The sequence below is a fragment of the Balaenoptera ricei genome, chromosome 6 (genome assembly GCF_028023285.1).
Source record: "Balaenoptera ricei isolate mBalRic1 chromosome 6, mBalRic1.hap2, whole genome shotgun sequence".
In the NCBI taxonomy this organism is placed as follows: domain Eukaryota; kingdom Metazoa; phylum Chordata; class Mammalia; order Artiodactyla; family Balaenopteridae; genus Balaenoptera; species Balaenoptera ricei.
The window spans coordinates 109755170-109899348 of NC_082644.1; the positions used below are offsets into that span (position 1 = coordinate 109755170).

Below are 144179 nucleotides of genomic sequence, written 5' to 3' on the forward strand. Positions count from 1 at the left end.
GATCAATCCAAGAAGAAGATATAACAATTGTAAATATATATATGCACCCAACATAGGAGGACCTCAATATATAAGGCAAATGTTAACAGACATAAAAGGAGAAATTGGGGACTTCCTCGGTGTTCCCATGGCTAGGACTCCACACTCCCAATGCAGGGGGCCTGGGTTTGATCCCTGGTCAGGGAACTAGATCCCATATGCTGCAACTAAGAGTTTGCACACTGCAACTAAAGATCCTGCATGCCACAGTGAAGATCCTGCGTGCTTCAACTAAGACCCAGTGCAGCCAAATAAATAAGTATTAAAAAAAAAAAAAGGAGAAATTGACAGTAACACAATAATAGTGGGGGACTTTAACACCCCACTTACATCAATAGACAGATCATCCAGACAGAAAATCAATAAGGAGACACAGACCTTAAATGACACATTAGACCAGATGGGCTTAATTGATATTTATAGAGCATTTCACCTGAAAGCAGCAGAATACACATTCTTTTCAAGTGCACATGGAACATTCTCCAGGATAGATCACATGCTGGGCCATAAACAAAGCCTCAATACATTTAGGAAAACTGAAATCATATCAAGCATCTTTTCCAACCACAATGCTATGAGGCTAGAAATCAACCACAAGAAAAAAAACAAACTGCAAAAAGCACAAACACATGGAGGCTAAACAATATGCTACTAAACAACCAATGGATCACTGAGGAAATCAAAGAGGAAATAAAAAAATACCTAGAGACAAATGAAAATGAAAACACGATGATCCAAAACCTATGGGATGCAGCAAAAGGAGTTCTAAGAGGGAGGTTTATAGCGATACAAGTTTACCTCAGGAAACAAGAAAACTCTCAAATAAGCAACCTAACCTTATGCCTAAAGCCACTAAAGAAAGAACAAACAAAACCCAAATTTAGTAGAAGGAAAGAAATCATAAAGAGCAGAGCAGAAATAAATGAAATAGAGACTAAAAAGCAATAGAAAAGATCAATGAAACTAAAAGCTGGTTCTTTGAAAAGATAAACAAGATTGATAAACTTTTAACCAGATTCATCAAGAAAAAAGGATAGGGCTTCCCTGCTGGCACAGTGGTTAAGAATCCACCTGCCAATGCAGGGGACATGGGTTTGAGCCCTGGTCCAGGACGATCCCACATGCCGCGGAGCAACTAAGCCCATGTGCCACGACTACTGAGCCTGTGCTCTAGAGCCTGCAAGCCACAACTACTGAAGCCCACGTGCCTAGAGCCCAAGCTCCACAACAAGAGAAGCCACCACAATGAGAAGCCCATGCACCACAACGAAGAGTAGCCCCCGCTCGCCGTGACTAGAGAAAGCCGCGCGCAGCAACAAAGACCTAATGCAGCCAAAAAATAAATAATAAATAAATAAATTTATTTTAAAAAAAAGAAAAAGAAAAAAGGATAGAGGGTCCAAATCAATAAAATCAGATATGAAAAAGAAGATTTTACAGCTGACACCACAGAAATACAAAGGATCATAAGAGACTACTACGAGCAACTATATGCCAATAAAATAAACAACCTAGAAGAAATGATAAAATTCTTAGAATGGTATAATCTCCCAAGGCTGAACCAGGAAGCAATAGAAAATATGAACAGACCAATTACCAGTACTGAAATTGAATCAGTAATTTAAAAACTCCCAATAAGCAAAAGTCCAGGACCAGATGGCTTCACAGGTGAATTCTACCAACATTTAGAGAAGAGTTAACACCTAACCTTCTGAAACTATTGCAAAAAATTGCAGAGGAAGGAACACTTTCGAATTCATTCTATGAGGTCACCATCACCCTGGTACCAAAACCAGACAAAGATATCACAAAAAAAGAAATTACATGCCAATAAAATGATGAACACAGATGCAGAAATCCTTAACAAAATACTAGTAAACTGAATGCAACAATACATTAAAAGGATCATACACCATGATCAAGTGGGATTTATCCCAGGGATGCAAAGAATTTTCAATATCCACAAATCAGTCAATTTGATACACCACATTAACAAAGTGAAGAATAAAAACCATGTGATCATCTCAATAGATGCAGGAAAAGCTTTTGATAAAATTCAACATCCATTTATGATAAAAACTCTTCAGAAAGTAGGCATAGAGGGAACATATCTCAACATAATAAAGGCCATATGTGACAAACTCAGGGCTAACATCATACTCAATGGTGAAAAGCTAAAGCAATTCCTCTAAGATCAGGAACAAGAAAAGGATGTCCACTCTCACCACTTTTATTCAACATAGTTTTGGAAGTCTTGGCCACAGCAATCAGAGAAGAAAAAGAAATAAAAGGAATCCAAGTTGGAGAAGAAGAAGTAAGATGGTCACTGTTTGCAGATGACATGATACTGTACATAGAAAATCCTAGAGACACTACCAGAAAACTACGAGAGCTCATCAATGAATTTGGTAGAGTTGCTGGATACAAAATTAATATACAGAAATCTGTTGCATTTATAGACACTAATAGAAAGAGAAATATCAGAAAGAGAATTTAAGGAAACAATCCTGTTTACCATCACATCAAAAAGAATAAAATGCCTAGGAATAAACCTATCTAAGGAGACAAAAGACCTGTACTCTGAAAACTATAAGATGCTGATGAAAGAAATTGAAGACAACACAAACAGATGGACAAATAAACCATGTTCTTGGAGTGGAAGAATCGATATTATTAAAATGATCATAGTCCCCAATGCAATCTACAGATTCAATGCAATCCCTATCAAATTACCAATGGCATTTTTCACAGAACCAGAATAAAAAATTTTTAAATTTGTATGGAAACACAAAAGACTCCAAATAGCTAAAACAATCTTGAGAAAGAAGAACGGAGCTCAGGAATCACACTACCTGACTTCAGGCTATAGTACAAAGCTACAGTTATCAAAACTGGTTTTGTGCCAGTGTGTATGGTACTGGCACAAAACCAGACATAGAAATCAATGAAAAAGGATAGAAAGCCCAGAAATAAAACCACACACTTACGGTCAATTAATCTATGACAAAGGAGGCAAGAATATATAATGGAAAAAAGACAGTCTCTTCAATAAGTGGTGCTGGGAAAACTTGACAGCTACATATAAAAGAATGAAATTAGATGATCCTCTAATACCATACACAAAAATAAACTCAAAATGGATTAAAGACCTAAAGTAAGACTGGATACTATAAAACTCCTAGAGGAAAACATAGGCAGAATACTCTTTGACATAAGTTGCAGCAATATATTTTTGGATCCATCTCCTAGAGTAATGGAAATAAAAACAAAAATAAACAAATGGGACCTAATTAAACTTAAAAGTTTTTGCACAGCAAAGGAAACCATAAACGATGAAAAAACAACCTAAGGACTGGGAGAAAATTTTTACAAATGATGCTACAAACAAGGGATTAATTTCCAAAATATACAAACAGCTCATACAGCTTAATATAAAAAGAAACCAAACAACCCAATCAAAAAAAGGGCAGAAGACCTAAATAGACATTTCTCCAAAGAAGACATACAGATGGCCAACAGGCACATGAAAAGATGCTCAATATTGCTAATTATTAGAGAAATGCAAACCAAAACTACAATGAATTATCAACTCATACCAGTCAGAATGGCCATCATTAAAAAATCTACAAATAATAAATGCTGGAGAGGATGTGGAGAAAAAGGAACCCTCCTACAGTGTTGATGGGAATGTAAATTACTGCAGCCACTATGGAGAAATGTTTGGAGGTTCCTAAAAAAACTAAAAATAGGGCTTCCCTGGTGGCGCAGTGGTTGAGAATCTGCCTGCCAATGCAGGGGACACGGGTTCGAGCCCTGGTCTGGGAAGATCCCACATGCCGCGGAGCAACTAGGCCCGTGAGCCACAACTACTGAGCCTGCGCTCTGCAACAAGAGAGGCCGCGACAGTGAGAGGCCCATGCACCGCGATGAAGAGTGGCCCCCACTCGCTGCAGCTAGAGAAAGCCCACGCCCAGAAACGAAGACCCAACACAGCCAAAAAAATTAAATAAATAAATAAAGTGTAAAACTTATTTAAAAAAAAAATCTAAAAACTAAAAATAGAGTTACCATATGATTCTGCAATCCTACTCCTGGGCATATATAGGGAGAAAACTCTAGTTCGAAAAGATACATGCACCCCAAAGTTCATAGCAGCACTATTTACAATAGCTAAGACATGGGAGCACACATTTAGATTTTTTTATCAATTTTGAGTTAATTTTTGTAAATGGCCTAGAGTTATTTTTGTGAAAAGATTTTTTCCCCTCTGACTCAGTTTCTTTAAGATATTCTAATTTTCTATTTCTTCTTTTATATTTTTATTTAAAAACTTTTGAAGTTAAAGCAAAAATTAACCACATTAAGCTCTAATGCTTTGTTTAAGGTACTAAGTGAAAAGTTTCAAACGATAAGAGATAGACATCACTTAGTAGAGTTTTTCAATAGTCATTTTTATTATGAAATATTTCAGACATAAAAATGTAAAGACTATTATGATGAACATGTACCAACAATGAAGCTTAAGAAACAAAACATTTCACATCTAGATGAAGCATACCGTGCATCCCTTTCTAATTGCATTTCCTTCCTATCGCAAAGGTAACCACAATCACAAATTTGCTGATCATTCTTGCAATTCGTATCCTTATATTTTTGCCTATATGTGTATATCCCTAAATAGTATGTAGTGTTACATTGCATTTTATAAAGTAATATATAAATAATAGTATATGGTATGTGTCCTACAGATAGAAATGTTTCTGCTGAAGTTTTCTATTTTTTCATCTGTTTTGAGATAAGTTGGAATTGCTAGTTGAAGCATTTTTTTTTCAGCAAAATCAAGAGTTGGATTTTTATTTATTTCTTTAAATTAATTTTTTATTGGAGTATAGTTGATTTACAATGTTGTGTTAGTTTCTGCTGTACAGCAAAGTGAATCAGTTATACATATACATATATCCACTCTTTTTTAGAATCTTTTCCTATATAGGTCATTACAGAGTATTGAGTAGAGTTCCCTGTGCTATACAGTAGGTTCTTATTAGTTATCTATTTTATATATAGTAGTGTGTATATGTCAATACCAATCTTCCAAATTATCCCCTTGCCACTGAAGCATTTTTTATGATAGCTGCTCTAAAATCCTTGTCAGATAATTCTAACATTTGGTTTATCTCTATATTGATATCAGTTGATTGCCTTTTCTCATTCAGGTTGTGACTTTTCTGGTTCTTGGTATGATGAGTGATTTTTTGTATCTGGAACATTTTGAGAATTAAGTTATGAGACCCTGAATCCTATTTAAGTCTTTTCTTTCAGCAGGCAGTCACCCTGTTTATGTTTAGTGCATACTCCCTTGCTTACTTTTTTCAGCTGTGGTTCCAGTGACAATATAGGTTTCAGAGCCTATACAGCGCTTTTCTGGTCCACTTCTTTCCCTTGGCACCACCGGGGCTCCTGTTTGATCCTGCAGATGCTGCCTGCAGGGGCCGAGTGTGATTTCCCAGGCAGATCCTGCTAGGGGGAGCATGGGCGATGCTGGGCCATGGGGTAGTGAATGTTTCCCTGAGCCTGTTCTCAAGGCTACCACCCAATGCCTGCCTAATCACTGATGGTGTTACGTAAGAGGTGTGGAAGGTGCTTTCCTGGTGTCCCCAATGCTGCTAGGTGGTGGATGGAGGAGGCTGAGTCTGTGGGACAGAGAGTGTTTCCCAGGAACTTCTCTCTATCTTCTATCTCTATCTTCTTCTCTCTAGCTTCTCTCTATCTTACCTTGTGCCAACAGACTTCTTATTCCATCTGTGCCAGTGCCACTGAGGGAGGGAGACATCTGCCTGGGCCTCCTTCTGCCTCTGGTGGTAGTGCTGGGAGTCATTCTTTGCCACTGAATGGAGACCAGGAGATTTTGGATATAGGTCTCCCTCTGCTGCTGAGTGGAGGGCCAGGAGACACTGGGCCTATTGGTACTTCTGGTAGAGTCAGCTGCCTACTCTTGCAGGTGCTGCTGGTGCAGGCAGAGCAGGCCAGCCAGGTACAGAGTGAAGATGGGGTTCCCCACCAGGTCTCAGCTGTGCTGCCTCTTTTCTGGGCCTTCAGCCAGAGAGAGCTGGCTTTTCCTAGAACTTTTAAAAATCTACACCTTCTGGTGGTTTGAGTTGTGGGCCTTCTTCAGTGCCCAGTCTGGGATATATGGGAGACCAAAAGAAATCTCAGGGATTATCTCATCACCATGTTGTTCCTCAAGTCCTAAGGTCCCTAGCCAGCCTGCTTCCTCTTTCCACTTTTCCAAGTCCTTTTATGGTTGTCTGTAGTTATTTCCAGGATTTTATTTTATTTTGAGGGAAGTAAAAGGGAAAGTGAGTTTTTGTCATCTTGTCTAGGACCAAAAGTTGCAAAGAAAGTAGGCTATTTTATTTTATAGTTCATTTCCTAACATTTTATTATAAACAGCAAGAAGGAAGCTTAGAAATCTCCTTATCTACAAAACCAAGCTCATTAGGTACATGTTCCATTTTCCACATAACTGAAGGGGGCAATGTTGTCATGCTTCCTGTCACTACATAACAAAGATCCCCCTTCCTACAGTTTCCAGTAATATCTTCCTCACTTCCTTTTGAGCTGTCACTGACAGCATCCTCAAAGTTCAGATTTCTACGAACAGTCCATTCGAAAAAATTTAGGCTCGCTCTATCATGAGTTGGAAAATCTTTCCAGGTTCTATTTACTGCCCAGTTCCAAAACCGCTCCCACAATTTTATTATTTTTCATGGCATCACACCACTTTCAGGTATGGTATCTGTATTAGTTATCTATTGCTGTGTAACAAATTACCCCAAAACTTAATGTCTTAAAGCAGCACATCTTTATTATCTCACAGTTTCTGTGGTTCAAGAATCTGGGCATGGGGCTTCCCTGGTGGCACAGTGGTTAAGCATCTGCCTGCCAATGCAGGGGACACGGCTTCCAGCCCTGGTTCAGGAAGATCCCACATACCACGGAGCAACTAAGCCCGTGTGCCACAACTACTGAGCCTGCGTGCCTGGAGCCTGTACTCCGCAACAAGAGAAGCCACTGCAATGAGAAGTCCTCGGCAACTAGAGAAAGTCCACGCACAGCCATGGAAGACGCAACGCAGCCAATAAATAAATAAATAAAATAAATCTATTTTTAAAAAAAAAAAGAATCTGGGCATGGTTTAGCTGGACCTTCTACTTCTGGGTCTCTCACAAGGCTGCAATCAAAGTGTTGGCTGGAGATAAGGTCTCATGTGAAGACTCAACTGGGGAAAGATCTGCTTCTAAACTCACTTACATGGTTGTTGGCAGAATTCAGTTCCTTGAGGGTTGTTGGACTGAGGGCCTCAGTTCCTTTTCTAGCTGTTGGCTGATGACTACCCTCAGTTCCTTGCTATGAGGGCCTCTCCAACATTTCAACTTGCTTCATCAAAGACAGCAAGAAAGAGAGTCTGCTAGTAAGATGGAAATCACAATCTTATGTAACCTGATCATGAAAAGGACACCCCATCATCTTTGTTATATTCTATAGATTGGAAGGAAATCACTACATTCAGCTCACAATGCAGCTGGACAGGTTGGGGGGGGGGACTACACAAGGACATGAATACCAGGATATGGGGATCATTGGGGACCATCATAAGGTCTTCCTGCCACAGTCATCATCAATATTCCTTATAATTTTAGTGTTTTCAATAGCCAATAATCCTTATCTTTTATAGACTACTTACTAAGACTCAGTTTTTCTCCCAAAAAAGAGGATTAAACTAATAACTTATTTTGACTTTAGAACCTCTAGCTCTTATAACTATGCTATAATGCCTCACTAGTTTATGGAAACATAGTGGATATGACTACATAAAGATTCTTATGAAGATGATTACTCCCTTTCCTGAACCACCATGCATTTTAGCCGTGTCTTCCTTATGAGTTTTTGGCACTTTTAAACTTGTAAAAGAGATATTTATGATTAGTTTTACCTCCCTTGCTAGATTGTAGGCTGCTTGAGGGCACATTATATATTTTTGAAACATTTTTTCTATCCCTGACTGCATCTAATATACTTACCATGGAATTCAGTAGATATCTAAATTTTTAAAATAAAATTCTTGCAGTATTAAAAAAAAATGAACTCAATATCTTTATAACAGTAAAAGTAAGATACATATTTCATAGAATGTCTTTAGTTCACTTAAATTCAGTCAGGCACTAGATAGACTGAATACTAATTGTGGAGATTAATCACGAGCAATATATATCCCAACACTAAAAAAACTGAGTAAATATTTGATGAGTGAGTTGATGAATATTTTTTCCCTTACACATATCCCTTTGATTATTTGTGTGTATATCTATCTGTCTATCTGTCTCTCTGTCTATCTACCTATGTACCTATTTATCTATCCATCTATCTATTATTATTTTTTGAACTACAGTCTGGATGTGTTTCTTCATGAAACATTCATTTTATGCCTTCAAAAGCATTTTTACATTATTTATAATATATATATCTATATTTTATATATAATAACATCACTATGCATTAACATTAAATTAATAACCATTTATTCTTAATCCAGCATAGGCAGATTTAGATGTTTCAAAATTGGAAGGAGAAAAACAATTTCTTTAGGAAGATTGCACATTTTTGTAAGTTTCTAAAACACTTAAAATTTTGAGTTTTATATTTGAGGAATTATTGTAGTGAACTTGTTAATCCACAAATCTAATAATAATACCATCAAACACTTTTTGACTGCCATGGTATCTTAACAGATTTAATTTGTGGAGGAGTTCTAAAACTTGGATCCCAATGGTATTCTGGTGATAATAATTTAGTGGGTTTCTTAATAAAAATATATTTGTTTAGGTGGTGTTCATATGTGCTGGTAAGTCTATTTTCGGTGTCTTGATTAGCTCCTTTCTCATATACTTTAAGGAGGTTTAAAACCTCCTGGACTGTACCACCAAAAATTGCACTATGGTAATAGAAATCTTCCTCTTCAAAAGGGATGAAAGCTGCTGATTTACATCTTCTCTCATAAGGGAAAGTTTTACCATTTTTAAAATACCACCATGCACTAAGTTGAGCTACAGATTTTCCCAGGGTTTCCACTCCAAAGTCATCCTTGAAGATCTGGTTTGCAGTCATAATGAAGAGAAAGTTGACTTCATGCTGGATGTGTGTTATGATGTAGTCAAGTAAGTTCTTCATGTATATGAAATGTAAGTCTTCCCATATATTATCTTTGATCACCAAAAATACTTTAAATGTTCGAAGGGGACCTAACACTATGGGAGGCAGCTTGGAGAAGCTATCCAGCAAGATGTAAAAGATAACATTGTAGCCAACCATAAAGTACTTATTAGCAGATTGGATGAACTCTTGCAAGTTCCGAGCTGAAAACCTGTGGAACATGAAAAACAAACAAACAAATACACAACAGAAAAGACTTGTTTTGCTAAAAATCATCAGGAGGTTACCTGTCATTTAAACATGCTGTCTAACACGTGTCATTGTTGCTTAAAAACTATCAGTAGGTGGGGCTTCCCTGGTGGCACAGTGGTTGAGAATCTGCCTGCTAATGCAGGGGACACGGGTTCGCGCCCTGGTCTGGGAAGATCCCACATGCCACGGAGCAACTAGGCCCGTGAGCCACAACTACTGAGCCTGCGCGTCTGGAGCCTGTGCTCCGCAACAAAAAGAGGCCGCAATAGTGAGAGGCCCGCACACCGCGATGAAGAGTGGCCCCCGCTTGCCGCAACGACAGGAAGCCCTAGCACAGAAACGAAGACCCAACATAGTAATCAATCAATCAATCAATAAATCTTTATAAAAAAAAAAAAAAAAAAAAAAAAAAAACTATCAGTAGGTAAGAGTAGAGCAGTTGGGTCTAGAACTTAACGGTATTGGTTAGTGAAAGAGAATGTAGTGAGCTTGGGAGCCTGAGAAGAGCCATAGAGTTTGTTGCGAAAGCCAACTGGATACTAATGAAAAGATTCCCAAATAGTTTTAAGGATTCAGACACAGCTGAAGAAAATAATCACTAAAAATAATTATACAGTCAGCCAGATATAATGGTTAGAGTTAAATATGAATAGCTCTTTGAATGTAGAAAGGCTATGGGTGCTCATCCACATTTTTCCAAAATAAAAAAAGGATGACTATTAGTAGCACCTACTTTCTGGGAGCACATATTACAGCCAAGCCCATGGTAATGTTCAGCCTTTTGTAATATTTTTCCAGCACCTGTCTATTGTAAGTTCCTTCCCATATGACTGGAGCAAGCCAGTCAGTTGTTGTTATTACATCAGGACGTTTTCTGCTGAACAGACAAGAAACAAGTTAAGCAGCTACCACATTATTATGACAGGAAAAGTTGTTGTCTAAGTGATAATAGCTAATGATTATCAAATACTTACTATGTTCCTGGCATGGTGATTAAGTGCTTTCCATTACTCATTTAATCCTTGCAATGTCCTATAAGTATATTCTTCTTATTATTTTTTAAAGTTATACAATTTTTATTTATTTATTTATGGCTGTGCTGGATCTTCGTTTCTGTGCAAGGGCTTTCTCTAGTTGTGGCAAATGGGGGCCACTCTTCATCGTGGTGCGCAGGCTTCTCACTATCGCGGCCTCTCTTGTTGCGGAGCACAGGCTCCAGACGCGCAGGTTCAGTAGTTGTGGCTCACGGGCCTAGTTGCTCCGCGGCATGTGGGATCTTCCCAGACCAGGGCTTGAACCCGTGTCCCCTGCATTGGCAGGCAGACTCTCAACCACTGCACCACCAAGGAAACCCCTATAAGTATTATTATTTTCCCTGTTTTTCATATGAGGAAATTTAAGTCACAGATTGGTTGAGTAAATTGCTTACTATCACACAGCTAATAAATGGCAGAGTCAGGGTTCAAGATCAGCCAGTTGGGCTTCAGAATCTATACTTTAGTCATTACGACATACTGCCTTTTGAGCCCAGGGATTATTTTATTTGAGCTCTGACTGGAGCTTAAACTGAAGTAGCCTGGTGTCTGAACATTTCTCTGATTGTTGCCTAAAGCAGGCAGCACCACTGTCTCCTTGTATCTTCCTTTCTCCCCACCCCCACCACTTCTCCTTTTCCTCTTTCTCCCTCCTCTTTTCCTAGAAGATCCAGAGTATCTCTTTTCACCTTCTCCTTAATGCTTTAGGCCCATCACTACAACCTGGAAGAAAACGTGATTAGTCCATAAAGGAAGAATGACATTAGATTTGCTTCTAATAATAACAAAATGACAGCAGAAGTAGCAGTATTCGTAATAATAAATAGTTTGGCTGGAGGTAGGGTGTTAAACTATTAAAGTCAATCAAGACCTTCATTTTGGAAGGAATTGAATACAAAGTGAGAAGCCATTTTGCTATTAGTGATCGCAGGTTTTAATCACAAATCCAGACCCAGACAAGTGTAGGATTTGGCATCACTTAATAGTATATTAATAATAATATGATAAATTCTTCTAAAGTGACCCTTTTACTGTTTTAGCTTATACATTTATTTATTTTTTATACATTTATTTTTAAACCCTCTCTGTTCTTAGAATTAATAGTCATGCACTTCTATTGGACTGTAAGTCTCAAACTCTACCTTAAAACTGGCCAGATGTACCCTTGTCACAGTGATGATACTTAGAAATTCGGCATGCTACAGATGCAAATCAATATCTATTTAAGACAATGAAAGGGTTTGAAGATTATCTCTCTTTCCTCATTAGATCTGATTAAAGATTTGCTACCAGAATGAAGGAAAAAGAGTCTCTGAAAGCAGAAAGCAATTAAAAACCTGTGTTTAGAAATTGTTTGATAGGGCTTCCCTGGTGGCGCAGTGGTTGAGAATCTGCCTGCCAATGCAGGGGACACGGGTTCGAGCCCTGGTCTGGGAAGATCCCACATGCCACGGAGCAACTGGGCCCGTGAGCCACAATTACTGATCCTGCGCGTCTGGAGCCTGTGCTCCGCAACAAGAGAGGCTGCGATGGTGAGAGGCCCGCGCACCGTGATGAAGAGTGGTCCCCACTTGCCTCAACTAGAGAAAGCCCTCGCACGGAAACGAAGACTCAACACAGTCATAAATAAATAAGTAAATAAAAGAACGTGAATTTCTTATAAAAAAAAAAGAAATTGTTTGATAAAACAGAAGAGGAAGAAGTAAGAGCAGAGACTTAGAGTCATTAGATTTATACTCTAGGTATGAAACTCTTCGCCTGGGAGGTAAATCTGACCAGAGGATATCCTCTGCAAAGGTGGCTTTCAGTAGTCAGGTCGACAAGATGATCTACCCTCTGGATGTTAGCAAGATGCCTTGCTTAGCCTCCCTTGTGGCTGGCTTAGCATCTATATACAAAGAGGCCCCAGCTACTTGGACTCTGGTGGAGATGATGATGGGCTCAATGACATGAATATCTCCCAGTGATGAGTGCCCAACCTGCCAACAGCAGGGGCCAACTCTGAGCCCACTATATGACACCATTTTTCAGGGACCAGCAGCCAACTGATGGCTGCTTGATTATATTAGATTCCATGATGAAAGGGACAGCAGCTTTCCCTCAGGGAAATGTTTCATGTTCAGGATAGGGATTGGCTTTCCCAGCTTACAAATCTGTCAGCTTTGTTGACTTGCAGATATCTTATTCATTGCCATTATAGCACACGTAACATTGCCTCCACCTAAGGTATACATCTCAGGGTGAAATGACATTTGGCTCAATTCCATGAAGTTCTCTTGTCTGACTATGTGCCTCACTCTCTAGAGGCAGTTGGCCTGGTAGAAAGTGGAATGGCCAGGGAAAGTCTCAATTTCAGTGATAGTTTGGAGATAATTCCCTGAAAGGTTGAGGTACTATCCTATTGTATACCATTCATGTTTTGAATCAATGAGCGATATGAGGGGCTTCCCTGGTGGCGCAGTGGTTAAGAATCTGCCTGCCAATGCAGGGGACACGGGTTCGAGCCCTGGTCTGGGAAGATCCCACATGCCGCGGAGCAACTAGGCCCGTGAGCCACAACTACTGAGCTTGCGCGTCTGGAGCCTGTGCTCCGCAACAAGAGAGGCCGCGATAATGAGAGGCCCGTGCACCGCGATGAAGAGTGGCCTCCGCTTGCCGCAACCAGAGAAAGCCCTCGCACAGAAACGAAGACCCAACACAGCCAAAAATAAATAAATAAATTAAAAAAAAAAAAATGAGCGATATGAGATACCATTCCTTCCAAAGCTAAAATACATGGTCCAAAAAGCAAGGTGGGTGTGGAGATGTTCCAGCTCATGATTGCATCTAATAACTCACTTACAGAATGTTTACTTGCCATTGTTGTAACCTTGGGTTCAGTGAGTTTAGATCTCCTAGATCCCAAGGGAGGAGTTCTTCCTCTAGGAAATAAGTCATGGTTCTATGAACCTGATAGCAGGTCACTTGGGGTTCTTCATGCTGCTTAGCTAAGAGGCAGAAAATGGCATTACTGCACTGGCTGGGGTGGCTGATTTTTATCACCAAGAGGATATTAAGATGTAGTTACACAATGATGGCAAGGAGGGCTGCATATAGATCCCAAGAGATTCTTTGGGGTGCCCAGTAGTACTCCCATTTCTAGTAATAATTGTCAGTAGGAAATTGTGGCATCTCAATAAGTTGGTACCACTAAAGGACTCAGAATCTTCAGGAATGGAGGTTTGGGTCACCCTAACAGATAAGAACTCTGGCTGACCCAGGGGGTTAGCAGAGGATAAGGATACCATGGAGCAGTGATTATTAACTACGTCCTTTTATTACCAACATCCTGAACAGCTACAGAGGTGGGATTGTAGCCATGATTTATTATGTTAATTATATTTTTCCCTTTCTCTGCCACTTTATAAGAAGACCACTGGAGATGGCTGCTACAATTTAGGTTCCAGGTGGGAATATGGCTGAATTGCCATAACCTCACCTCTTGACAACACCTTGTAGCTGATGGGACTGTGTTTCTCCCGTTTGGGGAACATGAGCTTCTTCATCTAAGTGAAGGTTGAGAATTGATGCTAAGAGGCAAAAGGGGGGATTGTGCTAGTTATTTACCTTCTCCTTATTTATCCTTAGACCTTCTCTGCCCGGTGTTATGTCCTGGAAGCAGACTGGTCATCCAGTCCCCTGCTCTGTGGCTTCCAACTGGTTCTTCTAATGGGAGGCCCCAACACAAGATCAGAGGGCAGGAAGAGAGGTTACCTATTCTCCTCTCTTTCTTCCAGCTTTGTTGAGATCTTGACAGTGGCTGTATCCATATACAACTGCAACTTCTATTGGGTGACTCTTTCATGGTTTCAGGAATCCCTGGTCTCCAGGAACACCATTCCTTCCCTTGTCCCTTTAGGCTTAGGGTGGTCACAGCTTCCTGCTGTTGCAAGCCCCTGTGTGCCTCCATTTCCTTTGCTGTGCCCCAAATCTCTGCTAACAATCTCTTCATTAAAGTTTCTTCATGTCACTTGAGTTGCTTCTTTTATACCCTGATATATTCAGTATCTGAGAAGCTTAGACAACACCTCATGAGGCCTGAGCAGATAGTATTCAGCAGGACACAAAGTGACCTGCTCATGAAGTATATTGTTTACAATGAAAATTTCCAGAAACAAGATACACAGCTAAAATTCTGGTCTCATGGTACTATAGACTATCATAGGTGTAACATAGAAAGAAGCACAATGATGAGGGAGGGAAATAATATGTATGGCCTAAGATATTTACGTTCCTAGAAAAGAGAGAATAGGTATTAAAATGATTTTGATGCTAGAATGTGTCACTAAAATTTGATGAGATGTGAATCATGATAATAATATGGGAGGGAATAATTTGTTCAAAAAGTGTATCTGGAGAGAGAAGGTGGGGACTCTTTCTATAAGTCAAGGCTATATTGACCTATATCTAGTCCTAGGAAACTGAGTATAAGTCTAAAAGGAGTAAGAATCAGAAGTGATATATTGGAAATAAATTTACTATAAATGGATAGAATCATGATAGAATAGTACTAGAGAATTTCCACCTCTACTCCTGCTCTATCAGTATACAATTCCACCACCTCCTGGCTGGATCACCATATTAGCGGCCTAGTTTGTGCTCTTTTCTTTTTTCCTCCATATTCACATAATTCTATAGATAATATGCATGTAATATACACATATACATAGATACACATATGTATCCAGGCTTTTAAAATCTTGTTTGCTTTACAATAATGAAATAATGCACATCTTTCTGCATCTTGTTTTTCTTACTCAATACAACCTTGTGAAAATCCTTCCAGGTTATCTGGACTAGTTCTTATTCATTTTTTTAAATGGCTGCATAATATTCCACAGTGTGGAGTTTAGCCACTTCCTTACGAATAGGTATTCATTTTATTTTTGGGATTTTTCTCACTATGAAAAATTATACAATAAACTTTCTTAATCTTATGTCTTTGTGTACTGTTGCTGTTATTTTTATCAGCTAGTCCTAGAAGTAGGATTCCTTTTATGTATGTTCATTTTTAATAGATGTTACCCAATTACTTTTTTTTTTTAAGTTTTAATTTTTTTTTTTATTTTTTTTTGGCTGCACTGCATAGCTTGTGAGATCTTAGTTCTCTGACCAGGGATTGAACCCCGGCCCATGGCAGTGAAAGTGCTGAGTCTTAACCACTGACTGCCAGGGAATTCCTGGTCATTTCATTTTAAACTAAAATCCATGATGCTTAATAGTAAAGCACAAGCCCTCTAATGAAAGAATGCCTTCTACCACTATTATGTAATGGTATGTTATGTTATGAAAATGCTGTCATTTCGATTAGTCAAAAGGTTTCATGTATTTATTTAATCTACAAATATTGAGCCTCTGCTATGTCTAGGATTCTTTTCTAGGCACTTTCTATTGGGAGAGGCAGATAATAAATGAATAAACAAGCAAATAAGTATTATACCAGATGTTGATGAATGCAATGGAGGAAAATAAAACTGGGTGAGGGAAAAAGGGAATGGGAGGGGCCATTTTATATGGGTGGTTGGAGAAGTCTTCACTGATAAAATAACATTTGTGTGGAGTCTTGATGGAAGTGAGAGAATGAGCCATTTGACTATACAGAAGATGCATGGTTCATGCAGGAAAACAGAAGGTGCAAAGGCCCTGAGGTGAGAGCATGCTTGGTGTATCTGAGGAATATCAAGGAGGCCAGTACGATTGGAGTGGAATGAGGGAGACAAATGTTGAAGATGTTGGGCAGCTATTTTATCTATAATTTTTTTTCACCTTTTAAACTCTTTGAACTCTCTGGAAAGGCATCTTAAAAGAGCATTAGTTCTTAATGTTCATAGCAGCAAAAACCTAGAAACAGTTCAAGTGCCCTTTAAAGAAGCAGTAGATGAACAAACTGTGGTATATTTCCACAGTCAATTATTATGCAGCCATCAAAATGAATGTCAGTGATATGCAATTTGGAGATGAATTTTAGCAATCTAATATTAAGGGAAAAAATAAACCCCTGAAGATTACATACATCATGATATCCTCTTTATAAAGTTACTGATATAAGCAACTAAAATTTTAAAATAGACTTTTCCAGAATACACATGGAGGATATAACTTTATACTTCAAAAAATACTGTATGCTAACACATATATATGGAATCTAAAAAAAAAAAAAATTGGTCATGAAGAACCTAGGGGCAGGACGGGAATAAAGATGCAGACCTACTAGAGAATGGACTTGAGGACACAGGGAGGGGGAAGGGTAAGCTGGGACAAAGTGAGAGAGTGGCATGGACATATATACACTACCAAATGTAAAACAGATAGCTAGTGGGAAGCAGCCGCATATCACAGGGAGATCAGCTTGGTGCTTTGTGACCACCTAGAGGGGTGGGAAAGGGAAGGTGGAAGGGAGGGAGACGCAAGAGGGAGGAGATATGGGGATGTATGTATATGTATAGCTGATTCACTTTATTATAAAGCAGAAACTAACACATCATTGTAGAACAATCATACTCCAATAAAGATGTTTAAAAAAAATAATAAATAAATAAATAAATAAAAATAAAAAAGAAAGCAAGGGGATGATGAACCAGGATTCAGGACTGTGGTTATTTCAGGGACTAGGGCAAGGAAACAGAGTGGGGGTATTGAAAAGGACACAAAGCTAGATGTTGACGTTATAGAAGGTTGTAATTTTTGCTTCATTAAAAATAAGCAAGAAAGCACACAAATAAATAAAATAAGTGGATTTTGCATGAACTAATGATGAGAGTAAGTCATGAAGCAAGGATTATTATTCATCTAATTCTCTGCACCTGCAGTCCATTAAAAAATATAAATATAAAAAAGAATTCTGATAAGATGAAATACAAATAAATAGTAAACATAGAGGATGCTCAACTTAAATAATAATTACAGAAATACAAATTGAATTGAGATATTTCAACTAAGTTTTTCAAGTAATAAAATGTTTGATACTACTAGAATAAAATGTAGATATATAAAACAAAAATTATTAACATTTATCCTTGTAGATTAGAAAATAAATAGTATAATAGTTAAAGGGCAATTTAGCAGCCTGAAGCAATATTTAAAATGTTCACAACCTCTTTTTTTTTTTTTTTTAAACTTTGGGTCTATTTATTTATTTATGGCTGTGTTGGGTCTTCGTTTCTGTGCGAGGGCTTTCTCTAGTTGCGGCAAGTGGGGGCCATTCTTCATCGCGGTGCGCAGGCCTCTCATTATCGCGGCCTTGTTGCGGAGTACAGGCTCCAGACGCGCAGGCTCAGTAATTGTGGCTCACAGGCTTAGTTGCTCCGCGGCATGTGGGATCTTCCCAGACCAGGGCTCGAACCCGTGTCCCCTGCATTGGCAGGCAGATCCTCAACCACTGTGCCACCAGGGAAGCCCTCACAACCTCTTAAACCAATGATGCCATAATGGGAATTTATATTACAGATAAATTCACACAGCAGTTTACAAAACATATGTATAAGGCTACTTGTTGAAATATTACTTACAGTAGCCCCCAAACTGCAAACAATACAAAACCAACAGTGAATGGCTAATACTTAAATTATGGTATACAGCCATTATAAAGAATGAAATTCTCCCCCGAATGTTAATGCCAAAATCAAGAGGAGTCATTAATGGTATTTTTCAGGCTGTTACTAAAGAGATTTTTTCTTTCTCCTAATAAAACCAGGAATGTTAAACCAGAAAACATCTTTCTCATTATGACCCTTAATTGCCTAATTCTTGATAAATAGGTCCTAGGATTGTATATAAAAGCCTTAAAAGTAAAAATTCCAAGTCCTGGAAACCTCCCAGGTTAGCTAAAATTTGATGATGAAAAAAAAATCTTCCCCATTCAAATAGAGTTATATTATTATTACTATTACTTTATGAGCAGAATTTTTGGTTCTTACTTAGGATTAAACCAGTCTGAGAGCTGAGGTTCTCCTGCTTCTTGATCCCTGGGTACAAAATGAAAATCATGTTAAGAGTAATCTGCTCATTCAAAAATTATATGTTGCACCCCTATAATATGACAGGCACTATTTGGTGCTGGTTCTAAAACTATGAACATTTAGATAGTCTCCTGTCCTCAGGAAGCTGTTGGATGAGCAGGAAAGATGATATTAAATAGATAATTACAGTACAGAGTGATAAGTGCTAATAGGGAAAACAGAACATATAAATGGGGCATCCAACCTAAATTTGGGGTTAAGGGAAACCACTTGGAGAAGAAATAGAAACTGAGTCTGGAACAATAAGGGCTACATTAGGGTGAAGAGGTTATGATCAAGGGCAGGAAGGCAAGGGACAGTATGGTTTCTTTTGCGGGGGGTGATATATTTTAAAAATTAACAGAGCCATAAAATAATGTATATTCATAGAAAATACAGATTTAATTTATCAAACATTAGTAGCTTATTATGTGATAAATACTCTTATGTATTGAAATAAAGGGGTTGAAGTAGGGGTCCAGATGTTCACCTTTGATTTCCACTTAAAGATAGGATGCACTTAAGGTTTTGTTGTACTTTTAAGTTAGTTACATAATTGACAAGGTTATGAGGGAACTTCCCTTTCATAAACCGGGGATTTTTGTAAAATAAGAATAACTTTAAGTGACTTGTGCTTCCAGAAAAATGGAATAGTCCTAATTTTTCCTATTCCTACCCCTAAGTATAGCTACAATCCCTGGACATTATATATAGAGCAAACAAAAGAAGACTCTGAAAGCAAAGAAGCCAGTTCATGTAGGCACCTCAGAACTCATGGATCGACATGGCAGTGAGTTCCTTGGGTTTTCTGCCACATGTATCCCAGATTGAGTGCAAGAGAAGCCAGCAACCCAGAAATGCCAATGGGTATAGACACAAAAAGAACCCTGAGAAAAACCTGCTCTTTACAACTAAAGGACTAGGAAAAGGGCAGCCTAGCAAGGCAGAAAACTTTTAGGCACTACTCACTCTACTCTAGCCCAATACCACAGAAAAGCTATGACCCCATATCCATCCCTCCAGCAAAGACCAGGTGGAGAACTGAAACTTCCACCCTCACCAGCCTGTAATGAGGCTCCCCCGACCCTCCTCACTGGTGTGGAGTTGGAGGAGGTGAGTGGGGGTTAGAACCTTCACCACTGCTCAGCAGCTGTGGCCATCTCCCTGTGGTCAGTGTTAGTGGAGACCATGTGGGGAGCCTAAACTCTCGTCCCCACTCATTAGTAACAAGGAGCCCCTCTCCACTAAGTTCCAATAGAGGCAGAGTTGAGAACCTGAAATTTCACCTCTCAGCTGACAGTAATAGGGAGGTGCCAATCCATTTTCCAGCTGGAGCAGTATCAGAGGATGCCTGTGAAAACGCAAGATTTAAATAAGATCCAGAGTCTCCTAATACCCAAAATATCCAGTTTTCAATAAATAATCACTCATCATTCCAAGAATCAGGAAGACCGCAACTTGAATGAGAAAGGACGATATGCAGATGCCTTGATAACACAGATATTAGTTTTATCTGACAAGGATTGTAAAGCAGCCGTTGTAAAAATGCCTCAGTGGGCAATTACAAATACCTGAAACATGAAGAAATAGAAAGTCACAGCAAAGAAGTTGGAAGTCAAAGATATAGAAAATCAAAGATATAGAAGATATAAAGAAGAACCAAATATAAATTTTAGAACTTAAAAATACAATTCCTGAAATAAAAACTCAATGGATAGGCTTAACAGTAGAATGAAGAGGATGGAGGAAAGAGTCAGTGAACTTGAAGACAGAATAATAGAAATCACTCAAGCTGAACAACAGAGAGAAAAAAAACTGGAAAAAAAAAAAAAAAAGAACAGCATCTCAGAGACAAGTGAGACTATAACAAAAACCCTAATATTCATTTAATTGGAGTCCCAGAGGGAAGAAAGAGGTGGGGCTGAAAATTATTTTTTAAATGGATGAACACTCCCTAAGATTTGGCAAAAGACACAAACGTACAGATTCAAGAAGCTGGGTGAATCCCAAACAGGATAGACCTAAAGAAATACATGCTAAGGCACGTGATAGTCAAATTTCTGAAAACTGAAGATGAAAAAATCTTAAAAGCAGTCAGAAATGATTCACCTATAAGGAAAAAATAATTTGAATGAAAGTGGATTTCTTATCCGAAACCCTGGACCCAAAAAGAAGTAGAACAGTATTTTTCATGTGCAGTAAGAACTATCAATCAAAATGTCCCTCAATAGGTGAATGCTTAAACAAACTTTGGTACATCCCTTCGTGGAATACTACACAGCATGAAAAAGGAATGACCTATTAATATAAACAACAACCTGGCTGAATCTCAAGGCATTATTCTGAGTGAAAAAATCTCATCTCAATAGATCATATACTATATGATTCCATTCATAAAACATTCTCAAAGAGACAAAATTATAGAGATAAAAATAGATTAGGGGTCCTAGGGTTTAGGGAGAGTCAGGGAGAGGAACTGGGTGGGTCTACAAATGGTAGCTCAGAGGAGATCTTTATGGTGATGGAATAGTTTTGTATCTTGGTTGCTGTGGTGGTTACAGGAATCTACACATGTGATAAAATGTCATATAATTATACACATACATTGTCCCAACATTGATTTCCTGTTTTCTTATTAGATTACCATTATGAAAGATGTAACATTGAGGGAAATTTGGTGAAAGGTACATGTGACTTCTGTGTAATATCTTTGCAACTTCCTGTGAATCTATAATTATTTCAAAATCAAATATTAAATGTAAAACCTTTAAAAGTGTATCCTTTTTGACATTTCATAGATGATTTTAGCCAAAGATATTTCATTATAGGATTGCTCAATATGTGTGCTCTTTCAAAATCCAAATCACCCAACTTTATTAAAAATATACAATGACAAATGGAGAACTTAAAAAAAAGCTGTTTTTTTTAAGGTTGTTTTCACTAATTCTTGGGTTCTACACAATGGTCAATGGTAGAAAACATGGTTGACTAAAGAGGGCTATCAATCTAAAGAAAAATATCATCCTGGACAGAGATACTTAAACTATAGAAAATGTCAAAAACTTGTCTGGTATAAGCAAATGAGTGTGTCAAGTGAGCAAAATTGGGAGATGTCCATATAAACTCAAAATATTTCTGAACTGATAACCCAAGAAATTTGTCAGTGGTTGCCTCTAGAGAATTCAGTCTAGTTTTCTGTTCTTTCTGACTGCCATTGCCATTAGAATCCACCTGACTCCAGCCAGTTTGCCCTCCATACAGTTTGTAAAGTACTTACAGAATAAAGATTCTTACCAGCAGAGATTAATCTTCTCTAGGTTCTTCTTTATTCTTTAGATACAAGAAAAAAAGGCATTTTAGTGTTAAATTTGAACAAATGCCTATTGCAATTGAATAACAAAAAATCTAGAATTCAGATCCATTCATTCACTCACTTGTTAGCCAGATAATTACTACAAAACTACTACATGCCAGACACAATACTCCTGTTCTGGAATACATGGCATCTAGTTCTGATGTGACATTCCGGTTCTGGAATCCAGGCCTGCAATGAGCTTATGATCTATTATTTCTTTTTTGACTAAGATAGCACATTATCTTCAAAAAGATGATATTAATACTGTTACAAGTGACCACGAGCCCTTTCTATTAAGGCACAACACCTCAGGAGGGCAAATAACATGTAGAACATGATACCAAAGCAATAGGGTTAATTTTAAAAGACATTAGCTCCCACAAATCGCTGACTTTCAAATAGTACCAGTAGCATTGCATTGCTTATTTTAAAAAGATCAAAAAGGAAGGCATGGAGGCGGGAAGAATTTGAGTTTTTCTATGTGAGAGAATTTTAGCAGGTTAAAAAATTTGTTTCCCAGTATAGTTGTGTTTCTGTAGCAGGCTACTTTGAATCTTATTCCTATTAGATGGAACTTTGATGTAGTTTAAAATGTATCTGAAATAGCCCCCAATGCTCTATATCCTCTTATCATGTCCAATTTCTTTCTTCATAGTATTATTACATAAAATACAATGCTCCTGACATTATATTGAATATTTCTTTGCTTATCGCCCATCTTCTCCACCTAGAATGTAAAGCTTCATAAGAGTAGTCACTTTGTGTTATTCCTGTTTTCCCAGCACTTAGAACAGGGCCTAGCACCAAGAAGGTGCTCAATAAATATTTGTTGAATGTTGAAAAATGAAAGAATTAATATATTTATGATTCAATTTGTTCCCCAAAGGGGAAGTAATTTCTGATTACTTTAAGGAATATTTATTAATATTTTGGGGCAACACTTAGCATTTTAGATCAACTCTGCCAATCATTAAAGATAACTCATCAGTCTTTTGTATTTACTGAAGATGATGCTTAATCAACATCAAGGATAAAGCAAATGCCATCAATAACAGCATTTTCCATTTGGTATTCATTCCCTCCTAGAAAAAAAGAGGATAAAAAGTTTTGGGGGGAAGTAGAAAACAACCTTCTTGCCACCTTCTAATAACAGACTAAGTTGTGGAAGCTTGGCCATCAATCCAAATGTCTGATTCCAGAATGCTCAGCCTTAGGAAGAAGGCAGACTTGAGTCAGGAGAACCACCTATTCTGTTTGAAGTGCTGCAGAAATCTCCCTTAGGGTGGGCCCTTTAGGAGGGATCCATTTTAGATTAGGTGCAAAGTGTCTGTGATATTCTTTTTGTATTCCTTTATCAAATTCCACCCTGTTTGTGTAAAAGAAATTCAATAAAACTCATTCTATTTCACTTGGGCTTCTGTGACAATAAAATGGGGTACTAAGGGAGACATCATTATGCATTAGGATATATTCTGCCCCCAAAGTTGATTTATGTATCCCTATCTATCTATCTATCTATATATATATCTATATATATATTTTTTCCTCACAAAGATATTAAGACTGATAATTTATTCAAAGTCTATAGGACCAGAAACCTAAGAATATATCAGCTCTTTCAAAGGTATATCCTAGTAAACAGTGATTAAAAATATAAATTAAAGGCATTAAGCTCTAAAATGGAATATTTGGCTTCAGCCAATGACCAAGCTTGTGTTGAAGGTGTTAGGCAGGATTTTCGTTTACAAGCATAAACTGGTTTTCAGTAGGCATCATCCAAAAACAGGTCCTGCTTTTAGATTATATGTTGGAGTAAAATGGAGGTCTCTGATATTTACTTTTTGAACCCTCACTTAATGAGCAAGATGTTTTAGATCTGAACCTTCCAATATGGTGGCCACTAGCAACAAGTGACTAGTGAATACTTGAAATGTTGCTAGTCCAACAGTGGACTTTGAAGACTCACTATGAAAAAATAATGTGAGATATCTCATTAATAATTGTTTATATTCAATACATGTTGAAATGAAATTTTGGATATAGTGGGTTAAATGAAATATATTATTAAAATGAATTTCGTATTTCTTTTACATTTTTGCAGTGTAGCTCTTGGAATGTTTAAAGTTACAAATGTGGCTTGCATTATATTTCTATCTTACAGTTCTTCTATAGATAATACCACACTGGGAAGGCTTTAACTGGGCACAATTTTAGTGTCCTTGCAATGCGAAATGACCACCTTTTAAATTCAAGACCATTAGAAATGCCCTATGTATGTGGTAAGATTCCACTTAGCCAAATTATTTTCTGACAATCTGCCCTCAATGACATTATTTTTAAAGGTCAGGAGTATGTTGATGTGTCACCTATTTTGTACAATATATTTTTAAGGCCGAGGTTTGGGGATGATCCTTATCTGTGATTTTGCCAGATCATCCAAACTTGCATACAGTTCCTTCCTAAGAGCCTTACCTTTAGTTTTGGTGATATAAAGAGAAAAAGTCCTAGGATGTTTCCCAAGCATTATATTTTGGGGTCTCTGTAAAAAAAATCAGATATTGTTTAATACTTTCCTGGTGTTTGAGTCTTATACTAATGGTGATGTCACCACTCTTTTTGATGATAAGAACATAAGAAAGTCATAATGATACTGTCATAATGATACATTTGGTAGGAAGTTTTTCTCAGGCTACCAGATGGTAGAACTTTGTCTTATTTGAAAAACTAAAGGACTTAAAGAATGGTTTGCTTTTATTTTCCTTTGTTGTACTTCCTTACATTTTTTTTTTGATGACTTTTGCTTATGGAAATAGATTTTGAGCGGTGTGTGTATATGAATGACAGAACAAGTGCAGCATCTTCTTTTAGGCATTGTCTAATTATCTCAGGTAAAGCTAATTTTTTCTTATGCTTTCTAAGAATATCTTAAAAGTACTTATTTTTCTGATTATGGAAGTAACACATTTTCATGTTATAAAATTTTTCAAGTGCAAAAGAGCACAAAGAAGAAAATGATCAAATCATCTCACACTTCCTGAGATATTCACTCTTCGTTTGAGATAAGCATGCACCTTTATTTTGCCTTCTTTATAAATAACTTTTCTTATTGAAAGAGAAAGACACACATTCTAACAGAAAAAAAAGTTATATAATGTACACTAACTCTTCTTCTACCTCAGCATCTGATTTTTCCTATTATCCCATCCCCAGTGACAGCCACTATTCATAGTTTCTTGGGTTTTATTCCATAACTATTCTGTGCCCTGAAAGCATATATACATTTTTAAGTATATAGTTCCCCTTTTCACACAAATGTGAGCATACTAAAAACACTCTTCAGTACTTTCAAACTATCACTCATCAGTGTATTTTGAAGATCATTCCAGTACATCTCATACATCTGACTCATTCTTTTTCTGGTAAACTGTATTTTGTTATATGACTATATCGTAATTTATTTCACCAGTTTTCTATTGCTAGAGATTTTGGTTATTTATTGTCTTTGCTATTCTAAGAAACGCCACAGTGAAAATACTTGAACATGCTCTATGAGCACATGTTGAACTATACTGCAGGATAAATTCCTAGAAATAGAATTGTTGGGTCAAAAGTTAAACCCATTTAAAATTTAAATAAATGTTACTGAATTGTTTTTCATAGAGATTGTTCCAGTTTAACTTTGTACCATCAGTGGATGAAAGTAATCAGTTCCTTGCACCCTCATCAATATAGTGTGTTGTTATAATTTTTAGTATTTGACAGTCTGAAATGTGGGAATTGTATCTCAGTGGAGTTTTAATTTGCATTTATTTTATTATGGTTGATGTTGAGCATCTTTTTGCATGCTTAAAAGCCATTGTAATTCCTTCTCTGTAAACTGTCCATACCTTTGTTCATTTTCTATTAGGTCTCTGAATTTTTATATTTTTAAATAACTTTTTTTATTTAGACATAATTTTAGATTTAAAGGTAATTAAGACCATATGGTTTTAAGATAGACAAAAAGATTACTGGGATAGGATCAAGAGTCCAGAAATAGATCTACACCTATGTGTACAAGTGATTTTGACAAATAGGAAAAAGCAATTCATTGGAGAAAGGATAGTCTTTTTTAAAAAAATGGCTCTAAAACAATTGGATATCCATATCCCAAAAGAAAAAAAAAAAAAGAGAAGAACTTTGATCAGCACTTTGCACCATACAAGAAAAATTAACTCAAAATGGATTACTGACCTAAATGTAAAATTTAAAACAATAAAATGTATAGAAGAAAAAACAGTTAAGACAATGAAAAGGAAACTGGAGATTGGGAGAAATACAATTAAAAATGGGCAAAATATTTGACCAGACATTTCACCACAAAATAAAACGAAACACACACAGAAGGCAAATAAGTATATGAAAAAACCATATTAGTCTTTATCGTCATTAGTCTTTAGGCAAATGCAAATTAAAATCACAGTATTTACCACCACATACCTATTAGAATGGCTAGAATTTAAGAAAACTGACCACACCTAGTGTTGGTGAGGTTCCAAGAACTGGAACTCTCATAGGCTGTTGGGGGAAAAGTAAAATGGTACTACTCCAGAAAAGTCTGGCAGTTTCTTAGTAATTTAAACAAGCACTTACCATTCAATCTGGCAGTTCCTCTCCTAGATTCTTAGTAATTTAAACAAGCACTTACCATTCAATCTGGCAGTTCCTCTCCTAGACATTTACCCAAGAGAAACAGAAGCATATGGCCATGTAAAGACCTGTTCATGACTGTTCACAGTAGCTTTCTTGGTAGTAGCCAAAAGGTGGAAACACCCCAAATGTTCAACAACAAGTGAATGTATAAACAAACTGTGGCATAGAATGTCCATAGAATGGAATAGTATTCAGCAATAAAAAAAGAACAAAGTATTGATATATGCAACAACATAAATGGACCTCAAAATAGTTATACTGTGGAAGAAGCCAGACAAAAAAGAACATATATTGTGTGATTCTACTTATATAATATCCTTAAATATGCAAAACATTCAAACCATACAATGCACATTTTTATATTTTGGCTGCCCAAAACCTGAACACCCTTCATTTAGAGGGAATCCTAAATTCAAGAAACAAAAGCATCTTTCTGTCTAGTATGGAAACTGAAATAGGCAGAAATTTCCTTTCCCTGCCAGTTGCAGCTAAAACATGGGCACCTGATCTAAACTACCTGCCATGCTAATCAGATTCTGCTACCTGGAACTTTGAGACTTAAGGGAGTTCATTTTGAGATTATTTGTAATACAGTCAAGGACTAACATTATGGCAGATGTTTCCAAGGGTTTGGAGGTCAGCAGGGAGATAATAAGTGATGCGGTCAGGGTTGTTGCTCAAAGAGATTTATATCTATGGCATAATCTTCTCTGTGCATTTCCTTCCTAAGTCCCTTTATACTTCTTCAGCTGCTGATTGCTAAGTACTGTGAACTGCTTCCTACCATTCTGTAGTAAACATTGCTATTACTCACTATGATCTAGTTCCCTCTTCCTTCCTAGGCAGATGGCATATAGCACTTCCTAGCCCTTTTGCACTTGGCAGGGGCATGCGATAAGTCCAGACTGAGGCACTGAAAAGTCTCTCTTCCACTGACATTGCGACTAGCAATATCACAAATAGTGGACCCACTATCATTCTGGGTCCCCAAGTGACAATATGGAGCAGATTGCTTGGCTCCAACCCTCACTGGTAATGTATGGTGAGTAAGGAAGGTTTTTTTTGTGTTAAGGTCACTAAGATTTGAGGGTTCAACTTTCCTACCCAACATGCCATTCCATAATTTTTTTCTCTGTTTAGATGAATCAGAATCATTTTCAATGTCCTGACAAATTCAGGTACTGCTACAAGAAAGAGGGGTTGTAGGCAACATAAACTTGGGGAAACTGGGGGACTCTAGAATTGGTTATTAGGCCTTGTTTGGGGCTTAAAGGCAACTGAGAAATCACATTAGTATTCAGAGAGAGGTATGTGGCAGGCTATGAAATATGGCATTAAACAGCTAATTAAATTATCCCTGGACTCCCATGTGTGAGGTGCTCATTGATGACAAAGGCTTTGGGGAACAACAGTTCCTGCCATAAAAATATGATGATGATGAAGATGATAACTGGTATAACACTGACTTATGGGCCAGGCACTACACTACATACATGTATTAACTTATATAATGAAATGAAGGACATAAAGAGATCGAGGACCAGCTGGCAGGTTAAATGGCTATATCTAAAGGTACTAGAGAGCTTAAAGAAAAGTCACAAAGCTGGAGTTAAAATCTCCTTTGTGATTCCACCTTCCATCAGATAGCTGTGCCCTTCATAGTTGTAGGGGGTTCCAACTCTCCTGATGGCCCTGGTTTTGGGCCTTTAGTAAGACCACCTCCTTCTGGCTCTTGGGTTGGTCACAGCTTCTCAGTCACCTCACTGTCCCACTGAGCTCCCTAGGAATTCCTTCACCTGTGTAACCAATTCTTGAATTAAAATCCCTCGTTTTAAAAACCCAGATTTTTCTGACTAGACCCTGATTGATATAGTTCCTAGTATATACTTGGGGTACTCTGGCATCAAATAGCTTTTGCTGTATAAACACCCACCCCAAACCTTAATGGCTTAAAGCAACAATGCTTGATATTTGCTCATGGGGCCATGCATCATTTTTGCTGATCTGGGCCAGGTTCAGCTGATCTCAGCTGGGAAAGCACTCATGTATCTACAATACTCTGGTCGGTTGGTTGGGGGATTGCTGGTCTATATTCACGTATCTGGCTGTTCAATACATTAGCTAGGGCAATGCAAAAAGGCCATGGATACAGAGAGGGGATAATAATGTCCATTTTGCAAACTATCTGCCAAAGACCCTAAGCAATTGTCTCTCAAAATGGGATTCTGGGGCTTCCCTGGTGGCGCAGTGGTTGAGAATCTGCCTGCTAATGCAGGGGACACGGGTTCGAGCCCTGGTCTGGGAAGATCCCACATGCCGCGGAGCAGCTGGGCCCGTGAGCCACAATTACTGAGCCTGCGCGTCTGGAGCCTGTGCTCCACAACGGGAGGGGCCGCGATAGTGAGAGGCCCGCGCACCGCGATGAAGAGCGGCCCCCGCACCGCGATGAAGAGTGGCCCCCACTTGCCGCAACTAGAGAAAGCCCTCACACGAAAACTAAGAGACCCAACACAGTCATAAATAAATAAATAAAATAAATAAAATTAAAAAAAAAAAAAAAAATGGGATTCTGGTATTGGGTTGCTCACCTATTTAAGTTTGACTACCATGAAACTGAAACCACTAGGTGGCGTTTCAGGGGGCTCCAAGGAGCTCTGGTTCTTTATGTCTCAGTGCAGAAAGAATTCAGTGAGAGGCAAAGTGATAGATAAGAAGCATTTTATTAGAATAGGACACAGGTGAGGCTTACAAGCGGGCAGGTGAGAGGGTGCCATGCCCCGAGAACTTAGTGGGCTACAGTTTTATAGTCAAAGGAAAAGGGGGGAGGGGGAAAAGACCACTTCCTTCCTCATTCTTTTTTTTTTTTTTTTAAATAACTTTTATTTATTTATTTATTTTTGGCTGTGTTGGGTCTTCGTTTCTGTGTGAGGGCTTTCTCTAGTTGCGGCAAGTTGGGGCCACTCTTCATCGCGGTGCGCGGGCCTCTCACTATCGCGGCCTCTCTTGTTGCGGAGCACAGGCTCCAGACGCGCAGGCTCAGTAGCTGTGGCTCACGGGCCCAGCTGCTCTGCAGCATGTGGGATCTTCCCAGACCAGGGCTCGAACCCGTGTCCCCTGCATTGGCAGGCAGACTCTCAACCACTGCGCCACCAGGGAAGCCCCTTCCTCATTCTTGAGTAGACGTCACACTTCCATCATCAGCTCCTGCTTCAGGTTGGGCAGGGGAGTTTTCTTGTCCCTGCATGGTCAAGCTAGGACTGTCATGGCACTATGGAAAAATTATTTCAGGTCTCAATACAATGAGGGTCTTTCACTTTGAAATGTCACCTTTCCACAAATTATTGTTTTTTATGTGTGCAGAGAGCATGTCCTATGGGTCATTAACTTACTGAGCTCACTGGGCAAGATGTGGGTCTCATGCCACCATTGTTTTATTGTTTTGGGGCATGTCTCATGCTTCTCTTGCATGGTTTTGTTGCTAAGCAAGCCTGCTTGGTTTTGTGGTTAAGCAAATCTGCTTTCTGGAGTGATCATTAACTTACATGGTTCTCCCATACTTTTTCTTTACTTACAATCCCCTAGTGGGATTAAGTATTGAATTATCTACTTTGTCCCTTTACTCTGCCCCTATCAAAACCCTGTTCTACTTGTGGGTTACTAGAAATCTGTGGTATATAGTGGCATCACAATTATTTAAATTATAACCTATTATTGCTTGGTAGGAAGTGTCAATCAAAGGGAAGACATTATGTAGCTGCTGTACTAGCCCTCATGGTTATAATGAGGACAAGGTCTGTGGGATGGGATTGCTGCTTCTGACTGTTCTGGAGAGCTTAGAGAAATAAAATAATAAGTCTAGAAATTTAAACTCTCAGTTCAAGGCATGGGCACAGAATAAGATCACTCTTACGGTGTCATTTTGTGTGTGCGGATGTGTGCGTGTAAGTGGCCATCATGAGGATAAGGATCATGAGCTGAGGATAAGGCTCAAAATCGAATTGTGTGTCCCTATCAAGTTCACGGTTGAAATATTGATATTTAGCAACTGGTAGAATATTTACATCAGTCTCTGAACCATGATGTAAGGGCTACTGTGGTGAGCAGGGTCAAATGGAAGCCAACGTAAAAGGCTCTCCTCCTAAATAATAAATCAGGTGGAGACTGTAAAGATTAGTGCAACGGTTAAGGACTTGAACATTACAGGCTGTTCATCCCTATCACATCCTTGTTTAACTTGTTTGTTTGGCCAGTATAAAAGCCAGATGAATTTGGAGAATGCCTGTGGATCATTATAAAGTTAATTAAGTGGTGACTCCAATTACAGCTACTTTTCCAGGTGTTGCACCTTTTTCCTGGAGCGAATGAACATGGTCCCTGGTATTTGGTCTGTAGCTGACAGATGTTTTTCCTTATATCAATTATATGGATTATCAAAAGCAGCTTGCTTTTACCTGGCAGAGACATCGATAAACCTTAGAGCTATGTGAATTCTCCTGCATTGTCATAACATAATCCACAGTGTCCTTGGTCACCTGGGCAACTCACAGGATATCATTGTTAGCATCATGCTGAATATTTTGAGCAGAAAAGAGCAAGAATCCCAGATGTCATGCTAATACATATGTATACCAGAAGGTGGAAGAAAAACCCCATCAAAGTTCAGTGGCTTGCCACACCACTGATGTTTCTGAAGAGCATGCAGGGTGTATCTGCTCTGAACAAGTTCCTGCTCATTGCACCACTTACCACCAAACTAGGGCCATCAAGCTCAGTGGGACTGTTTGGATATTGGAAGCAACATATATTGTATTTGAGTGCACTGCTCTGACCTATTTATTGAGAAATTGGTAACCCTGACAATTTTGAGTGATGCACAGGGCGAGAGAAGGCTCTATATAAGGTAGAATCTGCAGAGGACGCTTCTGTGCCCCTTAGCAGATTCAAGTGGAAAATACACTGTATGGAGCATTTTGCATAGCTCAGGTGGCAAACGAATGCTGGACACTTGGGATTCTAAATGTGAGTTATGACCTTTCCTACCCACCATGAACTTAATGTTATCTGATCCAACAAACTAAAAGCTTAGCTATATGCAGCTACAATCCATTATCAAATGGAAGTCATTTCTATGAGAATGTCCTTAAAAAACTGAAAATAGAGTTACCATATGATCCTGCAATCCCACTCCTGGGCATATATCTAGAGAAGACTCTAATTTGAAAAGATACATGCACCCCAGTATTCATAACAGCACTATTTACAATAGCCAAGACATGGAAGCAACCTAAGTGTCCATCAACAGATGAATGGATAAAGAAGATGTGAGATTATATATATATATATATATATATATATATATATATATATATATAGCTTATTTGCTCCTCAGCTCTTTTATCACCTATATGTCCAGTTCCCTGTGTTAAATTACCACTGTTTGAAATACCTAGAACAGTAGTTCTATTTTCCTAACTAGACCCTGACTACCGATAAAACGTGTATGCATGCAAGTACATGTGTAAGTATGTGATATAAGTCAATTTGTATAAAATAGTATATAAGCATATATGCATGTGCACATGTGTGTGTGTATATTCATGTGGTGGGCATATAAATGCATATAAATGCATATAAAGGATATAAATCCATATAAATGCATATAAAGGATACACATATATATATATATAAAGGATATATATATATATATATAAAGGATACATCAAGTGATAGGTTTTCAAAGGGAGAGTACAGGAGGACTTTCAATTTTCTCTCTATATTTAAAATTTTCTTATCATTAGTTTTTACAACAAACAACTTTGCAGTTTCAAAACACATAGTTCTTTTTGAATGACTCAAAGTTTTCTAAGTAACTGTCTGCCCCTCTGGTGGCAGCTTTAATGTCCTCAAAATTTTACAGAGAGAGTAGATTAGTATAGTTGCACTGATTTCCCTTATCCACACCTTTAGACAATCCCTTTCCTTAAGCAATATAAGAAATATATGTCTACTTGGATCAATGAAAATATTTCAGGTTTCATTTTCTCCTGACAGATTCTATTTTATCCAATGTGATCCAAAAATAATATTTCCTCAAAATTCACACAAAATATAAAAACACTATATTTCCATCTGATGTCAATACATTCATTCTGCAACTGCTATATCCCTTGTTATATGATTCAAAAAGAATGTGAGGAAAAGTATAAATATACTGTGTTGGTGAGCTTGTCATTCTGTTAGTGATTTTTTTTAGTGCTAAAATTTGTCAATACTAATTTTCTAAAGACAAGACAAAATGATGCTTTTAAATTTAGAAACACAAAGGAAGGGCTATAAAATTACAGTTTGTCTAAGATAGTCATAATTTTTAACAGCCCAACAGAGTTTGACAGTGTTAATCTCACTATTAATTCCAAACATATTCCAGCAGTATTCTGGTGACAAGACTTTAGTGGGTTTATGGAGAAAGAAGTACTTGTTTAAGTGACTTTCATCATGCCACACTGCTTCAATGTTATTTTTCTTGTCATTCAAGATTCCTTTGAAGCAGTCCCTGGCAATATTGAGAACCTGAATGGGAGTACCACCAAATACAGCAGCATGGTAATAAAAATCTCCCTTACCAATAGGTATATATGTTTCTGATAACTGACTTCTCTCATAAGGTAACTCAGTAGGACTTGTCTTATACCAATGAGCATGTAACTGAGCTACTGACTCCCCCAGAGTTTCCAGTCCATATTTTCTTACAAAGATTTGACCCACATCCATGCAGAAGAGGAAATCAACTTCATGTTGGATGTGATCCACAACATGTTCACTGATGGTCTTCATGCGCATCCTACTGATAGCTTGCCATCTTTTCTCTCGCTTTATTTCAAAAACTTTCACTGTACGGAGGGGACTCAGCTCTATCCAAGGCAACTTGGAGAAGTCATCTATCAGGACGTAAATTATGACTTTCTGGCCAGCCATAAAATATTTATCAGCTGATGATATAAATGTGTACAAATAACGGTCAGTGTATCTGTGAAGTAAATAAGAAGCAATTAAGTTCATATTCTTATAGTTTAGTGGAACACATATTATTTAAATTACACTGTAGTTTATCCAAAAATTCTACTAAGCAACCAAACATTAGATATGCTTTTTGAGTTGTATTTAAGTAGTATAAAAGTGAAATTATCTGCCTTTCCTCTCGTTGATGAGGTTTTATGGATTATAGGAGAGAAGAGGAATTCCTCATGAGAGAGAATGAAACTTGGTGAGATCAGGAAACTGCACAGAACCCAGCGCAAAACTAAAGCCAGAGTTTTCAGGGTTATCAGAACAGTGGGGGCTTGCTTTGGAGGATGTAGGCAAGAAAGGTCATGGGTCATTGCAAGAGCAGTTATTGATGTTTGTGGCTTGCTTTTATTTATTTATTTTTATTTATTTAGTTTTTGGCTGCGTTGGGTCTTCGTTGTTGCGCACGGGCTTTCTCTAGTTGCAGCGAGCGGGGGCTACTCTTCGTTGCCGTACGTGGACTTCTCATTGTGGTGGCTTCTCTTGTTGTGGAGCACGGGCTCTAGGTGCACGGGCTTCAGTAGTTGTGGCATGCGGGCTCAGTAGTTGTGGCTCGCGGGCTCTAGAGCGCAGGCTCAGTAGCTGTGGCTCACGGGCTTAGTTGCTCCGTGGCATGTGGAGTCTTCCCGGACCAGGGCTCGAACCCGTGTCCCCTGCATTAGCAGGTGATTCTTAACCACTGCACCACCAGGGAAGCCCATGGCTTGCTTTTAGAGTAGTTAGTTATGCATAAAAGGTCAGAGGTGACATGCTTTGTATCCACTGTCTGCACTGTCTTTCTTATTTTGCCATATTTTTGCTAAGATTGCTGGACTGGAAAACAAAACTTTCTCATTTCCAGTCTCTCCAGCCAGTTAAACATTCTCATAGTAATAAATGGCCTCAGGTAAATTCAAAAAAGGAAAGGTAATATACGCAACTAGTTCAAATGATCTTCATATAATCATTAAAAATAAGATCTGGATATTGATCAGAGTTTTAAGAAATATAACAGATGGGGTCAGGAGAAACTTTCTAGTTTGGAATATCTAAAATTATTAGGTACATTATGAAAAATATCACTTAAAATATTGTATTGAGCTGGAAGCTAGCAACTCAAATCCAAAGTCCAATTTATCCATATTTCTTTTATGGTTAGTGCTTTTGTGTCATACTTCAGAAATCTTTGCCGCCTTAAGGTAGTGAAAATATCCTCCTACATTTTCTTCTAGTAGTTTTATTGTTTTATCTTTCATATTTAAGTCTATTATCCATTTGAATTAATTTTTGTGTATAGTGTGATATAGGGCTGTTTTGTGTCCATCTCAGCCTATAGATGGTGATGCTATTGGCTAGGAATGCCTAGGGGCACTCACTGGAGTCCCTACTACTTGTGGTGAGACAACCCCGCTCCCCGCCAGACACTACCAGAGCCTACATTATGGCTGGACCAGCACTTGTCATTCTTATTATAATTTCAAGATACACCTCAACAACAACCATCAGGGAACTTTGAGAAAATAAGCTTTATTAATCACAAATCCTGGCATGCGTGAGGCCACACAGGGAGGTCACAGTTTGGAGGGGGCGGAGAGAGAGAGAGAGAGAAACACGAGGACCTGGGGTTCTGCCTTTATTGGGGTTGAGGGTGGGATGCCTAGGGTTTTGCAAGTTCACTCTTTATTGGCAAATTTTAAACATGAGAGCAAAAGTTAAGGCAAGAGAGGGAAAAAGCGGGGTCATGCATGTGATCAGTTATGTAGATCAGGTCACACAGGGCTTTCTAAATGGGGAATTTCATGGGTGGGATGACCTGGCTGTTTATCTAATTGTTTAGCTAGTAAGCGTGCCACACAGCTGGCAATATTTTTATTTGAGATAGATGTCTTTAAAATAGATGTCTCAGGGAAGTCCCTGGAGGTCCAGTGGTTAGGACTCCGCGCTTTCACAGCAGAGGGCCTGGGTTCCATCCATGGTCAGGGAGCTAAGATCCCACAAGCCGCGAGGGGTGGCTAAAAAATAAATAAATAAATAAAAGAAAATGGATGTCTCAGCAATCAATCAAAAGCTTAATGTCAGGCATTTACTTTTTTTAAAAAAAAGCTTATTGTCACTACAATGGCAAACTTTTTTTTTCAACTTAAAAACTTTCTATTTTGGAATGCTATTAGATTTACAGAAAAGTTGCAGATATATTATAGAGTTCCCATCTATACTCTACCCACCTTCCCCTAATGTTAATATATTATATAACCATAGTACATGTGTCAAAACTAGGAAATTATCAGTGGTAAAATACTATTAGCTAAACCACAGATTTTATGTGGATTTCACCAGTTTCTCCCCTAATGGCCTTTTTAGTTTCCAGGATCCAATCCAGGACACACACTGCATTTAGTCACTATGTCTCCTTAGTCTCTTCCACTCTGTCAATTTCTCTTCTTGTTGGTCATGACCCTGACCATGTTATTTTGTAGAGCGGCCCTCAACTTGGGTTTTTCTTAGGTAAAGTTAATTTTAATACAGTCAGACTTATCAACCTTTTCCTTTATGGTTAGTATTTTCCATGTCTTGATTAAGAAATCCTTTTCTAGCTTGAGTTCATCAAGGTATATTATACTTTTTCCTTTAACTTTTGGTCTTTAAACTAACTGGTATTTGATGTTTGTATATGTTTGTACATGATATGCTATAGAGGTACAATTTCAACTTTCCTGTGTTGACACTGACTTTCTCCAGCATCATTTATGGAAGTCTTTCCCTACAGGTCTACAATGTCATTGTCAATAAATAGAAAGTCTTTAACATTTGCATGGGGCTTTCTGTTTTATTATATTGGCTTATTTGTTCATCCCTGTAGCAGATATTCATGTCGAAATGTTCCATATAGATACTTGCAATCTATCCTCCCATTTTCAGTCCCACCTATATTCCTAATTTCAGGGGAACTTGATGCCATTATTCTTGAAACTTTGGGGGTTCTTTAACACAGAGAGGGGGTTTCATGGTGAGGTGAATGAGGTTCTTGTTTCAGCACCCCTTCCCTTACAGAGGATCCTTCCAAGACTCAGTGTGTTCTATTGAGGGTGGATGGGAAGGAAGCAGAAACTCCATCTGTGTCCTGAAGGTAGGAGCATTGCCCCAGCATGGGGTCACTCTCTATGCCCTATTACAGATCCCGGGGCAGCAACTTGAAGGGATCAGAATGGGTCTAGCAAGGAGGTACACGGGAAGCTTCTTCTGAAAGGATTCTTCCCTCCCTCCTCCCTTTCTTCCTCTTTCTTTCTGTGTTCTTCTTCTTTTTTTTTAACAATAAATTACTATCAGTATTTAATAACAAGTTACTGTAAGGTTGATAAACTTTATAATTTTAATGGGTGATACGTACATTGTTCAACTTAATACTTTTTGTACTTTCTTTGTATGATTTTGATATCAAGGCAGCACTTGCTTCATAAAATTATTTGGGAAGTGTTCCCTCCTATTCTCTTTTCTGAAAGAGATTGTGTAGAATTTATGTTAATTCTTCTTTAAATATTTGGTAGAATTCTCCAGTGAAACCATCTGGGCCTGGAGACTTTGGGAGTTTTTAAAATTATGAATTCTATTTCCTCAGTAGCTATAGGGCTATTCAAATGATCTATTTCATGTTGGGTGAGTTGTGGTTGTTTGTGCTTTTCAAGGTCCATTTCATTTAAGTTGTCAAATATATGTGTGTAGAGTATTTTATAGTGTTTCCCGATTATCCTTTTGACATCTGCAAGGTTTGAGGTGATATACCCTGCTTCTTTCCTGATATTGGTAATTTGCATTAATTTTTTTCTTTGCCAGTCTTCCTGGATGATTATGGATTTTATTGATTTTTTCCAAAGAACCAGCTTTTTGTTTCATTGATTTTTCTCTACTGCTTTTCTGTTTTCAATTTCATGGATTTCTGCTCTTACCTTTATTATTTCCTTACTCCTGATTTCTTTGGTTTTATTTTGCTCTACTTTTTATAAATTCTTGAGATGGAATTTATTGATAATCTCCCATTTTCTACAATAAAAAGCCTGAATGTAGAGGACATTTGGCAATATCTACCTTCCCACAGCAAACACAGTCAACCCCACAGTAATTTTATGACTCGCATAATAATTTTCCAGTGCCACTTCATTGTAAGTGCCATGCCACACAACTGGAGCTGACCAGTTGGTAGTATGTTTGAGAGATTTGATGCACTGTAAGGAAGACATAAGAACTATGAACAAAATACTTTTTAATAAAACTGTAGTAGATATTGCTAATGTATAAAGCCTGTGTCTGATTGCAGCATTTCCTTACTTCTAACCCAAAGCCTTGATGGTCATGATAAACTGAAGAAACAGTTTATCAGAAATGGCTAGATCATTACAAAAGTTCATGTACTGATTAGTTATAATGTGCTTCCAAGATCCTTCCTTGAGGACGCATAGTTGAAATGTTGCCCAAAGTCTAAAGTAACAATTTCTCTTATATTTGGACAAAATCTACTGTCTTAGGCTTTTGGACATTGATTATTTACAGAGGCCATATTTTTTTTAAATGAACTTCCCAGTTTTCATAATCTGAAATTCTACCAATGTTAATATTGCTGCATACTGTCCGAATCAACTTTGTCAGAACTTTGGAAGATAGCCAAAGGTTTAGAGCAGCCAAGCAAAAGTTATCTTAAAAAAAAAAAAGACTCAACATCCTAGGAGTAGAAAAGCTTTGTGGTATTTTAACTTGCACCAACTCCTTTCCCAGTATAGCTGTGGTATTGAAAACATCAAACCATGTTCTCAGTGTATCTGATTCTGAGGAGAGAAGAGTAGATCTAATTCCCAAGGCATTATGTTTGTCAGTTTTGACCTATCTGAGAGCTCCTTGAAGGATTGACTCATAGTGCGTTCTTTTCTTTCACTTAACTCAGAACTCTCTCAGAATAGAAAAGTGGCTAAGTGGAGGGTATTCCTTGAAAACATTTTTAAAAAGAGCAAGTCCCTGCCACCTGGGTCAAAAGATTACAGTTAGAATAAACACTAGATATGCTGAAAGCCTGGGGAGGAAACATTTGGAAGACAGTTCTTTGGAAAGTAAGGGCTTTGACAAGATCCCATGCATAACAAGGAATTCAGAAATCCATGCACATGTTCAGGGCAGAATGCATGTTCAGTAAAGATCTTTGAAGATCCTAGGCTTTCTCCTCTGGCTGATATTTAGGCTCAAGGCACACAGGAAGTGAAGGCCAAGGCAGAGTTGTAAACAGCTGGGCTGTGTTGAAGGAGGGCCCAAACACAGAGGCGATCTTCACAGACTGTAAGTGTTTTTTTTCTTTTTATTTTCCTTTCTTTTCTTTTCTCTTTTCTTCTCCTTCTTCTTCTTTTCCTCTTTCTCCTCCTCCTTCATCTCCTCTTCCTCCTCCTTCTGCCCTCCAATACATCTCTCTCTCTCAGGCTTTAGGCACTTAAGGAAATCTCTGTCAGACCACTAGCTGACCACAAGCTAAGGGTACAGAGACTTCTGAGACCAAACAAGACAAAGAATACAGTCTTTAAAAATAGTTTAGAAAAGCCACTAAACAAACAAACAACCATAACCAACAGCAAACAAGAACAACAAACTCTGAGGAGGCAAAAGCATCTGATTTCCAGAGTGACTATATTATAATAATCAAAATGTCTAGTTTTTAACCAAAATTTAAGAGTTATGCAAATAAAGAAGAACGTACAGCCCATTCACAGGAAAAAAATTAACGAGAACTGTCCAGACATTGAGCTTTTCTAGAAAGACTTTAAATCAACTGTTTAAAATATGCTTAAAGAGCAAAAGGAAACCATGGACAAAGAACTAAAGGAAACCAAAAGAACAATGTCTCAACAAATAGGGAATATCAATAAAGAGATACAAATTATAAAAACAAACTAAATAGCAATTCTGAAATTGAGAAGTATATAGCTGAAATGAAAAAATTCACTTTAGGGTTTCAACAGCAGATCTGAGCAGGCAAAAGAAAGAACTAGACACACACAGAACACTTTACCCATCAACAGAATACATGTTCTTCTCAAATACACATGGAACATTCTCCAGGATACATCACATGTTAGGTCATAAAACAAATCTCAATGAACTTAAAATGACTGGAAATATGCAAACCATCTTTTCCAATGACAATGGAATGAAATTAGAAATCAGTAACAGAAATAAATCTGGAACGTTCACAAATATCTGGAAATTAAACAACACACTCAGAAAACCAATGCACCAAAGAGAAAAATCATAAGGGAAAAAACAAAAGCAAAAAAACCCCAAAATCATAAGGGAAATTAGAAAATACATTGAGATGAATAAAAATGAAAATACAACATACCAAGACTTATGGGAGGCAGTGAAAATCAGTACACAGAAGGAAATATATAGCTGTAAACATCTATATTAAAAAAAGAAGAAAGAGCTTTTTAGGTTATTACCTAAACTTCTACCTTAAGGGAAAAAAAGGGAAAACTAGAAAAAACTAGGAAAAAAGGGGGGAGAAAACTAAAACCAAAGCAAGCAGAAGGAAGAAATAATAAAGATTGGAGCAGAGATAACTGAACAGAGGGAAAAAAAATGATAGAATCAATGAAACCAAAAGTTGGTTCTTTGCAAAGATCAATGAAATTGACAAACTTTTAACTAGACTGACCAAGAAAAAAATCAGACATGACTCAAATTATTAAAATCAAGAATGGAAGTGGGGACATTATTATAGACCTTACAGACATAAAAAGGATTATAAGAGAATACTATGAACAACTATACACCATATATTAGATAACTCGGATGAAATGGACAAATTCCTAGAAACACACAAACTACTAAAACTGGTTCAAGAAGAACTAGAAAATCTTATAGACCTATAACAAGTAAAGGCAATCAAAAATCTCCTAACAAAGCACAGGGCCAGATGGCTTAACTGTTGAACTCTACCAAACACTTAAAGAATCTGCCAGATGAGTTTAGATTCCCTTCATTAATCACTAATATTTATTGAATACTTATATTATCAAATTTAATCCACCACTATGAGATAAACTGAGGCACAGAGAGCTTTTATTATCTTGTCCATTGTTGCACAGTAGGTGGAAAGACAAGCAACCATGCCTGAGTCCTTACTCTTCCTCTTTCCTAAATACTCTAATAGCACCCTGGCTAGGACACCCTTAGAGAGCTGATCCTGGGCTGAGTTAATGAGGGGATGAGGCAGCTATGGAGCTGAGTCGTATGTCATGAGACTGTCTTTGTGCCTATGTACACAGATGGGAGTAACTGCTATGGCAGAGTATGGCTGAGACATGACATTCTACCAGGCACCAGCTTCCACTGATGGTGATGCCTTGGATAATGAGTATTACTATGCTAAGGCTATAGAATCCTGATGCTAAAGAGAACTAACATTAATAATAGAGAGAATGAGGGGCTTCCCTGGTGGCACAGTGGTTGAGAGTCTGCCTGCCAGTGCAGGGGACACGGGTTCGAGCCCTGGTCTGGGAAGATCCCACATGCCACGGAGCGGCTGGGCCCGTGGGCCATAACTACTGAGCCTGTGCATCTGGAGCCTGTGCTCCGCAACAAGAGAGGCCGCGATAGTGAGAGGCCCGTGCACCGCGATGAAGAGTGGCCCCCACTTGCCGCAACTGGAGAAAGCCCTCGCGCAGAAACGAGGACCCAACACAGCCAAAAAAAAAAAAAAAAAAAAAAAGTCCCAATGCCCACCCATACCAACTGAATCAGAATTTCTGGGGTTGGAACCAGGCATCAATATTAGCTCTCCAGGTAATTCCAGAATGCAGCCAAGTTTGAGAACCAGAATGCAGCTTTATGTCTCCTACTACTAAAGGGACACATAACTCTTATGTGATGCTTTTCATTTTGGAGGCAGTGTCCCCACACATAAGGGTATCCAGCTACCTCCCACTTGTCTGATAAGTGTAAAAGCAGTGAGCTTCCGGTAGGACCTTGGACAAGAGAAAGCTCTCCAGCTGGTCCATGTTGCAGACAAGTTACCCTGCCACTGGCCTCTTGTGACCAATCATATCTTACATAGCTAAAAGGGTCTGAAGTAGACTGGGATGATGGATGAAGACTGTTGCTAGCCTTGATAGAAAACTTAACAACAGAGGTCAACTGCTGAGGTCAACTGAATTCCAGAGTAAGGAAATGCCCCTTGAGCAGGTAACCATCATTCCCTCCTTTTATTTTTCATTTTTTTCCCCTCCTTTTAAGTAGGAGTTACTGTAACTTTCCCCCCTCTTCCTTCCTTGTCTCTCACTATTGACTCTTGTATATTTGGGTGTGAGCTAAATTTACCATTTATTTCACAGATTGCAGAATAGTCAGATGGGCTTTCTAAGGAACCAAAGGATAAATAGTTATTACCTGGAGATACTAGGCTCTGAGAGGCTTAGCCCTCTGACATTGGCTGTGGATTCTGTGGTCTGCTATTAGGAGAGGGGTCTGTGCTAGAGTTGTGCATGACGTTTTTGAATCATGGTAGCAGGGAATATTTTAGATATGTGGAAAGAAGTGATTGACAGCCAGACAGCTATAAGTGAATGTTGTAGACACTTTTAGAGGCATCTACCGAGCTCACAACGGTATATCCTTCTCTGAGAACCTCCCCAGAGTGTAACCTACCCTCCAGTAAACCTACCCCACGGCGCAGCTGCTGGGAGCATGAGTGGATGCTGTGCCATATGGGTTTTCTTTTCCAGGAATTTAGAGTTTTGAAGGAAGAAATCTTGAGTCTGGAGATAGTTGGAGCTTGGTCATATTTGAAGACCCTTAGGGGAAGTTTACAATTTTCAACTGTTGAAGCCCTTGTACTTCCCTGGCTCTTGCTTATGGCCTGGTTGTAGTGATGTGCTAGTAAATTTTTACACAATCACCTCCTTAGAAAGATGGAAAGGGAAGGGAAGGGAAGGGGATAGAACCCTGATTTCTAGTGTTTGCTGATTCCCATGGTGCAAACATTCCCACCATGGCCGACATCAAGCTACCACAGTGAAGTCACTGAACAGGGTTGGGAAGTGTTGTGCACAACACGTTCTCACAAGCAGGTACGAACCAGCTTCAGTATACCACGGTCTGGCTGTCAACTCTCCCTTGTATCTAGTAGAACTCTCCAGTAGCCTCGCAGTAATCTCCCTTTTGGGTTTATACAGCTCAAGGGGAATGTCTGTTCTTTGCAACCAAAGTATCTTTAACTAAAACACCTAGCTAGCATAACCACCTTTTATTCTGAACAGTTACAGCCAGCTTACTAAAAGTGTGTTCTAACTTTGGCTGATTTTAAAATATTTATAGCTATATTCATTTATATGCAAAACTCATATCTATTTCTACAAATGTGCAGTCCTCGCCAGGTCCAGAAAAGACTTTTTAACCCTATTTGATGTTTTTATCCTAAGCAGTTGCTTAGGATAACAGTGTTGTCTTGGGAAATTCCTGCCCTCTGGTGTCCAGTATGGGGAACTACTTTTGTCTGAGCTGTGAAATGTTACAGGGGGACTAAGACCAGGTGAGTTCGAAGCTTTTGGCACCCATTAGGGACTATTCCCTGGGTATAGACAGGTGGGTATTATGCAGATTGGCTCCCCACGTTTCTTTCTTCATGAAGTTCAAGGGAACTTTACACCAGGTTTCTCAATCTCATCATGATTGACATTTTGAGCCAGATGATTCTTTGATGTGGGGCCTGCCCTGTGCATTGTAGAATGTTTAGCAGCATCCCCGGCCTCTGCCCACTAGAGTTGCATAGCAACCGCCCCCCCCCCAAGTTGTGACAACCAACAATATCTTGAGAGATTGCCAAATGTCCCTGGGGTCAGTGCAGGGGTGGGGCGTGGGCGCGCAGCAGTGGCGGTGGTTGTACAAAATCATCCTGGTTGAGAACGGCGGCTCTACTCTGATGGAGTAAGCTCGTCCCATGCATCACTGACCTTAAGCAGCACTGAACTCAGTAGGTTAGGGTACCCGGTTAGAGCCTGAAGCTCAGAGCTCGACTCGAGTTCCCATACTGATAGAAAAGCATCTGCTTTGTAGTAGGACACAGAGTCCACAGTCAAAAAAAATTTTTTTTTTGATTAAAAAAAGCACTTCTTATGAGGCATGACGGGAGTGGACGTAACGATTCATTCGTTCATTCACCTAGTAGATATTCGTTAAGCAGCGCCTCTGAGAGAGGTGATGTAATGGGTGCTGGAGCTGATGCAAAGGCAGACTATGGTCCTGCCTTTAAGGAACTCACAGTTCTAGAAGGGTTCAGTGGGGATATTTGCAGTTGTAAGAGAAACCCCGATTCCAAGTGACTTAATAATGGGACCTTATTGGCTCACGCATTCGAAAAGTCCACAGGCAGTTCAGGCTTTAGGTAAGGCTGGAGCCCGTGGCTCAGGGGTTGTCATCAACGACTGTGTGTCCCTGCTCCTCCTGTCCTATTGTCAGTTTCATCCTAAGGCTGACCTCCCTTGTGATCCCCAGAAGTGTTAGTGGCTTCTAATGTTACATGTGTCCGTATTTCCAGTAAAAGACCTGAGATTCAATTTGATTGCATTAGTTTAGATCACCTGCCCACCCCCGAATCAGTCATTGCCACCAGGGGGAGGGAAAGTGTTGATTGGCTTAGTCTGGGTCACTTGGTCCAACTATGGCACTAGTTTCCATAGAAATCACACAGACTCCATAGAGGAGACCAGGCTTTGCTGGGGAGGGAGAAAGAGAGCCACAGATGCTGGGCGAATGTGCAGACCTCAAGCAGCCAAAGCCCTCGCAAGCTCTTTGCTGCTCTTCACACAGGCTCTGCTATGAGATTTCATACAGTCCCAAGGCCTTGGCGCCGTCTGGGTGGGTCTCCGTGAAGGTCTCGTCACAGTCCTCTGTGCTTTGTGTCTGCTGCTTCTCCCTCTGAAACCTCACTCCACCTCCACTCCTCACAGTGACCCCCTTCTCTTCCCGCAAAGCTCAATTCAGAGGCAGCCCCTCTGAGGCTATTTCCACCTCCCAGACGTCCTCTCCTCCTCTGTACCCCCTTGGCCCTTGAACTTTCCTGGGCCTCGTATTGCTCAGGTTCCATTTGACTTTCTCCAGCGTGGCTCCAGGCTGAGTTTAGACCTACCTTCTGCCTCTGAAGAGTCTGGGTCTACTAAGTTCTCTCTCTCTAATTCCTAAGACAAGGATTGAGAGCTTTTGGCGGTGATTCCTTGCTGTCCAGATTTCAAAAACAAGATGGTTAAAGTGTGTGTGTGTGTGTGTGTGTGTGTGTGCACATACGTGAAAGAGAGAGTAAGGGAAGCTGTGGGAAGAGCAAAGGATTTGGAGTCAGACAGTCCTGGGTTTGAATCCTAGCTCTGCACCCTTACAGACCTGAGGCTTTGACCAATGGATCCCCACTTAACCCAGCTTTCTCACCTTAAAAGAAGTATGCATTGTATGTTATGCATTCATGCTTTCTATGATATTTCGCACTTGTGAGTATGCTACCATGCCTGTGTTATTCATTTACATAAGGTACATTTAATTAACAGTGATTTAATAAATTCTTATAACTGTAAGTACTGCCATAGCTATCAGTAAATCACATAGTGACTTTGGCTGAGAGAGAGAAAATGAGTCATTACAAGAAGGACAAGAGAAGTCAGGCCCATCTAGCCTTACAGAAACTTCTCCCCCTCCAGCTGCATGGAACCCCCAGAGTGGAAGGAGGAGGCATGGCTGTCCCTTCCACCCACCCCCTCACCCAGCTTTACCCTCTGAGGCACTTCCTCGGTATAACAGCTTATGAGTGCCCACTGGCCTTATGGCGGCCCTGCAGGCACAACATAAAGTTGAGAATGATCGCAGAGTCTTTTATTTATTTTTACATGATCCATTTTAACTAATTTAATGCACTTGGGGCAGGTTTCGTGCAGAAAAAGTGGGAAGTGGTACGGGCCTAGGAGCATACTTAGCTTTTAAAATATTACTTCTTATGGCAAAAATTCCCCTTTATCAGATTCTTCTATAAAGCAGCATTTTCCTTGATAGGAAACATGGCCCTCCATACGCATGGTGTCAACACATGTATCCTCATCAGCTTCTCTGGTGTGAGTTTCAGCTCAGTTGCTTCCCAGCTGGGTGGCTTAACCTTTCTGAACCTCACTTTGCTCATCTACAAAATGGGAATAATTCTCTGCTATGAGGGAATCATGCCCTGTTGCATATCCCATGCACCACACTACATCAGGCTGCTCCACTTCAATTTTTGTATTTATTATAAATACACCCCCCCCCAAGTCTTGCTGGAAATTCAGCAAGTCTCTCCCAGGGCTCCCTTGGCCAGATATATTCCCCAGAGGTCAGGACTAGTAACCACCAGATATGGTTATGGCATTGTTTTCTCCCTCTGCCCTCGTGCCCCACCCAGACCTTCATGGGCAAGCCTTATTTTACTGGCACTTAATTACTTCAGCGTATCACTTTGGGAAGCTCTATATAAGCATTCGTTGTTATAAAAGTTAGCGAATCTCAACCATGTTCTTCCTATCTTTGTAACAGTGGACAAATTTTTAGAAGGACACGAGGACTATTTGGCGGCTAAGTATTTAAAATTCTGCAACTGACAATTCTGAACATCTTTGGGAGAAAATGCACACTCCATGACTAGACCAGAATATACTGAGAAAATAATTTATTCAATTGTAAATCAGGAATTTTATTTATTTATTTTAATACCGAACTATTAATAACATCTTGAGTTTGTCCATTTGGGATTTTAAGTGAATTAAAAAAAAATCAAGATTCCTTCAAAAGGAAACATCAGTCCTTTAATCTTTGAGGATAGATCATTTCTTTGCTTTGGGAATTAAACCATGAACTCTCCCTACTCCAGAATGGATCCCAGAAAACTTGAGTTATAGAGAAGCAAGAGTCCAAACTGACCTGCAATCTCCTTTTTCTTTTACAAGGGCACTTCTTCAGGATTTTTGTTGGTTTTGTTTTGTTTTGCTGGGTTGTGAACATTCTTGGCAAGAATTGAAGACTAGGAGGCACAGTGAAACAGTAGCGAAAATGGAGGTTTGACTTTATCAAAGAAGCCCATGGTGCTGAACATCAAGCCAGTGCAATGGCTCTTCAAGTAAATTGCTTGAAAATGGAAACCAGTGACCTAAACTGGAACACAAGCAAAATATAAACATGCCTGCATATGTAAATGTTGCCTCCTAACTTCCTTTACATTGAATTGCTTAACTTTAAATAATATGTAAGATTTCATAGCTTCTCTTAGAGAAAGGAATTGAATGTTAAGCTGTTCAGTCACGAAGACTGGGTCTCCCATTGCCATCCCCTCTACTTTTGATATAAAATCAATGAACTGTTTTATTATACACATCTGGTTGTTACACTTCAGTAGTGCAGATGGGGCAGGGGAAAACAAGAGGTTCCTTGATGTCAGCCCTCCAAGTTGGGGCATGATGGGCTGAGGGTTAGAGCAGGTGGTGGCAGGATTTGCTGATGACTGACTGTCATGAAGGCCAGGTCTGGGAAACGTAACCCCTTGCAAGCCTCTTCAATCCCTTGCAGGTCTTTGTCTACTCTGACACCACCCACTTCCTCTGGCCAAGGATTTGAAGACTCAAGTTCCAGAGCATGGTGGACCGAATATGACTTGGCCAAAACAAGAAGCATCTTCTAAGACAACACTTCTCTTGGTGTCATAACGGTTGAGGAGACTGGAGACCACCCACATTGCCTCCCATTCAGCGCCTGGATCCATGCTGCTGTATTTATGTGCCAACCCCATGCCCTGTTCCCCTCAGAGGTGGCATTGCCCCCACAGTGATCAGTCCCCTGTCTTTCTACTCTCTCTTTGCTATTTCATGGCAAACTTACTTTGAGGCTTTGTTTTCATTTCATGCTGAGCACCCACTGGCTCATCAGATTCCCTGTGACTCCCAACATTCGTCACTGTGATATCCACTGGGAGTCTTGACCAGTCTTTGCATGGAAGCCAAACAACGTCCTGATAAGAAAAGGACGTGGACTACAAATGGCCTGAAGTACTCTGCTGTTGAAACCACTTGAGGGTTGCCAAGGTTAACTGTGTCCTACTAAGAGTTCTCCTGTTTGCAAAGCAACTCTGTTGCTTTAGACTCAGCAGAGACAGGAAGACACTGAAATCAAGAGGACAACCGCTCACAATTGTATCTTGTTGCCAAACACTTCCCTATGCATACTTTTCTATGGTAGGTCAACTGACGCATGTAGAGTGTTTCTGGCTTTTTCTTTGCCCATGACAATTTTCTTTTTTTTTTTTTGGTTTAGCTGATAGTGTATCCCCCCAACCCAGAATAGATAAGAAATCACTAGGAATTTACATCTGATTACCATAGGTTCATTCTCCCATTTTACAAGGCTTGAAGTTGCAAGGAGGAATAATATGTACTTGCTGTGTTGGTGTTTTGTTAGTATTTTTTTTTAAGTTAAAATTAAGTGTTACTTTTCTGAAGTAGCCAGAATAATACTCTCTCAAATTCAGAAACCTACCGGCACAATTTAAAGTCAGACGTTATTTCTAACCAAATTATATTCTTTTGTCTGCCAAGATATCTTGACAAGCTTAATATCTGAAGGCAGGCCTATATGATAATCCCAGCAGTATTCTGGGGATAAGATTTTAGTGGGTTTGTTGAGAAGGAAATACTTGTTTAGATGGCTTTCATCATGCCACTCGGCTTCTATGTCATTTTTCTTGTCCTGGAGGATTCCCTTGAAGCACTCCTGGGTGATGTTTAGGACCTGAGTGGGTGTTCCCCCAAAAATGGCCGCATGGTAATAAAAATCCCCCTGGCCAAACGGAATGTATGCTGCGGACTCTTTCCGCCTCTCGTAGGTGAACTCGTCAGGATCTGCCTTGTACCACCAGGCCTGTAGCTGAGCCACCGACTGGCCCAGGGTCTCCAGCCCAAAGGTGTCTTGGAAGACCTGGTCCACGTCCATGCAGAAGAGGAAGTCGACCTCATGCTGGATGTGGGCTACAATGTGCTCCCCGATGGTCTTCATGCGCATCATGCTGATGTCCTGCCACCTCTTCTCAGGCCTGATCTCAAACACTTTGAAGGAACGCAGAGGACCCAGCTCTATCAAAGGCATCCTGGATATATCATCCACCATGATGTAAAATATGACTCTGTGGCCAACCATGAAGTACTTATTAGCAGATGTTAAGAACTCCTCCAAGTAATGCTCAATGTATCTGAAACAAAGAAGAATGGGATAAATGTAACCTCTAGGACTTCTGCAGGAGGCGACATGCTATTCTCATCATCTTGTCTGTATTTTGCAGTTTAGGAAAGGAATTATTTTTTCCCCCATCCCAGACAAGTGCTTTCACACAGAAGGACATTCCTGGCCACTCTCCACCATTCAGTCACTCAACTCTGGGGAGGTGGAGTGACTTACCTGACTGATGATTCTAGAAGGGTGACTGGGCATGCCCAGCCCCGCCCCCCTCTCTCTCACTCTTGGAAGCCTGCCAGGTGGAAAGAACATGTGTTCTCAACTGCTCTGGGCCTTGTACTGGTAGCTTAGTGGTACAGGCCCTGCTCCCACAACAAGAGGCTTGAAGTTTCTTGTGCTGTAGGTGCCTGGATGCCCAAGTCTTTCTAATTCTGTGGTTCAACATGAGGAGGCCCAGGGCCTTCAGATATAAGCCACATTCTCCAGTATCAGCTTTAACTGTAATGAAGGTGATATTCACTACCACCTGCCTTACTTAGCCCCTTGTCTTATTTATCAGTTGATTCAGACTTTGGGTAGGCAGAGGGGGTACTAGTTCTTTTTTTTTCCCGCTTTATTGAGATATAATTGACATATGTCACTGTGTAAGTTTAACATGTGCCAAGTGTTGATTTGGTACACAGATATTACAAAATGATTACCACTGTAGCATTAGTTAACACCTTCATCACATCACATAATTATCATTTCTTTTTTGTGGCAAGAAGATTTGAGATTTATTCTCTGAACAGTTTTCAAGTATATAATACAATATTATTAACAATAATCACCATGCTGTATGTTAGATCCCCAGAACTTATTCATCTGATAACTGCAGGTTTGTACCCTTCAATCAACATCAGGGGGCACTAGTTCTTAGGCCGCCTTTGAAAACCCCAACCTATACGCCAACGTTGCTATTGCCCTACCAGATGCAAGGGTGACGTGACCCTTGGGTCCTTTGGGGATGCATTAAGTCTAACCATCGCCACTCTCTTATCCTTCTCTGGGACCCAGAGAATGGGTTATGGGACATAGATATCCTTCCATATTACACATGCACCTTGTGAATTTCCCTCTGGTCACCCCAAACACCAATCCATTAACCAGATACCGCCATTATAAGACCCATCCCAATACCAGAGCAAACAAGCTCTGATTTAACCTTATTTTAACTATCTCATTTCCTTTTTGAAAAATAGATTTTATTTTTTAGAGCATGTTTAGGCTCACAGCAAAATTGAGCTGAAATTGCAGAGAGTTCCCATACACCTCCCCGCTCCCCCGTCCCTCCCACAGCCTCCCCAATATCAACGTCCAGCACCAGGGTGGCACGTGCATTGCAGTCGATGAACCCACATTGACACATCATTATCAGGCTAAGTCCACAGTTTACATTCTATGGGTTTGGACAAATATATAATGACAGGTATCTTCCATTATGTATGGTATTATACAGAGTATTTTCACTGCCCTAAAAATTCTGTGTTATGCCTATTCATCCATTTCCCCACTCCAACCCTTGGTAACTACTGATCTTTTTACTTTCTCCATAGTTTTGCCTTTTCCAGAATGTCATATAGTTGAAATCGTACAGTACGTAGTCTTTTCAGATTGGTTTCTTTTACGTAGTAATGTGCATTTAAGGTTCCTCCATGTCTTCTTAAGCCTTGATATTTATTTTTTTTTGCACTGATAATATTCCACCACCTGGATGTGCCACAGTTTATTGATCCATTCACCTACTAAAGGACACCTTAGTTACTTCCAATTTTTGGCAATTATGAATAAAGCTGCTATAAATATCTGTATGCAAGTTTTTGTGTGGACATAAAGTTTCAGATTTTTTGGGTAAACGCCAAGGAGTGCAATTGCTGGACCGTATGATAAAAGTATGTTTAGTTTTGTAAGAATCTGCCAAACTGTCTTCCAAAGTGGCTGTACCATTTTGCACTCTCACCAGCAGTGAATAAGAGCTCCTCTTGCTCCACATTTTCGCCAGCAGTTGGTGTTGTCAGTGTTTTGGATTTGGGTCATTCTAATAGATATGCAGTGGTATTTTAGCTATTTACTTATTCATTCAAAAAACATCATGTTTGGGACTTCCCTGCTGGTGCAGTGGTTAAGAATCCGCCTGCCAATGCAGGAGACACTGGTTCGATCCCTGGTCTGGGAAGATCCCACATGCCGCGGGGCAACTAAGCCCGTGCGCCACAACTACTGAGCCTGTGCTCTAGAGCCTGTGAGCCACAACTACTGAAGCCCGTGCGCCTAGAGCCCGTGCTCCGCAACAAGAGAAGCCACCGCAATGAGAAGCCCGCGCACCACAACAAAGAGTAGCCCCCGCTCGCTGCAACTAGAGAAAGGCCGCACGCAGCACCGAAGACCCAGCGCAGCAAAAAATAAAATTAAATAAATAAATTAAAACAAAACAAAACATCATGTTCGTGTCTTCTGTAAGCCAAGCTACACGCTATCTTGTGAAGCCATGGGGATGATAGAGAAGGGGAAGAAGGAGTAGTTGGTTGGCTTAACACAACTCATGCCACCCCCAGACTCATGCTCAGTGAATGTGGAATGAGTGTAATTTGCTGACCACACTAACGGCCAATTATGGTGTTTCGTGAGTAATAATAACTGGCACTTCTTTTTGCTTTTTGGTTGCTGCTTGGATTCCCTTTCGTTACTACAAAAATAAACTGTGCTTTTAATATTGGTCTCTGGAAACCCCAGCGTTGACAGTATTGATTCTTTAAATGGAGAGAATATATCGGAGCAATATAAAGAGGGACTTCAACCTGGCTCTGGGGCTGGTGGTCAGGAAATTCTTCCATACTCTGGAACCTTAAGAACAATCTATTGCACCCTGAAGCCTGGGAGACAATCCCAGGGGAAGGGAGGGGGCCTTTGTGAGGTTTAACATTGTTTAGAGATTAAAGCACTGCGGTTGGCTCTGTGCATTGTTATTTGAAAACAAACCAAACATCATACCTCCTAATAGTCCAAATCCACTCTTGGGAGGATTTATTGCTGCTGAGTACAAACAGTCCTCTCATGCCCCCGAGCGGAGAGCACATGGATTTCACCAGGATATGCGATTTACAGTTTAGTTCTGAGAAGCTGCAAGGAGATGGCAGAAACCACTGTGGAGCCGCCGGCAACGTTCTGTTCTTTTTGGAAACATCAGGATTAAATCAGTCAGCAGTGTGGCTGGCTTGTCCCCTCTCGTACCAAAGGATAAGGGGAGCTGAGCATCTGCTCCCGACTCATAACAGTACAGATTCTTCTAGTAAAAATGTCAAAACTCCGGTCACCCTTCTCAATTAGAGATGCCGCCTAGGCCCCTGGGATCAGCACATTCAGTGACATTAGGACTTGATCAGTACGGTGATGGCGATGGCTTCTGGGCTCTGGGTTGGAGGTCTCGGGAGAACGCTCAGATCTTCACTCAGATCATCCTGGGCCTTCACCTCTCTTTGTACAGGCGAGAGGTCAACTTTCCATGTGGCTTTTGGAAAAGGTACAGATGGGAAGCCCCATAGAGGGGGGGGGGGGGGCGGAGGCTAATAGGAAAAGTGAACTTTTAATTTTGTTTTGGAAAAAAAAAAAATCTTCAAAAGAACAAAATGGGTTATATTGTATTTTAAACTAAGATTACAGCTACTATGTTTTTTTTTAATTTTTGGCTGCATTGGGTCTTCGTTGCTGCGCACGGGCTTTCTCTAGTTGTGGCGAGCGGGGCCTACTCTTCGTTGTGGTGCACGGGCTTCTCATTGCAGTGGCTTCTCTTGTTGTGGAGCACGGGCTCTAGGCGCGTGGGCTTCAGTAGTTGCAGCACGCAGGCTCAGTAGTTGTGGCACGCAGGCCCTAGAGTGCATGGGCTTCAGTAGTTGTGGCACGTGGGCTCAGTAGTTCTGGCTCACGGGCTCTAGAGCTCAGGCTCAGTAGTTGTGGCGCACGGGCTTAGTTGTTCCGTGGCATGTGGGATCTCCCCAGACCCGGGATCAAAGCCAGGTCCCCTGCATTGGCAGGCAGATTCTCAACCACTGTGCCACCAGGGAAGTCCTGCTACTACTTTTAAGTAAGAATGATTGCAGTTTGGGGAGAAATGTTCTAAACAAGGAAATGGAAGCTGAAACACGAACCTATCCAACCTCTGGAAGAGGAAGTTCTGACCAGCCAAATCTCCTGGGGCCAAAGTCTCCAGGACGAATGGGGCAGGAAGCAGCCCAGGAACCCATGGAGGAGTGGTGAGCCATGCTGATGTGGAAAACCACCGCACTTAGGTCACTTCTCTCCCTGGTCCTTGGTCCGGGGTCTTGGGAGCGTAGGAGAAACAATGACGCCCATTCGGGCTGTCTAACAGCTGGCATTTTTGGAATTTCCAGAGAGAGCTGTGGAGATCAGGGCAGAGGCGGCTGTGGGCGTGCTGTAGACTCCGGGCTCAGTGGGTGCAGCAGACATTCTTACCTGCAACCGAGGCCCTCAATGAGGTGGGAAGTTGTCGACTCCCCGATCACTGTCTTGTTCTCAGCCTTTTGGGGCCTCAGCAGAAATGAACCTGAAATGGTCCTATTACTCCATTCTCCTGTCTAATAATTCAGACACGTCACAAACAGCCTCCGTAAGCCCAGGGGGCCCCTCGCCAACCTTCTGACAGCGGAACAAGAAAAAGTTAAAGTCAGTTTTATTGGCAACACCTACCTTCCGACAGCAAAAACCGTCAAGCCCACGGTAATTTTCTGTTTGGCATAATAATTTTCTAGGATAGCTCTGTTGTAGGTGCCTTCCCACACCACCGGCGCCTTCCATCCTGTCATGGTCACAACCTCTGGGCGTTTACTGGTGACAAAACAGAGTGCATGAATCAGTATGGCTTTTAAGGTTGGGCAGAGACAGTCTGAGGGAAAACGGGTCAGCCATGGCTTATGGTGACTGTCCTTGAATCCCGACTGTAGTTTAACCTCAAACAGTCGGCTGGTGGTATGACATTTGCATCATCTTCTGGGTGAGGGACAGGAGACCCTGGCCCAGGTGTCTCTGAGGGCTGCGTTGGGGGACCCTGTGGGGACCTTACCTGTACAACTCAAACCCTCTGTCCCCCCCCACCCTTCCTGCTTTCCTTGTCCTCATCTTCCTTCTAAATCTCTCCTGCTGTCTCCCCAGCCCCTTCCTAAGCTGCCAGTGGCATCTCTGGGTGTTCTTCATCCCTGTGGGTGCCATCTGACCCTGAGAAAGCCCTAGTGCTTGATGCAGGGGGACCAGAGAGTGCCATGAGAGCTGAAAGAGGAAGAAGCCGCTATTTCAATTTGCCTTTTGCTAGGAGGGGATCTCTGGGTTGGAACCTGGTTATAGGGCAAAAAGGGCCCCAGACTAAGGGGGTTCTGGTGTTTATCATTCATTTGACAAGCAAGGAGATGGTCACCCAGGAAAGAAGGGACCCTGCAGGCTGGGGCTCTTGCTCCGACCTCTCTCAGACCACGTGGCCTCTTGACTAAAGGCACAAAGCAGGGGGAGGTGGGAGGGCAGGATGTCCTCTGCACTCAGAACACTTGAAAGGGACTTGGCAAAGCCGACACAAACACCGGAAACAGAGCAACGACGACGAAACACCAAACTGGGAAGAGTAAATGCAGAAAGGCTGAGTAGCAGCTGGGGCCCAGCCCGAGGCGGGGTCGGGGGATGGGAGGGGATGGCGGAGACTCAGCTCCGACCCCCATTTGCTCTGGAAGTGACTGCACTTGCCTGTTGGGAAGTAGCAACTGAAACACAGTCATTTAGACTCAACCCCCAGGGGCGAAGCTGAGTTTTTCCAGTGAGGCTGGGCAAGGCTGGGTCACCCCCTGCTCGCCCCAACCCCCAGTAGAGTCTCACTCATGCCTCCTGTCCCTCTGTCCCCAAGTTCTGCACTCCTTTTCTGGAGCTGACTCAGCGCTCCCACCCCTGCCCTGTGCCCTGCTTCAGGGCTGCTTCCTTCCTCCCCACACAGTGAATCTCCTGCAGAGATGGCGAGGGACACTGCCAGGCTGCCCTCGCGGCCCTCCCCACCTTGTCTGGAGTCTCAAAGCCCACCCAGCTCTGCCCTCCCACCCGGGTCAGACCGCTGCACGGCTGCACAGGGCGAGCTGCTCTTGGTTTCCTTCCATCATGAAAGAAGCTATTTTGGACTCTGCACCAACCTGCGTGAGACACTTTCACATACACGTTCTCATGTAGTCCTTGCAAAAGCCCTGCCATGTATTATGTTCATGGTACAGATAAGAAAACCAAGGCTCAGAAAGGCTTGTTAACATGTCCGAGGCCAAACAGCTAATGATGTAACGAACACACACTGGACACTTCCTATGGGACCAGGCACAGTACCAAGGGCTTCACCCTTCAGAGGTAGGTGCTATTTTGAGTCCCATTTTATCAATGAGGAAACTGCAGCACGGAGCAGTTAAATAACTTGTCTGAGGTCACACAGCTAGTAAGGAGCCAAGCTGGGATTTGAGCCCAGATAACCTGACTCTGTAGTCTGTGCTCTGAACCACTATATCTATTGCTTCTTATATTGCATATTTATTTGCTAGGCTGATGAACTGGGGTTAAAACACAGGTTTGTCAGTCATTTCCACTCAACTTACTACTTCAGCATTTTTTATCAGTGCAGAATGAGAAATGATGAGTTTTTTTTGTTTTGTTTTTAGAAGCTTATGTGATGCTTTTAGTCACATAAAACTCCCAGCTTTGTTGAATGACTGGATTTCAAACCAACATACACACACACACACACACACACACACACACACACACACACACGGCTTATCATTCTATAACCAATGTTTCTGAACACAAACCCTCCCATGCATTGTCACCTCATCCATTGTCTGTCAAGGATCTCTTAGTTCTGTCCCAGCCCATCAGCTAAGCCATGCGTGAGCTGAACATTTGGCAAGCTGGTAATATTATTTTTAAGAAAAGGAAGAGAAAGAGGAAGAGAAAAAGGAGGAAAGGACGGTATTCTTATTTAATACTTCGGGGTACAGGGGCTGCCCTTGACTTTCATTCTCTCATTGAATCCTCACAACTACCTTCTAGAGCGGGTGCTGTCCTCACCCGTTTCACAAATAAAGAAAGCAGGGGTAGGCGAGAAGGAGAAGGGAACTACACCTTTAGCCATTTAATCAACAGGAGGGGCCAGACCAGGGCCCTCAGCCCCACCATGCACATCTGCTAAGTCTCTGCTCTGTGCCAGGCCCAGGGCTGAGCACGGAGATCAGAGGAATGAGACCCGTCCTACCCCTTGAGAGTCTCACAGTCCTGACAGGTGGTCAGCCTACCACATGCTCCTCCACTGCACGACCACTCAGTCTACACCTTCTAGAAAGACTGAGTCAAGACACCAGTGTCCAGTTTGTTTACTTGGCTGGGAAGAGTCCTTTGAGCAGGAAAAAAAAAAAAGCAGTAATATTAAAAATTAACGTTTCATTAAAAATTAAAATGTTCTATTTCCCAGCTGTTAATTATTAAATTCCACTGGCAATTCCAACATGTCAGCGACCCTGACTAGGAAGCCAGATGACAGGCTGAAAACGCAGGCCGTGGGGAGGAAGATGGGGTGGCAAGATGATCGAGATCAGCTTCCTGGATGAACCTCTGCTCAGACCCCACCCCGCCCAACCCTGAAAAAAAAAAGACAAGTGACAGCAGGCAAACCACACATGTGTAAGAGCAAAAGATGTCCAAGGTTACGAAGATGGGGCTCTAAAAGGAGGAAAAAGTACCAGGAAAGATGGGAAACTGCTCAAATGCCTTCTTTCCAAGCAGGGCACCCACTGTGTTACTTCAGCTTGTGGGGTTCCACCAGTACAGACTAAAGGTTTCCCACAAAATAAAAGGGCCTCCATAACCCAAACACACACCTAGCTAGGTAATTGGTAGCTTTTACATTTTATGTACTTATTTATGGGTACACTGTGGTCCCCAAGGGTGGGGAAGAGGAAGTGTTAAAGTTCTATGAATCATGCAGCAGTTCAAAACAGGTGTGGAATGCATACAATGTGTTATTTACTGTACTCCTTCCAGGCAGCAGCACGTAGACAAGAGCTGATGGTGACATGAACAAGGGTGGTGGCTGTGGGATGGCGAGAAGGAGATGATGTGGGAAGAATTTGGGGGGAAGAATTAACAGAACATGTAAATGAATTAGACTGTGGGATGGATGAAGGAAAGGATGAAGGAGGAATCAGAGAGGTCTCCTGGACTCTGGCTTGAGATGGGGAATGAGAAGAATGAGGGTGGGGTAGAATCAAGAACTCCATCTGGGTCACGTGAGACACACAGAGATGTCAGGCAGGCAGTCAGACACAAGCAGGGGATCAGGGAAAACCTTTGGACTAAAGATATAAATGTGGGTGTCATTCACCCATGGATGGTATCTAATGCCATGGAAATGGGTGAGAGCACATTGGAAGATGGTATAAAGAAATGAGATGAGGATACTGGACTCAGCCTCCAGAAACTAATATTTGATGGCTGGGAAGAGGGAGAGGCCCCAGTTAAGGAGACTGAGAAGGGAGATGGGAGAAGCAGGAGGAAAATTAAGAGGATGTGATGATACAGAGAGTAAGTGATACTGATGTAAAAATGTATACACAATATACTTAAGATGTTTCAGACAGTTTACAGAAAAGCATACATTTCTATAAATATATTTGTTTATTAATTCAATTGTTCATCTTTCATTCAGTTATGCAAGAAATATACTTTAGTTCCTGAGAAGGCTTAGATTTGGTGTCACTACAAATCAATATTCTTTAAATATCTGCTCGCCAGTTGTTTGGAGGAGAAACTGAGCCGTGCGTGGGGGAGAGTGGAGAGAGTGACAGCTGGTGGCTGTGAGCTGTTCCTCTTCTCTGACCCCAGTAATTCAGCCCCGGCCCCGCCTCCCAAGTCCCACTCCGCAAAGCACAAGTACCACAGTAAAAGCGTGCCGCCCTCCTTTGAAGGGAGCTTGGTGACCATCTCTAGCTCATCTAACTGGCCCTTGGTGTGGGGCACGGGGACAGGGGTGTCTCACCACCCCCCACACACACACATCTAAGGAGCTTGTCAAAGCTACAGTGCCTCCATAATCTTACATTTCCAGGAATGGTTTAGCATCTCATAGATGGCTACCCCATGTCATTGTCCAGCTCTTCAAATGACACATGGGAGGCCAAAATTCCCCATCCTTTCACACTGACATGGATCCCTTATCCCAAAACAATAAGAGAACTTGCCAGAACATGTTCAGTCTTTCCAGAGCCCAAGATCCCTCATGCTGGAATAGATACTACTCTCCCCTGGTCCTCCTCCTACCTCTACAGCCACTCCTGCTCCTTTTCAGAGTTCTCTTCCTCCACTGGCCCTTTAAATGCTGATGTCAGACATCCACCTGGTGGCCTCATCCAGGCCTGCAGATCCCATCGCCACCTGCACTCTGATGGCTCCTCTTCCTACATCTCTACTGCATATCTTCTGCCACACTTATGGGCACTGCTATAGACTATTGTGTCCCCCCAAAATTCATGTGTTGAAACCTAATCCCATACATGATGGTATTAGTGGATGGGGCTTTAGGGAGGTGATTAGGTCATGAGGGTGGAACCCTCATGAATAGAATTAGTGCCCTTAGAAAAGAGACCTCAGAGAGTTCCCTCTTCCCTTCTACCACGTGAGAAAACAATGAGAAGATGACCGTGTATACATTAGGAAGTGGGTCCTCATCAGACACCACATCTTCTGGGGACTTGATCTTGGACTTCCCAGCCTCCAGAACTGTACAAAATATATTTTTGTTGTTTATAAGCCATCCAGTCTATGGTATTTTGTTATAGCAGCCTGAATGACCAAGACAGGCACCCTGTGAATCTCTGTCCAGATGCCCCACAAGTACCTGAATCCACATACATCCCCAGTTGAGCTCATCGCCCCTCATGCCCCCACCACCACTCCTAGACCCTTTCCTGGTCAATGGCACCACCACCCACCAGTCTCTCAGGCCTCATGGTCATCCTGGACAGCTCCTACCTCCTTACCCCCAAACCGCATCCTTCTAAGTCAGGTTGATCACACCTCCTTACCAATCATGGCAAATACTAGTAGCATACCTAGTGCCCCTACAGGACTGTGAACTTCTTGAATATAACCATACTGATTGATTTCTACTGTCTCCTGTGCCTAATACAATGTCTAGTACAGAATTTTTGACCATGACTCATAGTGAGAAATACATCTTCTGTCACAAACACATATGCACATACACATATATACGGAAGCAAAAATTCCACTAAACAATACCTATCCTTACTTCATGTGATACCTTCTGATTTTCCATTTGATTTCGATTTTTTAAAAAGCTGTTATTAACCCATTCAGCTAATTTCTGAACACATTAATGGGTAGTGACCAGTGGTTTGAAAAACACCAGCTAGCATATCATAGGTGTCTGATAAACATTTGTTGTACGCTACAGAATGTGTGCATGGCCCTGTGAGATTCTGGATCATCACTGCCATGTTACAGATGAGTTAACCGAATCACAGAAGTTTCTTGCTCTGACTCTAGATTCTGCGGCTTTCCACAACACCCCGTGGCCTGTAAGAACACTTCCAGCCCCAGTATTTTGTGATTCATTTGCTGCCACTGCTGTCAGAATCACTGTCGTTGTTGCTCAAGCATTTAAGTCAAAATATCCAGCCTCTCAGTTTCTCATCTAATCTGTTTTCAAGGTCTAATAGATGCTAAGACTCTGTCTCCTCAGTCAGGAACGTTCTCCACGGCACTGTTGCCTATGCAGCCCCCCACCACTGCTGAGCTATGGATTTACTGGACTTGGGGCGATGCTTCTTTTCTTACTGTGGATTAAACCAGTCCGATAGCTGAAGCTCTTCTTCGTCCTCCTTTCTTTGCTCCTTTGCTTTGTCTATGTCTTCTTCTTCTTCGTGGTAACTGTGGGTCCTACGTACAAAGGGAAAACAAGCTGAGGAAGGCAGGGAGGGTGATCTAAGGCAGGGAGGGAAAACAAGCTGAGGAAGGCAGGAAGGTGAATGAGGATCCTGCAAAAACGGGTGCCAAGGCAGAGAACACGTGCACCAAGTGAATGTCTGGAGAAAGGTTCATGATACTAAACGTTTATTCATAAAGACGTACTTTTGATGCAAAGGTGCAGTACTCACCTTTCTTATTATCCTCCCAGGTCAGCACAGTGAGCAATTTAATGACCCAACAACCATCAGGCTATTTCAGGGGGAGGGAAACTTCATAAAACCGTCCTCATGAAAACATTTTAGCGTATGACAGTCTTTCCTGCAATCCCAAATTTAGCCTGAATTTCACTCATCCTCAAGTTAAATGGGAAAAACCAAAAACATGAAAACCAAACTTAACGTCCCAGTCCCAACCATGAAATAGAGTCCTTGTGTGCTTCCAATAGGCCAGAAAGACAAGTGACTGAGTTTATGGCTGTGAAACCACTTTTTTTTTTTAGTTTAAAGTTTTTTTTTTAACATCTTTACTGGAATGTAATTGCTTTACAATGGTGTGTTAGTTTCTGCTTTATAACAAAGTGAATCAGCTCTACATATACAAATATCCCCATATGAAACCATTTTATTTGGACTCTATAGCGTCGGGTGGATAAACAGATCATCGTCTGACCGCCTTACCCATTGTTAAACCAGCTCGGAAACCACCAGCCCTTCTGAATGCTGCTGTCACCAACTTCTGGGTTTCTAAGAAATGAAAAAGATGACAAACGTTTTTAGAAAATGAGGCAGTCCCAAACTGGGGGGTTTCCAAACACTTTTTATGGCAGGTCACTTAAAAAAAATTTTTTTCAAATCACTAATTCATAAAATGAACCGAAGCGACGCCGCTCTAGCTGAATGAGAGAGGATGGACCTGACACTCCCTGGATCTCCCCTCCCTTGGGCGTCCCCTGGCACTCAGCTCATCTAGGGAGCCCTAGCAGGGAGAGAAGGAGAGAAGAAGAATGACAAGATGTGGAGGTAACTAATACATAACTCTGGGTCCTGGATCTGCCACTTACTAGTTGTGTGACTGTGATCGGACATTTTCCCTCTCTGAAGCTTGATTTTCTCCTCTGAAAAGTTAGATGCTAATAATAACAACAACAATAATAAATCTACCATGAAGGTGGCTTTGAAGACTAAACAAAATAGCATATGTAAAAGAGCTTTCTAAGTTGAAAATTACTGTAGCAAGTCGGCGTCTTTCAAGAAAACAGTGCACGTTTCCAAGAATGATGTCTTTTGCTAAACGAGGAGAATTTGAGTTGCTACAAAGGTCAGCAGTGACAGACTCAGGAAATCTGAGGGTCTCTAAACCAGAAAGAAGCTCAGCAATCTGTAATCAGAACCACTTTCACCACGCACATGCTGAAGTGTCCACATTCACTGTGAGAGTCTCTCCAAGGTGGGCACCTTCCGGAGGAGGGAAAAGAGGGGGAAGCCAGGGGATACAATGCCCTTCGGTTGGACAAATAAGGTGGTGAGGCATGAATGGGTATAAATAATAAGAAACCTATTTTAAAGCCCATCTACTTTCAAGAAGTGCTTGAGATGGTTTATGATTAAGAAGATATGGTTACTTTTCTTTTCTTTTCCCCACTTGCATAAAATTAATAAATTTTCCAAAATTAAAAAAAAAAAAAAGGTATGGTTTCAATAAATAGGGAAACAATACAAGAATAAAGACAAAACTAAACAAACCAAACAAAAACAAAAGGAAACAGAGGAACATTTTAGTCACTCAGGTAGGTGTTTTCACATGACTTGGGTCATCTCAGCCACTCTGTGAGAATAAAAGTTTTACCTTTATTTTTATTTTATGGCTGAGATAGTGGTTGAGTGGGTTTGAGCAAATTGCCAAGATCCCATGGCATGTAAGCACAAAAGCCGGGATTTAACACCAGGGGAGAAATTATATCAGAAATGAAGGCCGAGGAAAGTACAAGTTAAGTTAAGCACAACACTTTGCTCTGAGCTTCTTGGCAACCAAGACAAAGACAGAAAAACGAAGGCTTACAGAGTCCTAACTGCCAATCTTCATCATCATCATCATCATCATCATCCTCCTCCTCCTCCTCCTCCTACACACACTAGTTCATTGGGAAACCCAAACTTTTTTCCTGATCCTTTGTCTCAACAAAATTTCTTGCAGGGGTCTTTATACAACGTGTAGTGGGTTGCATAATGGACAATACCTACCCTGATTATTTTTATGAGCAAGGCAGGAATGTCCTCCAGACAACACTACTTAAAGAGATAGACAGTTGATGAGAAGCAAGAACAAAACAAGAGTCATGGCTCTGTAAAGGCAAGACTAGGGGGCTGGAGGAGTACAGGCCAGACCCCTGGGACCCCTCCCTTCCACCTGTGACCAGAGCTGCATCACCACCTGCCATGTTAAGAATGGACTGTAGGGGTGCCAGAGTGGACATGGGAGGCATCCCATAGATATCTAGAATTCAAAGCACTTACTTTGACTGGTTTATCCAGAACAAAGAGGCTTCTGGGCTAAAAGCAAATGAGAAATAAAAACATATCACGTTACTTTTAATTTGGAGAAAACCATTATCATTGAAGCCCTGGGCTGAGTTGAGAGCTTGGGTTTTGTCTACTCCCAGGTTTCCACCTTCCTTTGAGATAGAACCAATGATATCAAGGGACTTCAGTCACTTCTGGATTACTCAGAACAAGGGGCGGGAAGAAGGTCTCTGGAGAATCTCAAATCTCAGTTAAAAAAAAAAAAGGTGGCAGCTCTCCATTGTCCAGGGTGGCTTTGCTGAGGGAGAGGCTCCACAGACAGGTCCCCTCCTGCCACCTGCTCAGGAATCACCCAGGATTATCTTAAAACCAATGACTGCACAGCTAGCACACCACCAGCTCAGAGCCTTCTACAGAGCAGCCTCAAAGGGCATTTCTTTAGCTAACGAAGGCAGTGAGACCATCTGAAGGCACCTACAAGACTGGACCAGCGACTATATGACTCCTCTAGGGGCCCACCTCCCTTCATTCAACAAATACTTGCTGACAGTGTGTTACATGCCAAGTGCTGGGGATATGGTATTGGCTGAGACAGACACAGTCCCTATGCGTCCTTGTGATGCAGACAAGCTAGTGGGGAGAGCAGAAAAAAAAAGCATAAGTAACCAGGAGCACTTAACAGGAAGACCTGGAAGGCTTCCCAGAGGAGGGGATAATGTTTTAGCTGAGTTCTGAAGGATAAATAGGAGTCCAGGGGAAGAGGAACTGGGAAGAGTGTCCCTAACAGAGACAAAAATATGCAAAGGCCCTGAGAAAGGAAGGAGGCATTTAACTGTGCAAGGAAATAAACAGAGAAGTAGCCAGAGGTCCCCTCGCTGAGGCCTGCTGGGGATTTTGCCCTTGAAGAGTTTTAGGCAGGAGACGAATAGGGTCCTATCTGTAGGCCTTGTGAGAGTAGATATGGGTGACTAGTCATGAGGTGCTGGCAGTGGTCCAGGCCCAGGTCAAGGCAGCCAAGGAGATGGAGGGAGAGGAGTGCACTGACTTGAGAGACATCTGGGGGGTAAAGGGACAGGACTTGTAGTACTAGATTCCTCCATTGTTTTGTGCACGGAAGCTGTGCCCAATGGCTAAACCTTACTTGCTCACTTCTCCTCCCTGTGAACAAAAGGGAGAGAGCCTGGTAGAAAGAGTTCTGGACCTGGGCTCAGGCACATGCCCTGGCTCAGCGCCTTTCTGGCCCCAGCTGCCCTCATCTCTGAAAAAAATAAATGATTAATATTTGTTTCAGACTCTGCCTTCTGCCCCTGCTGGAAGTCCACATCTCCTGGTAGGAGTAAAATGCATGCCCTCTTTCCACCTATGGTTTCCCCTCTGAGCTCAGTACTTGTGGACCAAGCTCTAACATCCCTTGTTTCTAAATCTGTTTATTGATCTGACAATATTCATAATAGCTAATACTTGGCCAGGGACTGTTCTAAGCAATTGACATGCATTAGCTCATTAAATCCTCACAACAATCAGTGAAGGAGGTTCTATTCTTCCTCAGAGGCACCGACACATTAAGTGGTTTTGTTCAAGGTCATACTGCTAGGAGAAGAAACAGTATTTGAACCTGGGGAATCTGACTCCACGCCCTAGAAGAGGAGGAAGGGAGAGGGGACAGGAGAGGGCGGGCCCACTGCAACTCAGCACTCAGACCCCCACCTGGCACTCAGGGCGTCGATTTGTAGATTCAGATTCGCCACCTTGTCCCAACTTTTTAATTTGCCATCTTGCCCTTTGCACCCTCCTCTCCCAGAAGCCTTCGACATCTCAGGTCACAGCAACACCCACGCCGCAGTGTATGGTGTTGGACACATATTCATCCTTCAAGGCACAGCTCAAATGCCACCTCTTCTGTGCCTTCCTTGGTACAATCATAGCACAGTGCCTGGCACATAGTAGGTGCTCAATAAATATCTGTAAATGAAGGCAAAAAAAATAGATCCCTCTCTAAGCCAAACATAATCTTTGTCTTCTTGAACTCTCATGGTCCCTTTTCTCTCCCTCTGATGTCCTTCCTCCACTTCACATTGTTGGTTATTTTTTTTAAAATTTAACTTTATCTAGGCTTTTGGTTTGATTTTCTAAATTTAACTTTAAAAAAATTATTTAGTTATTTATCGCTGCGTTGGGTCTTTGTTGCTGCGCACGGGCTTTCTCTAGTTGTGTCGAGCAGGGGCTACTCTTCGTCGCATTGCATGGGCTTCTCATTGCAGTGGCTTCTCTTGCTGTGGAGCACAGGCTCTAGGTGCGCGGGCTTCAGTAGTTGTTGCACGCGGGCTCAGCAGTTGTGGCTCACGGGCTCTGGAGCACAGGCTCAGTAGTTGTGGTGCACAGGCTTAGTTGCTCCACGGCATGTGGGATCTTCCCGGACCAGGGATCGAACCCGTGTCCCCTGCATTTGCATGCGGATTCTTAACCACTGTACCACCAGGGAAGTCCCACATTTTTGGTTTATTGGTGTGTATGTCTGCTTGCCCCATCCAAAGCATAACCCCTTGAGGGTAGGAATTCTCCTTGGCTCACACTGTATCCCTCACAGCACTCGGCATGAACAACTAGCTCAAGAAGGAGCCCCAGACGATGAAATCAGATCTGAGTTCCAGTTAGAACTTGGACATAAATTCACTGTTAAGTCATTTCACCTATTTGGTCTCTGTTTTGTCACTTGAAAAATGGGAACTCTCAACTAAAGGAAGGGTTGTATCGTGGGTCGAGAATGGGCTGCAATCAGACAGCTCCGGACCTAAATCTTCCTGAAAATGTGATCTGGAACATTCACATTTAACATTGTGGAGACTCAGTGTTCCTCATCTGGAAATGCTGACTAATACTTACTTGCAGGCCTATTTTAAGAACTGGAGGGAATGCACAGTGCAGTTCCTGGCACCTGCAAATGCTCAATAACTAGTAGCTGCTATCGTCAAAATCACCCTCACTATCATTACTTTATTATAACTTTTAAAGTTTCTTCCATCTCTAAAATTCTAAGAATTTTTTTTTATCCAGCCTCAAATCAAACTTTCTTTCAGGATGCTCTACTGACAACAGTTCTCTTTCCTGATCAGTTGATGTGTTCAATTGAGTTATTTTACAACCCTTTTTAGCTACAGTGCTGCCCACCTGTCTAAGGTTGGTGCCCTCAGCTCACCTCAGATCATCACATGGCCAATTCACAGGGTGGCAAAGAATCTGCTGCCTTTTAAACCTCTTGCAGACGTTCAAATAGATTCCTCACATTGAAGAATTATGTGGCCGCAGTCTGGGTGCCAGACTATGGCCCTGAAGAGCAGCCAGAACCTGCTCCCGTTACTGTGCAGAGAAGAGTGTGCCCAGCACTGCAAAACAACCCTCTTTATGGGAGGCCAGTGCCAACATGCACATTTGGGCCTTTGGCTCCCATAATTTAATTTTGTGAAGTACCCAAAATATGGAAGTATGACTCTGGCTGCAATTCAAAACACCAAGGTTATCCAACCAAGCGTTCAGAGCTTGAAGGTTACCTACACAAGCATCTCAATTCAGGGGAGGAACCCAAAGGGTGCTTGCTCGTCTGTTGGATTCTTCCAACTGCTAGAGCTCTTCCTTCTATTATTTGTCAAAATCCCCTGTCCTATTCTGCCCTCTGAGCAGATGATGAGGATGGCGGTAATGATGATGATGATAATGGTGATAGCAGCTAGCATTTACTGAGTGTGTTGCCCTAAGTGCTTTATACACAATAACTTATTTAATCCAACAACCCTATGAAGCAGGTACTACTGTCAAGCCCATTTAAAAAAGAAAAAAATCCAGGTTTACTAAAGCTTTTACAGGTATACAAACTGGTCTGCTCCACAAATACACTCACCAAGACAGGGAGAACAGCCCCCTATTCATCAGTCATTTCTTTTTTTTAATTTAACTTATTATTTTATATTGGAGTATAGTTGATTAACAATGTTGTGATAGTTTCAGGTGTACAGCACAGTGATTCAGTTATACATATACGTGTATCTATTGTTTTACAAATTCTTTTTCCATTTAGGTTGTTACATAATATTGAGCAGAGTTCCCTGTGCTATACAGTAGGTCCTTGTTGGTTATCCATTTTAAATACAGCAGTGTGTACATGTCAATCCCAAACTCCCTAACTATCCCTCCCCCCACCCTTCTCCCTGGTAACCATAAGTTTGTTCTCCCATTTTTAAAGATAGGGAAACTGAGGAACAGAGTGGCTGAGTAACTTGCCCAAAGTCACAGAGGAGGTAAGTGGTGGCACAGGACCAGCCCCAGGCAGCCTAGCTCCAGACTCCAGCAAGGATATTTCCTCAGCTCTCAAGTATCTAAGGAAGCCCCAGGGTCCCTGCATCCAACACTGAGTCATCTTCTCTTTGGACTAAGTACCCACAGTTTCAATTCGAAAGACCTGATTTATAGACCCCCTTCAGCAGGGTCACTCTCTAGCTTGTCTTGTTTTTCTTAAAATGAGTTGTTCAGAATGAAACAGGATAACACTCCAGAAGCGGTTAGATCTATGCAGCACCCCGGGGAATAACAGCTCTGGAGTCTAGAGAATCCTCCTTCTACTGATGTACCTGAAGGTGCAGTTCCTTTATAAGTGGCCAAGACTGTCCTGCTGGCTCATCAAATCTTAGAATTTAAGAATTGAAAGAGACATTCTAATGTTCATCCAGGCCATCATCTTGAACTTGGGAGGCTTCTAAGACACTTCACCATGAAAATATCAATGGTGACGAGACAGCTCTCCTGGCCCAGAATTGTAAGGTGGCCTTTTTGAAAGAAAGGCTGAGCTGCACCAATGCCTCTTAAGTCAAAACCATCGTGCATTTTTGTAGCCACTTGTGGAGACTCCTTTGTCAGAGGCCTCTGCAGCTGGAAACTCCGAGGCACTGGTAGTTTCCAAAAACACAGAAGCAGCTCAAATATTTGGGGTGAATCCACTGATGAACTTGAAAACTCAGAAATATTTAATTCATTTTGCTTTCCAGGGTTAAAAGAAAGACAAAATACCCAAAAGTTTTAGCCAGGCACAAATGAATCACCAGCAATTCAGAGTGTATTTTACACCAAAGTCAACAACCTTGAGTTGTTCCTTTAAACTCTGCAAATATTTTAGGACTGCAAAAATCAGGGTGGATTTCTCATGGAATTCCTGTCTGAAATTTCTTAAGATAATTTCCATATCTGGTCATATAAATAATTTAATATGATATTTTGCTCTTAATATGACCTTACTGTTTCTGGCTCTAGCCTACCCAGAACCGCAAAGGTATAAAAATCAAGACATTAGGAACATGGCAAGAAGGAAGATAATTAATTACTTAGAAGGTGCATGAAGATCTAATGATTTTAAAGACAGTCTAGGGCTCAGGGATACAGGAAGGATGGAATCCCTTCTTTATGGTGTCAGTTAATCCTAATTTTAATTCAACCTGCTGACTTGGCTGATACCTGGAGATTAGAGGAGACTTTCATTAACATCGCTTTATCATGTTTCATAATTACCTGTTGATATATTCCCAAAACACAACAATTACAGTTGAGACAACCAGCATTGACAGAATCACTTTTCCTTTGACATTCATTATTTTCTCCTGGGAAAAGAAAAGAAGAGGGGGAAAAATAGATTAAATATTGAGAATGGGATATGGTTTTTAAGAAATGCTTCTACCCATATCCTTTCTAAAAGGAAAAGTTGATGAATATTTAACGAGAGCTAAGGAGCATGTTCTACCCTAAACTGCATAGGCCTGTGATGGCAAATTAGCCAGTTCAATGAATTGACGGGGCTGCTTGGGTTGGGAAGGACGCTAAGGCCACTTTGAGGCTCAGAGGGAAAGTATCCTTATTGATCACAAGGTTCACCATGGATGTGGGAGAGTGGGGGGTTGTTTGTTTATTTATTTATTTACTTATTTTTATTGTAGTATAGTTGCTTTACAATGATGTGTTAGTTTCTGCTGTACAGCAAAGTGAATCAGTTATATGTATACATATATCCCCTCTTTTTTGGATTTCCTTCCCATTTAGGTCACCACAGAGCATTGAGTAGAGTTCCCTGTGCTATACAGTAGGTTCTCATTAGTTATACATAGTAGTGTATATGTGTCAATCCCAATCTCCCACTTCATCCCATCCCCCCTTCCCCCCTTGGTAACCGTAAGTTTTTTCCCTACATCTGTGACTCTATTTCTGCTTTGCAAATAAGTTCATCCGTACCATTTTTCTTGAGTGAGGGTCTAGCTAATGTTTCCCATGGACGCCAGCTGCCTCTGACTCAGATCGCCCCAACTCTTGGCATGTGATTTCGGGGAACCATCCATTCCTGAGCTCTGCTGCCCTTGATATACTGCCTATATGCCCATCCTTAGAGGGCAAAACACCCTGGTCCTTTACAATCTAGACTCAACCACTTCCCAGACAGCTTTTCTCCACCACACCCACACAGTCGACACACAGTAGGTATATAAATATTTCTTGAGTGCTGCATGAAATTGTGATTGAAGGGGGAAGGGGTGATGGGTGGGGAATAACGGTTTGGGAAGTACCTTAATTTGGGTAGTCCGGGAAGGCCTCACTGGGGAGGTGATTTTAAAGCTTCCCACGGGATGAAGATAGGATGGAAAAGGATGAAAAGTGCCATGAGAAAGGGTGAGAATATTTCGGAAACAGCATCTATACCAGGCTGACCGAGAAAAAGCTTCTTGTGTTTGGAATAAAACAAAAACAAAAAACCTGGACAAGAAAAAAGTAGTGAAGTTGTCCCACCTGAGCGGCTGGAACGAGGGCGGGGTGGTGGTAGGAGGCAGTCAGAGGGTGGGCAGGGGCAGTCAGAGCCTGGAAAGGCATGGAAAGTGGGTGGGGACCCACCAAAGCATCTGAAGCTGAAGAATCACTTCATCCAACTTCATTCAGAGAGATCCATCTGGGCGCTGGGTATGCAGAAAGGATAAAAGGACAAGGGCAGACTATTTTAATGGCCACAAAGAGGAGGTGGCCTGGCTCAAAGGGTAGCTTCATTCAAAATATACTTTGGAGACACAACTGATAGAATTTGGCTGGTAATTTAGTCATCAGGGATGAGGGAAGAAACAAGGTTTCTGCTTAAGCAGGTGGGTTGTAGCATTTCCTCAAATGGGTTGGAGGAGGAACGGGCTTGCAGGACAAGGATCATGAATTGCCTTTTGGATGTGTGTATTTCGAGGCGTGTGTGAACACCTGAATGGAGACGAGTAGGCAAGTGGACTTCCGAGTCTGAAGTTCATGGGAGAGATGTGGGCGGGCCGTGGCGTTGGAGGAGCTGTCCACGGACCCAGGACAGTATTTAACGTGAAGGGAATGAATTCGATTACCAAGGAGAGAATGTAGAGGGAAAAGAAGGAAGGAGGGCCCTGGGCTGAAGCTTGAAGATGCCGACCCTTAGAGGTAGGATAGAGGAGGGGGCGAGAAGGAGAGGACCAGGAGGTGGAGAAAACACAGGAGTGGACATGTGGGAGCCAATGTCATCGCCTTTGTGAAGCCACTTCCCACCTCCACCCTGACCACCGGCGAAGCCCCCTTTCTCTCCTCCAGCTCCCCCATCACTTTATTTACGTTGCTGTACACATCACCTTGGGAGGCGGCTCATGTGGTAACGTCCACATTTGGCTCTGTCTCCCCTAATCATTCGTTTGAGCTTCCTGAGGGCCGAAAGGATGTTTCTTCTTTTTTTTTTTTTTTGGCCGCACTACGTGGCACGTGGGGTCTTAGTTCCCTGACCAGGGATGGAACCCATGTCCCCTGCATTGGAAGCATGGAATCTTAAACACTGGACGGGCAGGCAAGTCCCAGGAAGGATGTCTTCTTATTCAACCCTGAATCCCCAGTGCCCCACAGACAGCAGAGGGGGCTGTCAATAAATGTCTGGTGAGCGCACGAAATAAAATGAGAATGGCACTGAGATGTGTCCTTTCAGGGGACAGGTTATTCTCCAATTCTTTTCAAAGAGCGTTCTGAGATGATTCCCGGCTTGGATCTCACATGCTCCATCACCTTTATTATTAAATCCAGTTAAAGAAGAAAAAGTATGGGATCAGCCATGACACTCTATTCCTTCTTGCTTAGAAAGTGCGTTGTTTGGAAATGGAAAAGCCAGGGCTGAACTCAAAGTCATAACTCAACCTCCAGCATTCAGATACAACTGTGATCGGTGGTGTTCCAGAGACCGTGAGAAGATGAGTCTGCTGGGTCACAGGGAAACCTCGGTCTCAAGCTTCTTCCCTGTGAATACGTCGTGAGCTGGCACAGACAGCCCGGGCCCACAGCAAAGTTACGAAATGCAGAGGGCTGCATGCAACTCGGCCCCGCTGCTGGAAAAAGCCACGTGATTTCTATGTCAACAGCATTAGCGTTGAGTGCAAGGAAAGGCCTGGGTGTGGAAGCAAACAGATCTGGATCGAGACTGTGGCCATCTCTCTCTGCCACTGTCTTCACTCGCAGAGAAGTGTGGATGGTGATAGAACACAGGAGCTTGGGAATGAGGCGGGGATTTGAGACACATGAAAATGGGTGACTCCGAACATGTAAGCATCTTTTCAGACCCTCACCCAACTCCAAGTTCTGAAAACCAAAACCTGTTTATAATTCAATTGGCATCCAGGCCCTAACTGACATGAGGCTATTTATAATCTTTATCCCACTTAGTGAGACTGTTTAAATGTTTCTTTGCATACATATTGATGTATTTTTTTATGTGCTTGCTGCTGCTGCACTGGGAGCATTACATAATAGGATAAATACTCTGCATCTAAAAAATTCTGAGTTCCAACATATCTGGCCCTAGGGATTCAGAAAAGGGATGGTGGACCTGTAATGGGTCACGTTAGATGGGTTTCCTCGTCTTTAAAATGGGGTTAAAAATGATGACTGTAAGAGTTGGCATCCATAAAATATTTAGCATTGTGCCTGGCACCATATAAATGCTCAAAAAATGCTAGTTCTTATTACTGGTATCCATAAAACAGGCTGTTGGGAGGATCCAATGAAGATAGCACAGTGCCTGGTAGTTAGCAAGAGCTCAAAACACATTCGAGAGAAAAGAATAGGGTTTTGGAATAAGAACATGTTAAACAATAAAGTGCAAACTGATGCAAATTAGGGACTCTATAAAGATTTATCCATCTGTTCTGTGCTGCAGCCTGATTAAGAGCTCCTTGGCAATGCCAGGAGACTGATTTTCTTTGATCAAGCCCAGGCCATCCGAAGCTTTATCAACCCCACCTGCTGAGGATCAAACGCAAATTTTCTCCTGGTGTAAGAAACATTAAATGGAGAAACGCACAAGCTCTCATGGCAGAGAACATTGAGAGCCTGATATAAAATCAGACACACCCCCTAATCCCCTCTCCAAATGCAGCTGTTTGATTTTTTAATTTCAGAAATTAGCCTCAGAGGCAACTCTTGAAGCCCATTTCTTTCTGGACTCTATAAATGACTTGAATCTGCTTACTTTTTGCTGTGGCCAAGCATCACTCTTGTTGGAAACTTACAGTTGGAAGCTGTGCAAATGAGCCAATCTCACATCCTTTAGCAAAGCACTGGAAATGGGTGTATACACGCTTCCTGGAATCTGGAACCCAAGTCTCTGGGGACAGAAGGGTTGGCAGGGTGGCCAGCGGGTCTTTTAAAACATTTTTATTTTTCTCTCTGGATAAAATGAGGCATTTGGCAGCCAATGCGACCTAAAAGCCCTTCGCTGATGTGTTTGTCTCTCAGAATTTTCAAAACTGTGTCATTCTGAAGATTCGTGGTTGACTATCTTACCCACCAAGTAGGAAAGTTGGGGTTGCTTCCAAATATCCCATTCAAGGGGTTGAGCACAGAATTAAGACCTACGGAGTACTAACACCCTGCCTTATATGGGCGAGTGTAACTAGCTGAGTCACCTGGACCCCACCCCTCAGAGGATCATGTGAGCCCAGCCAGGCCCAGTCCCACCTGAGCCCTCCCAGCATCTCCCAGGCCCTCTTGTCATGGTGTTTGCGATTTCCCTCTGAATCCATACCACCACCAACACGGGCTGCTCCTGGGCCACTCCCAGAACTCAGCCCCTGCAACGGTTTCCACAGGAAACCGTCCCCACTCCTGGAACAGGTGCAGACTGTGCTAAAAACCTGGGTGCATTTCGCAAGGCAGAGTCACGCTGTAAGCCTGTCGTTCCTCCGCCGTCCTTGCCCCCTCCCCCCGCCTCCTTTTCCGCTTCTGTTTGCCTGGAGTGTCAGACGTTTCCATGTGGCCCATAAATTAATTCTTCCACACAGAATGATACACACGCCCACAACTTCAGAGAATCTCATAGTTTCACCCCAACTGATCTAAGTCAAGGTATTCCTTTCAAACAGAATTCCTCTCTGAAAGGAATTCTAGTGGCCCTTGTTTTCTCCATCCCATGTCAGGGGAAAAGGTGAGCATCTCAGCTGAATCACAGAGCACTCAGAAGCCCTGGAAAAGCCATTATCTTGGGAGAGAATGGGAACAGCAGCGGCAGAGGAAACCAAACCTTCCTGCAGGCTGAAGAATCTTCCTCTCTGCCCGTGATTCTTCCCCCTGCCCCTGGAACCCACAAGTGTTGCAAACAAAACAAAGCAGCTAAGGGGGTGGGGAGAGGGCTCAGGAGCTGACTGGGTATTAGTCACTCTGCACAAAACTCCTATCTTTAATCTTCCACATCCTCCATTGTAACATTTAGATCCAGCATTCCAGGCAGAAATTAGGCCGGCACTAAGAATGTGCAGCCCTATATGCACAACCCCGGGCAAGTTCTCTGGCTCTGAGCCTCTATTTACACAGACAAAATGGAGCTTCAAACACCCTCTAGGGTTCTTGAAAGCACAAAAGGAGACATGTTTCCACAGCACATTGTGCCTGGTGGTCAGTAAATGCTCCACAAATGGCAGCGGTAACAAGGATGATGCTTTTTTAGGGGAGAGATTCAGAAATGCGTGGCTCTGAGGGCAGAGCTGTGGTTCCCTCTGAGAGGAGTCTTAGCCCTCCAGGGCAGCACCACACAGAAGAGTCAAGCGAGAGCCCTCCACGCCACGCTGTGACTGCTGTGACAGTAGCTCGGCTCCCCACCGCCCCCCAGCTCAGGGTCCCGCTGCGCATCGCCTTTGCCCCCATGGCTCGCCATGGGCAGGGAAGAAAGGGGAGGCTCAAACGTCACCCCAGCTCCCACACAGAGCGGCTTTGTGAACCAGGGTCACGGGTTCCTCTGGCCTCAGTCTCCCCATCCTTGAAACAAGTCCTGTGGACTTAACTTTCCATGACAGGCTTTCCTGATTGACCTAGGACCTGGATGAGAAATCAGCCACAGGGCTGGAAGTCCCATTTTATGAGGACAAGTTCACTCAGCCACATGGAGCTCGTCTTGCTGCAATGGCCCGCGGATTCCTGGAAGTAACGATCAAGAGAGAGGATGGCCAACCAACTCATGTTGAGCCCACAGGCCAACTGATCCAGAAGCTTATGAAACCTCTGAGTCAGGACCCCCGGCAAGATTGGGCCTGCTCTCCCACTGGGGTGGAGAGTGGGGAAGGCCCAAATGCTGCCCCGAGGCGAGGCGCTGCTCCTGCCTGGGGGAATCGCTCCAGCCTGGGTGCCTGTCCCAGGGCTGCAGGTGGGGCCTGAATACTGACCCCACCCCCTGCAGACCTACCTGGGTCCCAGTAACAACCTGCCCCAGGTAGGCCTTGCTGAGCTCCCAGGAGCCTCCCACTTTGATCCACAAGAGAAGGAGGTGAACTAGCTGCTGCTCTGCTCCCTGCTCAGGGGTCCCAGTGATCCAGACCTCACAGCCACCTGGTACCCACACCCCCGTCCCGCCATCCAGGATCGAAGAGCTGACTTCTTCAGAGATCTGGCTGGAGCCGCCTGAGCAGGAAACTGCCAAAAGATTCACAGCCGTGGCATCACCGATAACAAGTTGTAAAGCTGAAAGAAACTTCTAAACTCGCAGTTATAAAAAGCAACCATTGACTAACCATGCTAGAGGCAAAACTGATTTGTCTTCCTTTTGTCTCTATTAAAAATGATACTACAAAATCAGCAGACAAAGAGGCGATCCAGGAGTATGCAGCCAAAATATGACAGGTGCATCAGACAGGTGCATCAGACATATAATCATTTTTATATTACTTTCACATTTTATTAGGATGTTTTCTGGATTTTGTCCTATGTAGAGTATTTGTCAGTTTTTGTTATTTGTTGGGATGTCTCCTCACATACTAAATAGTTTTCCATAACCATGGGTTTCACATCCACGGATTCAACTAACCACGGATCGAAAATGTTAAAAAACAAAAAATTCCAGAAAGTTCCAAAAAGCAAAACTTGAATTTGCTGCGTACATGCAACTATTTACATAGCATTTACATCATACTCGGTATTGTAAGTGATCTCCAGGTGATTTAAAGTAAACAGGAGGATGTGTGTAGGTTATATGCAAATACTATGCCGTTTTATGTAAGGGACTTGAGCATCTTCAGATTGTGGTATCTGTGAGGTCCTGGAACCAATCCCCTGTGGATACCGAGGGACGACTGCATTCACTTCCACCCTAATATTATATTTGCAACTTTGCATTCTTTTTCTTAAACTGGACCCTGAAAATTGAATAAGCTTCTGGCCCTGCAACACTTGGATGCCCCCCAACTGAACCAGGCCAGGCCCCGGGCTAAATGCTTTACCAGCAATCTCTCAGGTAAGCCTCACAACAACCCTGTGAAGTCACTCTAGTATTATCCTCATTTTATGGTTATGAAAATGGAGGCTCAGAAAGGTTAAGTGACTTGCCCAGTGCCACACAGCATAAAGTGGTGGAGCCAGGGTTCAGGTCCAGAGAGTTGGCCTCCAGTGCCCACCCTTTTAACTCTTTTGTTCTCAGTAAACATGTGGGCTTACCCATGGACTAACCACCCATGTCTCTTTGCGACATCCTCTCATTTTGCCTTTCATGATTACCACTTAGCAATTGACCCAAAGCCAGCTAATCACAGGCTAGACTCACTGAGGGGCTAGCTTCTCCTTGGACCAGCTGGTGAGCATTGGCTCAACTCCTCTGCCATTTCCAGGTGCCTCCTGTGTGCCTGGTGTGGGAGCCTTCCGCACTCACCCCATCCTGTTCATCCCTCATCCTGGTCAGCACAGCGGCTTTTAGCTGAGGAAACTGAGCTTCAGCAAAGGCTGAGATCACTGGGCTCACCCACAAGGTGGGTGGTGTGTTTGAAAAGCAGACCCTCTGCCTCCCAGGCCCAGCTCTTGGCAGGGGGCTGGTGCTGGGGTTGAGGAGGGAGAATGCTGCTTTATCCTAAAACCTCTCTGAATTGGTGGGCATTACGGGGAAATGCTCCCTGTCGGAAGAAACATGTTATAGTTCGTGGGGGGAAAAAAGTGCATGGAGGGCTGTTTCCAGTTATGTTTTTCATTATAAGGGTCAAAGTAAACACAGATGGAGGAAAATAAGAGACAAGCTTCAGACTAAATATACAACTAGCTGTCGCTCCAGCCATCACAGATGGAATAACCTGTTCTCGGAGGGACGTCTTGTAGTGCCCTTTCTTGAATCCCCTTCAGGAAATCTGAAGCCTGGATCCAGCCAGCTTTTCCTTGCTGCCTGGCCCCGAAATCAGTGTGCAAGAGTTTTTCCAAGAGAAATAAGGGGAGGTAAATGAAGGGTCGGCGCTGCCCTGCGTCCACCCGCAACGCAGGTCCTGGGCCCCGAGACTCGCCCTCCTGCCCCCGCCATGGCACTTTGAGTCCTGCACAGAAAACCCCAGGCCGCAGCCACGCCCTGTGAGGTCCTGCCAGGGGCAGCAAACTAACAGGGACTGGACCAGCATCCCGCCAGCACCCACTTCTTGATCCGACGCCGGGGAGAGGAGGACGCTATCTTCTTCTAGAACTACCGAGGGGACCAGCGAGCAGTTAGGGGGAGAGCGGGGTTCCTCCCCCAGGGGCATCCATGCCGCAGCTGGCTCACAAAACCCCCAGTGACCCCGACAAGGCAGAGGTAAATCATTTCAACATGTCACGTACCTCATCATCTGCTTCTCTCCCCCCAGAGTAAAAGGCAAAACAACGAAGTTCTATTGAGCTCCGTTCTGCAGAAGGAGGCCGGGCTGGGAGGAAGGGAAGGTGCTCCGTTCCAACTCCTGTCAAAAGAATAAACAGCTGTTTCAGGAAGAGGGGGGCAGACGGATCCCGCAGCAGCAGTCAGGGCTTTGTTCCTTGCTGGCCCTGGGAAGTGGGCCGTTTATCAGGCCTGTTGACTCAGAGCTGCATGCCAAGGCAGAGACGTTCCTCTCTGGGCCCGGGAACGGCCCGGCCTCCCTCACCAAGCGAAACTACAGGTCCAAACTAGGGCTGGTGTTGCAGGAGGGAAGGCCACCACCCTTGGGAGAGACGTACAGGCCACCTGCGTCACCCGCTCCTGGGCGAAAATGAGAACTGTTCCGAACCCAAACAACCCCAAGTGACAGCTACCAGGAACAGCCGATGGAGGATTAAAAAGGAAGGAAAAAAAATGGAGAGGGGTGCCTGAAGGAGAGAGTCCTCAAGACTCCTGTTGAAATGCTACCTAAACATTCCTCCACATCGAGCCTCTCATCCACATCCTTTAGGCTTCGGAAGTTGTTTTGTTTGAGCGCTATTTTTATAGAATGTTCTGAGATCGCCCGCATTGCAAGCCGAGCTATAAGAACTTTAAAAGGTCACTGAGGCCCAACCCTGCTCTTTGGCTGAATAATGCTTAACCCTTCCCACACCCACCTCCTGCTCCCAAAATAGAACTTCCCAGCTGGAAGGGACCTCACAGCGGTGGATTTTCAAATGTTGAAACAGCAAAAGCTTTAAAAAAGAAAGCACATGAAGTCATTCTCAGAACCCCTATGTGAAACAGAGGACACAGGGAGCTGTGGCTGATGCAGGGAAATGAAGCTTAAAGCCCCCCTACCCATCCCTCCCAGGTGGCCCTGGACACCTCCTTGGGAGTACAGACTGGAAACTCCAGAGAGACCAAGGAGATGGGACCAAAACCAGACAGAAAGGGGCCAAGGACTGCCCCCAGCCTCCAAGGGGTGCCTAATCCAGCCTCTTCCTCTTGTTCTCCAGAGGAGATTTCACGGGCCCCTCCTCTGGGGGCATGAGCTAGTCGACCACAATCTTCAGGGTCTGGAAGTCCTGCTTAACTACTTACTTAAATCCTTCCTGCCGGCATCTACTACAGCTAAACCAGCCACATCTTACAACCCAGTTATTCCACCCAGGTCTATACCCCAAAGAAAGTACACATAAGCTCACCCAGAGACACGGACTGGGACATTCACAGTGCACCAAAAACTGGCAACGACCCCAAGGCCCACCATCAGACAGATCGGGTGTGATCGAGCATGGGAGCCCACGTACATCAGCGAGAAGTAACCAGCTACAGCCCCTGACATCAGCAGGATGAATCTCACACACACTTCTTTCTCACTGAGCGAAAGAAGGCCTGGATGATTCCATTCATTGAGCGTTCAAAAATAGGCAAAACCAACCTGTGGTGCTAGAAGTCAGAGAGGGGGGTGGTAGAGACTGGGAAGGGGCCCCGGGGGAGTTCCATGTTGTTTCCTGAGCCAGGTAGTGGTTACACAGGTGTGTCCACTTTGTGAAAATTCATCACAAATGTGCCTTCTCTGTGTGTATGTTAAGAGCAAAAGTGAACAGAAACCCTCCTGCTGGAAACTGCATTCTCTGGGGCATTCTGTCTTTCCCTGACTCTGGCTCTCAGGACACAGGGTCACAGATAGACCCTGCTTTTTTCCTTCTCTTGGGATGGACACTCCAATACCGAGCACCACGGAGCACCTCACTATGGGCTCAGGGAAGATCTGTTGCATTAAATGATCCAGGCATCTGTACTGTGGTCAGCAGGGAAGGGAAAGATGACAGCATTTGGAGGCTAAGGAGCTGCGCTAAGATAAACTGGTCCTCCAACAAGCAAGCACCGATCACATGGGTCTTCCATTTTACAGTTTACAAAGCAGCCTCTCTCCTTCATCTCAGTGAATACTCAGGCTCACCCACCCAGTGGTCAGGGAAGGGAGGGAGGCTCTGAGAGCCTCTGTGACTTGCTCGAGGTCACCAGCTGGTGGGTCTCATGCTACCCTTCCTCCTGAGCTGCCCCCGGGGGACACTCTACAGGTTAGTGGAATCAGAAGGTCCAGGTTGGTTAACCACAGCTCGACAGAGCATGCAAACCTGGAAGGCAGAAAATTCAACTTCCAGAGGATCCAACATGAAATTCCTCCTTCCCTGAAGCACAGACTCTCAAAACAAGGAAGCACATACTTGTGGTCAGTTTTTAATTGAGAGGCGGGGAACTGGAGCAAGGGAGCCTCAGGCCATGCTGTTCTGCTGATCAAAGGAGGCCAGAGGCTGTCCAGGTTAAGAGCCTGGCATCCCAGCCAGGCTGACTAATCTCATCACTCGATGGTCACCAAGGTCCCTTCCAGCCCTAACAGTCCACGGGCCTGTCAGATGACAGCCAGCGTTCAGCGCCTGTCCGTCTGCCACCCCCGAGTTAGAGGATCGCACAGCCTCAGAGCTGCAGCCAAGGTAGCTGTAGCCCAGGTGTGGAGGTGCCCTGGCTTCACATCCCAGACCCCTTCCGGCCTGGAATCACGAAGGATCAGATTCCCACCCTGCTTACCTCCGTGGAAGTGTGGGGATTAAGTGTTCTTGGCAAAGAATGCTACAGACACAGGAGTTTCAGGCTGCCACTGTTTGCTGAATCCTGAATGTGTTCAGGGCAGTTATAAAAGACATTCTCGCTGATGCTCGTGAGTGACGGAGCAATCTGGTTGGTTTCCTCTTCTCCGTGTTGGGGATAATCCTAATCCCCACCTCTCAGGGTAGGCGAGGAGCTTAGAGCACGGTGGTTCTGAATTTGGACTCTGGGCCCAGGCTGCCTGGGTTTGAGTCCTGGCTCTGCCCCGTATGCTGTGCAATCCTGGGCAATTTACTTAACTTCTCTGTGTCTCTGTTTCTACAGCTATAAAATGGGGATAATAGTACTTGTATGGTAGCTGGCACATGGTAAGGGTATAGAGATACCTATTAGCCATTATTGCAAGAATTAAGGAGATACTCCTTGAAAAGTGCTTGAGGTTCTCAATCACTGATAGTCTCTAGTGTTCAATTAATCCAAGGTTGCCGTTCCCTCGGTTTTACATTGGTGTATGAAATAAAAATTTTGATCACGTATTCCTCCAGGTTGGGGAAACGTGGGGAAGGAGAGGTTCCGGCCAGTGTTTCCATTACCATTAAGTATTGCCATACACCTGTGAGCATAAGTGCTGAAATGATCTTGGCGAAAGCCCAAGCAGTAAATAACTGCACTCAGGAGAGTTCGCACCTCTAAGTCTATTTCCTTGAGAAGAGCTGGAAAAATGAAATCATGATGACTCTTTCCAAGCAACACATAGCAAACCTTCTTGAGATGTGCCTCCATCCCACCTAGGATAGACTCCACCAAAGCCATGCTGGAGCGCTCCCCTTGCTTCCACAAGCTTCCGTCCTGAGCCTCAGCCACACCCCTTGTACCAGGAAGTCCCTCCCTGGGGCTAACCTTGGTTCTTCATGCTGTAGGTCAGACTCTTTCTGGAGAAGGAAGATGCTGGCTTTGTTGACAGCTTGGAAGGTATGAGGAGCTCCCACCGAGCAGCAAGGACTGGGTTCTGATGACAGCCTGGGCTTGAGCCCCCAATGCAGGTGGCTGGATTTCCCCAACCGAGGAGTCTCCCCTCCCCCTCTACCCTCCCCTGGTTCCTCTCACCGCTTCCTCAGGCTGATGGCCCCAGATGGAGGTGAAGAAGAGGCACCTGGTTGTTCTTATCACAATTGGGCGGTGGGTGCCCGGGGGTGCCCTCGACTCCCCTAGAATTCTCACCCTTCCCTGAATGGAGAGAGGCTTGAAGCCAGTAGGCCAGTGCCCTGCCTCAGAGCAGAACTGCTTCCTGAACAGGTGAGAAGCTCAGCGTCCCTCAAGGTCACAATCATGCCCTGTTTAGAGCCCACTGCTGTCTACAACGACCCATATACTTTTACACAACCCTAGGAGGGTAAGTAGGGTGAAGAGTACAGTCCCAAGTTATAAGGAAGGGAACTGAAGATAAAGTAAGAACCTTACAGAAGTGTATGGTCTGAGTCATTAACCCTGGAATGGAAGACAAGTTTAGGGTTTTTCCATGATTCTATCCCACCTTAACCTCTTATACCCCCGACGGTGGTGAAGCCAGACCAAACTGGGGATGCTAATGGATGTAGAAGAAGGCAGGGGCTGTGAACCAAATGCCACTGGAACCCAAGCGCTATTGGGGGGCGGGGGGTGCTTGTCTTCCATCTTGGTCACTTCTGGGTTTTCCCAGTACCTGGAACAGTACCTGGCGCCTGTTAGATGCTCAATAGATATATGTTGAATGAATGCTGAGTGAAAGCCAGGAGCCAGGTGGGCAGCAGAATTGTGTGAATTTGACCAGGTATAATGCAATAGGGAGTGATGGAGTCTGTGGTAAACTGGGGAACTTCTGCCCAAATCAGATCGAAATCAGATTTTAAAAAGAGACAAAAAGAAATTGGGAATTCCCTGGTGGTCCAATGGTTAGAACTCTGCGCTTCCACTACAGGGGGCCTGTGTTCGATCCCTGGTCGGGGAACTAAGATCCCGCAAGCTGCCCAGTGCGGCCAAAAATAAAAAAATAATAATAATAAGAGAAAAATAACTGCACCTAAACAGCACTTCTCTGATTACGGAATGTGATATATTGGCCACAGATGACTCCTTTTTTAAGGGAAATCGTTTTGTACCAGAAACTAAAAGTACTATTTGAACCCCTGCTCCGTTATCACCAGCCTGTGTGATGCAGGCATGTCCAGTTCCCTTCTCTGTGCCTCTGTTTTCTCATCTGTGGAGTGGAGGGTCCCTCCCAATTCCACTCTGCCCTGCCTGAGCCTGAATCTGGGGGTGCAGCTGTGAATCGGGCTCCTATAAAAATCTGACCAGGGGCATCTCAGAAGCCTTCATGGAGGAGGTGATGTGACTGGACCTTTTCAGGTGGGCTTCTCCTGCCTCCCAGGGACCTGGCACGTATGTCTGCACCGGCCCTCAGCCCTCTCTTCCTTCTCACTAAAGACAGGCTGGCAGGCAGCCCCGCCCTTCAGGATTTGTAAATCCTCTTCTGCTCAGGCCGGGTCCCCTCAGGAGGTCCTGTGGGGTCATCTTATGAACCAACCAGCTTTGGCTTTTGGAGGCAGGGGCCAGGATGCCACAGAACCTCCAAGGCACTCAGGAGCCCCACTGAACCCTCCCAAAGGAGGCCCCAAACACACCGGTGAAAGAAAAGAGGAAATGGGGCACAATTCTGGCCCCAAAACAGAGAAACTCAGCCAAGCAAAGAGAGGGGAAACCAGCTTTTTGAGAGAGGGGACTCTGAGTCTGGCAAAGCCACAGAGAACTTTCTCCCACCCTGGCTCACTGCAAGGCTGGGGTGAGGACTCAAGCTACCGTGCAGATAAGGAGGATAGGCAGGCCTGCCCCACTCAGCCCAGCCCAGCCCAGCCCCAGAAGCATTTCTTTCCAAAGAGCCTGTGGAAGGGGGTGGATTGCAGTGAAGAAAATGTTTTAAAAATTGAAGTCAAGACTAACAATACAACCAGATAAAAGAAAGCCCAAGAAAGTGCTTTCTAAATCCAATGACCTGCTTCCACCGGCCATGTGGCTCCAGGCACATTCTTTTCCCCATCTGGGCCTTACACCCCATGTGGGCGCTGACCAAGCTGAAGCAGAACTTTCCCAGGATCCCTATGGCTCCTTGGCGGGGACCCACATGGGCTCGGTGGCTGTGAAGGGCCTGTTCTCACTTGCTCTGCAAACCTGGCTGATGAATGTGCAGCTTTCAGAGCTCACCGCCACCTCCTCCGAGATCTGCTTCCCGGCGGGAGCTGATTCTCTCTCCCAAATTCCCACTGCCCTCGTGCGGCCTGCTTGGAGCACAGGTTGCTGAGCAAGTGTCCATCTCGCCCTCCATGTGCAAGCTCTCAAGGGCAGCAGGGAGCTCGGCTTTAACTCCAGGTCCCTGGTGGTCCTCACACAGGGTCCAGTACAGAGGCGGTCCTGAGGATCGGTGGACGGATGGACAGATGGATGGTATATTGGCTTGCTAGGGCTTCCGTAAGAAAGTACCACAAACTGGGTGGCTTAACACAACAGGAGTTTATTCTCTCACAATTCTGGAGGCCAGAAGTCCAAAGTCAAGGTGTTGGCAGAGCTGGTTCCTTCTGAAGGTCATGAGAGAGAACCCATCACGCCTCTCTCCTAGCTTCTGGTGGCTGCCAGCACCCTTTGGCGCGTTCCTTGTGACAGCATAACCCAACGCTCTCTACATCGTCACACAGTGTTCGTGTGTGTCTGTGTCCAAGTTTCCCTCTTCTTATAAGGACACCAGTCACTGGATTGGAGCCCACCCAAATCCAGTATGACCTCATCTTAGCTTGAGTCATCTGCAAAGAATCTATTTCCAAAAAAACTCATATTCATAGGCACTGGGAGTTAGGACTTGAACACATCTTTTTGGTAGACAAAATTCTACCCACTAGAGACAGTTATCCAAATAGCTATTGGTTGGGAGCCTGTAAACACTCGCAGAACCACCTGCGTATAATTACAGAGTCGAACGCAAAAGGTTGGAGGCGGGTGGGGAAGTGGAGGTGGTCTTGAGAGAGAGGAAAGTGGATGGAATCCTTAGAGCATCTCTATTTGATCAGGATTATAGGAAGAGGAGAAATGCCTCCCTGAGACAGGCTCTGTGGGATGCCCAGTAGAGATGCTGCAGGTCAGCCAACATTCAGCTCTGGGCAACATAGAGATGTGAGTGGATAAGATCACCCTAGGAGGGGAAGGATGTGAAAGAAGAGGGGGCCCCCGGGGCAGCTGGCATCAAAAACCCATGGAAGCCTGGAGCTGGGTACCAGATTGCAGTGTCGAGGAAAGAACCTCAGGCGAGGAAGTGACGTCAGTTGAGTGCAAGGACCTCTTGCCAGCAACTTGCCTTGGGAAGGGTTGGAGAGAGGGTCCAGTTAGAGAAGCCATGGAGAAAAAGGGAAATACTCCTGAGTACACTGCTGACGATGGGAAACCCCTGATGAGACAGAGCCATGGAGAGGAGGGTTTGAAGGTTCAGAGGAGGGAAAGGACAGGTGCTGAAGAGCATCCCCTCAGGGAGGATGGGGGTGGGGACGCCAACAAGACAGGCAGAAGGTGCTTCCCCTTGTGCAAAACGTGAGGAAACAGGGGACTTCCCTGGTGGCGCAGTGGTTAAGAATCCGCCTGCCAACGCAGGGGACACGGGTTCGAGCCCTGGTCCGGGAAGATCCCACATGCCGTGGAGCAACTAAGCCCGTGCGCCACAACTACTGAGCCTGCGCTCTAGAGCCCACGAGCCACAACTACTGAAGCCTGCGCGCCTAGAGCCCGTGCTCTGCAACAAGAGAAGCCACCACAAGGAGAAGCCCGCGCACCACAACGAAGAGTAGCCCCTGCTCGCTGCAACTAGAGAAAGCCCGCGCGCAGCAACGAAGACCCAACGCGGCCAAAAATAAAAATTAATTAATTAATTAATTACTTTAAAAAAGTGAGAAGACAGGATAGGTGAGTTGGTAACGTGGGGGGATAAAGTGGGAAGTTGACAAGCTCCAATCCAGAGCAGCTGAAGTGGGGTTGGGGGAGGGGGACAGAGAAGCTGCAGGGCCGTGCAGAATCCTGTCACCTGGCGCCTTGTATCTGAGGAATCTGCATTTCCTCCTGAAGGTGCTGGGGAGTCTCTAAGCAAAGAGAGTTACATGATTCGCTTTTTAGGAGAATTCCTTGGCTGCAGGGTGAGGGTGGGTGGGAGAAGTTAAATCTCCAGCCAGGGGGCCCAGCCAGGAGGCTGCTGGCCAATGTCCAGGGGAAAGAGTAGAGACCTGACGCCATGGGGTGAGCTGGAAGACAAGAAAGAAGTGGCATCTTGAGATCTTGGGTTACAGGAACTAAATTCTCTTTCAAAATTTGCTTCACTGTCACCTTCTTGGAGAGACTGTCCCGGATTTAAAATTACTTTCGTTTTGTATCAAAGTGTGGATCAAACAACCAGCAGCACCAGCATCACTTGGGAGCTTGTTAGAAATGCAGAGCCTCAGGCCCACCCAGCCCTAATGAATCAGGATGCCCAGGGTGTGGCCCAGGAATCTGTCTGCAAGAGGCCTGCCGGTGATCTGGAAACCGAGCTGGTTCCCAGGTTTCTGGTGGAAGTAGGAGAGTGGATGGTTGACTGAAAAATAAAGTGGAGGGGTTGGGAGGAGGGGAGGCTGGTGAGTTCTGTTCTAGAAGCGTTGAGTTTGAAGAACCTGCAGAAGCCAGCTCAGTAATGTTGTCCTAGACAGAGAGCCTGGGCAGAGCCCGATTTGGGAGCTGCCAGCGTCAGGCAAGAGCGGGCAGGTCTGCTGTGCGCTGAGGGAGGGGAGCATGGAAAACAGAGCAGGGCATCCTTAATGGACACCGCCCTGAAACCTGAGGGGCAGAGCAGAGAGGCAGGAGGAGAGCCAGGCGCAAAAGTTGTCAACAATGCTGGAAGTGAGAGAGTGGCATGCACTTACATACACTACCAAATGCAAAACAGATAGCTAGTTGGGAAGCAGCCGCATGGCACAGGGAGATCAGCTCGGTGCTTTGTGACCACCTAGGGGGTGGGATAGGGAGGGTGGGAGGGAGACGCAAGAGGGAGGTGATGTGGGGATGTATGTATATGTATAGCTGATTCACTTTGTTATACAGCAGAAACTAACACACCATTGTAAAGCAATTATGCTCCAATAAAGATGTTAAAAAAAAAAAAGAATGCTGGGATTAGCCCCATCTGAATTCTCAGCTCAACTCCACCCGCCGACACTCCTCTGGCTGCCTCTGGCCTCACTTGCCCCCGGAAGAGGGAAGGCTGTGGAGGGAGGGTCGTGTTCCCCGGGCAAGGGTGCTGCTGCCTGAGAATCCCAAGGAGTGGGATTGCCAGGCAAACGAGGGGTGGCAACAGACAGAGGTCCTGTCCCCCGCTGTGCCTCCAACTCTGAGCAACTCCCTGTGTGTGCCTCGCTGTTTCCCAGCCCCCTCCCCAATCAGATGAAAAGGTGGGGCTGGTGTCTCGGACTCTGCATCGCATGCCAGCTCTGGGGGCTCATGGCACCCTTCATGCCCAGCCACGGGCTCTCAGCGAATAACCCCCACAGAGGAGCAGTTGGTGCGTTCAGAGCATGTGATGCGGCTCCAGAAACCAGAGTCAGAGAGGAGATCACAGCCTTTGGGCGGAGGGAGGGCACTCTGGGGAGGGAGCCGGGAGCCCGAGCCAACAGGCGTGCTGAATCCAGAGCTCTACCTGGTTCCCATCAGAACAGCTGAGCAGTCAAGGTCTAAAGAAGACTCCTTCCCCCTCAGCCAAAATAGGAGGCCCTGGAACCAGCAAGGGGCCGTTTCATGTGGGAAGAAGTGAAAGTTTTCAGGGACCCCTGCCTGTTTCCTGTTCTCCCTCCTAGAAGGAGATCCCCCCTCTCAAGGGGCCAGCTCCCAGTCGCAGCCTGTTGCCCCCGTTTGCTCCCCTGGCTGGCCGACAGCACAGTCTTCCAGGTGACATGAACAGTGGCATAAACAAGTCACTCTCATCCAAAGGAGTTCAAGTCCCTCAGGCTTTTACGCCAGTGGTAATCTGTCAGCTCTCCTCTCCCGCTGTCCTGCTAGCCCAACCTCCCTCCTAAAGGTGGTCACACCATTTACAGCATCCATGGCGGACAGCCTCTGCCTGAAGCCTTCTAGTGAGGGGGAACTCACCACCCACCCGAGTAGTCTGGTTCATCTCTGGACTTTTCTGATTGTAAGACACATCTTTTCAGTGTGGAACTGAGCTCTGCTTCCCAGAATGTTATTATCAATAACAAGGACTGCCTTTCATTTACATACACCATCTCATTTAATCCTTTCTACAATCACTAATGAGCCCTCCATTCCCCAGACAGGGAATCTGAGGCTCCGAGGTTGAGTCACACAGACCAGCAGACAGCAGAACCAGTAAGTTCTACCTGTCCGTGTAGCCTTGCCTTTCCCATTCACCCTAACGGCTCCTCAGAGATAGGACCCCTGACTCTTTCCTCTCCAAGCAAAACATCATCTTCCCTGGCACACTTCAGGAAAGCCGTGCCCACAAGCATTTATTCCATCAGTAAACACTTGGAGGACATTTACTCAGTCCTGGGACTGTTGGGACTGGGGTGGGCACAGAATGAATCACATCCACTGCCTGCGCTTGTCAAGCCCAAGTCTGGTGAGAGGGACATGTGTGCCCACAAATGCCAAGTGCTCTCTGCGGACCTCGGCTACTGCCATTGTGTTAACCAGGCTAGGGCTGGCACAGAGCCAGGGCTGCATAGGTGTCCCCTGGCGGAAGTCACTGCTCCTCTCTACCCCTTGTCTTGTTCTTCTGTTTTGTTTTACCATCCTCCTGTTTTTGACATCTGGGCTTTGCCTTTTCACAGCAACCCTTCCTGGTGTGGGTAGTTTCTCAGAGCCTGTAAAATCAAGGTGCTTTCCCTAGGACAGTTCTGATTTATGCTTGTCGTGGATCAGTTTTCAGGTCAATGTTTTAGTGCCCCCTTTCACTCTCAAAGGTGTGTAGGTCTGGGGGATAAATCATAGGGTCACGCTATGTAAAAACTGTTCAATAAAATAAAGAGGGTTCAATGAAGTCCCCTCGGACCCTCTAGGATGCAGAGCTTGTGTTTACTATCAACCGGTGCCTTAGGATACCCGCTTCAGCAGCCAGACTCTTTTCTGAGGCCGCTTGTGGTACAAGAGGTGGTACAAGCCGAGTCCCTCCAGATGCATTTCTGCCCCCACCCCCAACTTGTCCCCCTTAGCGCCTGCAGCTGGGATCATCTCAGCTCACCCTGCTTCCCCTGTGTAGGCTAGGAGGTATTAAGAGTCTAAGAATTTACTGAAAAATCCTGAGGTTGTTTTTGTCTCGGGCTTCTTTTTTTTCCCCTCCACTAGATTTTTTTCTTGTAATAAGTTGAGCGTAAAAGGCCTTCCAAGAAATAATCTCTAATGATGACATTCTAGGAACCTAAAGTGGGAAGCTAAAAAACAACAACAACAGCTACAAAACCAAAAAACAACCTCTTAATGGAGCCCACAATGGAGATGACTTTTTCTCTGCCTGTTCTTGGGATGAGCCAGGCCTGAGTTCAAATTCCAGCCCCGCTCCCTACTTTCTTGCTGTGTGGCCCTGGAAACGTCACTTCACATTCTGAGCCTTGGTTTACTCACCTGTAAAATAGGGATAATAATTCCTTACTCCTTGAGTTGTTGAAAGGATGAACAGTAACATCTGTAAAGTTCCTGGTACCTCATAGGTACTTAGGAAAAGGCAACTTGTATTATTATCACTGGTTCCTAAGAGACAAGCACTGTCCCCGCCTCATCATAGCAGCAGGAGGCCGTACAGCATAGAGGTTAGAGCCTGCACTTGAGTGAGCCCAGCCTGGGCATTGACTAAGTGTGTGGCCTTGGGTGAGTCACTTGACCTCCTGGGACTTGATTTCTCTCCTCTGTAAAATGAGAATAACAATTTTCCTTTTAGACCATCTTAAATGAGATAGTGCACATCAAGCGCTTGGTATAAGGCCTGATGTTGGAGCAAGTGCCCAATAGACAGTAGCTACTCAATTCCTAATGACGATTATTCCAGAACTCTCCACCTCACAGGCTCCAGCACCACCTGCTCTGTGTCAAACAAGGACTTGTCCTCATGTCCTAAAAACAACCAGCTCTTCCTTTGCACGGGGCATTTAGGAGGCCTCCCGCTTGCTGGAGCCTCTGACACAGCCCGTGAGGCAGGATAGGTCCCTGCATACAGAGGGAGTCTGGTGACTTGCCCAAGGTGGGAAGCTGGGTTTGGGTAGAGCCCAGAATTTCTTCAACCTCCTCCTGTCCCAAAGGAAGTCTGCAAATCACTGATTCAGAGTTGAAGGGAATGATGTGTTCGTTTGTTCATTCATTCATTAAGCAAATACTTATTTAATGTCAACACTGGCACCTACCAAGTGCTAGGCACTGTCCAGGCTGCTAGGTCGACAAGGATTAGCCGATATGGCCTCCCTCGCACGGAGCTCAGTGTAGTGGGAAGTGGAGCCCAGAATCCAACTCTCATGCCACCACATACATCCTGCAACCGAGGTGAGTGTCCTGTGACAGCAATGAGTCACCTCCTTACTCCAGGCTCCACGGACTTCTGGCGGACTCAGAGAGCAATCTCACCTGCCTCTTCGCCCACGTGGCTGCAGGAACACCCCCGCCACCCAGGGTCACTCTCCTTTCAAGCCTGGCCTCAGTCTTCTGAGCTGCTTCATTTTATAGATGAGAAAACTGAGGCACCAAGGCAGGGAAATAACTTATCCAGGGCCACTCAGCAATGAAGTGAGGAGGCTGGGGCTAGTACCCAGGTGTCCGGCATCTCTCCAGGACGAGGACGAGAAGCCTCTTAACTACAGCATAGGAAATCAAGAACTCAGGGAAGGGGCTGAGGGCTGCAGTCAGTAGTCTTCTCCCAGAGTTTCCTTATTTATGCCCAAGAAAACCCCAAAAGCCTCTGCCAGGGATGGCCATGTCTCTGTCCTTCCCTCTCCCTTCTACCCTCACTGCTCTTGAACGATTTTGGATGCCACGATGGGACACAGAAATGCAACTGGGAAAAGGTGAGCTTCATAGGGAAAAGGTGAGCATCATGTGTGGACTGGAGACAAGTGAAGCATCCAATTCAGAAAGAACATCCCTCTCATAAACATCAAATAGCTCAGAAACGGAGGGAGAACGCCTAAATATGTGCCACACTTACAAAACGTCATATGGGTCTGTGATGAAGAATGTGGTTTGCGAACCCCAGTTCAATACCATTGCCTCTGCCTTCCCTGTGCGTTTAGCACCTGGAGCTCCCAGCAGGTATCACCTGCCCTCTTCAGGGCTGCTGCCTTCTTCACTGAGCTTCTGCTTTTTATTCCCCCAGAGAGGCTGGCAGCTGCATGTGCCTTTTTGTTCTGCTTAGCACTTGGGGCTATGAAGTGCCTTTGGGGTTTTTCCTCTCTGGGTGTGGTTTCCTAGCACTCACAAAGTACAGCCTACAGCCCACTCTGTCTGTGCCACCCGCCTGGTTATCTCAGCTTGCAGAGTTGACTTAGCACACTAAGCAAAGAAAGGAGTAGCCTACCTGGGGTACTCGTTAATGCTGTTCTACTAAATATTTCCTGCTCTCCACCTTCATGGTAGGCTTTCATTTCCTGGTCCCCTTGTGATTGAGTAGGGCCATGTGACTAGTCCGATCAATAAGATGTGAGATGGCCCAAGCATTTAATTGCCAGTGGAAGACCCTCTAGGGCTCTCTTTCTCAGTGCCATGAAGTACATTCAAGGAGGTAACTGCTCCATCAGCCTGATTCCTTGAATGAGGAACACAGCCCCCAGCTGACCCAAGATGCTCATATTAACTAAAGTAAGAAATAAACCTTTAGGGAATTCCCTGGTGGTCCAGTGGTTAGAACTCTGTGCTCTCACTGCTGAGGGTCCAGGTTCAATCTCTGGTTGGGGAACTAAGATCCCACAAGCTGGGAGGCACAGCCAAAAAAAAAAAAAGACAAACCACCTTTATGGGTTTGGCCCCTAAGATTCAAGGGTTGTTTGTTACTGCAGCACACCGTACTCCATCCTGACTGATACACTGCCCATCTCACACAGAGTAGGATATTCTCTAGATAATAGTCTGCCCTCTTCCCTACAAAAATCTTTACCCTCCTCTTCAGTGAGAGCCTTGCATAAACAAAGGAAAATGAAGTGGAGGCAAGAGCGTCTCTCCAGTGTCCTGTAGAAATTTTTTCCTCCTTAGGTTTCAAAGATGGGTGAAGATTCAGCTACATTTGAAAGGAATGAGAAGGAAGTTCAGCGTGTTGTCTTCTGTGGCTTCCCTTTCCTATGAGATAGGACGCTAGGTCACTCATGAAAACGTCTTGCAGGCTTGCCACGTGACAGCCACCCAGGTTAGGAGCAGATGCCTTGGGCACTGGGAGAGAACACTGACCAGGAATGAGGACATAGGGTGCCAAGCAGCTCTGCAACCCTGCTGGGGTTGTAACCGAGCCAGCCACACCAGCCCAAGGACAGTGGCAGGGATGGCAACTGGCTGGATTCCTCCCCAGTTAGGGACTGTCTGGCCGGGGTGGGCGGCGGTGAGGGTGGCTAGAAAGACAAGGAGGGGATGTGGTTCAAGGAAATGAAGGATGTGTGATTTAACTGGCTGATCATGGGAGGGAAGGAGGTGGCGCTCACAGCATCCCTGTAGATTCTACTGTATTCCCATTTTACAGGGAGGGAAACCAAGGGTCAGAAAGGTGATATCTCTTGCTCAAGCTAAGGATCAGAGCCAGAACTAATCCAAGTCTGGCTGACACAAAAGCTTAGCCGCCACCCAGCACTCTTTCAGCCGGAAGACATTTCACTCCCTCTGAGCTCCCCTTAGCCCCTTGTCAGGCTTCTTTTCTGCACCTTTACGTCTACCTTTAATTACTTACATATAATTATATATATCTCAGTCCAGACTGTGAGTTCCTGAAGAGCAGGAATCTGTACCTTATATAATAATAATAATAACAACAGCAACAAAGCAGGAACAGCAGCATATGCTACTATTTCTTGAATGCTGAGCTGGGTTCTAAGCACTTTACACTCATTATTCAATTCTCACTAAGCTCTCTGAGAGATAGGTACTGGAATCATCCCCATTTTACAGATGAGGAAGCACCTCAGTTTGGTTGAGCTGAAATTCAATCCCTAATATTAATATTGGGTTGGCCAAAAAGTTCGTATGGGTTTTCCGTAAGATGGTATGGAAAAACTTTTTGGCCAACCCAATATTTTAATAACTATAGTTCAATTTGAGTCTTTCTCTCTCTAATCCTATTCATTTTATTTTTCACATTTAAAACATTCCCAGAAGGAGTCTACAGGCTCCCCCAGATGCCAAAGGAGTCCATAAAGGAGCACAATAAAGGTTAAGAACCCCTGCAGAGGCAGATGCCAGGATTCCAGAGGCTGGGTTCTGTCCCGCATTGTCCCATAGAACCCAGAGTTCCTGGCTGGGATGGGGTAAGAGACCCTATACCATCTTCATGCAACAGTGGGGAGTGAATAGAAGTTACTTTATCCCATCCCCACAGCATAAATACATAAATAACCTAACTACTTTGATTTCAGCAGTGTGAGCCCGTGTACAACATTCATCATAATAAACAAAGCACCTGTTTCCCCAATTTAAAAAAAACTATTTTTAGCATCCCACGTGCTAATTAGAAAAGCATCAGTTGTTGATCACAAATTAGGACAACAGGAGGGCTTGTAGCAGCCACCTCTGGATAGAATGCTGGCTGGCTCCGCCCCCAGACAGTCCCTATTAGATTTGCTTTCTTAGCTTCTGAGCACTGGCTTGGTCCAAGCAGCACTCACATAATATCCCATGTTGTATATGTTGAAGTTTTATATTTTATAAAACTTTTTGAAACTAGAATTTACTGAATTCCAGGCATCCAAACATGTACACTGAATCATAAGCAAGGCAGAGCTCTCTGGATTTCCGAAAACCAGGGCTATTATGGGAGTCAGGGATAAGGTAGTTCATGGGGCCAGTGCTCAGTGCTGAGCCTCAGGACACCCGGGTGGCAGTCTGGCACTGCCCCAATGGGCTGTATGACCTTCCATAAATTGCAGGCTCTATCTGGGCCTCGGTTTTCTTATCCTCCAAATATGGGGCTGTACTAGATCCAAGTCCAGCCAATAAACAATAACAAAGCACCCACTCTATGCTTGGTACTGTGGGGAATGCAGAGATTATACAAACTCCCTAAGGAGCTGACATTCTAGTCAGGGAGCCAGGCCTGGAAGCAATTAGCTATTATGCACGACAGAGAGATGTAAGTGTGAGTGGCTGAGTGGGGATGGAAGCCCCGTGTTGTGTTCTGGGGCCACAGAGGAAGGACTAAGCCATGGTGTACGGGCTGTGTAGCAAGGCTTCAAAGAGGAAAAGGCTACGTTTGAAGTGGGGCTCAGAGGGTGAGTAGGAGTCTGGTGGGTGGGGAAGGGCACTTGGGTCGAAGAGCCAGCATCTGCAAACGCAGGGGCTGGAAGGCGAAGACCCCCAGTGGAGCCCAGTGTGGACTGTGGAGTTGGGTTTCCAGTCCTGGTCTCTCCATACATCTACTGCTTTGGAGTCTGGAAGGAAGAGTCCTGGGAACCTGTATTTTTAACAAGCTCCCTAAGTGATACTGACATGCATGCAGCAGGTGTTAAGGGTTGAGAAAAAATATGAATGAATGAAATGAATGAATGAATGAATTAAAAAATGAACTTGACCTCAGCCAAGTCCCTTCCTCTCTCCAGATGCCTACCCTTCGTTAAAATAAAGGTGCTGGATCAGCCTGGTGGTTTTCAAACTGTGTTCCAAAAAAACCCCAGAATCTCCCAAAGTCCCTCAGAGACACAGAGAGGAGCTGGAAAGGCTGAGAGAACAGCACTCTGAGCCCCAGCCACCCTTCTCTAGATCATCTCTCCTTTTATCTCTTTGCTGTTTTGTTTGTAGTAAAGGTTCCTTGGCTTCAAAGAACTTTTAAAACCACTGAATTGGATGATCCCCAAGAATCCCCAAGGAGAAATTTAAAAATTTCTTGAGGGCAGCAACTTATCTTTGGTGACTATTTCTTGAACAAGTACGAACAGAACATAAGGCTGTTTATCAGAAGTAAGTTATTTATTTTATCATTATATTTTAAAATCTTTTGCTGTGGCCCAGAAATCAATGAGTGGAGAAAAAGGAAATGTGGTATAACAACACAGTGGAATATTATGCAACCTTCAGAAAACGTCGTTGAGGAATAGTTGATACAATGGAAAATGAAGTGAGAAAATCAGATACAAAATTGCACAGAGACTATGATTTACACTACGGATCTTATACATCAGAATTACTGGACATGTAGGGCAGTTCCTCAAAAAATTAAACACAGAGTTACCATATGACTCAGCAGTCCTACTTCTGGTTATATACCAAAAGAACTGAAAGCAGGGACTCAAAGAGATACCTGTACACCGATGTTCAAGCAGCATTATTCACAATAGCCAAAAGGATGGAAACGACTCAAATGTCCATCCATGAGTGAATGGATAAACAAATGTGGTCTAGACACAGAGTGGAATGTTATTTGGCCTTAAAAAGGGATGAAATTCTGACACACGCTTCAACGTGGACAAAACTTGAAAACATTATGCTAAGTGAAATAAGCCAGACACAAAAGGACAAATATTCTATGATTTTACTTAGATGAGGTACCTAGAGTAGTTGAATTCATAGAGACAGAAAGTAGAATAGCAGTTACCAGGGGCTGCAAGGAGTGGGAATTGGGAAATTATTTGCTTAATTGGTTTGATATGATGGAAAAGTTCTGGAGATGGACACTGGTGATGGTTGTCCAACTTGTAAATGTACTCAGTGCTACTGAACTGTACACTCAAAAAGTGTTAAAATGGTTTATGTTCTATTTTACCACAAAAACAAAACCTAGCTTCACGTGGTAAAAGCGGTGAATTCTGTGCAATGAGATTGTGGCAAAGTGATTACTTTATTCTTTCCACTTCTCTGCATTTTTCAAATGTTCTACAATGAGAATACGCTACTTTTAAAACCAGACAAAGAGCGGGGACTTCCCTGGCAGTCCAGTGGTTAAGACTCCACGCTTCCACTGCAGAGGGGACGGGTTCGATCCCTGGCGGAACCCTGCCCGGGGAACTAAGATCCTGCATGCCGAGCGGTGAGGCCCCCCATAAAAAACCAAAAACAAAAAAAACAAAGCCAGATGAAGAGCGATTTAATTAAATAAAACTAGTGGTTCTCTGGTACTTTCCCAAGATGCATTGTTGTCTTTTATGTAAATGTAAGCAATACCTTCTGTACTTAATTAATAAAAGCAGCCAAGTTCAAGGATGCCATCTAAAGAATACACCAAGCTGCTCAGTCAAAATAAACGACAGGCACAGCAGTCCCCCTTTCTAAGGCTAGTTGTTCTTGTCTATATTTAAATAAATTTCAAATAAAAAAGGAACCAAAACAAATCCTCTAACGAGCCTCCCAAGAAGCTGTCTGGCTTGGAAAAGCTCAAACGCAAACTGAAGAGAGAAAGAAAAATGGGGAACAGCTGGTGTTTTTTTAGGACATTAACTCACTGCAGCTGGGAAAGTGACTTTGTCAGTGAATTTCTATCCCTTCTGCTTCTGGAAAACGTTCTCGTGTAGAATGAATTCAGAATCCAGGAGAAGCTCACCATCTGCATTCACTGCAAATCCACTTCCTCCAGCACCTCTCACCCCAGATAAATGTCGAACAAAGATATAAAGACTATTGGTTTGAAGGGCAGCCAATGTGTCTGCCGGCCAGGGTGCCCTCTGCCCTGGGCCGTGTGGGTCCACCTTCCTGGTACCTGGGCCCTCTGCTCCAGGCTGGCTCAAGGGCAGACAGACCAGAAGGTAGCCTCCAAGATGAGCAGGCTGGGGCTGCCCCTGGAGTGGCCCTTCCCTGGCTATGTGACCTTAGGCAGTGTCCTTCCCCAGCCAATGGGCAGAAGGGCACCCACCTTGCAGGGCTGCTGGGAGGGTTAAGCAGTGCTGCTTGTGTGGAGTGTCTACTGAGATGCTGGATGCACAACAGGTGTTCCCAAGCTTCCTCCTTTATTTCCTATAAGTTCACTGTCCAAGACACATATGTGTCTTGGTGGGGCATTGGTACCATATGTGATTAATGCTGACTGGTGGATTATAGGATTACAGTCAAATGATGGGGTGGAGAGAGGCTCCTTCAGACCTGGGGCCCAGGGCCGGCCCTGGAGGAGACACAGGAGGGAAACCAGCAGTCCCGCTGTCCTGGGTCTCCCTCCCACATTGACTGGCCAGCACGGAGCCCTTTCACAAGAAGGCTGTGTGGGGTCCACAGAGCAGGTAGGTGGGCTCCATATTACAAATGGAGAAACAGGGGCTCAAAGAGGCTAACTGTCTTAGTCAAGGTCCCACAGTTCGTAAACAGCCAGTCTGAGGGTTTTCTAAAATTCCCTTGGCGTGAAAGCAGAGGGGGGTGGGTCCCAGTACTTTCAGCTCTGTCACTGACTCACTTGTTTAGTTAGTTGTTTATCTTCTGTCTCTTTCCTTTAAAAAAGTTTTAAAGAACTTGGGGGTGGGGGAAGAGAAAGATTCTCTGGGGCACTAACCTAGATCCGTCTCCAATCTCTGGGCTTCGGTTTTTTCATTTATAAAATGAGGCACTTCCTGCCTCGGGACCTTTGTACGTGCTCTTCCCTCTGCCTGGGACACCTTTTCCCACCCCCCTCACACCCGTTTACCCCCTCCCTCCCTGTCCTTTAAGTCTCAGCTCCAACGTCACTTCCTAAGGGAAGAGTCTTATTCTCCTTGTAGCTTCCCGTTCTTTTCCTTGAGGGCAGTGAACACTCTTTGGACATATATGCATGATTATTCGATTAATATCCACCTCCCCACCAGATGGAAAGTTCCTTGTTAATCAGCATCAGGCTGAGAGGTGGCATTCAATGGTATTTGTTGTACGTTGATTCAAAAAACAGTTCTCCTCAGGGCTCTGCCAGCAGCCAGCTCTAGGATCTTAAGAAAGTACTCTAAAAAGAGGGGATATATGTATTATATATGTATAACTGAGTCACTTTGCTGTACAGCAGAAACACAACATTGTAAATCAACTGTAATCCAATAAAAATTAATTTAAAAAATTATATTTGATTGCCCAAAAAGTTCATTTGTGTTTTTCTGTAAGATGTTATGGAAAAACCCAAACGAACCTTTTGGCCAACCCAATAGTTTCTTAAGTGGCCCAAATTTTCAACAATAAAGTAATTACTAAATATATTATGAAAACATTTATCCAATAAAGCATTACACAGTTAAAAAAAAAAAAAGAAAGTACTCTTCCATCCCCGCCCACTTCCACCCCAGTCTCACGTTCTCACCTAAGCAACCTGGAGAGGTGAACTGGGGCACCGACTAAATAGATCTCTGCCAGCTCAGCTCACACATTCTATGATTGCATTGTCTCAAAAAGAAAAAACAAAACAAAACAAAAAAACCTAAGCCAAACCAAACCCTAAAACCAAAAACCAAAAGCCAGGGTGATTCCAGCATCCTCTATGACCTAGGCCAGGTTCTTACATCTGGGGGCCCTCAGTGTCCCTATCTACAAAATGAAGCATTTAGGCAAAATCTTCCAGCTCTTTCCACCTCCAACTATTCTAATTCCCGAAAGGAAGGCCCCGCCCTCCCCTTGCCCTTCACCATGGACTCTACCTCAATCCAGGCTCACAAACAGGAAATGTGACATCCAGGAGCGGATGGGCCGCTTGTTTCTCTACAGCATGGGGGGCTGGCGGGGGAGCAAAGAGTCTCTGAACTTTTCCAACTAACGCCGGGACTCCATGCCCAAGACCTTTCTCAAGCAGTGTAGGCAGAGGGCACTGTTGGGGTCTGGCTGGGCCTCCCATGCCCTCCTCGCCCCGGCGTATCCACAGGGGGCCCCTGCAGCACAGAACCAGCAGATGAGCCCTCTTGGCGATGTTACCTTGTAATTGTTACTCTGATGCTTGACCCAAGGTGGTAAAACCCCAGGACAGAGCCGAAGGTGGCGTGTAGGACTCCTGGGCTCCAGCGCAGGCCCTGTGTGACCTTAGGGAAGTCCCCACCCCTCTCTGGGCCTGGGTTTCCCCATCCATTGAGGGAGAGGGCTGGATTGGGGGCTATGCCAGCTCCCTGCTTGCTCTGACATCTTCTTTATGAAGGCTGTGCGCGGCCCTGATGAAGGGCCCCATCATCTCACCCGTATCTGAGTCCCAGATCTCTCCCCTACCATGTGGCCCTGGGAAATTGCTAAATCTTTCTGTGCTTCCTTGCCTCATTTATAAAACGGCTTTCTGGGTGATGAAAAGGCAGGGCTCCTGTAAAGCTACTAGAACAGCGTCTGGAGTAAGTGCCCAGTAAGCGTGAGTTGTCCCTGTTTGATGAAATCTCTGGTTTCTGAACCGTTCCCCTTCCCAGTTTGCCGACTGTAGAAGGGGCAGGCAGAACCCAGAGAGCCCTACTTGCCCGGAGTGGCAATCCACATCCAAGCCCCATCCCTCCGGGAAAGCAAATCTGAATCTCAGTGTGAGCCAAGCACCGTAGGAAAAGGGAACTCTGCAGGGAAAGGCAGAAAAACCTACGGTGCTGCCCCAGAGCAGATGGACTGGGGGCATCGGCTGCTCCCTGGGGTTGCTGGGCACCAGAGAAGGCCTCCAGCTGCGCCCAGAGTCAGTAGTAGAGGGAAGGTCCCGGCCCATCTCCACCCTGCCCTGGAGGGGGACGACCTTGTGGAGGAGGGCAGTGAGATGCAGAAGAAGATGCGGATTGGGTTTATCTGTTCCTACTTCTGCCCGAAACCTCCCAGGGAAGAGGAGGCTGGATTCAGTCATCTCAGCCTCAAGGGGAACAGGGAACAGAGAAGGGGTGAGGATGACTCCCTCGGACAGCGCAGCGCTGGTGGCCTCTCCCCTTGGGGACATGGAGGTGTGGGCCTCACCATCTCCCTCCACTCCTCAGGGACCCAGGGAGGGTCCTGAACCCCGCCTGGCCTCAGTGTTCTCACCTGCAAAGGGAGGAGACTCCAACACCTGTTTCCACCAGCCGCTGTGAGTCTCAAAGTGGGGCTGCAGACAGATGCTGTTTGTTCCTCCACAAGAGGGACAGAAATTGAGAGTTATTCACGTTTACGGTATTTTACCAAAGGACCGGTCCACGGGAGACCAGAAATAAAGGAAGAAAGAAGGGACCGGTCTTTTACCTCACTGTCCTAAGATGTAAAACATGATGCAGGAGACACGTAGGGTCCCTGTTCTGCCTCCCTCCTAGGGCTGCCCCACTTGGCTCCAGTGGGCTCTGTGTTCCAGGTGGAGCTATGGGCGCCCATCCTGCTGGAACGACTCACCCAGGCAGACTTCCCTCCTTCACCCTAGAGCATTTCACCCAGCTGCAAATGCCACAGGCCTCAAAATATCTGCTGCCCCTGAACAGGCAAGGCCTGGCTCTCTCTCTGCACAGCCCAGAAGGCTGGGCTGGATGGGGCCAGTCATGGCAGCTGAAGGGAAGCCATGTTGCACTCAGTGTTGAAAGCTGTCCTCGGAGGAAAAGAGTAAAACCGACGGTCCTAACAACCAGTGCACTGGCTTTTCCCCTTGAGGATGCTCAGTTGAGAATCCCTGTTTGGCTGCACTGTGGGGAAGGGACGCCTTTATCAGGTACAGAGACTTTTTAGAGCTGAAGGGAACCCTAGGGGTCTCTGCTCAAACTCTTTTCTTTTACAGATGAAGAGGCTCAAGGAAACATGCACCCTTTTGGGATTAACATACACACACTGCTGTATGTAAAACAGAAAACTGACAAGGACCTGCTGAATAGCACAGGGAACTATATGCAGTATCTTGCAACAACTTATAAGGAAAAAGAACATATATATATATATCTGAATCACTTTGCTGTACACCTGAAACTAACACAATTGTAAATCAACTATACTTCAATTAAAAAAAAAAAAAAAAGATGCACTTCATAGCAGAGGCAGGATTTGAACCCTCGAAGGGTCCTAGCCCTAGGACTGCTCGTGCAGTTGATCCATGGTTATTGAGGGTCAACTACACACATGCAGTGTTCTAAGCACTGGGGATTTGGCGACAAACCACCCAGGAAAGTCTTCTGTTCTCACAGAACTCACATTCTAGTTGGTAAACAAATACCCAAAATCAATAATTATAATTAACAAGTCATTAAAGACATAATTTCAGGTGGGGAAAAGGGTAATAAAGCCAATAAAAAGGCTGGCATGTTAGAGGCTGCCTGAGGGTAGGGGAAGCTGCTGTTTGGGGAGATGGCCTACTTTCACTGGGTCCTCTGGGGTCCCCAAGGACCTCCCAAACCAGTTGCATCCTGGAGCTGGCTCATGCTGGCTTGCAAGAGCCAGTTGTTAAATTTTCAGGAACTTGGCGAGCAAGTTGTTAAACACAGCCATTATTAAAAATTAAATTCTATAAACTCACAACTAAGTGAATTACAGTAAGATCAAAGGTAATCATCAAAACTCATCACTTCCTAATTGTTTTACTACATGCTGTACCCTTGAGGTTATTTACATCTGCTGTAGCTAGACATAGTGGAAAGTACTCTACAGCAGCACACTCCCAGTTCCTCCAGTGGTGGCTTGAAACTGGTCACAGTGGAAATATTTATACTATGGGAATTGGCAAATACCATGTATCAGGGCTTTCTTTTTTCTTTTTTTCTTTTTTTGGCCTGGCCATGCGGCTTGCAGGAATCTTAGTTCCCTGACCAGGGATCAAACCTGTGCCCCCTGCAGTGGAAGCGTAGAGTCCTAACCACGGGACCACCAGGGAAGTCCCTGGGCTGGTCATGAAACATTTACCAGCATACCACGGGCTCCAGCTCTAATCCAGGCCTTCTGTGTTTGTGGGAGTCTGTTTTTCTGGAGAGAGTGTACAGTGGTACAGCCCAACCCTCCTGGGGCTGTGTGTGAGCACGGTGGCTACAGTCCTGTGGCCATGAACTTCCCTCTTCCTTTTTTAAGGCTTCCACAACGAGGAAGCGAGTCTGGGATCTCTAAACAGATCTGTCAATTCCTGCAAAAGAACTGCTCTCTTCAACAGTATTTAACGAGGGTCTGTAAGATGGTGATTCATTCATTCCTCTGGTTTATTTTTGATAAGTTAAATCCTATCCTAAGTATACTGGGGAGGTAAAAATTTAAAGGAACACCCTGCAGAGAATCTGTTTGTGTAAATGTGTGTGGTCACTTCTGAATTCCTCTAGATTTTCGTACGTTGGGTTTCTTCCTTCGAGAACATAACTGTTCTGATAACGGCGGAGTGAAGTTACTATTCTACCAATAATAATGATAACAGTAGCTGCCATTTACTAGCACCATGTCAGGCACTAGACACATAGGTTATCTCTTACATCCACACCAACCCATTTTACACATGAGAATGTTGAGGTTCAGGGGTTCAATAACTTGACTAAGGCCAGGCTGCCCCTCTGGAAGTTCCCCAGAACACTTTTCCCTCCCATAGCTGTGGTCCTGTGACTCTCCTTAGACCTGCAGGATTCTGTGACACTACTGGACCCCCTATCTCTGGTGACTTTGGAGGATTTTGTGACTTCTCAGCTTAGCGTCAGGAACCCTCTTCCACCACCAGAGGAGAACAAACCAAACACTCGCCCTGGTCATTCATCTGCACCTGGAATGCAGGAGAGTGACCCAGGCCTGGTCACTTAGCAGCTTTGCGTCATAAAGAAGTAGCGCTAAGGTTCAGATGGCAGTGAAATGTTACAGCAGCTCCAGTGGCAGCAAAAGCTACAATTAGCTCCTGTTGGGAGACCCTCACTGTGCTGTCTGATGTCCAACCTCTACTGGTTCTGCGCAGCTTGCTTTTCCAGCTTCCCCAGGGATACTGTGAGCAACAACAAAAAGTTCTTCCCATGCATGCCTCCTCTGCCTCAGTGAGCTATAATCTCCCTTGGCTGCTTGCAGCCATGACTTCTGACCGGTACCTCTTCTCAGGTGCTTCTTAACATACCAGCCGCAAACATTTACTAAGCCTTTTCATGCCAGGGAATGAATTCCTAAGCACTCAATTTGCACATGAGAATATTAATTCCCCCTTCCTCTGCACAGCTCTGGTTAACATATGAAAATAGAGTTTGCGATAAAAATACCAATCTACAGACAACCACCGATCAACCGAGAGCAAATCCAGACCCAGTCCCTGCTCTCCGGGAGCCATATTCCCCTTAAAGAAAACCCCGCCCTTGATTTTGCAAAGTGTCTTGTCGTTCCCCACGGATGCCAGGCAAGTTCCTCTCAGAGACAGCTGGCCGGCCACTTGAGGGCTCGTGGTTTCCCTGACGGAGGAGAAAGGACAGCTGCGCTTCTGCACGCAGATGTGACCAAACACAACCTCACCCCGCTGGGCAGCTGACCCATTGCCCCAGGCTCGCTCCCTCCTCGGTGTCGCTCCAGACACCAGGGCCATCTGGATTCTGGAACAGCCATGGGGAAGATCAGGATGACTGCTTCTCAGAGCCTCTTCCCTGTGCCTGAAATACTCTTCCCTCTTCAGCCTCTAACTCCTGCAGGCTGCAGTTTGAAGGTCACTTCCTCAGGGAAGCCCTTCCTGACTACTTGCCCCCGACAGCTACAGGCCCCTGTGACCCTCCACCCTGTACTTCTCCTTCTTGGCTCTCTCTGTGCACTTGGTTGTTTAATGACTGTCTCCCAAGCTAAATTCTACCTCTGCACAGGCAGGGATTGTCCCTCTCTGTTCACTGCTAATCTCAGGTGTCTAGCAGGGCACATAGCAGACGCTCAATAAATTCTGGATGCTTTAACAATGAGTGAATGAAGTTCTGGCAGCTCAATGAATGTTGAATGAATATGTGATTCAAAGCACGAGTCTTGGCAAGAGGTGTATCTTTTAGAACCACAGCTCCTGGTACCCAAACTCACAAATGGGGGCTCAAAACTTGATCCCTCTGCCCAAAGCAGCTGCTTCTCCCTCGCACATTTTTAGTTTGAATGTTCATTTCCTGTCGGTTTGGACTTGTCTGCGTTTTGTTTAACAGCAGATATTGCTCAGAGAGAAATTTGCCAGATCATAGCCTTGTATCATTTTGTTGACAGAGAAACTGAGGCTCCGACAGCTCCTGCTGCTGGCAGCACCAGCTTCAGTGGGGCGAGACCAGCTCACCTTCAGCCCAAAGCTCTTTTTAGTGTCCCTCCCACCCCCCCATATGGGGCCAAGTCCAGGGCACGTGAAGCAAGTCTACAGAAGACAAGAACACCCAGACTGGGATGGAGTTTGAAACTTTTATTAAGAACTAATCATAAGGGACTTCCCTGGTGGTCCAGACTCCGCGCTCCCAATGCAGGGGGCCCGGGTTCGATCCCTGGTCGGGGAACTAGATCCCACACGCATGCCGCAGCTAAGACTTCGCACGCTGCCACTAAGAGTCTGCATGCCACAGCTAAGACCCGGCACAGCCAAATAAATAAATAAGTAAAACTAATTACAAGACCTTACCACTCTCCAACCTCTTGCAGCTGCTACTTTTCGCTCTCTCTGGCTAATTTCGGGCTGAGCCAGGCAGGAGCCCTCAGCTGGGCTGGGCATGGATCTGTACCCCAGCACCCTGGCCCCCCTTCAGAATCACCTTCACTCCCCCTGCCCGCAGCCCACCAGAGTCTCCAAGCCAAACTAGGTTTGGAGTCAAGATTGGGCTTTCATGCCTCAGTTCTGCCACTTCGTTCTTGAGAGACTTTGGCCAAAAGATCAAAACTCTAAGCCTCAGTTTCCCCACATGTAAAATGGGGAATAATTCCTGCTTTGCCGATTTCACAGGGCTTCTGTGAGCCTCAAGCAAGGTGGATATACGATCTCACTTGTCTAACTGTCCACTAGCGTAGGGACCTCTAGTAAGAACAACTCTACAGTATTTTTCCGTTCCCTCCAGGGTCTTGCGATAAACCCATAGCCAGCCGACCTCTTCCAGGGCCCAATCCTCTATCCGTCCTCTCAGCCATGCAACCCTCTTGACCACATCCTTCTAGAAATCCTTTCTCCCTCTGCCTTCCCAGATGTGCTCCTTCTGTCTCAGATCACTCACTCTTCAGTTAGGACCTGGCCCAAGCAGCAGCCCCATGCTTTCTCCTGCCCTTCACATCTGCCCACCACACACGGCCTGAGACAAGCACTGCAGGAAGGACAGGCCCTACACCAGCTCCCTGGAGAACGCCTGGGTGCGGTTTCCCCCGGGACACAAAACGTAAGCACGCTGCCTTGGGTCCCCACCCTGCTGCCCTCGCCACCTCTCCTTTAGGAGACTCTGTTTGGCAATAAAGCCAGAGCCCAAGTCCTGGCAAGAGCTGCAGCCTGACCGTAGGCAGCTGAGGTCTGTGGCCTCCACGCCAGGGTTGAGACAAGGTGAGCAGATTAGTTCCTTGGCTGGAGATTTCGATGACATATTTTTACTTCCCCTTTTTAGAATGGCAAGGACTTTTATTTATTTATTTATTTAGATTTTTTTTGATGTGGACCATTTTCAAAGTCTTTATTGAATCTGTTACAGTATTGCTTCTGTTTTCTTTTTTTTTCTTCTCATTGCTTCTGTTTTATGTTTTGGTTTTTTGGCCGTGAGGCATGTGGGATCTTAGCTCCCCAACCAGGGATCAAACCCGCACCCTCTGCATTGGAAGGCGAAGTCTTAACCACTGGACTGCCAGGGAAGTCCCTGCAAGGACTTTTATAAATAATTCTGAGTTAAGTATACTAAATGATGACCCCTTTGCCGTCAGTCCACAGTCCAAATGTACATTACTTTTTGATTTCCCAGACTGGCCTACATGTCCTCCCTCTCACAGGACTGAGGGTGAAGCTTTTATCAGCAGACCTTTCAGCCCAGGCTGAGAGGGGAGGTATTTTGCCCTGGGTCTGACAGGCATTAAGGGTGCAAACTCAGGCAGTGGGCCTCCAGAGGCCACTCTTAGCCAGCAGCGTGGGTCAGGTAAAGAGCACGGTGGTCATGTGCACGGTGTGCTCCAGCAGCTTATAGTCAAGGAGCGGAGGAATGATGACATGCGACAGAAGGTATCTGGGGTGTGTACTGCAGGATGCCCAGAGACCTGGGGGGGAGGAAGGGGAATGCCTAATTCATGGGGGGCAGGATGAAGAGATTGCCATCTCAGAGAGGGTGATGGTTAAGCTGGGTCTTGAGGGATGAGTGGGAGTCTGTGAGTAGGTTTGTGGGGCTCTTGAAGGATGAGTAGGAGTCTGTGAGTGGGCTTGCGGGGGAGGCGGGGAGGGTGTTCTAAGCAGAGGGAGCAGCATGGGGAAAAGCCCAGAGCGGGTTTCAGGAATTGCAGTGGTTCCCTCAGGCTGGAGCAGAAGTTCCAAGGGGTGGGGTGGTGAGGGATGAGAATTTCAAAGACCTTGGATGTCACCTCAAGGGATATGTGCTTTATCCTGAGAGCAGAGGGGAGCCTTGGAAAGATGGAAAATGCCAATCAATTTGGTGTCTAGAAAGTGGACTTGGGCTGCAGGGAGAGGGTGTGCGGGAGGGTGCGAGTCTGGAGCAGAGAACAGGGAGCACACAGCAGCAGGGTCCGGGTTGAAAGAGCTGCACGCCAACTCAGCAGGGGCAGTTGGGTTGGGGGCGGGGGGGGATGACGATGCTTAGAGGGATATAGAGACTTGAAAGGCCATTGCCATGCTTGAGGAAAGGGGAACAATGGTACCAAAGAGCAGTGTGATGGGGATTAGTTTGGAGAGATAAAGATAGGTGGGGACCTGTGTGAGGGAGTTTCTAACAAATATATGTGGTCAACTGGATTGCTGTTCCCAAGTATCCACTCCAGGCCAATAGGTAGAGGACATATATCTCTGTCCCATTGACTTTGGACTTGGTCATATGACTGGCTTTGACCAAAGGAATATGGGTAGAAGTGATCATGAGCCAGTTCAGAGACTTTAAGAAGCATCACATCATCTCTTTCTTCCTCCAGCTCTCACCATAAAATAACATATACCAGGTAGAAGCAGCAGCTTCAGCCTGGGTCCTGGGAGGAGAAGATACAGGGAGCAGATATTCTGTCTGGCTGACACCCAGAGCAGACCTACAAAACCATGCAGTTGCAACTGCCCTCCAGTTGATGTGTAGTGTGAGTAATAAATAAACCTTTTTGGTCATAAACTACGAGTTGGGGGGATGTTTGTTATACAGCAAAAGCTAACTGATATACACTATATATATGAGATGAGAAGGAAGCAGGTGGTGAAGAACCTCACACCTCATGATTAGGAGTTGTCCACATGGAGAGTCAACAGAGAATTTTGTAGGTGATGAAGCTTCTCCATCTTTTTTCAAAGCCAACCCTCCCCACTCCCTCCTACTCCTTCCAGCACCTTGCTGTATTGGCCACCCCTTCCCTCTCCTGGACTAAACCCTTCACCTGAGCCTATATCTCACTTATCTTTTCCATCCTAAAATCCTTTTCTTCACTGTCTTCCTCCAACTATAGCTCAATCCCTCCTCTGACTTTCTCAAACAAACTTCTTCAAAGAGTTGACTCTACTCAAGAGTCTAAAACAAAAAAGACAGACAATACGAAATATTGTCAAGGATGTGGAATAATTATATCTTATACATTGCTGTGGGGATGTAAAATGGTATACTCTATGACCCAACAATTTCACTTCTAAGTGATAACAAATGACCACAAAAGATTTCTACGAGAAATAATAGCCCAGGGACTTCCCTGGTGGCACAGTGGTTAAGAATCCGCCTGCCAATGCAGGGGACACGGGTTTGATCCCTGGTCTGGGAAGATCCCACATGCCGCGGAGCAACTAAGCCCGTGCGCTACGACTACTGACCCCGCGTGTCTAGAGCCCGTGCTCCGCAACAAGAGAAGACACTGCAGCGAGAAGCCTCAATGAAGAGTAGTCCCTGCTCGACAAAACTAGAGAAAGCCTGCACGCAGCAACGAAGACCCAGTGCAGCCAAAAACAAAAAAGAAAGAAAGAAAGAAATAATAGCCCAGATTGGATATAACCCAAATATTCATCAACAGGAGAATAAATATGCAAATGATAGTATATCCATAAAATGGAATACTACTCAGCACTAAAAAGGAAAAAACTACTCATATACACAATAACACAGGTGAATTTAACAAACATCACGTTGAGTGAAATAAGCCAGACGTGAAAGAGACACATAGTATGATTCCATTTATGTGAAATCCAGGAGCAGGCAAAATTAATCAATGGTGAGGAAAATCAGAAAATGGTTGCTTGGAAGGGCAGAAGGAAAATTCATTGGAAATGGGAACTTTCTAAGATGATGCAAATATTTCATATCTCATTTTGGGTGGTGGTTACATAGGTGCAAACAACTTTCAAAACTTGTTGAACCCAATACTTACCATCTGTGGATTTTATCATATGGAAATTATACTTCAGTTAAAAATTAGGAAAAGAGGGCTTCCCTGGTGGCGCAGTGGTTGAGAATCTGCCTGCCAATGCAGGGGACATGGGTTCGAGCCCTGGTCTGGGAAGATCCCACATGCCACGGAGCGACTGGGCCCATGAGCCACAACTACTGAGCCTGCACGTCTGGAGCCTGTGCTCCGCAACAAGAGAGGCCGCAATAGTGAGAGGCCCGTGCACCGCGATGAAGAGTGGCCCTCGTTCGCTGCAACTAGAGGAAGCCCTCGCACAGAAACGAAGACCCAACACAGCCAAAAATAAATAAATAAATAAGTAAATAAAAAATAAAAAAAATAAAAAATTAGGAAAAGAATAATTCTAAAGTGTCTAGAAAATAAAAGCTAAAATAAAGACAATGTACAGGGCAGAAAACACATTCAGTTCAAATATATCAATAATTATATTTACGTTGTGAATGCACTTACGTTAATGTCCAGCCTCCCCCTTAACCCAGCCCCCCTTTCAGCCATTCTCCCCTCACTGTTGCCCCCATCTCAATGACATCTGTCCATTAGCCGTTTTCTAGCCATCATGAGAGATGATGTAATGCAAAGAGCAGAAGCCTTAGAGCCAGACAGAGCTGCTTTCAAATCCCGGCTGCAATTTAGGAGCTGAGTGTCCACGAGCAAGTTACTTGGCCTCTCTGCACCTTCATTTCCCCAACTATAAAGGAGGTTGACGATACTTGTTGGGCTGGGCTAAGAAAGGGGCAGTGTGCTGATTAGATTAGTTTCTGGGGAACCTAATTCTTTTGACCTCAGCCTGTGAAACCAACTTGCATGTGAAAGGCCCACTGAAGGCCTGGAAAAGCTCAGAGGATGAGACTCCTGGGCTTCTTCTCCCTCAAGGGTAGGGAGGCGGCCCCGGGGCCCTGGAGTGAGGGTCTAGGCTGGTTGGTGCTAAGAGGTGAGCCGGTGGCTCAGAGCCACCAGGGCCAGGAAAAGGCGCTGCTGACCTAGGACTAAGGAGACAGGTTTCCTGGCTAGGCGTGGCCACTGGCGGATCTTGCCCAAATCACTCTGCACACCTCTAGATTTAGTTTCTCCACCAAAGATGGCCAGATCAGACTGGATCTGAAGAATCTGATACCAAAAACAGCCTCTGGGGTTTCCTAATATATAGAAGAGGCAAAGGCAGAACTGAACCGGTTCTGTCTGAAAGAGGGAAGGGAAGGACCAGAGCCCTGCCGCCTAGGCTCCCCTCCCCCACCATGGTGCCCCTTGAGCCAGGACCCTAGGCTTCTCAGGAGCGAAGTTTGAAATCTCCCTGACCAGGTAAACCCTAGGGACTTTTTCAGCTCTGTCTTATTCAGTCATTGCGCACCTGTTACATGTAACAATAACTGGGAATCTGCACCTGCCCCCCAGCCTGGTAGGGGAGGCAAGGTACACCCAGAATTCACTCCGAGCAAGGTAGAAAGTGCTGAGTGTAGCCAAAGAAGCGCAGAAGTACAACAGAATATCCACATCCTTCTCCTACGTACACACGCGCGCGCCCACACACACGCACATACACAGCCCCTTGCCACTTGGCATTTCCTTACTCACTGCAGTATCTCTATTTCGTGGTTATGGAAACTGAGGCTCTCCCTGGGAAATGGTTTCGCAGCTAGGAGGCAGCGAGGCCAGGGCTCCCCCAACCCTCACCCCGTACTTCCTGTCCCCTGAGACCCACCTATTTCTAAGTAAATGAAGGAGGCAGCAAGGCCTGCTCAGCGGCCAGAAGGAACGCAAACGACAAGCAGAGCTACAAACGCAGCCGCCGGGGTCTCGGGTCTCTCCTGGGGGAGGAGCGCGCTCGCTGACAGCCTCCGCGCCTCCCTCCCTCCCTGGCCCGCGGGAAGACTGGGGAATCTCAAGTCGCTCTGCTTTCTCTCTTCGCGCGCTGACATTTTTTTCCACTTTACTGTTTCTTGGACGCCTTTCAAGAGTTTGTGCAATCATTCTGTTTAGCTGTTTTTCTGCCATTTTCAAACGCGGAGTGGTGTCCCTTTGAGTGGGAACGTGGTGGTTTGAAGACCTGAAGGGCCCCCTTCGCCTCCCATCACCCCGATGCAGCAGGCCTCGTAGCTGCCAAAGTTACAACGTTTGAAACTTTCCCAGTGCTGGGCGTTGGGTTGATCCTCGTCTCTCTGAGCTCCCCGACCTCTCCCGCTCCGTGCCCCGGCTCTCGGGGGTTCCCGCGCCCCTCACTTCACCCTCCCAGGCTCCCCCTTCCCGGAGGCATCGTCTTCCCATCTGGTCCTGGGCTACGGAGCCCTTCCCCCATCCTGCTCCATACACGGGGGCAGAACCCTCTCTCCTTTCGAGACTTCCTCGGTGGTCCAGCCCCGAGCCCCCTGAGCCTGCCCTCTCCCGCCTCCACCTCGCGAACCCCGTGGGAAGCCCACCCCGCGGCCCTTCCGGCCGGAGTCTGGAAGGCTGGGCAGAGGCAGCGACAGGGACAGGATGGGAACAGAGACGGGGTCGGAGTTGGGCGCAGTGGTAGCGACAAGAACAAAAGCGGGGACACAGGCAGGGCAGCAACAGGGCAGGGCCGGCGCGGTGGTCCGTCCTCTCCCCGCGCCGCCCTCACTCGGCGCCCGCCGCCCCGGGCCGGGCCGGGCTCGCGGCCTCTGGGGGGCTCGGGCGGCGCCCCGCGGGACCCACCTGATCCGCAGAAGCTGGGCGCGCTCGGGGCTGGCCTGCGCCTCGGCTCCCGGCCCCGGCGTCGTCCTCGGCTGCCCGAACAGTCGGCGCGCTGCCTCTGCCCGAGCCCGGCTGGGCGTGCCGGGGCGGGGTGTGCCGCCTGCGCTCGGGCCGGCCGGCCGCCGGGCGCTCCTCCGGGGCGGCGGGCAGCGCGCGGCGGGCAGGGGCGCGAGGAAGCGGGTGGGCGCTGGGCAGCGGGCGGCGCGCTCCCCGCTCGGCCCGGCCCGCGGCTGTTTGTGCAGAGAGGGTCCCGCCCCGGACACCGCGGCTGGGAGGCCGGGCGCGCGAGTGCGCGACTGCCGGTGTGCGTGTGTGTCTGGTGGCGGGGAGGCGCAGGGGGTGTTTGTTTCATTTTCACTCAGGCAGAAAAAAGCCTGAAACCAGCAAAAAAAGAAAAGAAAATCCCTGGTGACGGTGGCTGGGCCTCTTTGCCTTCCCGGGCTTGCACGTGGTGGGGGAGGGGTGGCGGGGACCAGGAGCATCGGAGGGCGGGGTGGGGTCTGTCTCCCCGTACCGCAGGGAGGGGCCCCGGTGCCCTGGTGCCCGGCCAAACACGTGGGGAGCGGAGAGTCTGGGAGGTCTGATCCACCATTTGTTTCCTGGGGAAGGAAGGGCGCAGAGGTAGACAGCGACAGGCCTGCGGGCTGGAGCTGCTCTCGCGGGAGCCCCTCACCCCCCCCAGCCAAGTTCTGAGCTTCCCCCGACCCAAGTCCTCCAAGTCCTGAGCTCCGGACTGGAGGGGCTGGTCACTGGGCACCTAGCGCGGTCCCTGCCCGGGTTTGTTCGAAGACTTAGTGGTCTTTGGGCCCAGAGTTTCTCAAACAGAACTCTACACACGCCCTGGGGTTCTCTACTAGAATTATTTTAGAAGGGAAATAAAGAAAAAAAAAAATCTATCTCAGAGTTTGTGCTTCTGTGGCCAGTATGACAACGATTCACTTTGGTGAGTTGATGCAGGTACATCGGCTCACTTAGTCCTACACTGGTAACCATGACTGTCACCTCACTTCTTGGGATCCCAGACCATCTATTTTGCTGGTGCAAAACTCAAAATTTTCTTTTGCCAGGGTCATTTGCCATTGAACTTCAGTTTCAGAGACTAAGAAATTAGCTTCTCAAGTATTTTAATGCATTGGAACTATGATTTGACACCATGAAAATGGCACAGAGCCTGGGTGTGATGTATAATTTTAATTGTTTTGTGCTAATGAGAAAAGAACAGAGGCCTGATTGAATACTTGAAGGATACACAGAGGCTGCAGGGGGCCAGGTGAGGTCTTGGAGCTTGGGAGAACAAAGTTTCCTGATGGGCTCAGTGGAGTAAACAGTGGGAGAATTGAATCTTCAACCCCACACAGTGGCTCAGGAAGGAGGAGTTCCACGACAATCGGTACAATAAATACTTTGCAAAAGCATAAAATGCTCCATTATTGTCTTTGGAGAAGTCACTTGTAATAGTTCATTAGTGGTGAGTATCACAGTAAATATACAATGAGTGATGTTATACCAAGCGCATTATTTCCCAATTTTCATTATTGCATTTGAGGATGCATTGTCTAAATCGCTCAGCCCATCAAACTGGATAATAAATGAGTTTTTGTGTTTTTTTTTTTTAAAGAAAACTATGACAGTAATTCTAATCCTAAAGAAGATGCTACCAGAAAACTACTAGAGCTAATCAATGAATTTGGTAAAGTAGCAGGATACAAAATTAATGCACAGAAATCTCTTGCATTCCTATACACTAATGATGAAAAATCTGAAAGAGAAATTAAGGAAACACTCCCATTTACCATTGCAACAAAAAGAATGAAATACCTAGGAATAAACCTACCGAAGGACACAAAAGACCTGTATGCAGAAAACTATAAGACACTGATGAAAGAAATTAAAGATGATACAAACAGATGGAGAGATATATCATGTTCTTGGATCGGAAGAATCAACATTGTGAAAATGACTATACTACCCAAAGCAATCTACAGATTCAATGCAATCCCTATCAAACTACCAATGGCATTTTTCACAGAACTAGAGCAAAAAATTTCACAATTTGTATGGAAACACAAAAGACCCTGAACAGCCAAAGCAATCTTGAAAAAGAAAAACAGAGCTGGAGGAATCAGGCTCCCTGACTTCAGACTATACTACAAGGCTACAGTAATCAAGAGAGTACGGTACTGGCACAAAAACAGAAATATATATCAATGGAACAGGATAGAAAGCCCAGAGATAAAACTACGCACATATAGTCAACTTATCTTTGATAAAGGAGGCAAGAATATACAATGGAGAAAAAACAGCCTCTTCAATAAGTGGTGCTGGGAAAACTGGACAGCTACATGTAAAAGAATGAAATTAGAGCACTCCCTAACACCATGCACAAAAATAAACTCAAAATGGATTAAAGACCTAAATGTAAGGCCAGACACTATAAGACTCTTAGAGGAAAACTTAGGCAGAACACTCTATGACATAAATCACAGCAAGATCCTTTTTGACCCACCTCCTAGAGAAATGGAAATAAAAACAAAAATAAACAAATGGGACCTAATGAAACTTAAAATCTTTTGCACAGCAGAGGAAACCATAAACAAGGCAAAAAGACAGCTCTCAGAATGGGAGAAAATATTTGCCAACGAAGCAACTGATGAAGGTTTAATCTCCAAAATTTACAAGCAGCTCATGCAGCTCAATATCAAAAAAACAAACAACCCAATCCAAAAATGGGCAGAATACCTAAATAGACATTTCTCCGAAGAAGATATACAGATTGCCAACAAACACATGAAAGGATGCTCAACATCACTGATCATTAGAGAAATGCAAATCAAAACTACAATGAGGTATCACCTCACACTGGTCTGAATGGCCATCATCAAAAAATCTGCAAACAATAAATGCTGGAGAGGGTGCGGAGAAAAGGGAACCCTCTTGCACTGTTGGTGGGAATGTAAATTGATACAGCCACTATGGAGAACAGTTTGGAGGTTCCTTAGAAAACTAAAAATAGAAGTACCATATGACCCAGCAATCCCACTACTGGGCATATACCCTGAGAAAACCATAATTCAACAAGTCATGTACCACAATGTTCATTGGAGCACTATTTACAATAGCCAGGACATGGAAGCAACCTAAGTGTCCATCGACAGATGAATGGATAAAGAAGATGTGGCACATATATACAATGGAATATTACTCAGCCATAAAAAGAAAAGAAATTGAGTTATTTGTAGTGACGTGGATGGACCTAGAGACTGTCATACAGAGTGAAGTAAGTTAGAAAGAGAAAAACAAATATCGTATGCTAACATATATATATATATGAAATCTAAAAAAAAAAAAGGTTCTGAAGAACCTAGGACAGGAATAAAGACGCAGATGTAGAGAATGGATTTGAGGACATGGTGAGGGGGAAGGGTAAGCTGGGACGAAGTGAGAGAGTGGCATGGACACATATACACTGCCAAATGTAAAATAGATAGCTAGTGGGAAGCAGCCGCAAGGTACAGGGAGATCAGCTCTGTGCTTTGTGACCACCTAGAGGGGTGGGATAGGGAGGGTGGGAGGGAGATGCAGGAGGTAGGGGATACGGGGATATATGTATACGTATAGCTGATTCACTTTATTATACAGCAGCAACTAACACAACAATGTAAAGCAATTATACTCCAATGAAGATGTTAAAAAAAAAAGATGATGACACAGGAGATGAAACATGTAAAAACATCACTCTGCTACCATTAAACTCGATGCAAGAGATTTGATTTCAGCAACACATCATCAGTCACATTAATTTAATTGCTGTTAGTTTGGATTTTATTGGTCTTGAGGTTGTGTTTGTATCTACTAAGAAATTTTGTTTTGGTTTCATGGTTTGTTTATAGAGCTCTGAGCATGAGGACTTCCTGCTTAATTTTAGGTTTATACCTATTTCAGTAACAATAAAATAAAAATAATTTAAGTCAATACTACGGATCTGGAAGGGTTTTTTGTTGTTGCTGTTGTTGTTGTTTGGTCTTGTTTTGTTTTGGGAGGAGCTATACATAGTTCTCAAAATCTAACTGGCAATTCCACTGACTGGATTGCTGAGCTGGAAAACACCTTCAAGATTACATACGTTAGCTTTGGGATCAGGACTTCTAGGTTTAAGGCCTTAGATGAGTCATTCTTCCCATCTGAGACTCCTTTGCATCATATACTGAATGGGAATAAGATGACTAGTTCATGGGAGGGGCAAAATCAAAATGGGTAACTGTTGGAGAAAAGGCTTTAGAGCCTACAGGATCATCACAGGAGTTCGAGGAGTTCACGGAGGGGAAAGGTGGGGCAGGTAATGGCGGGACAGGTAGCTCTGATCACTTGCTAGGCTTTGCTCCAAGCACCTCGAACACACCTGAGCTCACTTCATCCTCTGCACACCCTAATCACATCCCCATTTTCCAGGGAAGAAAGCCGAGGCACAGGCAAGTTAAGTAATTTTGTTCAAACTTCTCTCTAGGTATGACCAAAGTGCTCTGGGGCCAGAAGACCTTCCTCCCTTACCTCCTTCATTCTTTTAACAAATACTTATTGGGACCCTACTATCTGTTCAGCCCCTGTTCTTCAAGCTGAGGACACCCAGGCAAACAAGCGAGACAGCATTATAGCCCTGGAGGAGTCTGCAGCCCAGACATTAAACCAAGACCCACCCAATCAATGATTTCAGGACCATTGTGATCAGGGCTCTGAGGGATAAATACTGGGTGCAGAGGACCCTGAGACCAGGAGAAGGAGGAGTTCACTAGGTGAAGACTTGGGGGAGAGTGACCCAAGCAGAGCCATGTGCAAAAGTCTTTAGGTGGGAGGAAAAAGAGCCATGAGTATGTGCTGGAAAGCTTCAGCATCACAAAGATAAGCCATTCTCCGAAAATCAACCTATACACTCAAAACAAATACCAACAGGGTTTTTGTGGAACTTGACGAGGAGCAGCTCTTAAAATCTGAATGGAAGAGCAAAGGTCCAAGTGTAACCAAGACAGTCTTGGCAATGCAGGGAGGGGAGAGAAGGGCTCTTGCTTGACCAGATATCAAGACGTACCATGAAACTCTAACAAGTATAGGGTTGGTGCCAGGATGGATTATTGGACCAAGGGAACAGCATAAGGAGCACGGAAAGAGACCCACACACATGTGGAAACTCAGTGTCGACCAGAAGTGGGACTGCAGATCAGCAGGGGAAGAACAGACTTCAGAAAGTGTTGCTGGACCCAAAAGAATTGGAAACAGGTGTGCAAACAAAAATTTGTACAGGAATGTTCATAGCATCGCTATTTACAGTAGCAGAAAAGTGGAAACAACCCAAGTGTCCTTCAAGCAATGACTGGATAAATAAAACGTGGTCCATCCATGCAATGGAATATTATTCGGCATAAAAAGGAATGAAATACTGATTCACACTACCACATGGATGAACCTTGAAAACATTACGCTAAGTGAAAGAAGCCAGACACAAAAGGCCATATATTGTATGACACAGTTTATAGGAAATATCCAAAAGAGGCAAATTCACAGAGACAGAAAGCAAGTAAGTGGTTGCCGGGAGCTGGGGAGGGAGAGTGGGAGTGACTGCTGAATGGGTACTGGTTTCCTCCTGGACTCTGAAACTAGATAGTAGTGAAGGTGGCGAATTCAACACGGTGAATGCATTAAATACCACTGACCTGAGCACGTAAACATGGCTTATCCATTTTAAATGTGAATTTTAGGTTATATAAATTTTATCACAATTTTAAAAAGTGTTTCTGAGCAACTGGCTATGAATACAAAAAGTAAAATAAAATCAGATTCCTAACACACACACACGCCACCTAACAGATGGGTCACTGATTTAAAAGAAAAGAGAAACTTTAAAACTTTTAGAGGAAAGTATCATTATTACCTCAGATAGGTAAGAGTTTATTTAAACACACACACACACACACACACACACACACACACACAGTGTGCTGACCTTAAAGAATAATATGGATACATGAGTACATTAAAATACAAAACATACAGGAAAGATACCACAATGAATTAACGGGCAAACCAGAGACTGGGAGAAGACGTTTGCAACATAGAAAACAAAAAAGGATTGATATCCAGAGTCTACAAGGAACCCCCGCAAATAAATAGGAAAAGACACATCTTCTTCTTCAATTTTTACACCTGGTTAAGGTCCTGAGTGAAATGTCACTGGGTCAGGGTTCCCAGGTGTCCCCTTCGTGGCACTTATCATCACTGGATGGACAGAACTTTCCATTTGGCTGCATGCCCCATCCGTCCCTGGCCACATCTATCCTGTGACATCGTACCCCCAGCACATACCTGGCACACAAGACACGTGTGATGGGCACGTGCTGACTGAGTGGAGAGACAGGTGCCCAGATGGATGAAGAACACTTAACTAGAGTCTTCATACGCTGCCTCATCCACACGGTCAGGTCAGCAAGCCTCCCTTCTGTCACCCTGGCCTCCCCTCTTACCAAGGTCCCTTTCTTCCTCAGATTCTCCGTGTCAGAAACACTGAGGTGAGGTGACCTCTGGCAGGCAGGGTTTGGAATGTGAATCCAGAAGGTTCTCAGTGGAAGGAAAATTGCCTCCTTGAGGGGTTTGTGGGGACGAGCCTATCAGCGAGGGTGGTCTGGTGGGGAGGACCAGGGTCCGCAGTTTGGTGAGCCCTTCCCACAGGAATCCCGGCTCAAGGAAATGTGAAGCTTCCTCAGAACCAGAGACATCCAGGGCCCTGGCGCCCCAGGAGATGGCCAGTCACACCCCTCAATTTACAGATGAGGAAATGAGATTCAGATGGGGGAGCGACTTCCTCAAAATCACTAAGTAGAACTTTTCAGAGCTGGGTTTCATTCCTAATTCTCTCACATGCTCCTCAGCCCGACAGGAGGGGAAACTCCCAGGGCCAGAGGGGGAAAATGTTTTAAAGCAGCTTCCAGAAGTGGTTGAGCTGGTCAGGAGAAGTAGGTGACTCTGAGCACGGAGGAAGCGGGGATGCGGGACGGCAGCTGGGAGGAGAGTGGCTCGTGCAAAGGTCAGAGGGCGGGACAGGCAAGGTCCTCCCTGGGGGCCACGGGGCCACCAGCCTGGGGCTGAGGAACCGAAGCAGAGGAGCTTGGAAGGGGAAGACCAGGGATTCGCCTTTTATCCTTTCCTTAGAAGGCAGCCTCTGGAGTGTCCCTGGGAAGGGAGGTGTGGCATGATGGAGGTTGTCTCTGAAGGGACAGTCCCACCAGTGCTGTCACAGTCACTGAAAAATAAGGTCACAAGGGAAGGAAAGAGAGAGCAGGAGCCAGAAAGGAAGGAGGGAAGGAAGGAAGGAAGGGAGGAAGGAAGGAAGGGTGGAAGGGAGGGAGGGAGGGAGGGAAAAAGGAAGGAAGGAAGGAAGTTAGTTAAGGTAATCAGAATACACCACCCTCAAAAATATGCCACTTTGGCAATAAAGATTATTTTGAGCTGAAGGCAAGTGAGAAGCAGCAGACACAGGAAGAACTCTCTGCCACCACCTCCCCCCTTACCTTTCTGCCTAAAAGCAGGGCATAAATTTCCCTTCGTAAAGGTGACATGAATTCTCCTTGTGAGGTACCCCACCTCCCCACCTCCCACTCATACCAGGAGGAGGAGAACAAGCTTTATCAGCAGAGATCAAGGTGAGTCTGCATAAACAAACCTGATTAAAATTACCCTTACCCTCTGTTAACTTCTCCCGGATATTGGATATTTACCTTCCCGAAGTTTACCGCCCTTAGTAGCCCCAACTCCTTTTCTTTTGTCTAGTCACTTCACCACCATTTATTGCCCTGTGTTAAAATGGTGGATAAGCCCCCCAAGTCTAACCACCTCTTTGGGTTTTCACTTTTTTTCCTGTGAAGCCCACACACACGTAAAAATATTAGCATCAATGAAAGAACATATGCCTTTTTCTCCTGCTAATCTGTCTTTGTCAGTTTAATTTGCAGGCTGTACTAACAGCTCATATGAGGGTAAAGGAAAAGTGTTTTTCTCCCCTACTGAGGGAAGGAAGGGGGCGGGGGAGGGAGGAGGGAGGGAGAGAGGGAAGGAAAGAAAGGCTTTCTGACTTGGGACTGGCATCAGATAATTGCTTTCCTTCCAGTTTGACAATAAATAAGATGGGAGGAATTGACAATAAATAAGGTGGGAGGAATTGACAATAAATAAGGTGGGAGGAATTGACAAGCCCAGGAGAGCAGAGGCTGACTTGGCTCCTTACAGGCCCATCAGCTTCTCCATCCTTTATTGATCCAAGGAAATACTATGAAAAATCATCATCTCCAGGAGTGGAAATATCCTTTTTCCTTCGTTTTGTACTTGGAAATCATTTGTTTTCTAATGATATTAAATTCCACCTCTGGCATTTACATACATCTAATTTCAAAAGGCAGAAACAGGGAGAAAGCCAAATATTTTAAGGCTCTTGGGTTCATTTTGGAAAACTGTTAGTGCTTCCAGGGCCAAAGAATTCTACCAGTTGAAATAAAATTTTACCTTTGCAACCAAAACTTATAAAGCTACGTTCCACCAGTGTTAAAAGTGTGTTCCTCTCAACCTTCGAAAAAGATCAAAGAAATAATCCACTTGAGCAAAGGGCTGGGGGTGGGAGGACACTTTTACTGTAAACCCTTTTATACTTCTGGATTGTTATTCCCTGGGAATGTCTTATCTATTTTTTAATTTTTTTAATAGTTTATTTTATTAAGAAAAAAATTTTTTTAATTTTTTAATTTTTTTGGCACACCATGGCATGCAGGATCTTAGTTCCCCAACCAAAGATAGAACCCGTGCCCCCTGCAGTGGGAGCACAGATTCCTAACCGCTGGACTACCAGGGAATTCTCCTCTATTTTTAAAAATTAAGCACATAAATGAAATAAAAACACAACTTAAAGAAGCTAATGTCCTGGGTCTTCTCAAGGGTTTGAGTGTTATCTTCTGGGCGTTAGAAATAAAATTTGTAGGGACTTCCCTGGTGGTCCAGTGGCTAAGACTCCGCGCTCCCAATGCAGGGGGCCTGGGTTCGATCCCTGGTCAGGGAATTAGATCCTGCATGCTGCAACTAAGACCCAGAGCAGCCAAAATAAATTAAAAAATAAAATTTGTAGTAGAACAAGCCTGGGATCAGCTCAGGTTCAAGCTTTGTTCCTGCAATTCCACAAGCCAGGTGACCTTGAGGGGAAAAAAAAATCACAAACTTCCTGAGCCTCAGTTATCTTATCTATAAAATGGGGATAATTATCTCTACCTCCCAGGGGTATGTTAAGATAAAAAACGAGATAAAGTGTGTTCTTGCAAAAGAGGTTCGAAATATAATAAGGCACCAAAGAAATGTGAGCTCCTATCTTCAATTATATAAAGTTTTTCTTTGAATTCTTGGATCACTAAACCCAGTGGGAATGAGGTCCCCCCACCCCCTCCCCCGGTCATGCTATTCCCTCTGCACCTTGTTAACCCCTCTTCACCCTGTAGATCTCAGCTCGGGCACAACCTGGCTGCCTGGTCCCTCACCTCCCACCACTCTTCTTGGGCCCCCTAGGCTCCAGCCACAGTCTCCTCTGTGCTGTTCCTCAAACAGCTCAAGTACGATCCATACCTGGGCCTTTGCACCTGCCGTTCCCTCTGCCTGGGATGCTCCCCCCACCCACAGTCACTTCACTGCTTATTGTAAAGCATGTACTTCTGAGATTTTTTTTTTTATTAAAAACCAAACACAGGGCTTCCCTGGTGGCGCAGTGGTTGAGAGTCCGCCTGCCAATGCAGGGGACACGGGTTCGAGCCCTGGTCTGGGAAGATCCCACATGCCGCGGAGCAACTAGGCCCGTGAGCCACAGTTACTGAGCCTGCACATCTGGAGCTTGTGCTCCGCAACAAGAGAGGCCGCGATAATGAGAGGCCCGCGCGCCGCGATGAAGAGTGGCCCCCGTTCGCCGCAACTAGAGAAAGCCCTCGCACAGAAACGAAGACCCAACACAGCCATAAAAAAATAAATTAAATAAATTAAAAAAAAAAAAGAATGAATGAAGAAAATATTTTAAAAAAAAAAACCAAACACAAACCCTTCTTTAGCTAAAAAAGTTGATTAAAATCTGTCTCCATTGGTCCTGGCTTTTGATCTATGGCTGTCAAAGAAAGACGCACTGGGAACCTGGTTTGTTTTTCTGATTTGCAACCCTGTCAGGAGGTCCCTGCCCTGAGGCTCTGTGCCTGGTTCTGTATGTCCCCATTAGGCAGCTTCCTAGTTCCTCCCGTGCTTCACCTTCTGTCTTACCAGTCTTCATGCCCCCAGATCCACACACACCTGGAGGCATCCCACATGAATGTTCCATGCCACCCTACTTCTAGAGGCAGAAGTCATACCCAGGAGGACCCCAAGTTACCACTGGCTGCCCCAGTAAAGAGAGAAACTCCTGAATTCTAACAAACCTCGGCCCCCATCTTGGCTTGACCATTACTAGCTGGGGTCTTTGGTCAAGATGCAGCCCTTTTCAGGGCCTCAGTCTCTGTATTTGTGTAATGAGGAATCCTCCCCCCCAGGATCCAATGAGATGAGGTATGTGAGGCACCTGGCAGTGTATGATGGCTGTGATGGTTATCAGGACACAGAGGAATGAACCTTAAATCATGGAATGTCAGGAATTAGAAGGGGCGATTGGGAAGATACAAGGGGTGGATGGGCATTCTTGGGTCATCTCAAATCATAACTGTAGGCAAAACCAAGGTACCCAAGAATCCAGTCCTGTGTCTCTTTTTGCACAGAAGGTGGGGGGATGACCTCCATTTTTTTTTCTGGCCGAGCTTTGCAACACATGGGATCATACCGGCGCCCCCTGCAGTGAAGCGTGGAATCTTAACCCCTGGACCACCAGGGAAGTCCCTCATTTTGAATGCTCACTATGGCAACTGGTCTCTCCCCATGCTGTACCCTGCACTTGCTGGGGTCCTGGACAAAACTGAACGGCTGCCTTGACCATGGATCATTTCTAGAGGATGTCAATGCTTTCGTCCAGCCTGGAGTTGACTATAACTATGGCTTTCTTCTTTCTGTAAAGTGGGACTCTCCATCTTGGAGAGTCCTGGCGCTGTTGAATGTCAGCACTGGAACTCTCCCTGAAAGAGACTCTGCTGCTGTCTTACTGTGTGACCTGAGGAAGTCCCTTCCCCTAGACTCCAGATGCCCCGTCTGTACAGTGACCCCATGGATTGGGACAGTCTCCCCAGGCCCTCTCTGCTCTAGCGTCCTGCCTATGGAGCATTTATGAGTCAAGGCAATGCCTTCTCTGAATTTGGCAGCCATTATTACTAGTTATGTGATCTTGAGCAAGTGATGTCACCTCTGTGCCTCAGCTGCCTCATCTGCAAAATGTGAGTAATAATTTACTAAAGAGTGTAGAACAGAGCCCGGCATGAAGTAGATACTATATGTGAGTTGATACCCACATCACCACCACTAATACCATCATCATCATTATCACCATCATCACCATCACCATTATCAGCATCAGAAGCATCAACATCACCATCATCAACATCACCATTATCAACATCACCATCATCACCAACACCACCATCATCCTCATCATCCAGCCTCATTAGACTGTTGGTTGGTATGCCTGGTGTGAGGAAAATTGCTCAGAACAGGATACAGAGACACCTGGGTACAAGCCCTTGCTTAAGCAAAGTTTCAGCATCTTCCACAGCCTCAATCCTTTCTTCCTAAGGTGAGGGGATTGGGTCTGATAGTTGGGGCAAAGGGTGTACCCTGTGGCCAAAGATTAGATCCTTTTCTCGTCCTTCTAGCTTTCCAACCAAATTCTTCAAACTTTGGGTTCCAGGACAGATATTACTTTTTTTTTTTTCCCCCCCCGGGATGTCATCAGCATCTGGCCCTACCCTCAGCTAAAAGCAGTCAGGTTGATCTGAACAAAAAAAAGGTTTGGCAAAGTGTCTACCAACAGACTAATGGATAAAGAAGATGTAGTGTGTGTGTGTGTGTGTGTGTGATGGAATATTACTCAGCCATAAAAAAGAATGAAATATTGCTATTTGTAGCAGCATGGATGGACCTAGAGGTTGTCATTGTGAAGATTGTCTAGATTGTGAAGTGGGTCAGACAGAGAAAGACAAATATATGGTATCACTTGTACATGGGCTCTAAAAAATGATACAAATGAATTTATTTACAGAACAGAAACAGACTCACAGACATAGAAAACAAACTTACAGTTACCAAAGGGGAGAGGGAGGGGGAGAGATAGATCAGGAGTTTAGGATTAACATATAAACATTACTATATACAAAATAGATAATCAACTAGGACCTACTGTATAGCACAGGGAACTATATTCAATATCTTGTTATAACCTAAAATGCAAAAGAATCTGAAAAAAATGTATGTATAACTGAATCACTTTGCTGTACACCTGAAACTAACACAGTATTGTAAATCAACTATACTTCAGTAAAAAAAAGAAAGAAAAAGTGTTGGAGCAACGCAAGGGAAGAAAGAGATCCAAGCCGACAGATTTTCAGGTTGAATTTCTTATAACTGTAACGGGTGTAGCCACCCATCTCCTGACTAAAATAGGAGACAGACTTTGGGAGAAGAAAGAAGGAGAGGAGGCATGAAAGGGGAAGGGAGAGCAGGAAAGGGAGAAAGGATGAGGGAAGGGGCGGCAGGAAGAGGCCACCAAGGCAAGACATCTCAAGAAACAACACCCCTTGTTATTTTCACTCACTGAGAAATCAAACTGTGTGTGGCCAATTATATCTCAATAAAGCTGGGGAAAAAAAAAACCTGGTTGTGTGCCTGGAGAGCAGTTGTGTGTATTTGTTGTCTCCGTGTGTGTGAGTGTGCACATAAGTGTCTGTCTTTGAGACTGTGTGTATGCTTGAGTATGCATGTGTATGTGCACGGATACGTTTGCATGTGTGTCTGTGAGTCCGTGTCTCCGCATGCCTAGGCAGTGCCGGGCACACGTTAACTGCTCTCTGGTTCTGATCATTGAACAAATATGCACGAGAATACATGTGTGACTCCTTGAGTGACTCTGATAGTCAGGCGCGTGTGGCTGCATGTGCATTCCTGTATGTCCTTCTGAACGTGCCTGTTCGTGCCTGTGACGGAGGTGAGGCAGGGATGCATATTGGTGTCTGGATGTGTGTTGTAACTGTGTGTCTGCACGCATAATTGTGTGGGTGCCTTTGAAGGGTGAGTGTGTGTTTCAGTGTGTGTGGCTGCAGGGCTGAGTGTCAGGGAGTGTGTGCTTGTGTGCAGTCCTGAGCTTGCCTGCAAGGGTGGTGCCTGAGCAAGCGTCTTGGTGTGTGGCTGTGAGTGCACGTGCATGCGTGTGTGCTGTGAGGGGGTGTGCACCTAGGCACCCACATGTACAGGGCGCCTGGTAGCCCTGGGCTTGATTTCCCTCCCCCCAGTCAGGAAACGCCTGTGGTTTGTACCATTAGTCGGTTCCCTTTTCATTTCAGTGGGGGCTCAGGGTAGCCTCTTAGCAGCTCTCACTCACCTGCCTGTTTGGACTTCCTTTGTGGGAACCAGAAGGGGTGAGCTTGCAAGAGCTCCACTGAGGCTGGTTGACACCTTGATGCTGAGGGTCTGGAGGAAACACCATGGCTCTTGCCCCAAGGAGGGAGCCCCTGTTCTGCCCCATCCTGTGGCACTCCCAGATCCCCCTGCTGACCAGTCCCTCCCCCCGCCAGGAGAGCCTCAGCATCCGGAGCAGGATTGAACAGGGCAAGAGATTTGGAGGCAGACAACCTGGGTTCAAGTTCAGCTTCCACCCTTGGCTGAACTGGGAGGCTTTGGACAAGTCGCTGAAAGTCTCCAAGCTTCCACTTCCTTGATGGCACAATGGGACACCTGACATCAAGGTTGACCCCTTCTGGTCCCAGTGACCATGAATATGTAGAGTGGAGGCTTCCGGAGCCCACCCAGATCTCCTTCCGCTGGTGCACCTGTCCCCAGCCTCTGTGAGTACTGGCTTCTAAGTCTCAGCTGCCCTCTTCTTGTCCTCGGCCAAATGTAAGCTGCTTGCCTGGGAGGTCACATGACCCTCAGAGCACCCAGCACCCAATGACTCCTGACTCCTATGAGCTACAGAAAGTTAGTCCTCTTGTCTCAAGATGCAACCAGCTCCATGATACAATTCACTCTCTAGAGGTCCCCAAAGGGAACAGGTTAAGATAATCACCAGTCAAGACCATACTCTTCCATCACTTTCTTTCTCTGCCCCACCTGTGTCCTTCAACCCCCTTTTCCTGAGAACATGCCCCTAATAAATCACTTTCACAAGAAGCCCATCCCAGGCTCTGCTTCTAGGAAACCTAGCTGAGGACAGTATGAAAGCATTTTTACACACAATCACCCCAAAGTTTGGGGCATGCTTAGTATCATCCTATTTTTAAGATGAGAAGATGAAAGCTGATGGAGGAAAAAATGAAATAATGGAGGGGAAAAGTGCTTAGAGCGACATCCACAAATGTCTCTTGAGCCAGTTGTCAATGCAGGCCTCTCAGGCAACAGCCAGCATGCCACTCCATCGCAGGTTCCCCAGCCCTCAAGCTTCTTGGGATCAAAGGGGACCTGAAAGCTCATCTGGGACATGCATCTCATGCTTGACTCCTCTCTACACAAATGTCCTCTCCAGGCAAACGTCCAGTTGTATTTGAATGCTCCTGATGTTGGAGAGCTCACTCCCTCCAAAGAAGCATCTTCTGCTTTTAGAGGGTGCAACTATTCATCTCCTTTCCTTCATCCAGCAAACATTCTTTTTTTTTTTTTTTTTTTTTATCAGCAAACATTCTTTAAAAAAAAAAAAAAAAAAAAAATTTATTTGGTTGCCCTGGGTCTTAGTTGCAGCAGGCTAGTTGTGGCACATGGGCTTCTTATTTGTGGCAGGCAGGCTCCTTAGTTGCAGCTCACTGGCTCCTTAGTTGTGGCATGCAAACTCTTAGTTGTGGCATGCAAACTCTTAGTTGTGGCATGCATGTGGGATCTAGTTCCCTGACCAGGGATCAAACCCGGGCCCCCTGCATTGGGAGCACGGAGTCTTAACCACTGCGCCACCAGGGAAGTACCTCAGCAAATATTCTTTAAGCACCTACTGTGTGCCAGGCACTATGCAAAGCACTGAGGATGCAGGGATGAGCTAAAGCCAGCTCCGTTCCTGTCCTCATGGAGCTTATGGACCGGCGGGAGAGAAAACCAAGGAGAAACAACTGCAGGGATAAACACTGCAACCCTACAAGGTGTGGGAACAGAGGTACAGGGTGTGAGAGAGGGTCCGGGGTGCCCTTGAGGGCTTCATAGTGGGGAAATCCAGATGTGCGTTGGGAGGACAGGGAATGCTTTCCTGAGGATGTGATGACCCAGCTGGATTCTGAAGGATGAGTAGAAAGTAACAAGGGGATGAGAGAGGGAAAAGTGTTAAAGAAGGAGGGAGCAGCATAGGCAAAGGCCAGTGGTGGGCAGGAAAGAAGAATGGCACACCAGTGGCCTGAAAGGGAGACAATGAGATGGGTCGGAAGATGGGGGTTGGGTGTGGCCCTGAGAGCAGAGGAGGCCTGAGGGTTTTAGGCGGGGCCCTCCTCATTCAGATCATCAGTCTCGTCCTCCAATTCTTCTCATGAGAAAAGGACTCCTTTCCACCTGGTTGCGACATCCCCTCTACCACCGGGATTCCTCCACCAGCTCTGGCAGGCCCCTTGCAGGCTCTCCTCACCACCCCTGCGTGACTCAGAGCACAGGCATTTCGAGATCTCAGAGAGACACACCTAGAAATGACTGTTGCCACCATAAGCTGCATCAAAGGCCAGGGTCTCTTCAACAGCCTGAAGGAGACCAGGGTGATGCAGGGCCTGGGAACACAAAAGCAAGTTTCCGGGAGTCAGAAGAACCCACCTGAGAAGCCTGGTGTTCTCCTCTTGGGCACCCTGTCTGTCTCTCCATGACCCACCTCCCATGTGAAAACATAGACACACAGAAGGCCTGGGTTTTAACTGACCCACCACGTGGCCTGCCCTGGCCCGTCTCTGGGGGAGGAGGACACGGCTGCTGAGGCCACGGGGGAAGGAGGCCCACTGGACACTAATGGAACCAGGAAAACCCTCACATCAGCTCCACCTGCTCTGCTTTCTCCCACATCCCCCTCCTGCCTTCCCACTGCCTGGGTGTAAAACACAGACTCCTGAGCCTGTGATTCCACACATGTCTGCAGCCGGGCCCAGGAGTCTGCAACGCAACAAGGTGTGGAAGCAGAATCCCAGCCCCTGACGACATCCACGTCCTAAGCCCCGAAGCTGTGAGTGTGTTACATCACATGGCAAAGGAATACAGGTTGTAAAAATAAATATGACTTGGCAAAAATAATTTGAAAATCATAAATTCACTATAAAATGAAAACAGACCCCCCTCAAATGCATGCAACATATCTGACAAAGAAAGAAAGAAAGAAACAAACAAACAAAAACTCTAAGAATAAAAGTAAAGGAAAGCCAATCTGCATGGGTTTATCATTTAAGATCTTTTACAACCTAGTTTTAGATTTATAGAAAATTTTCATTTATTTTTACAGTCTCATTTTCAGCTTTCACAGCAGATCCTCAACTCACTTCTTGTGGCTTAACAACTTTTTTCCTTCTGATTTCTGGGAAATGTCACATAAGGGTTTATGTAAAGATTATATTTTCTTAGTAAGACAATGTAATAATTTTATTTGGGGAGATGGGCATTTTTTAAAGTATAAATCTATCTATAATCTTTGACTCTCTCGAAGTTTATTTCTAATTAGGTTCCTAGCAGAGTAATTCCATTTGTCTCAAGCAAAATTTCAATAAAATTCTATCATACCAAAAAAAAAAAAAAAGAAAAGAAAAGGGGGGAACAGAGGTAGTGAATGGAATTAGAGTTGCTAATCAGCTGATCTTAAAAATAAAATGTAAAAATTCTGGACTATCTGGGTGAGCCCAAGACAAGAATATTTAAAAGTGGAAGAAAGAGGCAGAAGAGGAGGCTGAGGAGGAAGCAGAGGTTGGGGTGATGAGATGCAAGGATTCAAACCCTCATCTCTGATCTGAGGGTGGAAAGAGGCCACAAGCCAAGGGATGACATCAGCCTCTGGAACTGGAAAAGGCAAGGAAACAGATTGTCCCCTAGAGCTTCTGGAAAGCAACACAGTCTTGCCGATGCCTTGATCTTAACCCAGTGAGACCTGCATCAGATATTGGACATCAGGACCATAGGATAATAGATGTGTGTGTTTTAAGCCAGTAAGTGTTTGGTGATTGTTTCAACAGCAGTAGAAAACAAACCCACAAGAGCCCTGATAATGCTGGTGCAGTGCCCAGCCCAGCTTGGCTGTAGGAATACACCTCTCCAGCCCAGGCAGGGGAAGGATTGGTGAAAGAGGCCTCTGGTTTTGAAGAGGCACTGCTCTAGGGGCCCCGAATGGACATAGGCCCGTCCCAGGAGTACTTGCATCCTATAAGGGCAATGTAGGCCCGTCCCAGGAGTACTTGCATCCTATAAGGGCAATGTCCACACCCGTTAATGCTGGTAGGTACTGATCACGGCATTGCCCTGAAGATTTCGGAGACACGGTGGTGAAGAAGCGAGGGCCCCAGCTTTTGAAGAGCTTCTAGGCAGGAGGAGAAACAGATGTGAACAAGCTGGGACTCAAACCCCATTAAGACCCAGAACAATGAAGTCCTAATGGCAGAATATCAGGCAGTGGAGCCGAATGCATGAGAGACCTCCCTGGTTTCGTCATCAACCACATGGCCTCCTTGGGACAGGACCATCCCTGGGCAGCTGGGCTTCCCTTCCCGGGACTTGGATTCCCCACATGTAGGGTGGGCTCCTCCCTCTTCCTTCTGCCTGGAGGCACAGGAGACAGATGTGACAGTCCCAACAGTTATTCATCCACAAATGTCTCTAAGCACTTATGATGTGCTGACCCCCAGTCGGAGTTGTCACATACACATTTTCTTTTTTCTTTTAAAGCTAATTAGCCAGTTCTATTCTTTTTTTTCCCCCTAAATATTTATTTATTTATTTATTTATTTATTTATTTATCTATCTATCTGGTTGTGCTGGGCCTTAGTTGTGGCATGCAATCTCTTAGTTGCGGCATGCGACCTCTTAGTTGCGGCATGCATGTGGGATCTAGTTCCCTGACCAAGGATCGAACCCAGGCCCCCTGTGTTGGGAGGGTGGAGTCTAAACCACTGTGCCACCAGCAAAGTCCCACACACATAGTTTTCAATGATCTCTCAAAACACCCTAAAGGAGTTAAGTGAAATAAGCTAGATGCAGAGGACAAATATTGTATGATTCTACTTATATAAAGTACCCAGAGGAGTCAAATTCACAGAGGGAGAAAGTAGAATGGTGGTTACCAGGGGGTGACAGGAAGGGGGAATGAGAATTATTATTTAATGGGTACAGAGTTTGGGATGATGAAAAAGTTCCAGTGATAGAGGATAGAGATGGTTGTACAACAGTGTGAATGTACTAATGTCAATGAATTGTACACTTAAAAATGGCTAAAATGGTAAATTTGTGTTACATATATTTTACCACAATACAAAAATTTAAATACCCTAAAGCAGAGATGATTCACCCCATTTTACAGATGAGGAAGCTGAGGCTCAAAGAGATTGATTGACTTACCCAGTGTCACACAGCTAGAGAATAGCAGAGTTGGGATTTGAACCCAGTTCTGACTCTAAATCCAGGGTCCTTTTCTTCTAATATCTTCCCTCCTTTCTTTCCAAAGGTCCTTCTACTCTGAGGTAGACCCTGCACTAGGAACAGTGAAGAGGGTGGTAGAGAAATGAGGCGGAGGTGGTCTCAGAGGAGCATTTCTGAGGAAATGAGGAACAGGCACTTAGCTTTGCAGGTAAAAAGAGGAGGCTGGCTTCTGGCCGTATCATCCCCACGCCCCACAACTTGGCTACTTCCCTGAGCTTCCCTTGATAATCCTTGCTTTCCGTGGCAAGAGTGGAAGCTGGTGGCCCAGGAGACCAGTGAACCAGGGAGAAGCTGTGGACACTCGTGTGCTCTCTGTTGCAACGGTAACGAGAGAGCGGTCAGGCAATCCTGCCACCCAGAGGGAGGGAGCTGGATGGAGGGCACCCAGCACTACACAGCAAACCTGCAGAGGTTTTCAGAATTAGCACCCTCCCACCACCCAACTCTGGGCTGGGCTGTCACCCTCCATCAAAGTAGGATGCCCCAGAGTCAGAGGCTGGCAGAGACAGACCATGTTGGATAGACAGGTTCTGACCCTGCCCCAGAAGAGCCCAGAAAATAGAGGGACAGATGGCTAGAGAACTGCTCTGATGACGGCAAGCAAAGTAGAAGACCAGGGGCCATCAGTGTTGGAAAGGGACAGAAAAAGCCATTGGATTGGTTATCTATTGTTGCTTAAAAATTATCCCAACATTTAGTGGCTTAAAATGACAAACATTAATTATCTCACAGTTTCTAGACCCAGAAAGCCAGGAGCAGCTTAACTGGTGCCTCTGGCTCAGATCTCTCTGGAGGCTGGAATCGAGGTGTTGGCTGGGGCTGCCGTCCCTACTGGGAGAGCGATGGAAGCCACAGGTGTTTTGAAATCTAATCTCAGATGAACATCCGTCACTTTTTCCATATTCTGGTCACTAGAAGCGAGTTCCTAGGTGCAGCTCACACTCAGAGGGAGGATTACATGAGGAAACGGATACTAGAGGTGGGAATTCTTGGGGGTCATCTTAGAGGCTGTCTGCTACAGCCATCTAATCGTCGCTGCTGAAATATTTCTTCGGGATGGAGCTGAGACGGGGTGTAAAGAGGGCAATGGGCTCAGCTCGCTGGGGGTAGCCATCTTGGAAGGGGACAGGGCAGACCCGAGCGAGAGAGGGGTGGCTGCGGAGGGGTGTACACCCACCTCTTACACCTTCATTGTATAGAGAAGGCAACTGACTTGTCCAAGCTTGGTGGTGGCAGAGTCAGGGAGAACCCAGAGCTCAGGGCCCTTGACCCACGTCTGGCTGGGACCTACAGAGCATCTCACACCTAAGTTGTCCTGTGCTGTGGACAGGAGATAACACAGGCACGTGGAACATCCCAATCTCTGCCCCCTGAAGCTTCTGACATGGGCATGTTGGCCTGAGCGATCTCTCAATCCAACCTCCTGCCTTCAGTTATTGGGACTGGCTCCCAGACATGGGGACAATATTAGAAGTTGAGACAGTTTTGGACAAGCCCACTCCTAAGAGTTGTGGAGCTGGGCCAGGAATACCAATGAAGGTCCCCAGCCTTCGCCCCTCCTCCTCTCCCTACCTATGGCTCCATCCCTACCACGACAGGGGCCTTGCCTACCTGCACGTGCGTCCTCAGTTGGTCTCAGCCGTGTCCGCACCTGCTCCCTGCACAGCCACCGCGGGCCTAGGCCTGTGCACGCTGGCACATGGGCTAGTGTGTTCTGCCCTCAGGGGGACCACTGGGCAGAGAATTCCAGGGTTCCAGGTACCCAGGATATGTTTCCAAGAAGAGGACGATGCAAGCTCTGAGAGAGTGTGTCCCCTTGGCCTCAGGGACTCCTCACCCCACAGAGAGGGCACAGCTGGAGGAGAGCCAGCGCACAATATGGAATCTGCCCCGGGTCTAAGAGCACCTCCCTGAAGGTCATTTAGCAATCCCCTCCCCTTGCCCCTTCCTCACCGCTCTCTTCCTTTCCACCACCATGGTTTCCAAATTTCAAACTGGGTTCACATTTTTGCCTTGCACAGCGTCCCCAGCCAGCCCTGTGGCCCCCTTCCTGCCAGCTCTGCCAGCCAGAGCTATGGTTCCTCAATTTCCTGTGTTTGCACAAGTGAGCAAAAGGGCATCTGCATACCCACGCGACACTGAATTGATGAAAAGGACTGACAAAAGTAGAAGTTCTAGAACAAGTTGGACATTCAACCTTTGTTTCTGTGTCACTGTCAATGTCAATGCCCAAGTGGAAAGAATTCTGTGTCTAAAACAATTCTTTAAAATCGTTACTACCAAAAAAACTACCAAACATGAAAATACCAAAAAAAAGTTTAAAAATACATATACTCATTTTTGTGTAATTCTGCATATATCCTTTGTTTTTGTTTTTTTTCTAATTTGCATTGCACATGTTACACAGACGAAAACATACGTCACATTATGAAGTCATGAAGCATTGCAACGAAGCAAATGTCTGTCCTTCAACCACGTGCATGAGACCCTAGAAATTGCTGATACTGTCAGTGCCACCTGTGTGCTCCCCCATCCCAGCCCCCAGCTTCCTCCCCACCCCCCTGTAACCACTACCTAAAGTTGTGTTTCTCATACCTTTGCTTTTCAAAAATAGCTTTCCCACAGATGTGTCCATCCCTAAACAATATATTCTTTGGTTTTGCTTCATGTTGAAACTTTTATACACATGGTATCATGTTGTATGCCTTCTGTGATTCTTCTTTCCCCTTTGATATTATGTTTCTAAGGCTCATCCACGCTGCTGTTTCCAGTTGTAATTCCTTCATATTCACTGCTTTATGATAGTTCATTGTGGGAACAGAAACTGGATACATAAGTTATGTTTTCTTCCGTTTTGTTTTTTTCCCTCCTTGGTATATGATTGATAAATCTTCTCCTGGGAAAACCTGTGTGTATGTTCTTCCTCCCTTGTTTGGTGTTAAACTTATGTTGATACCAAGAATAATGTTTTGAATTTTATGAGACCCGGAGCTTGGGTCTGCGGGTCCTCAGCGTCCTCATCATTCAGTCGTCCCACCTCTGCTAGAATCCTGTGGGGCCAGGTACCCACTATAACCTGAAGGCATCTGGGCTCTCGAAAGTTCTTCCTTGAGTTGAAGGAGAATCTGCCTCCCCATGGCTTTCTCCCATTGGTTCCAACTCCTCCCCACCGCCTGGGTGCTGTAGAATGTCTGCACCTTCTATACCAAGAGAGTCATGGTTCTCCCCCACCCCAACCCCAACCTATGTATCTGCTTCCCCTCCCCAGGGGCCACCAAATCCTACCTCCTCCTCCCGCACCCAAGACGTGAGTTCCTGTTCTCTCCCCATCTGATTGCTATCCTTTCACCACCTCCGTCCTTATTTTAGTGTAACCCAGTGTTCCCAGATCTTGCCAACTCTGGGTATGAGCAATGTCCCACTAACAGTTAACCTTCAATTCTGCAAGTTGGAAGCCTTCTACCTGCTCACACAGGAACTCCAGTCCCAAGGAGTGTGATACAGTCACCTAAGAGTTAGTCCTGGCTGCCACTCCATGTCACCGCCACGGCCAAGGCTCTCGGAGGTAGAAAGTGACTAATGCCGATGGCGACACTGCCACTAGCTGAGCGGAAGACATCCTCTGACACAGCCACCCCTATCCTCTCCAGGGCTCCGCCACCACGAGTCAGCCTGTAGCACTGCCGCCCACACTCACAGACCTCACAGTGCCACCACAGCTGGTCACGTGGCTGTAACAGAGAAGGCTCTTTCCTCTCTGGGCTGCACACTGTCTCAGAGACCCACAGCAGGGCTGCTTGGGCCCTCACGTGTTACAGAGTTAGAGAGGCAGCTCCTACATTCCCACCAGGACCGCTAGGATGAGGGCAGTTTCCAACAGCAGCCACTAAATCCCCTGTGTCCCCCTCCCTGGCCTTGGGGCTGAGTCGGCTACAGCACACCAGATCCCTTGCCCTTGAGGGCCTTGCCAGCCGGTCCCTCCCTCCTCCTCCCCGTTCTGCCACACATACCCGTACGCGTCTGAACTCTGATTGTGAACACAGATATCCCTCCCAGGTTGCTCCTCAACCCTGTGTAAATCAGTGGGTACAATAGCATGAGGCTGGATGGAGGGTGTTGCCTAAGTGGGCACACGTACTAAGGTGTCTGAATCCCAGCTCTGATCAGTCAGGACCCCCAGCACACAGGGCTGATGGTCTCCCTGTCCCATCCCCTGTTAATAACCAGATTCACCCACACTTTTAGGTAAATGAAAACAAGGAAAGAAAAGACAATTTTTGAAACCTCTGTTTGTTAAGTATAAACCCCTAAGATTTTTTTTTTTTTTTTTGTCTCCTTCTGATGAAGAGAGAACCAGCAGTTTTCAAGTCAATCCAAGAAGCAACTGCTATTTAGTCAACCCTGGAAGGGGAAGTACAGCAGAAATGCGGTCTAAGAAAGTCATATTCTAGCTGAGGAAATGCACTATCTTGCCAGCTCTCCTCCTGTTGTTCTGACCACTCTTTGCCTTGAAGTCCTTCTTCAAGTGAGAGAAATAACTCTTATGCACCTATGAGCCCCTGGGGGGCAAGACCCATGTCTTACCCTCTCTGTTTCTCTCCCAGGACCCAGCCTGGGGCTTGGGTCATAATAAACATATAATCATAGGAATCAAGAACGTTAGGGAGGGGAAGAACATCTGGAAACTGGCCACGTCACTTCCCTTCTCAAAAAACCCCCATGGCTCCTCATTAACGGCAGGAAAAATTGCAAGCCCCTTGCCCAGACATTCATGCCTTTCAGCTCCCGGGGCTCCAGCCTGCCTCTCTATCCTCATTTGCCATCACTCCCTCTGGCCCCATGTTGCCGGTTCTCCAGCCCCCAGTCACACAGGACTCAGTGAATCAGTCTGGGTCCATTGGGAGAAGAATCACTAGGCGTGGGAGAGAATTAGGATATCTTACAGGGAGCTGACTTGATGCGATTATGGGAGTGTAACAGCACATAAATTGTTTATGCATAGCTGTGGTCACTGCATCTAGTGCTTCATCAGAGGCCAGCAGGGCAGGCAATAGAGAGGGAAAATGGTCAGGAGTTGGGGAGAGCAAGGGCAAGCTGGTGCTTACGGGAATGAACGGGAACCCACGCTGTCTCTCCTTGTGTCCGAACCTGTAGCTTCCATCAAAGGGTTGACCGGCAGAAGTGGAGCCTTCATTGAAGAAATTGACCCAAGAGATGAAGAAGAAATGGAAGGAAAACAACAAGGTCCTACTGTATAGCACAGAGAACTATACCCAATATCCTATGATAAACCATAATGGAAAAGAATATATTAAAAAAGGATGTATATATATGTGTATAACTGAATCACTTTGCTGTATAGCAGTAATTAACACAACATTGTAAATCAACTATACCTCAATTTTTTTAAAAAAAGAAAAGAAAAAAAAAAAGAAGAAAATTTTCACTCTATGTCCTGGTAGTAGTTTCTTAGCTAAATCACAAAAGTGACTCTGAGATAACCTGCTTTCAATTACCTCCTAAGAAAATAAATAAGAACCCCCAAAAAAACAAAAACAAAAAACAAAACAAAAACAAAAACAAAAAACAAGAAGAAAAAGAAACTGAAGGAGGAAATCCAATGGGAGCTGAAGCAGGTGCGGGTCTGGCTGCTACATCACACCAAAAAAAAAAAAAAAGAGAGAAGGAGACCCTGTAGAGGTATGCCAGCACGCACGAGCTGCAACAGCGTCTGTCCTCATCATCTGACCGTAAACACCACGGCCGCTTCCAACATTCACTTCCACTTTCCAAGCCTCATGCGGATTTTTCTTATGGCCAACCCCAACCCAGAGGTAATTCCAGAAACGTAGTTCCAGCTCAGCCGAATTTGACCAGACACATACTTCCCCAGCTTGTTTCCTCTGCTGAGAATGTTCTTCTCCATTCTCCTGCTGAGTAACTCCTACTTATCTATCAAGGCCCCACCCAAATGGCTCTCCATCCCTCAAGTGTCTCCTGTCACCCATGGGTCGACTTCATCAACCCCTCCTCGTGCCCCAGGAACACTGAGTACCAGCCTCCATCAGCCACCTCACATCTATTCGATGCTCACGTGTGAGGCTGGATCTGTATCATCTCTGTGACCCGAGGGACTAGATGCTACTAAACATCATCTCGGTCAATCTTCACACCAACCCTTTGAAGCAAAATGCTTTTATTGTCTCTATTTTACAATAATGGAGGAAACTAAGACTCCAGGAAGAGCAGTCTCTTGCCCAGTGATGCACAGCTCATAAGGGGCAGAGGCAGGACTCAATCCTGGTCCATCTGACTCCAGAGACTGAAGTCTTAATCACTAAGCAATTCTTTTTTTTTTTTTTTTTCATTTGCAAAATAGCAGTATTCTAACTTTAATAACTGTAAGTACCAGGTACAGTTGAATGAATGAATGAAAAAATGAATGAATGAGCAAATTCTACATTATCATACTTTCTACTAGTCCTTTTTTTTTTTTTTCAAGAAAGCAGTTGGGCTTTATTTAAAAAAATCTTCCAAAATTATTCTGAATTTATTATAATTCACCTCAATTTTTTTTTTTAAACCATGCTGCACCATTTACTGTACACCATTCCTATTTCAGAGAATTTAAAATGTGGAAAAAAGTGCATGTTAGAATTCATAAAATATGGTAAGTTAAATAATTTGGAAAAACTCCACAACAAACTGACAATCATGACCAAATATACAGATGACTATTCACAAACACTGTGACCTAGCAAAACCTATAGGCAGAGATCCAAGAGAAATTCACACATACAAGAATACTTATTATAGAAATTGGAACCAACATAATGCTCATGAGTAGGAAAGAAGATGATGAACAAAATTTGGAATATTCACATAATGGAATATTACATAGCAGTCAAAATTGATAAACAACAGTGTAAACAAAAGTTTGGATGAAGTAAAGAATATAATATTAAATGATAAAAATGCTCCAAAATTACTTACAGCATGATATTCTTCTTACAAAGTTATAGGTAATTAAAACAACACTATACATTCATTGTTTGGAATAGATAATGATGTAACAAAACTAAATAAACAGGAATAAATTAGGCAAGAAGGACATGATATTCAGGATGGTGGTTAGCTTGGGTTGGAAGAAGCAGGGAGTTGGGTAAAGGGAAGAAAATATGGCTAGCTGTAGGTTAAATTCAAAGTTTTTGTTCTTTTTAAAGGGTGGTTAGTTCATGGGTGTATTGCATTATAACATAATTAAAGAATTAACTGAATAAAGGAAAGTCATGAATTAATCAATGATAATACGTTAGGAACCAGGGATTATCCATTTCTGTGCAGCTGAGGTCCAAGTAAAAGAATCAATATGTGAGCCAAGTGGATTTCTAAGTGCCAGCATTTGATCATTATAATAAAAATGTATGTTGCTTGTTATTAATTTATAGGATGTTTTTAATTCAAACAGAAAGTCACAAAAATTATATTCATCCTCATCAGTTCACTCAGTCCCATGTAATTTTTTTTATCTTGATCTTTTGCTAGCACTTTTATGAGTTCATCAGTTTTTCATTAGAGTTCTGAAAATGCTTATTCATTCAGTTCAGCAGTACAGTCAGTTACCAGAAACCTGTACTTGTCAGAGTCTTTTCCATGAATTCCTTGAAGATGAAACCCTTATATAGGAACATATTTGCAAAAACATCAGAGTACACCCAGAACTCTCTGTAAATGACAAAAGACTTAAAAATGACCATGGTTAAAGATTTGATGAAAGTTCATAATAATGCAATTGAGAAGGAAATTTAGTTATTTCTGAGATATACATTTTAAAGTAATAACTAGACTTATGAATTATAACATTATACCAGAACATATAAGATTTTTAGAAATTTCATGTAATGTCTGAAACATTTATATTAACATATCTCCATACAAATAACCCAATGAAAGTTTAGTATTAGTTGTTTTGTTTGTTTGTTTTTTTATACTGCAGGTTCTTATTAGTCATCAATTTTATACACATCAGTGTATACATGTCAATCCCAATTGCCCAATTCAGCACACCACCATCCCCACCCCACCGCAGTTTTCCCCCCTTGGTGACCATATGTCTGTTCTCTACATCTTTGTCTCAACTTCTACCCTGCAAACCGGCTCATCTGTACCATTTTTCTAGGTTCCACATACATGCGTTAATATACGATATTTGTTTTTCTCTTTCTGACTTACTTCACTCTGTATGACAGTCTCTAGATCCATCCACATCTCAACAAATGACTCAATTTCGTTCCTTTTTATGGCTGAGTAATATTCCATTGTATATATGTACCACATCTTCTTTATCCATTCGTCTGTCGATGGGCATTTAGGTTGCTTCCATGACCTGGCTATTGTAAATAGTGCTGCAATGAACATTGGGGTGCATGTGTCTTTTTGAATTATCGTTTTCTCTGGGTATACGCTCAGTAGTGGGATTGCTGGATCATATGGTAAATCTATTTTTAGTTTTTTAAGGAACCTCCATACTGTTCTCCATAGTGGCTGTATCAATTTACATTCCCACCAACAGTGCAAGAGGGTTCCCTTTTCTCCACACCCTCTCCAGCATTTGTTGTTTGTAGATTTTCTGATGATGCCCATTCTAACTGGTGTGAGGTGATACCTCATTGTAGTTTTGATTTGCATTTCTCTAATAATTAATGATGTTGAGCATCTTTTCATGTGCTTCTTGGCCATCTGTATGTCTTCTTTGGAGAAATGTCTATTTACATCTTCTGCCCATTTTTGGATTGGGTTGCTTGTTTCTTTAATATTGAGCTGAATGAGCTGTTTATATATTTTGGAGATTAATCCTTTGTCCGTTGATTCGTTTGCAAATATTTTCTCCCATTCTGAGGGTTGTCTTTTCATCTTGTTTATGGTTTCCTTTGCTGTGCAAAAGCTTTGAAGTTTCATTAGGTCCCATTTGTTTATTTTTGTTTTTATTTCCATTACTCTATGAGGTGGATCAAAAAAGATCTTGCTGTGATTTATGTCAAAGAGTATTCTTCCTATGTTTTCCTCTAAGAGTTTTATAGTGTCCGGTCTTACATTTAGGTCTCTAATCCATTTTGAATTTATTTTTGTGTATGGTGTTAGGGAGTGTTCTAATTTCATTCTTTTACATGTAGCTGTCCAGTTTTCCCAGCACCACTTATTGAAGAGACTGTCTTTTCTCCATTGTATATCTTTGCCTCCTTTGTCATAGATTAGTTGACCATAGGTGTGTGGGTTTATCTCTGGGCTTTCTATCTTGTTCCATTGATCTATGTTTCTGTTTTTGTGCCAGTACCATATTGTCTTGATTACTGTAGCTTTGTAGTATAGTCTGAAGTTAGGGAGTCTGATTCCTCCAGCTCCGTTTTTTTCCATCAAGACTGCTTTGGCATCACTAACTAAGCAATTCTTAAGGTAGAAAATATTAAAGGTGACCGTGGGGTGACCGACCTCCCGGTTTGCCTAGGACTGAGCGGGGGTTCTTGGAATGCTAGCTTTTCAGTTTGAAAACTGGGGTAAGTCCCAGGCAAACTGAGATGCATTGGTAACCTTTGGCAAAGTGCTCTGGCTGTTTAAAGGTGGGAGAGGCACTGGGAAGCCAGGGAGGGGACATCCTGAAGCACTGAACTTATGCTACTCCCCAAGACCAGAATAAGAAGAAAGTTTTTGGATTGGCTTTATTTGTCTAATTTCTTCCTTCCTCAGGAACTCAGCCCTCTGGGTTATTTGGAAAGCAATTTGGGGCCAGCAGAGCTCGGGGGTTGCTGGCTGCACATAGAACGGTGGTAGGAGGAAGTGTGAGGTCAGGGGTGGCAGGGAATACCGTTTCCTTTCCTACAAAGTCCATCACAAGCCTGCAACCTGGGGTCGAAACTGGGAGCCACAGAGCCTGCAAAAGGCGAGGGAGTCTCTGGGCTAAAGAAGCATCAGCAGAGTCGATAGAGGTAGAATCCTGGCCTGCTAAACATCAGTGCTGGGAGAAACTGCTCAGTCCAGCCCGACTGGTTCAACTCTGGAAAGGGATGCAGCCAAGGTCACAGAGCAAACAGAAGAGCTGGAGCTGAGACCCAGGTTTCTAGGCTTCTGCCCCCAGGTGGGGACCTGGGCAGGAGAGAGCAGCCCAGCCCACCGCTGACTTCAGGCAAGTGGCTTCTCTGTGTCTGATGCTCACTTTCTTTATCTGTGAAATGGGGAGAACTTCCAGGTCAAATAAGAAACGTCAAGCCCTAGGACTGTGCAGAGCACCTAAGAAATGTCAGGGCCCTTCTTTAGCCACACGTAGCCCACAGCCTGCAGTCCTAGAGTCAAGTCTATTGGCCAAGTGGGGAGTCTATTACTTATCAGCTCTTTAATTAAGCAAGTTATTTCCTTCTCTTGGTGTCAGACGTCAGTTCATGAGGGGTTACTGGAAATGTGAACAAAGCTCTTATCTTAAGAGCTGGGAACTGTCTTTGGGGAAAATACCTTGCTTAACTTCTTGGAGAGACTCATGAGGCTGGGTGTGACAAGACACAAGGGAAGTCTTTGTTTGGGGTGGGAGTTCCTGAAAGGGAGACTAAGAGATGGGGTGGGGGAAGGGAGAGGAAGGGGCAGGCAGAAGACCCAGCAAGATGGAGAAAGCCAGCACCAAGGAGGGGGGACCAGCCAGACTTCCAGGCAAGCAGGAGTGGCCGAAGGAGAGTTTTAGAATGACGATGCTTCTCCAATCTTCCCCAGAAGTTGTTTGTAACACCGTCCCCTCTCTACCTACAAATCACCAGTAACATCTGCCAGTCCCACGAGTGCTTGATACAAGGAGTGTGTGTGTGTGTGTGTGTGTGTGTGTGTGTGTGTGTGTGTTTAACTCAGAGAGAGCTAAGTTTCCTGTTTGAGGCAAGGCAGTACAAAACAGAGATCATATGCGAGGAAGAAAAAGCTAAGGATCTGAGAAAGCTTGGTTTGGCGGAGACCACTGGGTCCACAGACATTCACTCTCTCCTTTCCTGAGCTCACAGCTCGCTACATTCCCCAGCCTCCTCGAGGTTAGGTTTGGCCAAATGATGGCGTTGGAGCCGGTAGGATGTGATGAGTGCCACTTCCAGGCCTGGCCCCGAAAACCTCCCATCCCAGGCCCTCCCTGCTCATCCCCTTCCTGTGTGTGGGATGACCTTGGGGGCCCTGTGTTGACAATGGCAGATCCGTCATCAGCCTGGGCCCCCTGTCCATCCCACCAACCTGGAACAAACCTCCTAGATCTTATCATGAGAGAAAAAGAAACTTCCATTGTGTTAGGTCACTGCATTCTGGGTCTAATGGCTAAAGAAGTTTAGCCTACTCAAAACAGTAAGCTTGCAGGAGGTTTAGACCTCCAGGCACTACGAAATCGGGGTGGAGAGTTGGGGTAGAGGGCGCTGGACACATTTTCACAGATCTCCAGGATGGGCAGTGCCATCTGAGATGTGGGTCACACGTGTGAGGTGTTTCTTGGGCACTTGGCAAGTGACAGCCTTTCTGCTTATGATGAAGTCCATTATGGAAAAGCTGGTCTCTCTCTGAAGTGGATTCATAAACCCCACCTCTAGGGGGGGTGTGGGGACTGGCCATGGGCTGTGGATGCCATCATTGGCATGAAGACCATAGGGAGACCTTAACTTGAACTTTGTTTTCGCCAGGCTGGGGAGAGAAGTCTCCTTCGCAGAGCTGAGATGAGCTGCTGTGTGTGATGGGAGGAGAGATTATTTGGCTCAGGAAGGAGTGAGAGGAGGCCACACCCTCAGCAAGGCCTGAACACCTTCCCTTGTAGGGAGAGTACATAAGTTCGGTGCATTTCTAAGTCCCTGGCCCTCATGATAAGTCTCCTGAAGCCCTGTAACAGAGAAAGGGACAGAACATGCCCTTAATCTTTCTAGAGGGTGAGAAGGAAGGCACCCTCCCTCCGGGTGGGCTCCTGGGGCTGGGGAGGAGGATGGGGGGCAGGGCACCAAGAGGTGCAGAAGCTTGGGCCCCCCTCTGGCTGCCCAGAGGCCTTTGGGCCAGTGGCTGAGCTCACCACAGTAGGGGTGAAGTTGCCGGCTCAGCACCGCAACTTTGGGAGGGTCACGGTGACCTGAACCAGAAACCCGGGGAACATGGGGCAGCCCGAGTGGACAGACATGAGACCAGCACCCTAGCAGCACCACGCAGCAGTGCGTTGGCACTGTGACAAGCCATCCACAGTATCCCCAGACTTCCCCAGCAATTCCAGAGTGTGATACAGGACTTCCTGTCAACGGAGGGTAAGAGGGGGTGCAGCTGGGCTTCACTAAATTTGAAGAAGGGAGATGGGATAGGATTTGCTTCCAGAGAGAGTGGAAGAGTCCATATTTGTCGCCAGAACTTAGAAGGAGAGAGGGTACTGGTCCCTGGGGATGACTGGGGGGATCGGGGCGGGTTGTATCCACCGGCCCAAGCCAAGCACTTTCCTTTGCCCACTTCTGCTCCAAGTGTGGCTCTCAGCATCCAGGGGCATCAGGAAACTCAGAGCCCTGACTCTCCAGTGAGCAAACCAGCTCCAGGCAAGCAGGAGGCCTTGGAGCAGGGCTCAGCTCAACACCAGTGTCCTGCGGCTCCGGAGCAAGGACACAGAGGGGACGGGATGGTGAGGCAAAGCAAGAGTGGAAGGAAATGAGCTGCCTGCGTTCTGTGAAGGCTCAAAGTGACTTATTATGGGAAGATCTTGGCGGAGGTGGAGGGGGGAGGTTGGGAACAGCATCGCCAAGACAACCAGAGGTTCAACTGTCTACAAAGTCTATTCATCTTGCAGATGGCCCATTTCTCCCACGTTGGAGATTCAGAACGGCAAGAAAAGATATTAGAGGAGACAGAGTTCTGTACGGAGAAGCTTAGAATGGAAAATCGTCATCTTTTGGGTGCATAGTTCCTTGCCTTCCAGAGACCACAGCCAGTATTCTCGGTGCCCTTCGCTCCCAGGCCCCGTAGGTTTTCTGTCGCTGGAAGAACACAGACACTGGAGTCAGACCAGCCAGGGTTTGAGTCCCAGCTCCAGCACTTGCTAGCACTGCTTGAGCAAATCACTTCACGTCTCTGAGCCTCAGTTTCCCCATCTGTGAAATGGGGATTATAAAACTTGCCAGCTAGGGCTGTGGTGAGGAATAAGCAGACATAGAATGTAAAGCAATTTGTCACAATCATCCTCACTGTGACTTAATGAATTAGCATTTGCTCGATGCTGGGTCCTTTTCCTGACTTTTCGCATTCAGTCCTCACTATGACCCCTCTCGACAGATGAGACAGGCAGAGCCCAGAGAGGCAGAGTGATTTTCCCAGGGTTGCTCAGCTTGAAGATGGCTGAGCCTGGCCTGGAACCCAGGTGGTCTGACCTCAGAGTCCAGGCTCTGGGCCCCTCCCTGTACTTGTGATTCAGAGCAGGCTACGTATCAACGGTGCTCAAAGGGAGGCTGAAACGTAAGTGGGAGCGTGAAGCAAGGAAGCATCATTCTGAGGAAGGTTCTTGGAGGCGGAAGGATTTGAGGGGAAATTTTCCGAAAAAAAGCAGGATGTCAGCAGGAGGGAAGGGGTGAAGGGGAGGCATTGCCAGGCAGCGGCTGCAGTGGAAGCAAAGTCGGGGAAGTGGAGACACACGAGATGGGTCGGAGAACAAACCCATGTGGCTGCAGCTGAGGCCCCCAGGCAGAGAACTGAGCCGGGGCTTCACCGGTGGAGCTGTTTCCTTACAGAAAGGAGCAGTCATTTTTTCTCTCGGTCCCCTTCACAAACACATCAGACTGTGAGCTCCGTGAGGGCGAGGACCAGGTGAGTTTCCTGCCCTACTGCAGCCCCAGTGCCCAGCCTGGCACCTGAACCATGCACCATAGGCTCTGGACAAACTGTTGCTGGATGAACGGAAAGGGGGAGGGTGTGTATTCTCATCCGTCTCTCTCTCTTTTTTTTTTTTTTTTCCAGCAGCGCCATGCGGCTTGCGGGGATCTTAGTTCCCTGACCAGGGATTGAACCCGGGCCACGGCAGCGAAAGTGCTGAGTCCTAACCACTGGACCGCCAGGGTATTCCTGCATCCATCTCTTACTTTGTTAGAACTGCACCTGAATTATCATATAACCCCCTTTCCTCCTGCAAAGGAGGCATACTGTAACAGGGAGTGGGGGAGGGAGGTTAAGGAGAGAAATGGGTGGAACCAAGCCCCCCTGACAAGCATTTATCTCAGGATACTGACTCCAGGGAACAGAAACCACAGCCGTCCCCTCTTCCCCACACCTGTTCACCCGGGATATTTTAGGAGACGAATCTCCATGGGTTTCTCAAACCTTGCAAGCAGAGACACTGACAACTGTTTGTCCTAGACTATCTTTTTTTTTTTTTTTAAATTAATTTATTTATTTTTGGCTGTGTTGGGTCTTTGTTGCTGCGCACGGGCTTTCTCTAGTTGCGGTGAGCAGGGGCTACTCTTCATTGCGGTGCGCGGGCTTACCGCAGAGGCTTCTCTTGTTGCAGAGCACGGGCTCTAGGCACACAGGCTTCAGTAGTTGTGGCACATGGGCTCCAGTAGTTGTGGCTCGCGGGCTCTAGAGCACAGGCTCAGTAGTTGTGGCGCTCGGGCTTAGTCGCCCCACAGCATGTGGGATCTTCCCGGACCAGGGTTCGAACCCATGTCCCCTGCATTGGCAGGCAGATTCTTAACCACTGCGCCACCAGGGAAGCCCTAGACTATCTTTTCAAGAATGTTTGTATAGCGAACAGCCTTGGAAGATGGAGAGAGTCTTTCTCTCTGAATCGAAGGGCAGGCATGCTTACTGCCCACTGCAAAAGCTTGGTGTTCATCTCTTGTATTGCAACCCACTGCATGTGAGGTATCCAGCTGGACCCATCTATGTCATCCTTGTGTAGACTTGCCTATTAAAATATAGGACACCCTTGTAAGTTTGAGTTTCAAATAAACAATGACTACTTTATTTTTTTAATTCAAAAAAAAATTTCTTTTTCTTGGCCATGCGGTGAGGCTTGTGGGATCTTAGTTCCCTGACCAGGGATCAACCTCAGGCCCTCGGCAGTAAAAGCATGTGGTCCTAACCACTGGACCACCAGGGAATTCCCAATGACTACTTTTTTAGTATAGGTATGTCCCATGCAATATTTGAGACATACTAAAGAAAGGTATTTATCATTTATCTAAAATTCAAATTTAACCAGGTGCCCTCTGTTTATTTTTTAAAGCAGGCAGCCTTACTGCCGTGGACTTGGGGGCCAGAGGAACTGGGGCGAATATGCTGATGTTTATGCCATTTGCCATGCCGTGAGTAATAAAGTTCTTTGTCTCTGACCCAAGGCTCTTGTGTTTTCTGCGGGCACCCAAGTTAGCTCACAAGTAGGGCAAAATCTCATACTCTTCCCAGTTCTTGATAGGTATCCCCAGCCTAAGCTTGAAATCTGGCCTAGAGTTGGCAGCTCACAGCATCTGTGGGATAAATGATTGTCAATCCATAGGAATTACTGCCAAGCACACAGAATTCCTCAGGGATTTAGAATGGGTTCCTGGTGGTGTAGCAACTTTACATTTCACTAATGCATTGTTGTTACCATGGTTACTATAACTATACAGGACTGCATAGCTTCCAAAGAGCATTTGCACGCCATTATCTTGTTCAACTTCCCAATGACTTGCTGAAATATGCATGATCATTCTTACCTTAGGAATTAGAAAACTGAAGTTCAGGGTCAAGAAGTCCATTGCACTGGCTCGCTGCCTGTTGTACAGTGGCGATAATGTTTCCCAAAGA

The 144179-nt window shown here is 44.7% G+C and overlaps 3 protein-coding genes and 1 pseudogene across 5 annotated transcripts; 1 reads left to right on the forward strand and 3 right to left on the reverse strand.

The window, feature by feature from the left end:
• Positions 1–8793: 8793 nt before the first annotated feature.
• LOC132368103 (N-acetyllactosaminide alpha-1,3-galactosyltransferase-like 1) lies at positions 8794–19761 on the reverse strand. Its single transcript, XM_059926683.1, has 4 exons — positions 19709–19761; positions 18491–18538; positions 10235–10375; positions 8794–9460 (listed from the first exon to the last, which is right to left on the reverse strand). The coding sequence occupies exons 1-4, from the start codon at positions 19759–19761 to the stop codon at positions 8794–8796; spliced, it is 909 nt and encodes a 302-aa protein (XP_059782666.1).
• A 13187-nt stretch (positions 19762–32948) lies between these two features.
• LOC132368104 (N-acetyllactosaminide alpha-1,3-galactosyltransferase-like) lies at positions 32949–38566 on the reverse strand. Its single transcript, XM_059926684.1, has 4 exons — positions 38535–38566; positions 38137–38152; positions 37746–37858; positions 32949–33645 (listed from the first exon to the last, which is right to left on the reverse strand). The coding sequence occupies exons 1-4, from the start codon at positions 38564–38566 to the stop codon at positions 32949–32951; spliced, it is 858 nt and encodes a 285-aa protein (XP_059782667.1).
• Positions 38567–46354: 7788 nt separating this feature from the next.
• GGTA1 (glycoprotein alpha-galactosyltransferase 1 (inactive)) lies at positions 46355–109671 on the reverse strand. 3 transcript variants are annotated; one of them, XM_059925520.1, is made up of 9 exons: positions 109518–109671; positions 76610–76725; positions 68045–68133; positions 62486–62521; positions 60650–60715; positions 59841–59942; positions 53664–53801; positions 48228–48936; positions 46355–46853 (listed from the first exon to the last, which is right to left on the reverse strand). In XM_059925520.1, the coding sequence occupies exons 3-8, from the start codon at positions 68122–68124 to the stop codon at positions 48243–48245; spliced, it is 1116 nt and encodes a 371-aa protein (XP_059781503.1). In that variant the 5' UTR covers positions 68125–68133; positions 76610–76725; positions 109518–109671; the 3' UTR covers positions 46355–46853; positions 48228–48242. The 3 variants fall into 3 exon arrangements, with proteins under 3 accessions (XP_059781503.1, XP_059781502.1, XP_059781504.1); XM_059925519.1 differs by having other exon boundaries at positions 46355–48936; XM_059925521.1 differs by lacking the exon at positions 62486–62521 and having other exon boundaries at positions 46355–48936.
• A 34403-nt stretch (positions 109672–144074) lies between these two features.
• LOC132368105 (tubulin alpha chain-like) overlaps positions 144075–144179 on the forward strand; it is a 585-nt pseudogene continuing 480 nt past the window's right edge.

Bases quoted from the DNA above. Each gene is read 5' to 3' on its own strand.
- LOC132368103 (XM_059926683.1), bottom strand. From the start codon at position 19,761: ATGGTCTCCACTAACACTGACCACAGGGAGATGGCCACAGCTGCTGAG. The intron at 10,376-18,490 runs GTAAGAACCAAA...TCTGTTCAGCAG, and splicing joins TCAGACTGGTTTAATCCTAA to AAAACGTCCTGATGTAATAA. The intron at 9,461-10,234 runs GTAGGTGCTACT...CATGTTCCACAG, and splicing joins GTAATATGTGCTCCCAGAAA to GTTTTCAGCTCGGAACTTGC.
- LOC132368104 (XM_059926684.1), bottom strand. From the start codon at position 38,566: ATGAGTCAATCCTTCAAGGAGCTCTCAGATAG. The intron at 33,646-37,745 runs GTAGATATTGCC...TTTACTTCACAG, and splicing joins ACTGTGTTTGCTGTGGGAAG to ATACACTGACCGTTATTTGT.
- GGTA1 (XM_059925520.1), bottom strand. From the start codon at position 68,124: ATGAATGTCAAAGGAAAAGTGATTCTGTCAATGCTGGTTGTCTCAACT. The intron at 62,522-68,044 runs GTAATTATGAAA...ATTTGCTTTTAG, and splicing joins TTTTGGGAATATATCAACAG to CCCAGAAGCCTCTTTGTTCT. The intron at 60,716-62,485 runs GTAAGTGCTTTG...TTCATTTCTTAG, and splicing joins TTCTGGATAAACCAGTCAAA to AAACCCAGAAGTTGGTGACA.